General features: G+C 39.0%; 2 protein-coding genes across 6 annotated transcripts; both read left to right on the forward strand.

Moving 5' to 3' along the window:
• The first annotated feature begins 6,876 nt into the window (after positions 1 to 6,876).
• CPEB4 (cytoplasmic polyadenylation element binding protein 4) lies at positions 6,877 to 81,183 on the forward strand. 5 transcript variants are annotated; one of them, XM_012461160.2, is made up of 10 exons: positions 6,877 to 9,322; positions 31,152 to 31,233; positions 53,070 to 53,120; positions 63,747 to 63,770; positions 65,671 to 65,844; positions 70,318 to 70,407; positions 70,776 to 70,894; positions 72,650 to 72,764; positions 73,903 to 74,084; positions 76,772 to 81,183. In XM_012461160.2, exons 1-10 carry the CDS (start codon positions 8,198 to 8,200, stop codon positions 76,997 to 76,999), a joined length of 2,190 nt encoding a protein of 729 aa, XP_012316583.1. In that variant the 5' UTR covers positions 6,877 to 8,197; the 3' UTR covers positions 77,000 to 81,183. The 5 variants fall into 5 exon arrangements, with proteins under 5 accessions (XP_012316583.1, XP_012316584.1, XP_012316585.1 ...); XM_021672236.2 differs by lacking the exon at positions 6,877 to 9,322 and adding an exon at positions 27,853 to 28,227; XM_012461161.3 differs by lacking the exon at positions 63,747 to 63,770.
• Positions 81,184 to 91,526: 10,343 nt separating this feature from the next.
• Positions 91,527 to 119,765, forward strand: CUNH5orf47 (chromosome unknown C5orf47 homolog). Its single transcript, XM_064376521.1, has 9 exons — positions 91,527 to 91,675; positions 93,179 to 93,349; positions 97,493 to 97,619; positions 104,181 to 104,272; positions 106,909 to 106,933; positions 108,771 to 109,176; positions 116,399 to 116,484; positions 118,231 to 118,330; positions 119,734 to 119,765. Exons 1-9 carry the CDS (start codon positions 91,527 to 91,529, stop codon positions 119,751 to 119,753), a joined length of 1,176 nt encoding a protein of 391 aa, XP_064232591.1. The 3' UTR covers positions 119,754 to 119,765.
• The last annotated feature ends 24,414 nt before the right edge of the window (positions 119,766 to 144,179 follow it).

Consider the following 144,179-nt stretch of genomic DNA (forward strand, 5'->3'; position numbering starts at 1 on the left):
TTAAGCAATGGAGTAATGTAATTAGACTCTCCATTTACAGAGATTCAGTGGACAAGGCCAGGACTTAAGCCTGAAAATGTCTTAAAAAAAAAACAACAACAAAAAGAAACAAATTTCAGGTGAGAAATGATTAGACCTGAACCAAAGCAGGAGATAGGGAGAAAAGGGGATGCTAAAGAGGGAAAAGGAGGAAAACTTGGGGACCAACAGTAAAAGGATGGAGAGGGAGAGGGAGGAGTTTGGGATGACTCTTAAGTTTGGCTTAGGTGACCGAAAGAATGAATCATGGCATCATTAAATGAGCTAGAGAAAATGGGAGGAGGACTAAGGCTGGAGGGAGGGTGATGGGTGCAGTTGGCCACATCGAATTGATGGCCTCTTGTTAAACCCAGATGGTACTGTAGACCACTGGTTCTGAGTGTGTTCACCAAACCATCAGCATAGCCTGGAAACTTGCTAGAAATGCAAATTCTTAGCTCCACCCATACCTATTGAACGATAAATTCTAGTCTGGTTTAACTAGTTCTTTAGGTGATTCTGATGCATAATAAAATTCGAGGACCAATGGGCACGGGACAGAATTGAGTCAAGATACCTGGACAAAAAAAATCTGGATTATTTTAGACAAGGCCTTTCCTTGGGCCTCAGTTTCCTCAGCTGCAAAACAAGGGATTGACTGGTGACATACGATCTCCAGTATGTCACCAAACCTCACCAGCCCTCAGTACTTCACCCCTAAATAACCATCTCCCATTTCTTTTTTAGTAATAGAACCCCGATTTTTAACTAAGTACTTGGGAGTCTAGAATAAAGACCATACTTTCCAATCTCTTTTGCCACCAGGCAATGTGGCCACTTGGCCATGTGACCAAGTTATGACCAACAGGCAGAGAATGGAAGTAATGCGTATGTCTTCTGAAAAGTTTTCTCAGAGAAAAGTTCTGTCCTTTTTCATCTTTTCCTCTGTCGTTTGGTTTGGAATGCAGACATGATGGTTGGAGCTTGAGCAGCCGTCTTGGATCATGAGGGAGAAATCACACTTGGAGGAGAGAAGCTGGGTTTCTGATGACTCCTTGAAACCACTCACTAGCTCTATGTTAACTCTTGCAAACTTCTTTCATGTGAGAAAGGAACTATTTGATTTTAGCCATTTTTATTTTTGTCTTTCTCTGCTCTTACATTATTATTAGAAAATCCCTTGTACCTTTTACTTTTATTAAAAAAATATATGAGAAAGCTGAATCAGAATATTTGGGGCAGGACCTGGGAATCTGCATTTGATGACATTCCTTGGGAACTGATGAACTCTAAAGTTTGAGGTTGGGTGGCTAAGAACTTTCTTTCTTCCTTTCTTTCCCTCTTTCTTTGCTTTGTTTCTCTTTCTTTCTCCTTCTCTTTCTCTCTTTTTCTTTCTTTCTGTCTTTCTTTTCTGTCTATCTTGTGTGTTTTTTTTAAGAGATGGGGTCTCGCTATGTTGCCCAGGTTGGAGTGCAGTGGTTTTTCACAGGCGCAATCCCACTACTGATCAGCACAGGAGTTTTGACCTGCTCCGTTTCTGACCTGGGCCGGTTCACCCCTCCTTAGGCAACCTGACGGTTCCCCGCTCCCGGGAGGTCACCGTATTGATGCTGAACTTAGTGTGGACACCCGATTGGCATAGTGCACTACAACCCAGAACTCCTGGGCTCAAGCGATCCTCCCACCTCAGCCTCCTGAGTAGCTGGGACTACAGGCATGTGCCACCAAGCCCAACTCTAGGAATTAACTCATATCATTGTTTTATTGTAATATATATACTCCAACAACAAGGGAATGAGAAATTTGGATACTAAAAAGATCATTTTTTTTTACACCTGTAGATGACTTTCTTTGCACATTTTTTGCTTAAGGGTTCAGAATTGAAACTCTGTAGTACAAATCTGGCCATAAGGAAATCATCAGACAAACAGAACCAGTGCCTGTGAGCTTATGGCTATGTTAGGGCTAGAATTTTGATCCCTGACACCAAGCTCTCTGACTTCTGGACCCTGTAGCTTCCCTGGAATCTCTGAAAAATTATTCTTTCCCCAGCTTTGCAGGTGAAAATCCTCCAGCCTAGCCACAGAGTGTTACAGGCAGCTGTTCAGCAGCATAGCCACGGTTTTGATAGAGGAAGCGAAGTGTGTCCAATCAAAACAGCAAGGGGTAATCTAGGTCAGCAGCCCGGCCACCTAGGTGTTTGGAGCCACAGAAGAATCCAACTTATCTCAAAGTGATGCATGTCACAATTTGGAAGGTCAACTCCCCGTTCTAGCTCACCTAAATCTTTGCCAGGATACAACATTTCAAGTGAAGTATATCTGTGTCCTGGACCTTTTCAAACCATTTATTCAGTAACAATGCATCAGAGGCACTGGCTTCACCACTCACTATCAAAATGGCTTGTTAACTATCCACTCTATGTTAATGATAATACCTAAAATGAAAAGGCAGGAAGAAAATCATGTTTAAAATGCAGACGGCTTGCACAGTTTGCAAAACAACCAACCAAAGAAGAAAATACAGCCCAGCAATTAATTGTAAAAAAGAAAAATGGTTCTAAGTAAATATGCGTACTTTCCAATACTGAAAGAGGGCAAAGATTAGAAGGGGGGTTTAATAAAACCTGCTTTCAGGACTTGATTTTGTTCCTATCAAGCTAGCCTTATGGTAGTGAGTTTCCAAGTACTCTTGAAGAAGAGGATATTCCAAAGATAATTTCACCTTTCTTTCTTCCCCTACCGTCACAGGCCCTGCCTTTGAATATTATTATTTTTTTAGTTTCATTAAAGCATATATTCCACCACTACATCAGAATGCTTATTAATGTTGTCAGGCAGAGTAACTGCTGGGTATTAATCTCTTGTGGGCCTGGACCATAAACTTGTCCAGACTTGTCTTCTCACTACAGCTCACTAACCAAAACCAATACCAAGGACACAGTGTCCTTCAATTCAGTTACAGGAAGTTCCTGGGCTGCTAACTCTAAAAGGATCAAGAGCTTTAAATATTTCTGCACACAATAAGCATGGCTCATGTAATGAGCTTTTTTTTGTATGTGTGTCATATTTGTATAATGTGCCCCTGTGTCTTATGAAAAAGAACTGAAGCAGGGCCACTGCCTTGTACAACTCCATTGGGTGCATTCACATACTAGTCTGTGGTGCCTTATGGAGTTGCACAGTGCACAACCAGGGCAGCCTTGGGTAGTGGTCCTGATTGTTAGTCATTAGACAAGCCTCTGGGGAGCTTGGGTGTGGGCCCTTGGGAGAAAACTGACAATGTATGCTTCAAGGGAAGTGGTGGAGGACATTAGAGCTGGATTGGGGCAGAGTTCACCCTGTGTGATTATGGGGTGAGATTGATACTGCTTGCCAAGCTTTAAAAAAGGCTGGTGAAGGAGATATTAGTGCCCTGTTTCCTTGGAGGCTCTGTTCTGGGTGTGGTTGGCCTGAAACCCCAGAGGGGGCTGGGCAGTAGCCAGCAGGTCACAGGCATTACCTAGCCTACGACTTCTCTGAAGGTGTGTTAGCCCTCACTGTACTAGATAGGGATGGAGCTTTTAATTTTTTTTTTCTTTTTAACTAGTAGCACCTTAATGTTTAAGCAGAACTTGCTTTTCCTGCAACCCAAAAGCTTTCTGGTGAGCCAGCTTCATGAGAAGCGCTCTCTTCTGCCAGCAGAGTGCTTAAGCCAGCACTTACCTACATCTGTGGATCCTTTTGGAGATCCTAAATGGAGCTGCTGAATTGTTGTCATGGTTACCATGGGACGTTTCTGAGGCCAGTATGTTTTCAGGGAGGGCAGCCCTGGGCTCTGGGTATCCTACGTTCCTGAGTTGGCAACTGATAGGAAAAAAAAAGCTTTCTCCTTCCTTCTTCCATACCTCCAGTCCCTAAGCAAGAGCCTGATGTCTAGTGATCATCCTAGCCCCAAACCATCCCAAATCTACTGCCCACATTTGACTTAGCCTTACAAGATTAGCCTGACCTGACAGCACCAGACTGTAGCTCTGGGCATCTCCACCTTCTATCAACCGAGACAGATTCCTGGATTCCTTTGTGCACACAGCTGCTTCTAGGCAAAAGACACTTGTGAAGGATTCCCTGCATTTAATGTGAACACTTCTGATGTGGTTTGGCTCTGTGTCCCCACCCGAATCTTCTATCAAATTGTAATACCCATATGTAGAGGGAGGGAGGTGATTGGATAAAGCAGGGGCAGTTTCCCCCATGCTGTTCTCGTGATAGTGAGTTCTCATGAGATCTGATGGTTTTATAAGTGTTTGACAGTTCTTCCTTCACTCTGGTCTCTCCTGCCGTCTTGTGAAGAATGTGCTTGCTTCCCCTTTGCCTTCTGCCATGATTGTAAGTTTCCTGAGGCTTCCCCAGTCATGTGGAACTGTGAGTCAATTAAGCCTCTTTCCTTTATAAATTACCCAGTTTTGGGTATTTCTTTAAAGCAGTGTGAAAATGGACTAATAAAACTTCTTAGGAGTCCAACACTTTACATGCATCTAGTGTAATTTACAAACTTAGTAAGAGAGGAAATATCATTCACATTTTTCTACAAGGAACCAAGGGCTTATAGAGGTGATGCCCAGGTCTGCACAGCTAGGAAGTAGCAGAGCTGGGATTCAAATTCAAGGCTATTTTGTTCCAAAGGTGCTCTTTTTTCCAAGTCATGGCTGCCATTTTAGCCACTGATAATTAGTAGCTCCAAGGGACCCTCAACCATCTACTGGGCATGGAACATTCATTTATTCATTCAATAAATGTGTCTTGAATCTGCTCTGTGCCAGAGCCTCTTCTGGCCACTGGGGACATAAAGATAAATCAGACACAACCTCTGCCCTTAAGAAACTAACCCACTGACAACCAGCAGTAATTAAAAGAGAGAAATCTACAAGATATTAGAGAGAGGGCCAGTCAGGGAAACGGAGGAAATGACATCTTATGGAACTTGCTAAGTTCCCAGGCATGTCCAGTTGTAGGGAATAAACAGCAGGTAAGACCCAATCTCTATGCTGAAAGAATCCATAGTAGAGTTGTAGAGACAAGACTCATGCTCATGACACAATGAAAGAGAATAAAATCACCAATTTAAGGCTCTTAGATGTTCTACATGGAAGTGATGAAGGACTGACAGACTGAGGCAGAAGTTGAGACCATTAGAGGAAGGCTATGGAAATGAAATGGAAGCCACCTTTGTTCACACTATTCTTCATTAATCTTGGTGTCTTTTTTATCCCCTAGTTTTGCCAGTTACTTCTGGCTCTACCCTGATTTCTTTTTCATTTTCCTTCCTGCTAAAAGAAAATACTCATTTAACATCTTTAAAGCTTGTGCTGACAGCAAAGCATTATCCTAAGCCTTGATGGTGGTCACAGTGTTGGGAATGTACAAAGATAAACGAGGTGTTAAAGTCCTTGAGTAGCAAACAAATAGTGAAAAGTCTGAGATGTGAGCTCCAAACCAAATGGCAAAAGGAAGGAAATAATTAATTCAGACTTGGAAACAGAGGTGAGGGATGGAGGGGAGTGATGGGTGAGAGGACTGTCACTCAGGGAAGACTTCATTGTTGTTGGTTTGTTCATTCTCGTTTTCAGGATTCAGTCACTGATGTCTCCTAACTACAATGTCTGCTTCTCAAAGATCCCAGCATAGGTTTGGAAGACATAAACCATCACAATATGGTGAGAAACAAGCACGAAATGTACACAGGGCCGTAGACGCTTATAAGAAAGAATTCAGAAGATACTGTTGGTGGCATTTGAACTGATTCCTAAACCTAAATAGGAATTTACCAAAGGAGAAGAGTGGAAAGGGCATGTAAAAAGGCATTGAGAGTGTGTTTGGAGGGGAGTGAAGCAGTAAGATATATTACCCACAAGGTAGAAAGGCTCGAATACCAGACTAAGAAGTTTGGCCTTTATCCTCAAAATAATGGGCAACCATAGAAGAAATCGGAGCATGGAGGGTGAAGATAAAATTTTAGTTTTGGAATTTTCCCTCTGGTATTGCGGGTAAGGTGGACAAGATTGGGATAATACGGGAGCTTAGCCACAGACACGTCAGCTGCATCTCTGTGTCTGGGAGACTGCACCAGATGCGAGTCTAGCATAACGGGAGAGTGGAAGGTGCGGGTGATTGAACAGAAGGTAAAGGGAGAGTCCCTCGTGAGGTCTACATTATGGGCAAAGGCAAACGCAGTTCTAGGCACCGCACAGCTGCTGGGAAGACCCGCCTCCCCTTCCAGATCCCTCTGGGGCGGAGCTCGGGCCAGAGCACGTGACGCTTGCAGCACCACCTTTACTATGGGCACTCTTCACATTCATCCGCGGTTTCACGGGCCGCCACTTCGATCTCCGACACCTTGACCCTATGCCTTCGTGAGCAAGGAATCCATTCTCTTCGACGCGTCCCTATTGCTTCTCCTGCAAAGCTAGATAGGGAAGAGAAATATCGAAGGAGTCCCTTTCCCACACAAAAGATGGCGACCTGCTGGGCTCACTCTGAGTGGGGGAAGCGGGCGACCTACTGGGCTCACTCTGAGTGGGGGAAGCGGGTTCCAGGCGCCCGGCCTCACTGGGCGAGGCGCAGACGGAAGAGGCGTCTCTGGAGGTAACTTTTCGACCTTCCTGGGAGTAGCCCTGAAGCGAGGGGGCGTGGTCTTATCTGAGTTCTAACAGACGATTGGCCTTCCGGCCGGTAGGTGGGGCAGGCGCGCTACTCCACCCCTCCCTCTTCGAACCGGAAGTGTCTCTGGGTCTTTCCAGCTGGTTGTCATTTCACTCGGCTCGGTCCTGAGGAGAAGGACTCAGCCGCGGCTGCGGGACCCGGGCACCGGGAGGCAGTGGCGGCGGCGGCGGCGGCGGCAGCAGCAGCGGCGACAGCAGTGGAGGAAGAGGAGGAAGAAGGAAAGAAAAAGAAGAGCCAGGCGAAGCCCTCAACAACGACAGCGGGGACTGTGGGACCAGGGTAAAGCGGCGACGGCGGCGACGGCCCAGCAACCGTGAGGAGAAACAAAAGCCTTCTAAATTATAGTTTTTAAAAAAATCTAGGGGAAAAGAGAGAAAGAGCCGAGGGGGGAGGCCCTTCTCCTTTAAAATAACTACAGTAGTGGGTTTTTCCTTTTTTTCCTCTTTTTTCCCTCTCTGCGGAGAATCGAACTGAGGGAACTGAACAAACCGCCCCTGGGTCCCATGAGGGAAAAAAACCCCGGAGCCGCAGAGAGGGGAAGAGGCAGAAACCGCAGGACCTTCCAGGTCGCTCCCTCGGTCCCCGCACCCCCGGGCCGCCAGCTCACCCTCGTCGAGTCTTGCTAATCCCTCCTGATCGCGACCCCCCAAGAGGGAGAAACGGGTGTTTCCAACCCCTTTCATGGGGGAGAGGAAGCCGGGGGGAGCCCAGGAACAGCGACCGCAGCAAGATCTGCACCCGAAGCCCCAGGAACAGCCCCAGAGGCCAAAACTGCACCCTGCGAAAGAGCAGAAAACAGGACCAGGAACAGCAGAAACCTCCCTGCAATCATCTTTCCATTAGTCAATGCTGATTTCCTCTCCCGAAACCAGGAATTCACTTCCCACCCCAGATAACCTAATATAATCTATATATATAAATATATAATATATAATGTTCTTAAATTATTCCTGATTTTTTTTAACCAAGCTGCCAAGAAAAGAACGTATTCCCCTCTTAGCCCTATTCTAATTTTTATGTGAGTGAATCTAAACTGCTGAGGAAAACCATATGTGATTGTTAAATTATATATATCTATATTTTTACTCCGTGCAAGGCTTATTCTTCTACATCCATAGATGCTTGAGAAGCTCTGTTTTTGTCATTCATGTACATTTTCCTTTGGAAAAAGAAAGCGCCTATTTTACTAACCAAAGACTTGATTTTTACCCTCTTCGTTTTTATTCCCTCCTAAAAATAAGCCCAATTGGATCCATGTCAATGTTTTAAGAGGTTTTTTTAGAGTTGTTTTTTTTCTTTCAGAGACCAGAATTCCAAATCAGAACAATTTAAGGTGATAAGCTGCGATCTTTGAGCTAGCTATAAATAAGACATTTCAAGCAAGCAAGCAAACAACTTAAATTTTGGGTAGAGAAAAAAAGGTGTGAGACATCAGGTTGTCATTTTTTATTGTGAGATTCTGCTCCTAAAAATAATAAATGGGGGATTACGGGTTTGGAGTGCTAGTGCAAAGCAATACTGGGAATAAATCTGCTTTTCCAGTCAGATTCCATCCACATCTGCAGCCTCCACACCATCACCAAAATGCCACCCCCAGCCCTGCTGCTTTTATAAATAATAACACAGCTGCCAATGGCAGCAGTGCTGGGTCAGCTTGGCTTTTTCCTGCTCCAGCTACCCATAACATTCAGGATGAGATCTTGGGGTCAGAAAAAGCAAAAAGTCAGCAACAGGAACAGCAAGACCCTTTAGAAAAGCAGCAGCTTTCCCCAAGTCCAGGTCAGGAAGCTGGAATACTGCCTGAAACCGAGAAGGCAAAATCAGAAGAAAATCAAGGGGACAGTTCTTCGGAAAATGGCAATGGGAAGGAGAAAATAAGAATCGAATCTCCAGTGTTGACAGGGTTTGATTATCAAGAAGCCACTGGGCTAGGTACTTCGACCCAACCCTTGACATCTAGTGCATCGTCTCTTACTGGTTTCAGTAACTGGTCAGCAGCGATAGCGCCTTCCTCCTCTACAATAATCAATGAAGATGCAAGTTTCTTTCACCAGGGAGGGGTCCCTGCTGCTTCGGCTAATAACGGTGCTCTGTTGTTTCAAAATTTTCCCCATCATGTCAGCCCTGGCTTTGGAGGCAGCTTCTCTCCTCAGATCGGGCCTCTCTCACAGCACCACCCACATCACCCTCATTTCCAGCATCATCACAGCCAGCATCAGCAGCAAAGGAGGTCTCCTGCCAGTCCCCATCCCCCACCCTTCACACATAGAAATGCTGCTTTTAACCAGCTGCCTCATTTGGCGAATAATCTTAACAAACCCCCCTCTCCATGGAGCAGCTACCAGAGTCCCTCACCAACACCCTCCTCTTCCTGGAGCCCGGGCGGTGGTGGATATGGTGGCTGGGGAGGTTCCCAAGGCCGAGATCACCGCAGAGGGCTGAATGGTGGTATAACGCCCCTGAACTCCATCTCGCCTTTGAAGAAAAATTTTGCAAGCAATCACATTCAGCTCCAGAAGTATGCTCGCCCCAGCTCTGCCTTTGCGCCTAAATCCTGGATGGAAGATAGCTTGAACAGGGCTGACAACATTTTTCCTTTTCCGGTAAGATTATGTTCCATTAATAGATTAGGATGAATAAGGAAATAGCACGGTGTAATATCTGTGTAACTAGAAGTGCCCGTATTCATATCGGAGCTTTTCTTAGATAGAAAATGAATCAATATCCAGACTTTATTTAGCAGGAGTGTAATTGGAACAAAATATTCAGCTGTTTCTTTGGCAGTTTTCTAAACTGTAGCCTTAATCTTGTCATAGATAATTATGAATACCTGGTAGCTGGTGATGTAATAATTATTAACTATGATACCTTTCTTGCCTGACATGAGAATCATGGTCAGTTTTTCCCTACTTACTTAGGTGAGAATAAATAATATATAGATATAAATATATTTCATTGCAGAAACCAATCAGTGTTTTCTTAAGTAACTATATAACTAAAGAAATTTCTTTTGACACTATAAGGTAGTGATTCACTGAAAACCAGCTATTGAATTGCAGTTTTCTCACTGGTTGGTTGCATTTTAAACCTGAAACTCTCTGAGCCTTGTAGGTCTGAACAGTCTGAATTGATGGGTTTGGCAATTCCTCTTAAACATCTGCAAATTTTGGCCTACCTTTCATTAGTAAGGACTAACGAGTGAGAGAAATGATCTAAATGTTTTCTTCATCCCCATTTATTTTTGAACACTATGAAACTGTTCGTCTCGGAGTGACTCTTTATGCCTTTCACCCATTTGTTTATTTTCCAATGTTAACACTGGAGGTGTAGATAATTAAACCATTCCTAAAAATAGATCCAGGCAAAGATCATTTGTCTTTCTCGCTACCAGTATATCCTTATTCTGGCAAGAGTCATTGATATTTTTGAATTAATGAGCAGCAAGTTTGGTTGATACAAACAAGATAAAGGGAATTTCATAGGTGTTTCAACGTCAGATGCTCCACTAAATGTGTATACTTTAAGGGTATGATTATTTATGTGTGTTTAGGAAATTTATAGGGGGTAAGAATGTAGCATTGAATCTAGTTTTCCCAACAGCCTCACAGCGTGAGTTCTTTTATTGTCCCCATTTTACAGATGCAGAAATTGAATATGAAAAATATGTAATAACTTACCCAAGGGTACACAGCTAGTCAGCGGACAAATTCTAAGTTAAAAAAAAAACCAAGGATTGAAAATATGTATACATACATGTGTGCACATACACATGTGCTACAGCTAGAGGATTATTTTAGAAATATTTCCGAAAAGGCTAAAAGAGATTACAGAATCGTTGTACTCTTAGCACTAGCAGAATTATTTATTTTAATTAGTAATTGGCTGAGAAGGAGGGGAAGTTTGCTTAGAAAACCCTATGTCATTTGAGGAGTTATATATCTGTTCCTTCCCTAAGGATTCAAGTGCAGTACATCGTAAAATATGTGGTTATATTTAGTTTTCAACTTTTAAAAATGATTTTTTTTTTTTTTTTTTTGCCTATCAGAAAGCTGTTGGCATTTGCTTTAAAGGGTTTTGGGTCTTAAAACCAAAGATCAATTACTGTGCTCTAGTGGTCAGGTAAAACGGCTGTTTTTAAGACATTGACAGTCTCATGAAATCTATTTTTAAAAGTTGCTTTTGATAGTCCTTGGAACATAAATTTAAAGAAAATTTAATGCAAAGATAAATTTTGATTATTGGATAATTGGATTATTGGATTATCGGATTAAGATTTGGCTCAGAACTGAATACACCTTTTTTTCTTATTTTGCTGCTCTACACTGGCAGAATGAATTTATGTGGCCGCACTATTTGGTTCCCATTCTCAGCTTGCTGACTTTTGATAAAGATTGCTTTAGGAAAAATGAAAAGTTCAGACAATGAATAAAATATACATATATGCACATTAATATTTTTTCCTATCATCCTAATAGAGTGTGTGTAATATGTGAAATGTTTTTGAACAGTTTCTTTTGAAATTAAGGTGATTTATGAAATAATAGTTAGACTAAGATTGATACCAAAGCATATTGTTAGAAACTAACTCTTCCCTTAGAATTGTTGTCTTTTATATTGATTATGGAAAAAGGATTGGTCAGTGTACCTTGCTCTCAAATATGGTAAGATTCAAAAGTAAATTGTTATTTCTGCTCCCCATCCTCATCATTTGTAACTGTGTGTATGTGAGAGAGAGAGAGAGCGCATGCACACATGTGCAAGGAGGGAAAACTAGCAGTGGGGTGATCTGAAAGTCACAAGAGAAATAAGTGATTTGAAAAAAATCTCTATGACAAGAAACTCCTAATTGGGTTTTGAGAAAGTCTAAAGAAGTAAGTAAACTGACTACTGTGATTCTTACTTAAATGAATGAAGTTCTTCTTGTTTTTAAAAACCAGTAATTCTTGTGAATTAGTTTTTTTTGGCAAAAAGAATCACTTTAAGTTGGTATAAGTAACTTGGTTAAATTTGTCTTATTTAAATTTATAACATGCAGGCTTGTGCCTATAATCCCAGCTACTTGGGAGGCTGAGGCAGGAGAATTACATGAGCCCAGGAGTTTGAGACCAACCTGGGCAACATAGTGAGACCCCCATCTCAAAAAAATTAATAAATAATTTATAACTTTAACACTATTAATTTTAGGAAAGAAATTTTATAGATATTAGCACTTCAATTTAATTACTATTATAAAGAATTTCTTTCTTCTGCAATATTTATCATAGGGAAAAAAAATAAAAAGAGTTCCTTAGTGTGATAGAGAGATCTTGAAACTTACCACAGACGTTAAAGGATAGTGCTTATGTAGTTACATTATAATATTGGTGTTCAATCAAAGGCCAGCAAGTTATTGTTATATTAAAAGGAAATAATTTACCTGACATGTAACTGATACTAAGTAGTGTTTATTTTAATTTGAAATGAACCAGAATGATTTTTACATTTGTTTACTGCAGGCTTGGGTATATATAGTGAATTAAAATTAATAAACTTTTACATTCATAATTCCCTCCCCGCAAATAACTGATAGGGGAAGGCATTTTATTTGCAGGTATTTTTGTATATTAAAATTTATTTCTAAGTTATTTTTGTTTCACTTAAAGCTTCATTACCCGAATTCAGATGGCATCCCTCAAATCCTGTTTTTTGTTTTTTTGAGACAGTGTCTCACTTTGTCACTCAGGCTGGAGTGCAGTGGCACATTCACAGCTCATCGCAGCCTTGACCTCCCTGGGCTCAAGAGATCCTCCCACCTCAGCCTCCCCAGTAGCTGGGACTACAGGCACACACTACTCTGCCCAGCTAATTTTTGCATTTTTTTGTAGAGACAGGGTTTCACCATGTTGCCCAGGCTGATCTTGAACTCCTGGGCTCAAGCAGTTCTCCCACTTCAGCCTCCCGAAGTCCTGAAGTTACAGGTGTGAGCCACCGTGTCTGGCTAAAATCCTGTTTTTAGACACAGCTAAGTAATATGCATTTAATAATAGCTAACATGTGGCCGGGTGCAGTGGCTCATGCCTGTAATCCCAGCACTTTGGGAGGCCAAGGCGGGCGGATCACTTGAGGTCAGGAGTTCGAGACCAGCCTGGCCAACATGGTGAAACCCCATCTTTACTAAAAATACAAAAATTAGCCAGGTGTGGGGCAGGTGCCTGAAAGCCCAGCTACTCGGGAGGCTGAGGCAGGGGACTCGATTGATCTCGGGAGGTGGAGGTTGCAGTGAGCTGAGATCATGCCACTGCACCCCAGCCTGGGGAACAGAGTGAGACTCTGTCTCAAAAAAAAAAGAAGAAATATCTAACTTGCCTCCTGTGTTCTAAATGTTTTGTGTGTGTTGATTCATTTAATTTATTCAACAATCCTATGAGGCAGAAATTATTATTTTTATTCACAGACAAGATTTGGCTCTTAACCATTATACTACAGTGTCTCTTCACATAATAATTATATGTCAGGGGCATAGTGGGTGTAGGTGGGGTCGGCAGGGAGGCAGAGTGCCTCCCAGAAGCATGTAAGATGAGAGGAAAAATTTTACAGTGATTGATGATGACCAAAAGCTGATTATAGATTGAGTATTGAAAACGAAAAATAATTGAGTATACTTGTTTATCAACTTTAAATGTTAAATTTAGATAATATTTAAGTCAATGCTTTTGTTTTAAATTTTGAGCATATATTATATACCAGGCAGTGGACTAGGTGCTTTCAAATATGTTATTTCACATTCTATATTGGATTTCTCAGCCCTATGACATTTGATTTTATTGTCCCAGTTTCAAAATGAAGAAACAAGGTCCATATTCATGTTACTACAGGCATGATTTGACCCTTACAGTAAGGGGAGAAAAAAATCCTATCTGTCCTACCAAACACATCTTTGAATTCTGACATCCAAACCAGATATATATTGGAGCACCTGCCAATAATTATATTTAAGTATAGCATTTCTTTGGAGGAGTGCCTAGATCTTCTGTCCTTACAGGAAGTTAAAGGAGAATTGCTTAGTATATGTGCAGACACCCTCTTAACTACAGCTCAATTATGTTGCTACTTTAATTAGCTAAGAGTCAGGAAGTAAGGAAAAGACAAAATCTGTATGTCGCAAGACTATCCTAAAACTTGTTTGATAGGGAAACAAGTGTATAGATCCTCAAAATTATATACTGCATCTTATATTTGCAAACAGAACATTGCTGCAGTGCTTCAGTTCTGAAAGTCATGGTGAATTATTAAAATTGTCTAATACGCAACCTTATTACATTTTCTTGTTTCTTGATACAGTATATCCGTCCAAGAGGGAACTTTGCATAGGAAATATTTTATTTTACTTAAAAGGGGAGAAGCCAATTTTTTAACTGTAAATTATGGGTCGGATGGTTCTAGCTCTAGCAGAATTGACATATTGGAAAAATCTTGGGAAAAGCCTGTCAGATACAATTTTCTTCCTCTTTATAGACAACTTTTTAACTAGGTGAGATAGTTTTTCTGATGAAATTAAAACTAATTCCAGAGTAGAGTTTTTTTATTTTTATTTTTTTATCTTCAGAGAAGCCATGGAATATGATCAGCACATTGTTCCAACATCTTTCAGGAAAAACCTGTTTATTGCAAGCCTAATGAATGTGGTTGTTGCTAGTTGCAACTAGAAAGATGCTACTTAGTTCATGAGTTTAAGTTTTTGAAAGCCATCTTTGTTGGTGTTCATAAGAAAGAAATGGGGAACGTAGTTTTAAAATTAATATATGCCTAGGTTTATATTTTACAGTCTCCATTTATTTGCCTTACGACTTTTTCTCTCTATTTTACTAGAAGGAAAATAAGCTTGATGATTCACGGTCATATTTTTTGGTCTCATCATACGTAAGATAGTATGAATAATGTGTTTCTCTTTAAGGCATAGAGTCTATAATGTGAGCATTTTAACTTTTAGTGACAAAATTCCTTTTATGTTTAAGTGTTCGAAGATGCCTTGCAGAAATCAACAGTATGTTTTACCATGATAAGTGTAGAGCAATATATTTTTAAAAAATCAAATTTATTGTAGATTTTCTTCTATTTTTTCCTCATCACATTTTATCTGATTAAAACAGAATGAGTTTCATCTTTAAGTTTTCAGAAAATACTTAGTGGATAGAAAGATAAAGGTGTAGATATTATTTTCAATCAATTTTTGAAGGTGAAAAGTGAATAATTATTGAGAGAGACTATTTTGTGAGCCCAAGAATGTAGAGTGAGGCATAGGCTGTGGACTCAGACAGACTTAAATTTGACTCTGAATTTGAATATAATTCTCTATGAAGCTGTTCTAAAAATAAATAAAATGCATATATAAAGCTTAAAAAAAATTGTCTCTAAACTCTAATGAGCAGTGTAACCTTGAGTAAATCTTTTAAATTCCAGAAGACAATACTGTATCAAAATAATAATACCTGGTCGGACATGGTGTCTCACACTTGTAATCCTAGCACTTTGGGAGGCTGAGGTGGGCGGATCACTTGAGCCCAGGAATTCAAGACCAGGCCTGGGCAACATGGTGAGACCCTGTCTCTTCAAAAAATACAAAAAAAATTTTAAAAAGATAATAATACCTAACAGTGAAGGGTAATGTGAGGTACCTTACGTGTGTGGCCATATTAGGTAGGTTAACTTTTTTTTAATTTAAAATATGGTTTTCTAATATTGAATAAAGTCATGAAATTAGTTACAAATATAGCTTGTGTTCCTATGAAATATTTTGAACAGTTTTTAGTTATGCTTATCTTGCTTAATTGAATAAGCTGTAGGTGCAACCAAGGACAGATAAAACATTTAGCAGAATTATCATTTTTCTTGAAGAGAAGTTTTCTAATTAAATATAAGGTTAAACTTTCATTAGCATTGACAGCCTATATCTTTCAGTATTTTGAAAGGTTTTGGCTACAGTTGTTTTATTAAGAACTTTAGAACATGTGATTGCTTTTGCATACATTAAAGGAGACTACATTTTAATGGAGAATTTGTGATTTTTTTCAGTAAGAGATATGAAACGGTGCCATAGATTTGAATTTAGTTAGGCTTTTATCCTGGAATCAAAGTTGTTTTTTTTTTTTTAATATTTTAATGTATTTAACACACATTTATTGGAGCACCTACTATGTTATGAACTAGGCACAGGACTGTCATAAAAATGAGTCAGTAACATGTACTTTTGACCTGTGCTAATCTTTGAGTAATACTGAACATGCATTTTTTTCTCTTAAACATTATAAACAAATTATCAACTAGCCCAATAGTTTCATTTTAATCCATTAAGTTGTTTAATCTTTAAGGCAAATTAACAGATTAGCTGTAACAAAAACATTGTATAAATAGCATTTCCAAACATTTTTATTAATGTAGTCATTAATGTGTTTATAAATATATGCTTATATTGGAAATTTTAAATTTTTAGAAAATTATTTATAATTTTTTTAGAAAAATATTTGGAAAATGTAATTGTCAAGTATAAATACACGCTTATATAAGCTACCTGTATATTTGTATATAACATGTGATTATTTACATTCTATAACAAAATGGTACCACAAAAGGCAAACTTTAACTTGGATAGCAGAATTCAGTCCTGTTACATGCCAAAGAAAAACTCCCATCAGCTACCTATAGGTGCTCGTTCATGTTTACAAATGGAGTTATTCAAGTTTAAAGCTATAAGCTGTGCAAGCATGTTTTATATTGTAGGGTATGTTGGTTGGGCAATTTCTCTTTGCTGAAGATTTATCAGATATATTCCAATCATTTTCTTAGTGGACCTAAACTAAGTTATAATTAATTCCTCAGTATTATATATTTTAAATCTATATTTATTTAAAAACACCATGTAACATTTGAAATAATAGTTCTTCCAGGTATTCTTGAGGAATGTATCTAATCAATAGGATCATGGTACTAGTCAGTAAAATAGTTGCTGCCATTTTATTGTCTATGGGACCTTGAAAAAATAAAACTCAATATAAGAACGTGACTCAGAATGTTCATATATTCTGAGAAAATGTTGTTAGAGAAATTATCTTAGTTAATGGAAGTCAGATCTGGGTTCTAGATGTGGCTTGGCCACTCGTTAGCTATGTGACCTAGGCAAGCTGTACCACCTTCCAGGTCCTTCAGTTTCCCATTTCTTTTGTCTGATATTTTTGAGACTAAAATGAGACATGTCTTATATTTGGCTTCTAGATGATTCTATTGTTTTAAAAAAGCAAGTCATCTAACAGAAATATTAGGTCAAAGTTTTATTCAAAGTATAGCACAGTTTCTTAAAATGTGAAAACCCATGTATACCTGGTGTGTGATAATTTGAACTTAATTTAATTTAATTTTTTGAGATGGTCTCATTCTGTCGCCCAGACTGGAGTGCAGTAGCGTGATCTGGGTTCACTGTAACCACCAGCTCCTGGGTTTAAGCAATTCTCATGCCTCAGCCTCTCTAGTAGCTGGGACTACATGCACATGCCACAGGGCCCATCTAATTTTTGTACTTTTTAGTTCACCATGTAGGCCAGGCTGGTCTCAAACTCTTGACCTCAGGTGATCCTCCCCGCTGCTTTGGCCTCTTGAACTGCTGGGATTATAGCCATGAGCCACTGTACCTGGCCTGAACTTAAGTAAATAAACTACAGTTCTTAAAGTCACTATACTTAAATAATCGTGGGACTGAGGCTAGATGACACACTGATTTTCTTAAGCACTGCTGAAAAATACAGTGACCAACTGGTGGTATCTTTTTTTTCTCTTTTGGTAAAGCACCCCCTGACCCATGTCTTCTTAAGTTTTTATTATGCAAAAATTTAAACATATTCCATGGTAGACAGAATAGTCTAGTGAACTCCCATGTGTATGTCACCTGGCTTCAACAATTATCAGCTCCTGAAGAATCCTGTTTCATCTATACCCTTAACCCTCTCTCTCCCCTTTTATATTATTTTGAAGCAATTGCTCCATATCATACTATTTCATCTGTAAATGGTTCAGTATGTGTCTCTAGAAGATAAGGAGTCTGTAAGAGAAAACATTAAAATTTTTTTCAAGTTTTTTTTTTTTAAAGAAGTGTAGTGAGAAACTGAAGCAAGGCCCACATTTCTGTTGTACCTGCTCAGCCTGTTTCACTGCTCAATCTGCTGCTGATCTCTAAGGCAACCACTATTGGCTTCATCTTCTCCTTCTGTAATGTAGAAAAATAAGAGACCCAGTTAAACCACCAAAATACCAACTGGGATTAGAAATTTGGGAGCAGATTAGCGGGGCGCGGTGGCTCACACCTGTAAGCACTTTGGGAAGCCGAGGCAGTTGGATCACAAGGTCAGGAGATCGAGACCATTCTGGCCAACATGGTGAAACCCCGTCTCTACTAAAAATAAAAAAAAATTGGCTGGGTGTGTTGGTGCGTACCTGTAATCCCAGCTACTTGGGAGACTGAGGCAGGAGAATCGCTTAAACCAGGGTGTTGGAAGTCGCAGTGAGCTGAGATTGTGCCACTGCACTCTAGCCTGGGGGACAAAGTGAATCTCTGTCTCAAAAAAAGAAAACAGGAAAGGAAAAAAGAGAAGGAGGAGGTGTCGAGGGTTACGAGACATAAGCTTCAGTTTAGGAATAAAGGTTGTGCTTTAGGATTGACCCCTCTCCCTGCTGTCTCTGGACCCTGCTCAGATCTAGCAGACATGGAGAAGAGGAACTCTTAACAGCCAGTTGAGGTCTTTATGACTTAATTCCTCAAGGCTAAGTGTTAGTATTGTTTACCTGTTTTTCTACTTTCCTTGAACTAATAAGCTTTTCTTGCCTTGAATAGCTTATTAGGGAGAAGTCTTATAATACTGATAGTTTTGGGGTCAGAGATTTAAACTTATTTTTATTATCTCTATGAAAACAGGTTATAGAAAATACCACAGAATCACCAAATTTTTCAGATACAACCAATATCTAATTTAAAATGTGAGTTTCATGCTGTTTTTCATTGCACCATAGAGAGATAGGGCAGAGAAATGTTTATTGAATGAGTTCACCAACTGCCATGCATTGTGCTCCTGCTGCCTACATACCTTATCTCATTTGCTTTTCACCACAATTTTATAAGGGAGGTGGTATTTTGGTGATGAAATTAAGTTTCAATGATGTTGCAGCATCAAGATCACTTGCTTAGTATGTGGTGATTTGAACTCAAAGCTTGTGATCGATTTTAATTATTTCTCTGTTAGGTGAGATTAGTATGAACCAATTGTCAAGAAGAAGAAAAGGTCTATTGATTCAGGAACTGACTAATCAAGCCTAGAATGCCCGTTTGGTTTTTTAATACAAATAAGTGATGACAAGAAATATTCATCATTTTAAGGAATTTTAATGCTCAAAATGAATGTGATTTATTTAGTGAAGGTGCAATAAAAAATGTTCTCAGAGGCTTTCTGGAGAGATCTTTTTTGTCAATTCACATGGCAACCAAATGGAGCTGTTGATACAAGGTAATACACTAAAGACATTCATTCATTTAGTTATAGTTTATGATTCTATTAGGGAACATGTGGCAACCTAAGATCTGTTAGACTCTACCCTCCCTACAGGAGTCATAATGAAGAAGTACTGATTGAAGAGGGAACTTGCTAAGAAATATGAGATGCTGTTAAATGTGGTTCCTACTACTTCAGATAATTACTGCTTTAACTTTAATCTCTGACACTCGTTGTCCTCATTCAGGCCATGTATATACAGTGAAGGATTTCATACCTTGCAGGTGTCAATAGAGCAAAAATTCTAGGCTAAAACAAAACTTCACTTAAACCACTTTTCCTGAGCATCTGCTTTGAAGTCAGACTCTACTACTTACTGTGTGACTTTGTAGGGCAATTAGTTAACTTCTCTTAGCTTCATTTGCCTAAAATGGGAATAATACATGACAGTACTGTCTTCACATGGTGGTTGTGAGGAACTAATATATGTGAATGTTATATAATTCTTGTAAGATGCACAATACGGAGCCAGGAGGAACATGTTAGCTACTTCCTATATCAGTGGCGATGGCTTTACAGCATGCTACACACATGCCACAAGCTGTGGATATGAAAATGAGTGAAGCTCATGGTGCAATGGGTGGTCTGTCATACAGAGCTTATCAATATCATGGATGTCAGAGTGCTAGGGAGACATAAGGGAAAAGGGATTTGCTGCCTGCATAGGGATGTGAGGGTCATTTGGTAGTGGAATATTGAAAGTTTACTGGATAGTCAACTCTTGATGATCTGTGAATTTAAATATTATTTAATTCAAGATAATTTTATTTTGGCAAATCTTGGATTAAAACTCACATAGTTACCTTGATTAATTATGGGCTCTATTGGTATTTCAAACTTCCTATTTATTTTGGCAGCTGACACACTCATGTACACTTTCCTTTCAAACCCAAATATTTTCCTTTCCCTTCTTTACCAGGGAAAGTTTAAGCCAGAAAGAGAAACTTCTGTAGCCTGGTACAGATATATTGCAGTCTGAGAAGTGATGATCGTAGTAATGTATGTTTTTATAGAAATAGAATGACTCAAGGGGTAGCTGAATTTTGGCTTTGGTTCTTAATAATGTGATTACATTCAATTAATTACATTTTGTGTTTTAGACTCAGTCTAGTAATGCCAAAACATACTAACTCAAGTATAAAAAGAAGCAATAATAGAGTGGTGGTGGGTAGTGTGGGTTATATTTAGATGAGAACATTTAAGCTCAGTAAAGTTATTGCCTCTGAGCACATAACCTAACTGTGAACATCCTAACATCCAAGACAAAAATGTAACATCATGGGTGATATAGATCTCATTCTCTGATGAAAATAAGCATGCTTTTAAACAAGAGAGAAACATTTTTGAGAGAAATTTGCCTTGCAGGTTTCTAATCATGGGGCGTTGACAGACAATGAATTTTTCCATTGCTGACAGATTTTTACAAGAAAATTCATATATGTTTAACTAACGGCAGTTACTAATGTTTTCTGCTTATTAAAATCTGAGATCATGCTGTTAAGCCATAATTCTATAAAAGCAAGTCAAAAGGGACCAGAATATAGTATGTATTTTCTGATGATGTGACTTGATAAATAGGTTGAATCTAAAGGAATGAGTAATTGGCATGTCCTTTGATTATACTGTTTATCTTGGATAAAGATGTCTTATAGGGCATTTAACCAGTTGTGAGACAGAGAAGACATGTCAGTAGTAAATACCTGAAGGGCAGATATTCTATGTAGTTGAATAAAAAAAAGTTATATGTTTCAGACATGAGGTATATGGATGCCAGGGATAATATTTTATTGTGAAAATTCAAGCACCGAATTTGTATTTTATTTGTTCTTAATGGTAAACTACTCACCTCTTTATGCTTTTTCTCAAAGAGCAATTCTCTATTTGTTGAAATTGAACTTTATTATAATCTCTCCCAAGGTATGGACCTTAGAACTTGAAAGGCAGAGCTGTTTCAGGTTTTGAGAGCAAAGCCCTTCTCTTCATAAGGAAATCTTACAATAGTTCCTGTAGAATATTTAAGCTGGACTGCATCATAGCTGGCCAACCGGGATGTAAGCTATAAAGCACACCCCCAAGGATCTAATTAAGTTAACCTGCTGAATGGAATTGCTTAATTCAGTGGTTCTCAAAGAGTAATCCCTGGTGTCATTTGGAAACTTGTCAGAAATGTGAATTCTCAGACCCTACTCATACTGAATGAGACTGTGAGGATGGACCCAGTACTCTATATTTTAACAAGACCTCCAGGTGATTCTGACGTACTCTCAAGTATGAGAAACACTGGCCTAAATCATCCATCTGGATATTTTTAAAACATGGCCACAAATGATTATTTTGGTTTGTGGCATAATTACAATTTAGTTGTTTTTCCTGATAGCAACAGACCAGCAGGTTCATGTGCAGTTTGTGGCAGCTTCTGGAATGTTATGAAAAGCCTGGTCATGATAGCTATATACTGATGTAGGTCTTCCTATTTTGCCATGGCAGGCAGTATTCAGGTGTATATTAAAAAGAAGGATCCTCTCTGAAACATTCATTTCGTTTTGTCGGAAGCTTATTTTTGTCAACTTTGATTTTCATAGTGGTATCATAAGGTTTTTCTTTTAGAAATTGTCCTGTGAAGTAGAGACGGCAGAAACTGAAACTAACCAGTTACTGACATGCAACTCAGTATATTAAATATAACAATTAAAACTGCAAAATAAGATGAGGTTTCAGCATTGTGATAAAGTTTCTTTTGCTGAGCCTTGAAAATCATTGGTGATCTTTTATTTTCCATCGTGATTATTAAGCTCACATGTTCTAGAGTCAGAAGACCTGGGTTCACTTTCTGCCTCCAGCTATCTAACATTGATGGAATTATTTAATTACTCTAAGCTTCAGTTTCTTTTCTTTTTTTTTTTTTTTAATTGCATTTTAGGTTTTGGGGTACATGTGAAAAACATGCAAGGTTGTTGCATAGGTGCATACGTGGCAGTGTGATTTGCTGCCTTCCTCCCCTTCACCCATATCTGGCATTTCTCCCCATGCTATCCCTCCCCAACTCCCCACCCCCCCGCTGTACCCCCCACTCCCCCACAACAGACCCCCGTGTATAGTGCTCCCCTCCCTGTGTCCATGTGATCTCCTTGTTCAACACCCACCTATGAGTGAGAACATGTGGTGTTTGATTTTGTGTTCTTGTGTCGGTTTACTGAGAATGATGGTTTCCAGGTTCATCCATGTCCCTACAAAGGACGCGAACTCCTCGTTTTTAACGGCTGCATAATATTCCATGGTGTATATGTGCCACATTTTTCCTGTCCAGTCTATCATCGATGGGCATTTGGGTTGGTTCCAGGTCTTTGCTATTGTAAACTGTGCTGCAATGAACATTCGTGTGCATGTGTCCTTATAGTAGAACGATTTATAATCCTTTGGATATATGCCCAGTAATGGGATTGCTGGGTCAAATGGAATTTCTATTTCTAGGTCCTTGAGGAATCGCCACACTGTCTTCCACAATGGTTGAACTAATTTACACTCCCACCAACAGTGTAAAAGTGTTCCTATTTCTCCACATCCTCTCCAGCATCTGTTGTCTCCAGATTTTTTAATGATCGCCATTCTAACTGGTGTGAGATGGTATCTCAATGTCGTTTTGATTTGCATTTCTCTAATGGCCAGTGATGATGAGCATTTTTTCATATGCTTGTTGGCCTCATGTATGTCTTCTTTTGTAAAGTATCTGTTCATATCCTTCGCCCACTTTTGAATGGGCTTGTTTGTTTTTTTCTTGTAAATCTTTTTTAGCTCGTTGTAAATTCTGGATATCAGCCCTTTGTCAGACGGGTAGGCTGCAAAAATTTTTTCCCATTCTGTTGGTTGCCGATTCACTCTATTGACTGTTTCTTTTGCCGTGCAGAAGCTGTGGAGTTTGATTAGGTCCCATTTGTCTATTTTGACTTTTGTTGCCAATGCTTTTGGTGTTTTGGTCGTGAAGTCCTTGCCTACGCCTATGTCCTGAATGGTTTTGCCTAGGTTTCCTTCTAGTGATTTTATGGTGTTAGGTCTTATGTTTAAGTCTTTAATCCATCTGGAGTCAATTTTAGTGTAAGGTGTCAGGAAGGGATCGAGTTTCTGCTTTCTGCATATGGCTAGCCAGTTTTCCCAACACCACTTATTGAACAGGGAATCCTTTCCCCATTGCTTGGTTTTTATCAGGTTTGTCAAAGATCGGGTGGTTGTAGATATGTTGTGTTGCCTCCGACGCCTCTGTTCTGTTCCATTGGTCTATATCTCTGTTTTGGTACCAGTACCATGCTGTTTTGATTACTGTAGCCTTGTAGTAGAGTTTGATGTCCGGTAGTGTGATGCCTCCCGCTTTGTTCTTTTTGCTTAGAATTGACTTGGCTATGCGGGCTCTCTTTTGGTTCCATATGAAGTTTAAGGTGGTTTTTTCCAGTTCTGTGAAGAAGGTCATTGGTAGCTTGATGGGGATAGCATTGAATCTGTATATTACTTTGGGCAGTATGGCCATTTTCACGATATTAATTCTTCCTAACCATGAACATGGAATGTTTCTCCATCTGTTTGTGTCCTCTCTTATTTCGTTGAGTAGTGGTTTGTAGTTCTCCTTGAAGAGGTCCTTTACGTTCCTTGTTAGTTGTATTCCTAGGTAATTTATTCTCTTTGTAGCAATTGTGAATGGCAGTTCGTTCTTGATTTGGCTCTCTTTAAGTCTGTTATTGGTGTATAGGAATGCTTGTGATTTTTGCACGTTGATTTTGTATCCTGAGACTTTGCTGAAGTTGCTTATCAGTTTCAGGAGATTTTGGGCTGAGATGATGGGGTCTTCTAGATATACAATCATGTCGTCTGCAAATAGAGACAATTTGACTTCCTCCTTTCCTAACTGAATACCTTTTATTTCTTTTTCTTGCCTAATTGCTCTGGCTAGAACTTCCAGTACTCTATTGAATAGGAGTGGTGAGAGAGGGCATCCTTGTCTAGTGCCAGATTTCAAAGGGAATGCTTCCAGTTTTTGCCCGTTCAGTATGATATTGGCTGTCGGTTTGTCGTAAATAGCTTTTATTATTTTGAGATACGTTCCGTCGATACCTAGTTTATTGAGGGTTTTTAGCATAAAGGGCTGTAAGCTTCAGTTTCTTAATCTGTGAAGTGGAATGATAACTGAACATACCTAGTTGTATATTGGGGTTTTGTGAGGAATAAATGAGCTTATATGCATGTAACCTAATATACAACCTAGTTGTATACTGGGGTTTTGTGAGGAATAAATGAGCTTATGCATAATGTTAGCTGCTGATATTAATCCTATTATTACTATTACTACCACCAATACTCCTGTGGTTAGTAGATAACCCAGAGAAGCATTTATGATAGGCACCTAATTTGTGTGCCACTCTGTCATCTCAACAGGGAGAAGGAAGAGAAGGTTTCTCCTTCTCTTCTTACGGTTTTTTAGTATCTCCGATATGTATTGTGTATAGGTAAAATATCGAAGGTAACATTTGTATAAGTAAAATATAAGTAATATTTGAGTGCCTACTGTTTGCCAGGCACTAGCCAGCACATTCATGCTCTCAGAACTCTTAAAGCAGAGTGCCTTTTTTATTCAAATATATGTCTTAATTAGTATGCTTCTTTGACTGCCATGATCATTACCCTACCCAAGGATGGATCGCTTGGTTTGTAGTAAGACTTGGGTCTGAATCCCAACTATGCCACTAAACTATGCAGTAACCTATCTGTTTGGTAAATTGCGTAAGTTTTCCTTAGTCTCAATTTTTATTAAAATGGGAATAATAGGCTCGGTGCAGTAGCTCATGCCTGTAGTCCCAACTACTTGAGAGGCTGAGGCCAGAGTTTGATGCTGCGGTGAGCTGTAATCATGCCACTACACTCCAGCCTGGGCAACAGAGTGAGACCCTGTCTCAAAGGAATAATAAAATGTAACTTAGGAGGTTTGAGGATCAATTAAGACAGTATTAATAAAGTACCTAGAATAATATCGGGTGCTTAGTAGATGCTCAATAAAGGGTTCTGCTTTTCTAATTTCTTCTGTCAGGGTGCCAAGAGAAACTGGCAGTGGGGCTGAAGTAAATTGAGTTGTCAGTATCTTTTGTTTTGTAAGAGATTCTTTAATCATCTATCTGAAACCAGCACACTTCACTCCCCTTTCCCCCAGCACATTTTTAAGTAGATTTTTTTTCAAGAAGCTTATTTTATGTTTTGTATAGCATAATGAAAATGCCGTGATTGTCCTTTTTTTTTTGAGACTAAGTTGCCCAGGCTGGAGTGTAATGGCACAATCTCAGCTCACTGCAACTTCTGCTTCATGGATTCAAATGATTCTCCTGCCTCAGCCTCCCAAGTAGCTAGGATTACAGGCACGCACTATCGTGCCCAGTTAATTTTTGTATTTTTAGTAGAGATGGGGTTTTGCCATGTTGGCCAGGCTGGTCTCGAACTCCTGACCTTGTAATCTATCTGCCTCAGCCTCCCAAAGTGCTGGGATTATAGGCATGAGACATCGTGCCCAGCTATGATTGTCTTTTTAAGACTCTGAGTGATCATTTTCTTACTAATTGATCACTGACCCTTGCCTTTTTGTGGGCAAAAGTGATAGACTTTGATTAATAAATTCTTACCCTCATTTTTGGTTCCTGCCATAATTATCATCATAATTTAAACTGTAAATCTTGAAAGAGCACAGACATGTTAGGATATCAGAAAGCTGGAATACAAATGTATTTTGGAGTTAGGACAGGGACATTAGAGATCTAATCAAACCACTCCTTTTATGGACCAGGAAAGAGGTAGAAAGGACAAAAGTGCCCAAGCTCATATAATGTGACAGGCAGAGTTGAAGCTTCCTAGTGTCTAATGCCCACTCCACCCATTTTTACTAATGTTCATGTTTTGGTCATTAGCTCAAGGTCAATCAAGAAGAGCATAACCTAACAAGGTTTCTATTTTACAGTTAGTTTGATCTTTGGGAAATGGATCCTAGAAAATAGGTCAGTGGTTATATTTGGTCCAATTAACAATTTAAAAGGGCAAAATTGAAGAATGAAATATGGAAATCAAAGCCCTCTTATTCTTTTGATTTGACTCTTTGGTGGTTGCATAGGAAAACCAGCATTGTTTGTACTGTTCTTATACCTTGGGTTCATTTATCTGTGTTCCCCTTATCTAGTTCCTAATGGTACAGACATATTTCAGAATTTTTTAAATTGGATGTTAAAAATGGACAGAAAAGATCAGTGAGGGGGTAAATCAAGAATGACAATTTTAAAACCACTCTGAGAACAGAATGTTTACATGACAAAATATATGGCTTTTGAACTGTTTGAATTACCAAAGCATCATAAACAAAATATTTATAGTAAGTATACTTGCTAATAAGTTTGGGTTGTGGGGAAGAATGCATATTAGACTAGGGTTGGCAGGAATGAAGTACTTGGGCCTTATACCTTGCAGCAGTCTGTGGAGGCAGTTTCCTTCTGAGTTCGTGTAGAACCTGAGACTCCTTCTCAAAACACCTTGCATCTAATAGTCAGTACAAATTGAACAGACTTTGTGTATTTGTATTTACTTGTCATCCCTGGATTAAATCATAACAAATTATAGGAAAAATAAATTAGTATCATTACTAAAAATTAGTGTAAAAAGGATGGAGAATTTTTTTTTATCTCACAAAACATTACTGAAAATTTTAAATTTCATTTTGGATTTTAGTTTTAATGTACTTTACCAATTAGAAGTCAGCAAAACTCTTTACGTTTCCCACAGGATGCTTGGGTGCCCATGGGGCAGGGTAGTGGGAGGAAGGTGTGGAGTAGTTTACTAAACTCTATTAATAATACCACATTTAAAAAAACTATAGGTAAAAAACAAAAAACTTATAGGTAAAAAGGGTTTCTTGACTTACTGGAAATAGCGCTTATAAAACAAACCAAACAAAAACAGTCCGTGTTGTATTTTTTATCAATTGCTTCATTTATCAGTGCTCTTGTCATTCAGTGATTGGCAAAATGCACATTCCAGAAATTCATAAGGTTGCTTACTCTGTTGTATGAAAATGAACACTAAACTTAATTCCTTCTCTCCCCCAAAAGAAAACATACAGCTCTTTAGAGGGAAACGGGAAATATAAAGATAAATCTTAAGGAAGTAGGAGAGAAGAAATATTTTAAATGTTTAAAAATTACATGAAGGAATACCTCCATTCATTGATTTAGCAAACATTTGCATGCATACCTGCCAAGACCTATGTGAGGCAGAGTGATACAGAAATACAGGACAGTGCTTCTTAACCTGCTTTACATCATGACACATACAGAAAATGATAAGATCATCTGCCAGGAAGCTCCTGCCGCCTCAGGCTCTTCTGGGCAGTCTTGTGGGCTTAGGATATGACTGTCTTGGCACACCATCACCCTGTTGTGGTAGACACACTGGAAATATTTGATGTGAGACATAGTTCCTGCTCTTGGGAAGCTCACAGAGGACACAACCAAGTGAACAGACACCAGGAATTACTGCCTCCAAGACTGGTTTGCATTGGAGATGGAAATGGCCCTTTTAAAGGTGTGGTTTATTGCTGAAAGAGAACATATCCAGCAACTATAGAATGCGATAGTGTAATTTTATATTAACTTCTAAACCTCAAATTATGCCTCAAATCGACTTGGCTTCTGAAAGAATATGCAGGTTTTGATTTAATTTAGTGCTTGAGATGAGAAAGTGTAAACACAGAAGAGCTTCTCCCTTTTGTGAATACTAACCCTTAGTCTGATCCTGGCCATATGTACTCCTGCCTCTCTATAGACAGATCTTGTTGAGGAGATGAGGATAATGCGGAAAGAATCAGGTGGAAGAAGTGGCAAAGATGTTCTGGAGGGAGTCATACCAGTTTAGAGCAGAATAGAATGGTAAGGCACCTGTTCACTCTTCCCCATCCTCATCCTCACCCTAACCTTCCCACTTCTGGGGGGAAACTTGCAATACTGTCTCCTACCTGTAATATTAGATTATATCCAAATATACTGTCCTTGGACTCAAGTTGCAATGATATTATAAAACCATTCAATGCACATTGCCGAATATCTGCATGATGAGATGGGGTCAGGAGGAGTGGTCCCTATTTCAGGGAAGCAGAATAATCATATGGGGTAAGATGTGTTACCAAGCATAGAGGAGAAATGCTGGGTCCATCAAAAAAAAAAAAATGCTCTCAAATGGAGGATATCCTCTGTCAGCTTAGAGGTTCTAGAAGTTAGCCAGGAAAGTAGAAAAATTAAGTCCCAACAAGTTTTTTTTTTTTTTTTTCAAAAAGGGGAATAAAGACCAGGTACGGTGGCTCACGCCTATAATCCCAGCACTTTGGGAGGCCGAGGCGGGTGGATCACGAGGTCAGGAGATTGAGACCAGACCATCCTGGCTAACTTAGTGAAACCCTGTCTCTACTAAAAATACACACACATACAAAAAAAAGCCGGGCGTGGTGGCATGGGCCTGTAATCCCAGCTACTTGGGAGGCTGAGGCAGGAGAATCACTTGAACCCGGGAAGCGGAGGTTGCAGTGAGCTGAGATCATGCCATTGCACTCCAGCATGGTGACAGAGCAAGACTCTGTCTCAAGAAAACAAAGCAGGGGGATAAAATTAGGAGGTGATTTTTTTTTTTTTTTTTTTTTTTTTTGAGACAAAGTCTCACTCTGTTGCCCAGGTTGGAGTGCAATGGTACAATCTCCACTCATTGAAACCTCTGCCTCCTGGATTCAAGCGATTCTCCTGCCTCAGCCTCTAGAGTAGCTGGAATTACAGGCGTGCGCCACCATGCCCGGCTAACTTTTTGTATTCTTAGTACAGTCGGGGTTTCACCATGTTGGCTACGCTGGTTTTGAACTCCTGACCTTGTGATCCGCCCATATCGGCCTCCCAAAGTGCTGGGTTTACAGGTGTGAGCCACCGCGCCTGGCCTTAGGTGATTTTTTTAAATAAAGCCAAAGTTTTGCATTTAAATAGTAATGTAAAAGGAAATATAATTGAGTAGAAGGTATTAGAATTCTGCTTGCAGATTCCTTTGGGATCCTCCTTTTCTTTAATGTCCTTGCAGTGGTCTTTGTGTGTTTATGCACAATATCCTTAAGGTGGGTCAGAAGCATGTATTATTGCTTCATCTCAGTTTACTTTTCAAATGTTTTTTTATCTCCTACTTTTAATTTATCAAGCTAAACCTTGATTTTAGTTGTCTCTAGTACTCTTCATCCTGAGGAATGTCAGAGCAGTTAAGATGTTGTATATTTTAGGATTCCTTACCCACTCTTGAAATGCACTTGGTTAAGCCAGGGTTTCAGGTCAGTATTGTACCCACACTTTTTCTTTCCTTTAATTTTAATGGCAACAAAACCAATTCTAACTTTGCAAGTTTAGAGTAAATAAGAATTGAGATTTTTTTTTTTGTTTTCTCATCTAGATTCTCTTATTCTAAGTCTGATCTTTTTATCCTTTATTTACCAGAAGTAATGACTGAGTTGTTTGGGGACCTAATAACATGTTGCATTGGGGGCAGGGAGGGACAGAACATGCTTCAGCAGTTCTCTATTGCTATTCTGATCCTTCTCCTTAGAGAAAGCCTCGTGACAGTAATGAGAGCAGCTTCTGCGCTTCATTATTCCAGATTTATTTTTATGTTGGGGGAAGGGAGAGTCTACCAAAATTATTTTTTACATGTTTTTTTGGAAGGAAGGAGTTTTTTTTCAACTTCTCATATAGATTATTAGTTTTAAAAACTTACCTTTAGAGAAGGCAAATCATTTAACAGTCAATAACAACTTTGATAATATATACAGATGTATAAATCAAAAAAAATTTTTTTTTGAGACAAAGTCTTGCTCTTGTTCCCCAGGCTGGAATGCAATGGCATGATCTCGGTTCACTGCAGCCTTCGCCTCCCAGATTCAAGCCATTCTCCTGCCTCAGCCTCTGGAGGAGCTGGGATTACAGGTGCCTGCCATGCCCAGCTGATAAGTATACAATTTATTTTGGCTGGGTCTGGTGGCTCATGCCTCTAACCCCAGCACTTTGGGAGGCTGCGGCAAGAGGATCACTTGAGGTCAGGAGTTCAAGACCAGCCTGGCCAACATGGGTAAACCCCATCTTTACTAAAAATATAAAAAATTAGCCTGGTACGGTCGTGGGTGTCTGTAATCCCAGCTAATCGGGAGGCTGGGGCACAAGAATCACTTGAACCTGGGAGGCAGAGGTTGTAGTGAGCTGAGATCGTACCACTGCACTCTAGCCCCAAAGACAGTGTGAGACTCTGTCTCAAAAAAAAAAAATTATGATTTCTCTCATTTTCTTGAATACCATTTAGTAGTTTTACAATCATTTGATGACTATTTTTAAATCTTGCCTTATAAGAAAATACAGATATTTTGAACAGCACGTATAGGTACCAGTCTAGCAGATAGCTAATGGGACAAGTTTGGAAAGCTTTGCCACATTTTTGCAATCTTAAGTGATGGAAAAGAATAACATATTTTTTTTTTTACATTTATGTAATGTTCTTAACTAATATAGAAATTAGTTTTAATGGTTTTGGCTTTCTGAATAAATGTGATGCTTTTGTTGAAATTATTGTTAGAAATCAGATCACTCTTTGCTGAGCCCTGTGCACTTACGTTAGTGGTTTTTGATGTTTGGTGTTAATAATAACATTTAGTAATAATATGCCTTATTTAGAGAGGAAAATTGCTACGTTGTGATCTGTGTCCCATCTAATACAACTTATTGTCCTCTTTTATATTTAATTGCTATTTTAAAAAATGGTTTGTGGCTGTTTGTGTCTGCAGGATCGCCCCAGGACATTCGACATGCACTCACTGGAGAGTTCACTCATTGACATAATGAGAGCTGAAAATGATACCATTAAAGGTAAGTTTAGAAATATACTCAGTTGATTTTAGACAGTAGTTTTAAATGTATGTTATCTATTTAATCTGCTACACAGTCTGACAAATATTATGGAGTCACTTTGTATGCAGTAAGTTCTATCGATTTTACATATATACCTCTTCTTGTTAAAAAATCCAACATATGCCGGGTGCAGTGGCTCACACCTGTAATCCTAGCACTTTGGGAGGCCGAGGTGGGTGGATCACCTGAGGTCAGGAGTTCAAGACCAGCCTGGCCAGCTTGGAGAAATCCCATCTTTAAAAAAAAAAAATTTTTTTAATTTAAAAAAAATTTTAAAAAATCCAACATATTTGATGAACCTCTACAGTGGAGCCATTGTGATACCAATTAAGCAATCTAAGAATGGGCAATTAGCTCAAAGACACCAACCACATCCTTATTTTATTTTTTTAATATCTCAAGCAGTAACTTCTCATTGCCTCGATTGTTTACGTCTACCTACTTATGACAATGATTATGTCCACCTACTTATGACAATGATTATGTCCCAGGAAGCGTTCACATGTTGGTAGAATTTTTGCCTAGTTTCACATTTTAAAAAATAACCAATAGTTTCAAAGTTAAAGTGAAGTTTCATGGTTCTCAGAGTATTTTTTCTACGTATTATGTTTAAAAAAAAGTACTATTTCTGCTGGGCTCCATGGCGCGTGCCTGTAGGCCCAGCTACTTGGGAGGCTGAGGTGGGAGATCACTTGAGCCCAGGAGTTCTGGGCTGTAGTGTGCTATGCCATCGGGTGTCTGCACTAAGTTTGGCATCAATATGGTGACCTCCTGGGAGAGGGGGACCACCAGATTGCCTAAGGAGGGGTGAACCAGCCCAGGTTGGAATCGGAGCAGGCCAAAACTTCCGTGCTGATCAGTAGTGGGATCATGCCTGTGAATAGCCACTGCACTCCAGCCTGGGCAACATAGCGAGACCCTGTCTCTTAAAAAAAAAAAAAAAAAGAAAAAGTACTATTTCTACATGGGTTCTGATCTCAATTCTGTTACTGACAAGCTGTCTATCTTGAATAAGACATTCCATTTGACTAGGCCTCAATTTCTTCATCTTTATAAAGATGTAGAATCACCTTAGGGAGGTGCTTTAAAAATAAAATATATGTGTCTGGACCCCATTCCATACGTGGGTTGCAGGCTTGGCATATTATTTTTTAAATATCTCAGGTGATGCTAACGTGTAGCCAGGAATGAAAATTACAAGACTAGATATTTCCTAAAGGCCCTTCCTCTGATTTTGGGAAAAGTATCTCACAAAATAAAACATTTTTCTGGACAAAAATATCGGTCTCCTAGAAAGCAGGCGTTTGTTTTTTTAAAGAAATTTAGAACTTTTGGTATATTTGGACGTCCCACTTAAGTTGTTGGCTCATTCATTCATTCATTCATTCAGTGATTCAATAATTATGACCTGCTTTGTGCCAGACATAGAGCTTTGCACTGAGGTCAAAGGTGATAAGGCAGCCTGTTGCTTCAACGGGTGACCCACTTAGCCTCGTTTTCCTCTGAGTTTGCCTTATCATGTTACTGATGCAGAAAAACATGTATTTTTCAGTAGACCAATAGTGACAATATTTTTTAATGAGAAAGTTTTTAGGTTTCTGGAGAGAGAGAGAAAAAATAATATGTAAAAAAATACGCATCCATCTGATGTGATACCTTTGAATTAAGAATATTTGGAAGGTCTTTACTGAGTTTCTTATGGAATTCTGGTGGATGATTCTAGTGCAGATGCATGCTGTATAGCTGAGGAAAGTTGATCTCTCACTCAGAACTGGCTTTATTTTTGCTACTTTTTAGCACTCTGACTGTGGGTAGTCCTTCAGCCTCTTGGACCCTTTGTTTCCTCCTTAGCAAAATGAAGAGTCTAAGGTGCTGTTTCTAGCACCAGAAAAATTGTACACTCTTAAAGAAAATAGCTAAAGGAAAAATATGAATGTCTGTGAGTTGTACCAATGTCAATTTCCTGGTTTTGTATTATAGTTATATAAAATGTTACCATTTGAGAACACTGGATAAAGAGGCTTTCTCTGTACTACTTTTGCAACTTGCTGTGAATCTATAATTAGGACTTTGGGAGGTGTAAAGGAGGGAGAATCAGTTGAGCCCAGGAGTTTGAGACTAGCCTGGGCAACATGGCAAGAACCTGTCTCTAAGTAATAAAATAATTTAAAAAAGAAAGAAAACATGGTGATACCTGTCTTTATATAATAAAATAATTTAAAAAAAAGAAGTTAATGTCTGGTATGGTGGCTTACATCTGTAATCCTAGCACTTTGGGAGGCCAAGGTGGAGGATGGCTGGAGCCCAGGAGTTCAAGACCAGCCTGGGCAAGATGGTGAGACCTGATTCTACATGGGATGCTGAGGCAGGAGGATCACTTGGGCCCAAGAGGTTGAGTTCCTGCTATTCAGGACCCTGCCTCCAAAAAAAAAAAAAAAACAAAGGGAAAAGTAGTTAAAGAACATTTGTATATTCATTCTTAACGTGTTTAACTCTTTCAGCACATTTTTCAAAGAGCTTCCTATACACTAGGTACTACAGATAATAAGTAATTTAAAATCATTTTTCTAACTGAGTATAGTTTTTATCACAAAAAATACAGGTTAATTGCAGTGGATAGAAACAACTTGTTATGTGACATTTTAAGAAGCAAACCTCTAATTAATACTTAGGTTAGATAAAAAAGTTGGCACACATTATTCTTTTTTTTTTTTTGAGATGGAGTCTTGCTCTGTCACCCAGGCTGGAGTGCAGTGACGCAATCTTGGCTAACTGCGACCTTCGCCTCCCGAGTTCAAGCAATTCTCCTGTCCCAGCCTTCCAAGTAGCTGGGATTACAGGCATACACCACCACGCCCAGCTAATTTTTGTATTTTTAGTAGAGATGGGGTTTCACCTTGTTGGTCAGGCTGGTCTTGAACTCCTGACTTCAGGTGATCCACCTGCCTCGACCTCCCAAAGTGCTAAGATTACAGGTGTGAGCCACCACGCCCAGCCTGCATACATTATTCTAATACAATTAACAATAGAATTTCCTTGGCCATCAGTTTTAGCCAGGACATCTTTATCAGATTTTTTTCTTCTAGTTTGCTCAATGGTAATTGTTTAACGTTCTGCCTTTATTCTATATTCTCTTTTTAAGTTCTTCTTACTAATTTTTACTAAATTAAGTTTCTTTAAACTGATATAGGGATAATCAAAAGTTAGGTCTGATGACAGAAAAAATTAAAACTGATTGGTCTGATCTGGAACATACAGATTTTGTAAAATAGTGATTTATAGACTGCAACATGACAGAATGGAAAGACAGTGGGTTTTGGAATCAGATCTGATTAACTGCCATTCTGCCACTACAGTCTGTGGTGGCTATGAAGATTACATGATATGATGCAGCTATAGATTTCAGTATATTGCCTGGTTCATAGAAGACACTAAAGAAATTACACGTATTATTACTAAACATCTAAGTCTGCTTTCATGCTCATTAAAAAAGCCAGCTTCAGTTTAAGTTTAGGTGCCAGTCTGACTTGAGTATATTACAGGAACTTTGTGTGTTTTTTTCCTACAAGGAGCAATAAAGAATTCACAGAAGAGTGCATAGACCTAAAATGCCAGATTATAGTTATGCTTGTTTTCTTTCTCAAACAAGATCATGACCTTTGTATCATTGTAGCCTATCACTACCAAGACACTGTTTTTGCTCAGGGTAACATTTTATTTTGTTAAACTGTCTTCTGATTTAGATAGCTATTTTAGAAGTACTGTGCTTGATTTTAACAGTTGTTCATTCTATTGTGAAATTTTGTTTAAAGGTAATAAAGATAATAAAATTTGAATAACTTAAAAAGAAGCACATTGTCATTTTGAAATAGGTGTCTAACACTTACCAATTCATTTTGAAAATAAATATATAAAATACTCTTCCAGCACTCTGCTTTCTTAGAACAGAAAATAGAAAATTGACATTAACCAGGTGTGGTAGCTCACACCTGTAATCCTAGCACTTTGGGAGGCTGAGGTGGGTGGATCACCTGAGGTCAGGAGTTCGAGACCAGCCTGGCCAACATGGTGAAACCCCATCTCTACTAAAAATAGAAAAATTATCTGGGTGTGGTGGTGTGCACCTGTAGTCACAGCTACTTGGTAGGCTGAGGCAGTAGAACTGCTTGACCCTCCAGCAGGTGGAGGTTGCAGTGAGCCGAGATCGTGCCGCTGCACTCCAGCCTGGGCGACAGAAGAGAGAGACTCTGTCACAAAAGAAAGGAAAAGAAAAGGAAAGAAAAGGAAATTAGCATTAATTTTGAGATTATTAGAGAACAGTATACCTCTTAGAAAAAAAAAATTAAAAGATTTGATTGTTTTAAAGACTTCACAATTCAAAGACTTTAATACTTAAAAATAATTTCATAAAAATTATGAATGATCTCATTTATTTTTATCTTTCATTTCTAGTTCCTCATAGATACACAGTTTGTGAGTGTATGTGTTTAAATAATAAGGCCTAAATTTGCTACGGGAACTACAAGTTGAATCTATTGGTATGGTTATCATTAACTTAAATTTTCAAAAGAGCTAGAAAACTTAATTTGTATTTTTCATTTGAGAACAAAAAAATCTCCCTTGCTATAATGGGGTTAAAAATTTTATTTTTACTATCAACAAAATGCTTAATAGGCCTAGGAATCTTCAAATACAGTTTTTGAATTTCTTTATGAATGTGTTACTGATTCCAACTGACTTGTTGGAAAATTTATCTTTTTTTTAAACAAATGTTCAAAGGAGTACATGACTTTCATAATTTATATTAGAGTTTTTTTTTTACAGCTTATTTTAAATTGCTTTTCTAAGAATTTTGAGGCTACTATCATTTTTTCTATGTACAAGGGATTTAACTCTTTTTTTCCTTTTTTTTTTTTTTAAAGATGGGTTTTCACTGTGATGGCCAGGCTGGTCTTGAACTCCTGACCTCAGGTGATCCACCCACCTCAGCCTCCCAAAGTGCTAGGATTACAGGCGTGAGCCACCCTGCCCGGCAGATTTAACTCTTTGGGGAAGGAAAAGGGTTCTTCTCATTCCTTATCTCTATGTCCTTTTTCTGGTCAGCTGGCAAGTCTGGATGTTATTTTTATCTGCGAAATTGTGTATTGCCTTCTCCATAACCAACACCAGTGACAATCCTCAGAAGCTCTTCCCCAGAGACCTATTTCATTTTCTTTGCTGCACACCCAGTCTCATAAGCTTAGAGCCTGAGCTACAAGCTGAGTTTGAATTTTGATCTCCCAGGTGGCAGCTCATGCATTGCTACAATATTACTAGGCTTATCAAGTTTTTTCTTAGCCCGGACAGAAAAATTTTTTACTACTATAGATAGATACCTAGATGATTATTTTGGGAATATTGTATCTTGTTGTTATTCCTGCTTTTTCTCACTTGTAAAATTGGTATTTGTTACTTAGAAATGGAGCAGCATGAAATAGATTAAAACCACATGCGAGTACATCTGTTTCCAGCCTTCTGAAGCATAGGTTGGACACAGTGAAATAAAGATTCATAAAGCAGTGTTATATTCAGTGTATAGAGAGACCTCTGAAAATTAAGGAGCCTTTTTTTCTTTATGTGAAGGGAATAAAGAGACAAAAATAGTGCTTAAAAATTATCAGACATCAGACAGAATATAACAATCCACAGTTTCATGAGAGTGGTTGAGTATTTTAAAAATTCAGTACATGAAAACAATGTAATATTCAATTTGCTTCATTTCACTAGAAAGCCAAAACGAGACAGCAAAATTATTGAGAGAACAAAGGCAATCTACAGACTGTCAAAACATTATAGTTGTTCTTCAGATATTAAATTATGACTTAGAATATCATATTACTCCTTTGAATATTGTGAAAATGGAGCCTTTTTCTCTTTATATTGTTGTAGAATGTATCTTGCTTTCAGTTTTTGAAAGGGAAGACTCAACATATCCACCACAATTCCTCTGAGTTTCTGGCATTTCAAGTACTTAATCTGAATGTAAGCAATAATGATTGCATTCAGAAATGCAAGTTGTTTAAAGTACCAGTCTTTTACATATCCTCATGGTGCCCAGGAAACCTATTGCATATGTAGAGTAAGTAGTGGAAGCATGTTATACAGTTGAACATATGACTGCCTCATGTGTTTCATGCATTGCTTTATTTTAAAAGCTATGGATCTACTCCAAAAATGCTATGTATTTAATTCCTGACTGCCAAAGGTGTTGTGACCTTGCCTTTAAAACACTTTCATATTTTTTCTTGCTCTATCTACATGTTAAATTTAGAGACCCTTCCCTGACTATTTTTTATTGCTGTAAATTTGTTTGAAACAAATGCTTAAATGAGTAGGCAAGTGATGATTCCATCTGTGCTGCTTTTCTTTGTTGCTAAGCAAAAGAATTTATAATAGCCTTTCTAAAAGAAAATCATGAAACTCAGTTGAAAGTTTAGTACACAATGCTTGTTTCATCAGTTTCATAAAAGTTTTTTTATATCATTGTAAGAGAGTGGCTGTTGGGATACTTATTTAAATTCTAGATCTTTACAGTAGGGAGAGAATGAATTTAGTGCTACTTAAAAATATGTAATAAATAATAGTCAGGAAACCTTAACTTTTCTTTTGATACACAATTTTACTAATATTCCTATATTCCAAATTGCAGTCACTTAGCTGACTTAGAGAACACATGTTGTATACTGGTACAGAGGCATTAGAACAAATATTTTATACAGATACTTACTCTGTGCAGGCTGAAGTAGCTCTAGAAACTTGCTATGAGAGTTGCTAAATTTTGTCACTTATTAATTTCATATGTTATAAATTTGAAGCAATTTGTGTATAAGTTAAATTTTTTCAAAACGAAAGGAAGTACTACTAAAATAGATTCTGTTGCTTTAATATTAGAATGATTTATTTTAGGTAGGAATGGTGGGGAGGGTATATAATTTCATACAGTATTTAACCTTTTTCTATTTAAATTGGTTTGCCTGTGGCAAAATAAGAACAGATTACTGGTACCCTAACCTCCAACCTTTTTAAAGGATTAGATGAACATTTTCCTTTAAGGGACATTTAATGGGTCATGATTCAAAGTACCATAAAGAAGAAATGGATAGACCAGGCGTGGTGGCTCATGCCTGTAATCTCAGGGCTTTGGGAGGCCTAGGTGGGTGGAGCACCTCAGGTCAGGAGTTCAAGACCAGCCTGAGCAACATGGTGAAATCCCCCTCTCTACTAAAAATAGATAAATTAGCTGGGCATGGTGGTGGGCGCCTGTAATCCCAGCTATTTGGGAGGCTGAGGCAGGAGAACCGCTTGAACCCGGGAGACGGAGGTTGCTGTGAGCCAAGATTGAGGCATTGCACTCCAACCTGGGCACCAGAGTGAAAATCCATCTTAAAAAAAAAAAGAAGAAGAAGAAATGGATAACGCAAACCAGTTATTTTTACTTGAATGTATGATCAAATTTCTCCTTCCAAGTAAATTATTAGTATGTGGTATCAAATGTCTCTGGTGAATTGAGGGATCTTTAAATATCATGTCTTTAGGATTCAGAGTCAGCCGGCAGCTGCCTGTGTGTCTGACTGGAGCCTTCCTGAAATCGGCTGGCTCTTTCTTGCTCTGTTTGGATGATACCAAGTAATTCAAAGTAGCATAGCAGGGGAGTTACTGAGATCTCCTAGGAAGTAGAAAGTTGCCTTACTTCTCAGAGACTCTTAAGTAATGGAGGAAGGTAAACAGCACAGAGTATGATTTAAACTGGGCTACAATTAATTGTGTGTGTGGCTTTTAGGAATGAAGCGCGTTTTCTCTCCTCTTGCACTCTCCCTTTCTTGAGTGCGGAAATGGAACATCCTAAATAGTCTTTCTCTTGCCTTGGCGTAGCTGTGCTTGTAGGATGGGACCTGGGCTTCTGTGTTGAGGTAACTTCTATTGTGAGGAAGAAGAGAGCGAAGTTGTGTGGCATGATTTTTTTGTATGAAAAGTGAAGGGTCTGTTCTTAATTTTGAACAACTGCCTGCTTTCTGATTTACTTTTGATCCGGATTTGTTGGATCCCTCACTTTACTGTGTAGGTTGAGCTTAGAAAGGTGTGGATTTTGAGCAGTGTGATTACCCCCTTTCAGATTTGGGGTTGCTGTTGTTTTTGTCTTTTGGGTTTTTATAAGGGGAGGCGGGGAAGGGGAAATGCCTGGGGCGCGGGGCGGGGGGGGGGGGCATGTGATGTATGTGAACACCGATATGGTCATGGGATCAGATTGAGGTCTTCCTTGCTCTAGCCTCTGAACGGAAACCAACTCAGTTCAAACTGCATCTTATGCATGGGCCAGATCCTCTTCTGGCCTGTTTACTTACATAACACATACTAGTCAATCGATAATAGTGATCCTCTGCCCTCTACCTGCCACACATGTGTGATTGAATATTTGACCCTTGTTTTTAATTGTTCTGAAAATCACATAAGCATTTGTCACAAAGGGGGAATTTGTCTTATGTCATCCATGATGTAGGTCCATAATTACTTAAGCAGCCCTTTTATCTTAATCCTGAACACTGAACACAAGGAACCCTATTTTGAGGCCATGAAAATTGGTTATTTTATTCTTTGTTACCTGAGTGAGAGGTGAGGGTAATGGGTGGTGGGGGGTGTGGGGGGGGGAGTATTATAATAGTAAACTTTTTATGTTATTAGAAGGTTAAATATACTTTTACAAGATTTTTTTAACTCATTAACTTTTTCTTTTCAGTTGTAGTAAAGCATTCTTATTCTATGGTTATTATGACTTAATATTGCTTGACATACATGCAGGGCAGAGATTTAACTATGTGTGGTAGTTAAAAACTTAAGAGATAAATCAGAAAACAAGCAACAATCAGGTAACAAATTACCAAGTACTTTTCTTTAATGTTTTGCATTGTCATATTAAGTTTTGTGTACAATTTAAGCTTATGTTTTACCATCTGGACAGACGAAAATAGTAATCTCTACTCAGAAATAAAATCAGAATGACAATAAGTAGTGCGGGTTTTAGACTTTGTCCACAGTTTGTCAATGATAAATATTGGGGACCTTCCTACTGTATAAAAGAGAGGGGGGCCCACAACATTTATGGGGATACATGTCATTCATGTGCCACATCTAAATTAATACAGTATATTGTATACCTTTAATAGTGTCACATTGTTTTTCCGTGTTTTCCTTCTCTAATAAAATTCTATAGAAGTGACTCTTGCCATCTCATTTCCTGACAGCTACAAAAACAGCCCAAATATCTGCTTAATAAAAAAGCCCTTTGTTGTCTATGAAGGTCTTAAGGCTTTCCTTGATCCTGTTATATAATCTGAGACTATGTTATTTGCTGACTTTGGGGGAGGGGAAAAAATGCCACCTGATTCATAGTTGTCATAAAAATATTCAAGATTCTCTGCATTCAGTTTAGCAGCAGGAAGGAGGGAACAGTTCACACTTGTGCCATGAAATTATTACTTCCTGAAACTTCTGCATGGAATTTCTACCTGAATATGTATGCAGTTGATTAATTTATCAACTTTATGTGCCTGAATTGTGAATTTCTTGTTTTTTCCCCCTCACATTACCATTATCCTTACTACCAAAACTGAAAAGGAGGAGAGAGAAAACTCTCTGAAATTGTTCTTGGTAATTAGCCATTCAATTTGTAAAAGGAATACTTTTTAAGAAGGTTTAAACTAGTTACTACTTTTCGAATCAGACATTGAGATGGCCAGGCTGCCTCTGGGCTTCATTATTTTGTCTCATTGACTGATTCTGAATTCAGTCCCACACCAGTGCACTCAGTTCTAAAAGCAAGGCTTTGTTTTATTCTGGGTATTACCTGGTAACCAGTCAATTAAGAATATTAGTGGAACTCTGAAGGGAAAGCAGTTCCATAATCTCTTTGGAATCGAGTTGGGCCGATGCCAGTTGCTGTACATTGGAAAAGAGTAAGAGGAATCATCCAATTAGAGCCCCCCTTTAGTGCTTGAGAAACCGACAATAAAGAGCAAGGCTTAATTCTGAAGAGCAGCCTTGATTAATTGAAGTATAAATAACTTTTAAAAAATCTAACTTCTGCTGGCTATAATATTCCAAATAATATATGTCTGGCATGGTTAAATAGAGATATTTAAGCCAGCTGCCTGATTTCTTTATTGTAATGATCAGAAGTTGTTAGCATATAACAGACTTTTCCAAATGTGAAATAAAAGGAGAAGCCTTTAAGATTGTGTTCAAATCTAGTTTGGCCACTAGTAGTGCTGTGGCCTTAGGTTGGTCACTTCTCTAGACCTCAGTTTCCTCAATTGTAAACAGAGGGGTTGAACTTAATGATCTTTACGTTACTATCAGCAATTCAGTCTTATATTACAAAACTGAAGGTGCAGTTTTACATGATAAAACTGAAGGTTTTTATGGGTAATGACTGAAAGTAGCACGTGAATATCATGTGAGTCTGGGTGTGGCAGTATTTCATATATGGAATAGTTTGTAGAAGGGATATAATCAGAAATCAGATTTAGTTGGTTGAGTGAAGGCTTTGGGTCTAAACTACATCTTTTCTTTTTGAGATAGGCCTAAAAATACTATGTTTAGAAAACAGTTGTTTAAACTTGGCCTCACGAAATGTTTTCGTTCTCCATTTGTGAACCATGGGCCACTTCAGCCATGGGAATTATTTGATAGAGCCTGTGAGCCCATTAGTGACCAAGCATTCCAGTTAGATGATAGATGTCACTTATGTACTCATGATTATCTTCCAAAAGCATGTGGATGCTGATGTAATGCAATTAAAATACATTTAAAGGTATTGCTGAATTCATAGTAGGCTTCTGATATTAAGATTTTTTTGTTGCTGTTCTGTTTTACTTGTAGCATTCATTAGGGTAGAGGTAGGGGTAGGAGTCTTAAGTTTTTATGGAGGAAAACTTCTCTGAAATATTTTGATCAAAGTAGGTCTTAATACTTATTATAAAAGATTATGAAATACTTCTCTAGAGAATTTCCCTGATTCATACTCCTGCCATTAGCATGCTCCTTGTTACAAAAAAGAACATAATATAAAAAAGGAATTTAACAGAGGAAATGGTGAAGAGGAGGACAGGGAGATGTGAGGAGGCTACTTACCCTCTCCTAGCTTGTCATTTCCACCAGTTAGCATTTTGGAGCTTCCTGACATCTGAAGCCATCTTTCATTCCTTTGTGGCAGGGTTGAGAATATGGGCTGCTGAGGCTACATCCTGCACAATGCCAGGGGATAGAGGGAGCCATCTGACGAGATGGGTGCACTCCACGTTGTATAACATGGCAGTTCTTGTTAGGAGGGGGAGACAGGTGCTACTAAAGCCTCTTTAAGGCCACGTGGTTTGGAAGTGTCTTATATTTTAGCTTCTGCTTATACTCCACCTCCACAAATATTTGAACATATTCAATATGCCAGGTAGACTGAAGGTAATTTTGATACTGGGCTGCATTTTTCCTTTTCGAGGTAGACCTGGACATTGTGTATGGGAAGCAGCATTAACAACCTATTTCAAGTGAAAGGGTGTTTACTTCTGACACCATTTCTCTTTTATTCAGTGCCCGTGTGAGAATTACTTCTACAGTAACCTTTTATGTGAGTTTTGTGGTCTTCATTTTACAGTTGAAAAAAATTGAAGATCCCAGAGATGCAACAGCTTCTGTAAAGTCACTCAGATTCTGGTACCTACAGGGTCAGTATAGGAGGCATACACAGCTTCTGACTCCTGATTCAATGGCCTGTGTATTTATTGTGTAGCCTCTGGAAAGGAAACAAACATAAGAAAACACAAAGATTTTTGTCTAGTATGTTTTGACAGAAGGTAGGCATTCAATTTTTTTTCCTTTCTTTTTTTTTTCTTTTTTTTTTGAGACAGGATCTTGCTCTGTTGTCCAGCCTGGAGTGCAGTGGCACAATCTTGGCTCACTGCAGCCTCTGTCTCCCGGGGTCAAATGTTACTCCCACCTCAGTCTCCCAAGTAGCTGGGACTACAGGTGCCTGCCAGTGCACCTGGCTAATTTTTGTATTTTTTGCAGAGATAGGGTTTTGCCATGTTTTGCCCAGGCTGGCCTCAAACTCCTGGGTTCAAGCGATTCGCCCACCTTGGCCTCCCAAAGTGCTGGGCTTGGCCTCCCAAAGTGCTAGAATTACAAACATGAGCCACCATGCCCAGCCAAGATTTCTTAATTTCAATTTAGGAGATGTTACAAAATTTAAAAATCTGTATTTTATCATCATCTATGAAAGACTGAGATCTCACAGTTGTCTGGTTTCATACTGAAGTGTGCCTTATTGGGAGTGGAAACTTTTCCAAGGTGACTTATTTTCTTACCTGATTCTTATTCATCAGGTTTGCCATGGGGCTTAAGCATGTGTATTCTGAGTGTGATTCAGATACACTTCCTTCCCTTCCCACCCCTACCTTTGCGCTGCTTTGGATGTATACATAAAGTCCAAAGCTGTCTGAGGCCATTCATACAACAAATATACATCAGGCATCTACTGTGCACCAGGCACTGTTTTAGGTTGTTGGGATATATCAGGGACTAAATAAAAACAAAGGTTCCTGGCTTCATGTAACTTACTTTCCAAATAATTACCAGATATCTTTGAATATCCTGTTTATTATTTAATTTAGAAGATTAATAAGAGGAAAAGTAAGAACCCTGAGTATTGATGGGATAAAATAGGTAGTAGGCCTTCTGAGAAATAACAAAAGGTGAAATTCTTAGATCAGATATAAAATGCAAGTCCATTCTTCATTAAGATTCAGAAAAGTTACCAGGCACGGTAGCTCACACCTATAATCCCAACACTTTGGGAAGCTGAGGTGGGTGGATCACAAGGTCAGGAGATCGAGACCATCCTGGCTAACACGGTGAAACCCCGTCTTTAAAAAAAAAAAAAGATTCAGAAAAGTTGTCAGAATTCATGTTAAGTAAGTGACTAGGGTTAATGATAGATAGGTCTGTATGCAGAAAGTCAACTAGTGACTTCGCAGATTAGTTTTTGGGGTTTGGACTTTAGCAAACAGATTTAAGGCAGCTTTTTTTTTTTTTTTTATCAGTTTAGTAGTATTATATTTTATAAAATAGTGGTTATAAATAAGAAGTCAGTTTTAATTCTTTTTAGTTTCTGTAGTCAGAGAAAAGTCTAATTAGGTTTCTTGTGGCTTTTCTCTCTTATCTCTAAAGTTCTCAATCATTTACACTGACGTAGCTTGTGGTCCCTAGAGATTTCATGTTTATCTTGATTTTTTTTATGTTCACGTCAGTACAGAGAGCCATTTCTCAAAATTATTTTCACCTTGTTTATTCACTGGTTCTTTTGATATGTGTCTCTTGTAACACATGCTTCTTTTAATCAAACTTTTTGCAAGGTAGGAGAATTTTAATTTACTACTTTGGGTTTTTTTTTTTCTGGGTTGCTTTAATTTTTTTCTACTACTTAGTCTGTTTTTCCACTTTTCTTTCCATTATATTTTTTTCACCTTTTTTTTCCCAACTGACTTTGGCTGGCTTAGTTTGGACAAAAACTATGCTAGTTTTGCCTAGATTTTTAGAGCTTAAAAAATTGCCATTAATCACTGGTATCACAACATCCTCTTAAGGCAAGTTATCTTGTTGCTCTGTCCTCTAAATGTAGCATCTAGAGTCAGAAGGCTTCTGGCAAGGATAAAAATAGCCTTCCTGCTTGCTGGTTTGTTGTTAGCTTTACTGGCAGTAGGAAATCTTCTGAATTCCTTAATTGGGTCAACTTCTTACTAGGTTCTCTCTAGACATTCCCTTCTGCCCGAAATTCTTAGAAGATTTTAGATCTTGTAGCTTCACACCTGCCCCAAGTTGTAGTCAAAGCAGTCCTTCCTGTATATGAAACCTTCCTCTTTCTGTAAAAACATATTCCATTGACTTCACCCATCTTACAGATAAGTGTTATTTTCTTTTGCCACTATTAGAGTGTTTTTCAATCATCTTATCACAATTAAAACATTAAATTTGGGGTTTTGGTTCAAAATGAAGATCCTCCCTGGTTTTATTGAAAAGAAAAATTTTAGGTTGAATTTTTGAAGTTTTTATTAACTAAAATTCTTTTGTATCTTTGCCAGTTTGACTTTGATAAAAGTAAGGGGTTAGATTTTGTTCTTTTCTCTCCTTTTGAGAAGACTTATATCCCTGTTTTTAATCACAGACACTAGCAAATTCTCATTTCTCTGAAGCTGAAAAATCCCCCAGATTTGCCACTCCCTTCTCCAAGGTTCCAGTTTGGAACTTTCTGGGCAAAAGGAATCCTCCTTGTCCTTTCTCTTACAAGTGGAAAATTATTGGTTGTCTTCGGCTTATAACTGAGGAAGGGAAAGGAGTTAATTTGGTTAAGTACCTACTGCATACTGAGGGACTTTTCTTGGCATTCTGCAAACATTATTTCAAGACTGTCTCACAACAGCTTCGTGAAGTAGATGGAAATATCTCTTTTTTCCTGAAGTTCAGTAAAGCTAAATAATTTGACCTAGGTCACAAGATGAGATTGCCTTGACTCTACTCATTACACTGTATCTTCCAGGCCGGAGAGACCACCAACTGCTGACTTTGCTTCATTCGTTTTCCACAGCTGTTTATGGAGCACCATTCTCTGCTCCAGGCTCTGGGATATCAAACCCAAAATTCACAAAGATCTCATTGCCCTACAGCAAGAGATTAAAACAAGTAATGTAAACACAGTGTAATAAGTGTAAAGAATGCTGGAAGGAGTACAGAGTGTTATCTGAATCAGAGCAAGGATGATGTGGGGCAGGGAAGGCTAATCATAGGATGTGAGACCTAGCAGGGGAACTGCCTGGACAAAAGTGTGGAGGCTTGAGTGGTAAGACATTAGGGACAGAGAGAAAAGGGCATTCTAGGTAGAGGGAGTAACCCAGAAGTTGAAGTTATGGGCCAGCAGTTCTGAATGGCTGGAGAGCCTGATGTGGGAAGGGAAATGGCAGTGTGAAGAGTTAGGAAAGGCATTAATTCAAATATTTTTGTAAGCACTGGCTTTTGAGCTGAAAGCCAGATCTGTAGCAGGGAAGGGTTTTGTTTAGCCTAAACTGTGTGTGTGTTTAGTGAATTTGAAGTGGCTCTTTGGGAGGGGACAAGACTCTGCAGTTGATATCAGTCCCAGCCAGTTCCTTCTTTGTGATTTTGCATGGGAATGTCTTTTTTTGGAAATTGGTTGTAGCACAGATAGATAAGGGGGTAGAATAAGCTTACTGATTTAGATTTGGGGAGTTATTTTTAAGCCCATAGACTAAATTATTAAAAACTAAATTTATGCCATTAAATTATAGAACATATTGAATGCTTTTTTTGTTAGCTCATATTGATATGTCTTCTGCATATGTGTAAGTATAAAGTGGGCATTCAAAACCAGTGGATTTATTACATATTTCTTGAGCTTTGCTGTCCAATGTCCAGGTCCCCACAGTGCCATGTTGCTGCATGTCTCAAGTGGTGTTTGTAAAAACAGCAGATGTGCAGGGGTAGGTGGACTACCTCCTTTAAAATATTATTTATGACAGTATAGTTTTGGTTTACTTAGATGTGAGCTAAACAAAATTAGCAGGAGAAGAGGTAGGAGCAGGACCTCTAGTTAGTTAATCAACAACAACAAATGTATGTGTCTGTGTATGTGTGTGTGTATTAGAAATTTTTAATGGTGGTCACTGAAGACTCCTCCACCAACACCCTTCTTTTCTTTGGAGTATCCAAATTTTTATAGGGTGAATCAATCAAAAGTTGATTCTTAAAAATTTTATGCTACCTATCACTTTATAGGACTGTCTGATTATATTTTGGAGAACCTTGCAGAGTTATTTCCTGTTATCATTCCTTGGCCTTGGCCTGTACCATGCTGTCAGCATTGCTGGCATGACTCTGAAAAAGAAAAGGTTATAGACAGCATGAAATCTAATTGCACTGCAAATACATTTGATATTTTTCAGTGTTTGTGTTGTTTGAAATGGCAGCATTTATTTATCATTTCCTGTTGAATTATCAATAGCAGTAATATCTGGGTTATTCTTTAGAAAATAACTTATTTTACCCAATTAATTAAAGTAATACATATATGTGCTGCTAATGTAAAAGAGTATTTCCTCTAGTCTTTTCTCCTTTTATTTTTTGACTCGCGTACTTTAGTTAGTGTCTTCAAAGGATATACTAGTACATACTGTTCTTTTTAGCACCTCCTCCCCCCACTTTTCTAAGTCAGTCTGTTGGTAAATATTGGTTCTCTCCAACTGGCAAATGCTTAGCGTAGAATTGCCTATTTGATGTATGAATCTCTTGTAGGTTGTAGGATCTGGTAGTGTACATCCCCAGAGTCACACTGTATCTGTTGCCTATATTTGGCTAGGTTGAGTCATGTCACCAAATATAGCCTATGCCTTCTGCATGATGTATGCCAGGCTTCTGGCTCCAAATTCTACAGCTGGCCTCCAGAGACTACTACTTTTCCTGTCATAATGTTCCCTAAGATTAGAGCTGCTGACCAGGCAGTATTTTTTGTATTTATAACACAATCGATACCAAGAGCCTTCAGAGATTGAATTTTACCCATCAAATAGGTTCACATGCTGAAATCCTAATGCCTCCCTTCTCCCTTGAGGAATTAAATTCTGAATGTGCCAAAACCTGGATAATGATTAAAGATAGATGAGTTCTCAGCCGGGCGCGGTGGCTCGTGCCTGTAATCCCAGCACTGTGGGAGGCTAAGGTGGGCGTATCACCTGAGGTCAGGAGTTCAAGACCAGCCTGGCCAGCATGTTGAAACCTTGTCTTTACAAAAATACTAACAAAATTAGCTGGGCACGATGGTGAGTGCCTGTAATCCCAGCTACTTGGGAGACTGAGGTGGGAGAATCTCTTGAACCCTGGAGGTGGAGTTTACAGTGGTCTGAGATCGTGCCATTGCACTCTAGCCTGGGCGACAGAATGAGACTCCATCTCAAAAAAAAAAGAAATAAGATAAAATAAAAGATAGATGAGTTCTCAAAAACTCAACCAAACAAAACAACAGGCAGGTACTGGGTTGTATTAATATTCAGATATCTCAATTATTTTTATTTTATTATACTTTATGAAATACTGGTATTTTGAGTTCAGTGGAATGAACTCATCAAATGCTCACCTGGTACCCAAACAGGAAACTCAAGATGCCTAGGTACTAAAAGTTCTAGTTCCAAAGGGGGATAGAGAGATAAGAAGGTTAAGCCAGAAGCTGAAATGGTTAGGTAAGAAAGTTAGCTGTTGCTTTGTAGCTACAAATAAAATTAGGTGAGTTTGTTAAAAAGATGTTTCTTTGTTGGGAAAGGTGTCTTGGAAAAAAGTGAACCTGAAAAAAAAAAAAAAGATTTGAAATGATCCTTGAGAAAACTTATGTCTGTGCAAAAGCCTGCATGCCCATAGATGTTTACAGCAGCTTTATTCATAATTGTCAAAACTTGGAACAACTAAGATACCCTTAAGTAGGTGAATATAGAGAAGCAAACTGTGATCCATCCAAACAATGGACTATTATTAAGTACTAAAAAGAAATGAGCTATCATAACATGACAAGATGTGGAGAAACCTTAAATGCATATGTCTAAGTGAAAGATGGCAATCTGGAAGGCTGCATACTTTACGATTCCAACTGTATGATAGTCTGGAAAAGGCAAGTCTGTGAGACAATAAAAAGGTCAGGGGTTGGGGGTTGGCAAAGAGGGATGACTAGGTGGAGCACAGAGGATTTTTAAGGCAGTGAAACCACTTTGTATGATACCATAATGGGTGGATACATGTCACTGTACATTTGTCCAAACCCACAGAATGAACACCAAGAGTGAACCCTAACATACACTGTGAACTTTGGGTGTAACAAATGTATAGGTTGGTGCAAAAGTAATTGTGGTTTTTGCCATCAACCTATGCCACTCTAGTGGGGAGGTTGATAATGGGGTAGGCTATGCCTATATGGGGACAGGGGGATATCAGAAATCTCTGTATCTTCCTCCCCATTCTGCTGTGAACCTAAAATGATCTAAAAAAGAAAAAAGACATGTATTTATAAGTATGCAAATATGTTTCTATATAAGCACATATTTATATATACACATATATAAACTACATGCACACCCTTCATTGGGAACATGTAGTGAGGGCCACTGTCTCAGACATGTGAGGGGATCATCAACTAGCTAGCCATAGAATAGAAAATCTGTAGAAATTTACACCAATACAGCAGAGAGGATATTAGAACAGAAATAAAGGAAAGAGTACAAGGAGAATGCAAAAAGATTGTAGATAACCAAATTTCCATGGCACTTTTAATGGGAGCTTTTTGAAGATTTCCAGAAAGGAAAATGATATGTATTATCCATAATAAATTATGGACAACTCTTTCGCTATTTTAGTTGTGGAGAGAATTTACAGAAGAGTAAGCACACAGGTTAGGGAAGCATTATGCAGGTTAAAAAAAGAAACCGTTTTCTTATGTCACTGCCTATATGTTAAACTATAAGTAGAAAGAATAACTGATTGTTTAACAGAATGTCACAAGTGTAGTTGCTACTAGAGACCACAATTGATTCTAGCCTGACAGGAATCATATCACAAGGCTGGATCAAAAAAATTAGAAACAAGTATCACTTTCAGAGTTCAACTATGAACTTTGCCAATGACAGTGTCACATTGTGTCTTAGCTGGAGGGTATGACTTTAACTTATAAGGCCAAGGGACAGGGTAAGTGTTAAAGGTCACCTACTTTGGTTGTGGGAGGTCTCTTCAGGAGATATGTAGTGAGTTAATCTCATAATTGAGTTAAAGGACCGTTTTGTTACTGTCAAGCTAAAATATTCTCTTTCTCTTTAAAAGGTACCCAAAAGATGAGTTTCTAATAAAGTGGAACTTCATTTGTAAAACTTTATTGTGAAACCAGCCTGTTTGTCTTTTGGATTCTCATTGTTTATTATCCTTCCTTGGGGCTGGGCAAGGTGGCTTATTCCTGTAAACCTGGCACTTTGAGAGGCTGAGGTGGGAGGACTGCTTGAGCCCAAGAGTTTGAGACCAGCCTGAGTAACATAGGGAGACCCCCGCCCCCAGTCTCTACAAAAAATAAATTTCTGAATGGTGGCATGTGTCTATAGTCCCAAATACTTGGGAGTCTTGAGGTGGTAGGATCACTTGAGCCTGGGAGATTGAGGCTGCAGTGAGCCGAGATGGCACCACACTCTACTTCAGCCTGGGCAACAGAGTGAGACCCTATCTCAAAAATTAAAATAATAATAATAATTCTTCCTTGGCATCAAATAAGAGGCATTATGGTTCATATAGAACAGCCTTGGTTTCTATTGCAATGTTAGCATTAAATAATTAGAATATCTTTTTAGAGCTAATAAAACATTTCCTCTTAACACTTCAACTAATGTTTTGAAATATTTTTGTCTCTATATTGATTTAGACATTCTTTTGAAAAATGTTTTACTATAAATGAAAGTGTGTGATAGCTCTTACCCATTCACTGAAGAGTTTTAGAAGTACAGAATCCGTATATATGTTCCATTACAGAAAATCAGCTGCTACTTTGTGATTCAGAAACAGTACTCTGTCCCCATCCCACAACTTTTTTTTTTGAGACAGACTTTTGCTCTTGTTGCCCAGGCTTGAGAGCAATGGTGTGATTCTGGCTTGCTGCAACCTTCGCCTCACGGGCCCTGCCTTAGCCTCCCAAGTAGCTGGGATGGATTACAAGTGTGCACCACCATGCCTGGCTCATTTTTGTATTTTTAGTAGAGACAGGGTTTCACCACGTTGGCCAGGCTGGTCTCGAACTTCTGACCTCAGGTGTTCTGCCCACCTCAGCCTCTCAAAGTGCAGGGATTTCAGGCATGAGCAACTGGGCCCAGCCCCCCACCCCACAAGTTTTTAACAGGGTCATGTTCTTGGCCCTAGCATCTCAAGTCTATTCTTTTAAAAATATATACTTGTGACAGACCATAAATCCAGACTATAGTTAAAAAGCAGCCTAGATAGAATTTAGTAGCCTAGATAGAATTTGGGTGCTTGGCTGTGTACATTAGCATTAAAGAATGAAACCAATTTTTAGGAAGAAATTGAAATATCGAAATTAATGTTTATCTTTTTTTCTTCCATTTCCATTCCTACCCCCACTCCCTACATAGGAATAAGCTGAAATTTAAATGGAACAATTACCAACTTAATTTCTTTTAAGTCCTTTCATTTGGTTTTAAAATTACAAGAAAATTATAATGTTCAGAATTTATCCAGACTTCAAGTTTTGGATATGGATTCATTAAAGTCACTGGCAATAGAGAATAGTTTCCTCTTTTTGTGACATGAATTCATTTCTATGGAGACTGTTTCAAAGAAGCAACATTTTAAAACATGGGAGACCTTAAGTTCCTTTGTAAAGAGTTGTTACTATGTAGCTGTTGGATTGATGGGACCCCATGTTAGCTGTGGTTCCCAGAGTGTTCCGTGGAACTAGGGAAGTCTTTAAAGAATGAAGACTCCACTTCCGTGGAGTCTTTGCTGGCATCCTGGAAGGCCTACCCCAGCCGTAAGCCATCGGAGAACCTCTGTTTATCCGTTTTTCCTTAGCCTTTGGGTGTCATGGTTCTGTGGGGTTGGAGTTCAGACTGCTGTTTCCTAAGGGAATGTTTGTAGTTCTGAGTCACTTTAAAATTCCTGTTCTAAATCCTGACTTATAGAAGGTGGGACTATAGTAGAGAACTACCAACCAGGTCCTTCTATCCATTCCCTAGATGAGGAAGACCTGTTGAGTGTTCTTCAGTCATTCTTCTTAAGGCGGGTGCAGGTGGCATGTAGGGTTTGGAGACTTAAAAATGTTGCATGATGATTCCTATTTTATAACTTATAGTATAGAACTAGATCCATATGTGTACTCAGTAAGGATTTGTAGTGTACTCAGCTTACATGTAGAAACTCTTCCAAAACAGAAATGTAATTACCTCAAGGAAGAGAAATCCCACTGCCATTTCCTGTCTTGTATTTGTGACTAGCAGTTTGGAAGACAGTTCATCCAACAAAAATTTTAGTACCTTTGCAAATTCTTTTTTGAGGGATATCTTGGGTGCCCATTTTCGTTTCAAAAGTAGATTTTGACACACTTCAAAATTTAGAGGAAAGTAACCCAGCATTTAGTGAGTGCCTGCTGTGCCCTGGGCTTTTGATATTTTTTGTCAGATGTAAGTTTAGTGAAATGTTCTTCTTCCCTCTGAGAATGTTCCCCCAATCCTGAAATTAAACCCATTAGCCTGTCTGTACATGTAGGCATAAGTGTGGCACTTTTCTTATGAGTCACATAGGAAAATATTACTGCCAATTACATACTTTCAAAAGTAACAAAACACTACACAAATGAAGAAAAATTTTCACATTTATTGGGGCAGAAATGTGAAGACTGTCATAATGAGTTGCTGTTACGTAATGGTATAAAGAAAATTACTTTGGATGGGGATTTGCAAATTAGAAGGACTTAGTAGTTAAATATGAGAGATATTTTCTTTTCCTACTTTGAAACTTTTCCTTTTTAAATATTGATGAACGTGCTGATTGATGTATCCTCTGATTCAAATACCTTACCTATTTGAAAGCAAGTCAGTTCAGCTCTGTTATTGAATAAGTTTAAACCATCTATGAAAAAAGTAAATTTAGTAACGGCCTTCTTTTACCTTCAGGTCGTCTAAACTATTCATATCCAGGATCCGATAGCTCTCTGCTTATTAATGGTAAGTGATAATTGATTTACCCTAGTGAAGTGCACAGAACTGATACAGTAGTTGTGCTTCAACAGTGGAGAAATGACATGAGTTTGTTCTGTAATGATAATTATAAGTTGCCATTAATCTATCAGCTATTTTAAGAATAATTCTTTTACCTCAAAATTGTGGCAGAAACTTTTTTTTTTTAATTTGAGGGCCAACTGATTCCCTGTCCTTAACTTTCATTTATGAGAATAAATGAAAATCCCATAATGATACCTAAAGACTGGCTTTATCTAATATTAGCCTCTGTAGAGTGACCTTTGAAATGTCAACATAAAAGCCATTTCCACGTGGCTGGAAAAATGTTCCAAGAGGAAAGGGTAAGCAGAGATCTAAAACCAGAAAAAGGCAGCCTAAAACCACAGTGCTTGACATCGCATAGGACAAGGTCATTTGCTGTTTGCTGTCAAACGAAAACAAGAAAAATGAAGTTTGATTGGCTTTTCAGTGCCTTCATTAGACTCTCCTTTCCTGTTCTAAATACTGCTAAGGTTCTGTTGAGTTCTCTTTTTATGTGCATAGTGAAGCAAGCTAAGTTTCACCAGGAGGAGGGAACATTCACTTAGAAGAATTTTAGTGTCTGTTTTTTTAGTATCATGGTCTAAAACAATGGGGTGAAATACAGAGGTCTTGTTTACTTCTTTTCTACTAATTTACTATGGAATGTGAATTTTCAAATTTCTGTGTGTAGAAAATGCCTTCCATTTGTCAAAGCTCATTTTAAGTCCCACAACCTCTAAGAAGTGTTCTGGACTAAATAGCTGTATTCTCATCATTCCCAAAACAAATAAAAATAAAAATCCTTCCACTTCTTGATTTTAGTATGTTGTGAATGAGGAGTTAAAAATTATTTTTATGACAATCTCCTTTTTGGCTAGTGTTTGAAATCAGTATGTTGTATAACTTAGGGTTGTTGAGCCAGGAAAAGTTAGCAGGAGATTCACCTTATGAGAATTGCTGGGTACATCAGATCTTCTGGAGACTAAATAGTTTATAAAACCTCACTTGGTCATCAGACGCAGGTCTTTTCATGCTGCATTGCCAGAAATAATACCATAATATAATATTCCAGCATAAATGTATTAGGCCAAAAACCGAACCCTGTGGCGACAGTGGCATCAGGATAAGGAGAACATAAGGGATATATGTGTATGTGTGTGTGTGAATACACACACACACACACACACAGAGAGAGAAAAGCTTACCTTTTCCTTTGAAACTAGTTCGAGTCAGGTCCAAGTACTGGAAATTGTAGTGAACCAAAATTTGGGATACTGCTGTGTCATGTTAGACAAAGTGATCAACTCTTCTTTGTCCCAATTTCCTTATGAAGATGTTCCTGTTGGATGAGTTGCCTCTGGGGCCCATCTTTGTTGAGGGTTGTTGAGAAAAATAAGCTCTCTCTAGTGGGTTTTCCTTAAAGCTAAATTCACTTAACTAGGAAAAAAGTCACCTGTAATCCCAGCACTTTGGGAGGCTGAAGCAGGAGGATCACTTGAGCCCAGGAATTCAAGACCAGCCTGGGCAACATGGTGAAACCTTCTCTCTACAAAAGATTTTTAAAAACTAGCCAGGTGTGGTGGCACATGCTTGTAGTCCCAGCTACTTGGGAGGCTGAGGTGGGAGGATTGCTTGGGATCTGGAGGTCAAGGGTGCAGTGAGCCATGATTGCATCACTGCACTCTAGCCAGGGTGACAGAGTAAGATGCTGTCTCAAAAAAAGAAAAAAAGTATACTATTATGAAATTGCCTTTCCTTTTATCTTCATTACTATCCTTTCTTTCATAAATAGATCATTTTTAATGATCTTACTTGTCAATGAAAAAATAAAAGTAACTTTTCCCCAAAATATTTGTTTTCAAATTTTACTGGTCCATGAACTCTAAGAGAGGACTAGATAGTTTTTAATGTTGCATACATGGAAATTTTGTTTATTATAAAGGTATACTGACTTGGGTTAGCATCACCTCATACTGAAAGATGTGAAGATAAAGGACAAAGAGAGATGTCTTTCTTTTAAGAAACATCTCTTGCTGGCTCCTCAAACAAGACCCAGGAGTGTGGGGTTACGATTGCCATGGTCTCAGGTCTAGTATTGAGCTTCCTGGGGCCCCAAAACTTGATTTTGTCAGATTTGATCAAGAATTAGTTTTTCAGTAACCAGCCAACTAGGACCAGATGCCAATTTACTCATTTATGATGAAACATAAAACTTCCAGGTAGACCAGATGCTGGAGGTGACTGCTTGACTGACCTATTCTCTCTCCAGTAGCAAGGTCCAGATCATAGCAGAGATTGCCTGAAAGTCATGGAATTAAAACTAGGTGGGGAGGAGGGGTGTTAAGACAATATTTTAGGGACCTTGATCAAGATGTGCACATTATCCATTTTGTCAGTCATGTTTGTGAAATATCTTCTAGAGTGGATCACATCTGTAGACAAATTAATCTCATTTATGTATTAATTCTTAGTAGCTTTGCTCTCACTTTAGCTCAGGTTTTGGGGGTGCCCGTAATGTAAATTTGGCATAATGAATTGTGCTTAGTGGATTAATTAAAGATTTACAAATACTACCCTCACATAGGGTTGTGGTGAAGATTAAATGTGTGTAAATCACTTAGTATAGCACCTGGCACATAGTAAGTCAAAATAAGAGAATTAGAATAAGTAATATTTTTAGTTAGGAATTAATGTCATTCATTAATTTGGTAGGGCTACTGTGATAAGTATTGCTTCTTAGCTGAAAATATATAAGAAAAAAATACAGAACAAAGGATTAATATGGGTTTGCAAAAATTATTGAAAGTTGAACCTGCTTTTGTTGTCTGTCATAAGGTAGATAACTTGAAACTATGCACCTTAAAATGCATTCCCTTCATGTCTTGTGTCCATGCAGCCTTTTCTTAAACTGAAAATAAAAGCCTAATTTGTGTTACTTTATAGTCAGTCATTGCATAATTTTAAGACTGAAAGGTGCTATAAGGAGCTGTTCTTCCTTGTCTACCATAATCTATTCAGGCTTTTAAAAACCTTTAATAAGGTAATTATATGGCCACTCTTACTCTGTTTCAGTGGTAACTTTCAGAGCTTTTTCTTCCAAGTATCTGTTGAAAACCGTTTCTTGTTTTGTTTCGATAAAAATGTAGAGCAGCTACATGTAAATGTAGAGAAAGAGAATGTTCTCCTTCTCACATGAACATTTGAATTTTGACTGTGATTTTTTATTTTATGCTTTATTTTGGAATTTTCAAGCAACCTCAGAGCTTTTGGAAAGAGGTTTAAATCCTCAATAAATAAAAAGAAAATCCCCTCACCAGCCTCTTATTGGAAAAATAATAACAATAATTGAAAGAAAAAAGTCAGAGTAATCAAGCAGTTTTCAGTGGTTTATATTGGACTAATGTTGTAATTTGCCTGTACAAAGATAAATAGGTTGTATTCATTCATGGATCAAATTATCTTTTTCCCCTGCTCAATCATCAGTTTTACTACAGTTTTATACAGATACCTTCATATACCACTCTTGTTAAAAGGCAATGCCAATATAATTCAACAATGATTGATAATTGTGTTAAGACTGTTACAGAATTTTTCGTTTATTGCAGTGTTAATAGTTGTAGAGATTTTTTTGAGCAGCAATCTTGGGGAGAGTTTTTGGATTTTCAATGTATTTTTAAAACCAAACTTTCTAAAAGCTACTTTTTGGGTGCTGTATTAGTTTGTTAGGGCTGCTATAATAAGTACCAGTGACTGTTGGCTTAAACAGAAGTTTATTTTCTCACAGTTATGGAGGTTAGAAGTACAAAATCAAGGTTTCATCAGGGTTCATTTCTTTTGAGGCGTGTCTCTTTGGCTTATAGATAGCCGTGTTGCCACATGATTTTTTCTCTGTGCCTGTCTGTGTCCTAATCTCTTCTTATAAAGATACCAGTCATATTGGATTAGGGCCCACCCCAGTGACCTGATTTAACCTTAATTACCTTTTTAAAGACCCTGTCTCCAAATATAGTAACATTCTGAGGTACTGGAGGTTAGGACTTCAACATATGAATTTGAGCAGAAGGGTGGGGGCAGGGGGTGGCCACACAACTCAGCCCATAATAGGTGCCTTTTACTAGTAAATTTCATGTAGCAGGGATATAGTTAGAATGCCCATTTTATGGTTATGAAAAGCAAGTCTGAAACTTAGTTTCCCAGTTAGGTGAGAGGAAGTGCTAAACATAGGCCAGTTACCTCAAATTCCTCTGGAGTTATCTTGGCTTAGCTCTGAGATAGACGTTGGATTAAAAGATTAATTTTCCTCTTACCCAGCTTAAAGCTTTATTTTACCTGAATAAAAAATGCTTGTGTATTATACTTTTTTTTTTCTCTAACCTTTCATTCCACTGCTTTAGCCCTCAGGATTAACTACTTTAAAAATTAACCTTGGGGCAGGAGAAAGTTATAGAGCAACAAAAAACCTGTTAAGTTTTAACAACTCATGTATGTATTTTCTTTCCTTTGAGGAAGAGATTAGTTAAAGATCTTTTAAAGGTAGCACAGAACAACATCTCTTTCTTTCTTTCTTTTTTTTTTTTTTTTTTTTTTTTGTGATGGAGTCTCACTCTGTCATCCAGGCTGGAGTGCAGTGGCTTGATTTCTGCTCACTGTAGCCTCCCCCTCCCGAGTTCAAGTGATTCCTCCTGCCTCAGCCTCCCAAGTAGCTGAGATTACAGGCACCTGCCACTATGCCCAGCTAATTTTTGTATTTTTAGTAGAGATGGGGTTTCACCATGTTAACCAGGCTGATCTCGAACTGCTGACCTCAAGTGATTGAACTGCTTCGGTCTCCCAAAGTGCTGGGATTACAGGCGTGAGCCACTGTGCCCAGCCCAACATCTCTTAATTATAGTTTTTTGGAATGAAAGGAGGAATATTGTTTGCTTGGGAGGGGGAAGAAATCTATCAAAAAGGAACGTATAATTTACCCAAGAGAAATGTAGATGATGATCACTTACTGAAAATGTATGTCATATGGTTCTAGTTGCTACAGTAAGGAGCATGTTGAAAGATCCCTTCGTTGAAAAGATAATATGAAAACATACTGTAAACTCTAAAGTGCTCTATAATTCTTATCCTTAAAATGATAATGAAAAGCTGAGAATAATTGTTGAAGATCAAACGAAGAATATATGCATATGAATTTACTTTTGGGAAAGGGAGGAGATTATTTATTGAGTATGTGACTGTCTGACCATTATATATATACCTGATGTCTTTCATTATTCCTTAATTTGCTCCTCATTTTTATAAATAAAAAACTGAGGGTTAGAGACATGAAGAAACTAGAGTTGCATTCTCTGCTCTTTTCTAAGGTAGGCCTTATAAATAATAGTGTCTTTATCATATCTTATGGACATTCTTTGAATGTTGTTGTACCAACAAGCTAATATAAGCATAAGCCAACATGACATAGGAAATTTGAACTATAAAGCATATGTAAATTAATTATGTGGCAGTGAGCCTGTTAAATTAGGGATTCATTTATAAAATTATTTTTAATGTTTCTTTTAATCTTTGTGGAATTGTTTGCTTTGATCTTTGTAATGATTGTGTCTGCTTTTTGATTCTACCATCTTTACTCTTTTGTTCATAGATTAACTCCTTTTAGCTTCAAGTTTTCGATTTATAGCTTTTCAACTGATTTACTAATTTGGCTAATTTCCCCACTCCTCCTCTCATATTTTCTTTTAGTCCTAATGGAAAAGTCAGCTTTTTTTGTTTTGTTTTGTTTTGAGACAGTCTAGCTCTGTTGCCCAGGCTGGAGTGCAGTGGTGTGATCTCAGCTCACTGTAACCATCACCTCCCAGGTCCAAGCAATTCTCCTGCCTTAGCCTACCGAGTAGCTGGGATTACAGGCATCCGCCACCACGCCCAGCTAATTTTTCTATTTTTAGTAGAGACGGGTTTCACCATGTCGGCCTGGCTGGTCTGAAACTCCTGACCTCAGATGATCCTTGCCCTCCCAAAATGCTGGAATTATAGATGTGAGCCATGCCTGGCCAAAAGTCAGTTATTTGATAGCATCTTATCATGTGAGCTACACCCTGCTTTTTTTCCCAAATAGAATTGCTATCTGCCTTCTCACGATGGGGCAGTGAGAGGTGCACAAATGGAGAGCCTAAAGTAGATCGGCATAACCTGAATAGGATCCATTTTTTCACTGTCCTCTAAAACATAGTAATATCTTATCCTTCATGACCTAAAGTCCTATTCTTGACAGAATTGATTAGATGCTCTTATGTAGAAAAGTAGGCTTTTGTTTGAAAGTAATGTATCATTTGCTTATTTTAATATTAGTACCAAGGGGAAAACCAAAAAAGGTCCATTAACAAATATAGCAATATAGCATATGCAATAATAATAAATTCAGATGGTATAGAAAGGGATAAAACAAGAAGTGAAAGCCTTCTTTCTTATTTCCAGAAATTTTTCTCTCCAAAGGTTCTTGTGACTGTTTCTAGAAAAACTATTTCATGGTCAGGCGCAGTGGCTTATGCCTGCAGTCCTAGCACTTGGGGAGGCCCAGGTGGGTGGATTGCTTGATCTCAGTAGTTGAGACCAGCCTGAGCAACATGGCAAAACCCCATCTCTATAAAAATCAAAAGAAAATAAAAAGTAAAAAAAGTAAAAAGATTTTATGCCTGTCCCTTCATACCTATTTATATTTTCTTTATTTTTAAATGTACACAGTAAGGATTCTACAGTACACACTTAGACACCACATGCAGACCACATCTTAGAGAACTTTAGGTACATGACCATGAGCCACATTTAAAATAAAATGGCACATGCTCAGTTAATAGGGTTGCTCCTTTGGAAAAAAAAATAAATAAATAAAATAAGAATGCCCCATACTAGGTGTTTCTCCTTTTGAATGTATGGGTACTTTGTTTCTTTTTGATTATTACAAATGTTGCAACAAATGAGAAAAAGGTACTTTTAATAAGATAAATAATGTTTTATTTTTATAATAAAATGGGAGGGGAAGGAGAAAGTGGGGGGAGCCCTGAAAAGTCTTTCTGTACCTTCTTTGTAAGTCTGGCATTACAGATTAATGGATATTCCCTTTGCTAAAGGGAATTTGATTGTGCATATAGGGCTAATAACAGGGAAAGGAAGCATTTGTAAGCAGTCCTATAAAGACATTTTGGTGATAAAGTATTTATTAATAGATCTAATAACATGTCCAGAAGTCATAAAAACTTACGGCCATAATATTTTGAGTGCCCCCCCCTTTTTTTTTTTAACATTCTTGAATCCTGTTAGTTCTGAACATTAAATTATTGAGGACTTTATAAATCAAAACTAGGCTGGGCATGGTGGCCCACGCCTGTAATCCTAACACTTAGGAAGGCTGAGGTGGGCAGATTGCCTGAACTCAGGAGTTTGAGACCAGCCTGGACAACAGGTGAAACCCTGTCTCTACTAAAATACAAAAAAAAAACTAGGCATGGTGGCATACGCCTGTAATCCCAGCTACTCAGGAGACTGAGGCAGGAAAATTGCTTGAATCTGGGAGGCAGAGGTTGCAGTGAGCTGAGATTGCACCACTATACTCCAGCCTGGGTGAAACTCTATCTCCAAAAATAAAAATAAATCAAAACTAAGAGGTAAAAATAAAAGTAGATAAACATGTAAGTGATAGTCATTTAAACTTTGATGGGAACTGGGAGATTTTTATTCAGTGGTAATAGCATGGATTTAAAAAAATCTTTTTAAAAGTCTACTTTTTGGTAAATGAAGGAAAATTCTAAGCATAGTGAGTTTTGCTGACTTAGAACTTTTCCAAAACGTAGATTTCTTTGAACATAATTAAAGTCATTTTTTAACTTAATTTCCTTGGATATTTGAGAAACATCAAATAACAAGCAATGCTTGCTAGTCATGAGACTAGAAATCTGTCTGACATTTTCCTCAGGAAAGCAGAGAGGATCTATGTTACAAGTATTTCATCATAAACTGTGTGCCAGTATAATTTGAAATAAATGAGGAAAAGATGCTTAGTATATCTTTTTTATATAGGATAAAGTAGCATTATTTAGCATTCTATTAATAACTGGGTTCCAGTTACATAGATTTGTTCAATTTGTAGAAAATTCATTGAACTTATGGTTTATTTTTGTATATATGTCATGTCAAAATTTACATGAAAAATAATGTATAAATATTACAATAAGTGGAAATAAAAATTACACATTCTTGTTTTGCATGTTCCAGAATGTCATTGTTTTTATTTCTTCAGTATTAATTTATATTAATTACCTGATTTGATTGGGCAACTTTTATAGTTGTAAACATTGTTCACTTACAACCTATTTTCTCTTAATATGTGAAAATGTCTACATAGCTTTCAGAATTTAATCTCAGAATTTAACCATGAATTATTTTATATTGACAAGTTTTATTTTACAGTATATAATCAAAGTTTGAGAGCACACATTTGAAGATTTCAGAAGTATTTGATTGTAACTTTTGATCCACAGCCCTTACTACTATTCCTGAAATTATTTATTTTTGAAATAATGGAAGCTGTGAGAGTTTTCATGTTAATTTTGTAGCTTATAAAAGCCTGTTCTTTTCAAATATCTGTTTTCTCAGAAATCCAAGCAGCATGAATCAACTTTTTAAGATTGACAGCACCAAGATTTTCAGATCATTACTTTGTTTCCCCAAACTCCCTTAAGGATCTGTGAAGCAGTTGTATGAATAGAATGTTCTTAAACAAGCATCACCTTTTGTGATGCTATTTGTCTTTCTAACTATTGTCTGAATAAGTCAGAAAATACTTAGCCCTCCCCAACCCTCTAAACTTAAGACCTATTAAAGTGAAAGCACAACTGCTTGAGGGAGATTTTATGTTGTGTGAATCCATTTGCTCAAATATTTTGGTGAAATCCAGGGCTATCTAAGTGTGGCAGAAATAGTGTATTTTGGTTTGAGATACAATTTCACTTTGGAAGATACTCACATAATACTTCTGAGCTATACTTATTTAGCATTTATCTAGAAGAATAAGAAATAAGAATAAAAACTTTGACCAGTTTATGAGTTTGTGTAGTGATTTCTTAAAAGAGCTATACCTTCTCACTCAAAAACCTATCCCAGGCTGGGTGCAGTGCTTCATGCCTGTAATCCCAGGATTTTGGGAGTCTGACAGGGGCAGATCACTTGAGGTCAGGAGTTCGAGACCAGTCTGGCCAACATGGTGAAACCCTGTCATTGCCAAAAAAAAATTTTAAAAATGAGCTTGGCGTGGTGGCACTCTCCTGTGGTTCCAGCTACTTGGGAGGCTGAGGCATGAGAACTGCTTGAACCAGGAGGCAGAGGCCACAGTGAGCCCAGATCGCACCACTTCAGCTTGGGCAACAGAGCTAGACTCTGTCTCCAAAAAAAAAATCCTATCCCAGTTTACTGTTACAGTCTCATCCCCAGCCAGGTCCCTACTTGTTCCACGTGCTTCTGTTCTGGCCACCTTTACCTGAATGCTGCAGCACCCCCTGCCTGTAACGCTGCTGGGCCTGGAATGCCCTTCCTCTGTTTTTCCTTTAAGGACCACCTCAAATTCCCTACCCCACCCCCAACTTTTTCATCAGAGCCAGTTCTTCCTCTCTATTTCTGTTGTATTTCTGTTATACCTATCGCATAACTAGTATAACAATAGGCATGCTACACTGTTGTTTGCTTCTGTGGCCTGCTGGCATTGAAAGCTGCTGGTTCCTGGAGGTCAGGGACATTCGCTGTTTATTATTTATCCACAAGATCAGGCATTCAAGAAATGTTTGTTGAATAGAATTGAGTTGTTTGGATAGGCTGGGCTTATAAGTGCCAGTTTGTTTCAGGGAAGACATTTTCTCAAAGGTTTTCTGATTTAAAATTTATATTGTCATTTCCTGAGTATTCCAGTGGATTATTAATTACCTTTACTTAGCCCCTTGACTACAACCTACATGGCAATAAAAATACCAAATCTTTTACTTTTCCAGCATTTAGGACTTGGTAGAAGACTTGATTAGGGATAGGAAACTGTTGGCTAAAAAGAAGTTGATGAATTGCTTAAAGATTTCATTTGTTAGGATTTTTTTTTTTTAGAAGGGATTAACTGAGAAATACCGTGAAATTGGTATTTATCTTCTGGTGGTAAAAAAGTCATGAATTAAATATTGGTATATCTACGAAATTGCTAGTTAGCGGCAAATTCTAAGAGAAAACATTATTAATATGGTAATAATTGGTTTTGATCTTGTTGTATACTGCCTTAATTTCATAATAATTTGAACCTTGGACAACAGTTATAGCAAAAAGCTTCCCCTGAAATAAATAAGATTCAATGAAGTTTTACAGTGTCCTTGAAAAAATTTTTAAAATGCACAAAATTGACCTCTTTCCATTGAGTTCCTTGTTTTTGAGACATTTACCAGGAAATGAAGAATATGGTCACAGTTTTTTATTTTCAAAAGCTGGTAGATGAAATCACAGTTGATTTTTTTGACAATGTTTGAAAGGTTGTTTTGTTTTTTTGTTTTTGTTTTTTTCTCATTTGACATGCAGCAAGGACATATGGGCGAAGGAGAGGTAACATTATTGTTTCTAACTTTTAAATGTATCACTTGTATTTGGAGAGGACCCAAGCTTGTTTAATTTCTAACCTTTGTGGGGAAGGGGAGAGGGAAAATGAAGCATAGCTTTGATCCTTACATACTTTTTGTGTTACAATTAACATTTTAGACATCATTTGAAGGAGTTAAGGAGCTCTAATGAAATTTATCAGAATGATAGGATTTGAATCAAAATGATTTCCCTGTGTTATATTAGAAACTCAATTTATTTAAATCTGAAGATTTGCTTTTTTTTTCTGAAAGGAATTTCTTAGAAAAAAATTAATCTTTAAAAATGAAAATATAGTCACACAAGTCTCAAAATACCTCATTATCTTGGAGGTTTAATTATACTTAAATGCCTTATGTCTACTTTTTTTTCTTTTTTACTAAGTAAACAATATATGTGGTTTAAAATAAGATGAGCTAAATAAATGACTAATCCTGTAAATTTCAAATATTGGGCAGAAAAGCTCTAGAAATGTTAGGGAATTCTAAAGAATCATTTCCTAGAGGTGCCTCAATAAACCTTATTATTGGCACCTATAATTTGCCTTTTTACAGGAAAGTAAGACAGTTAAATAACTTAGATTTAAAGGATAAGTGATTTTTAAAGATCATTCACGAAATATCCTCCAGTTTTATAATGTTTTTGTCTTCACTTGACATATGCTATTATAGGATAAATTTGTAACAAATATACTGTTATTATTTGTGTTTAGTGATGGAAATTGAAGACAAGTATGGCAAAACCTGGAATGTTTCTATTAAAGTAAGAGCACTTGAGATACATTTCTAGAGGATCCATTAACAAATTCCTCATGTAGTACCTAGAATTAAATTGGCAGCCAGAAAAGTGCTAAAAGAGCGCTTGGGAGATTCTGTAGCTATTTGTAGCTCTGTGTTTTCCTTATGATTTAAAAGTTTATATTTCGCTGTCAGGTAAATATGGAAAGACTGTTACACATATTGGCATCTCTGGTGTTTCCTGCATATATATTCTGGATGATAAGATTTTCAAACAGCAAATTTTAGTTTTTAGAAATTGAAAATACCCTTAGCAAGCCGATAATTACCCAGCTAATAATAAATATATCTTTAGCATACCTAATAATCTTAAATTCCGTAAGACTACACAGTGAAATTGGAGTATAACATTAAGTAGGTTTTGATTATATCTCATTAGTTAAGGTAAACAGAAATGAGTGGTCACTTTAAAAATCTACTTGTTAAGTTAGCCAGGTGTCATGGCACATGCCTGTAGCCCCAGCTACTTCAGAGGCTGAGGTGGGAGGATCACTTTAGCACAAGAGTTTGAGGCTGTAGTGAGCTATGATTATGCCACTGTACTCCACCCTGGGTAAAAGAGCGAGACACTGTCTCAAAAAAAAAAAAAAAAAAAAAACTGCTTGTTCATTTTAAGCACATTCATAGAGGAAATTGTGCAGGCTATATTGTTTGATCTTTAAAGAAATGTAAGTGATTCAATGTCTTATAGCCAAATTTAATACTTAGTGTACATGTCTAGGTTGCCAGTGGCCATGGGGCCCTGCCAAGGGAGTACAGTCCACTGCCGACTGCTTGCTAAAGCGTGCTCTCTCCTCCTGTACTTCAGTTCACCTCACTGAAGTTTCTGGATCCCAGTGGGATACTGGAGTAGCCCTCGATTAATATTTAACCATGTGCTTTCTCTCTGACTCAGCTGGGACTTTTAAGTTGGTTGGGAATTCAAGAGTATAGCTAAGTGATTCTGTTACTCAGTGAGAAAAATAAAAGCAGCAGTTTTATTGAATCTGCTGTTTCCTTGTTTCTTGTGCATGATAATCAGTGGCTAGGAACATTTTCTGTTACCGTTTTTTCCCTGCTTTCTATTCCAGGTCAGTCTTCACTGTTTCCAATGGAAGATGGATTCTTGGATGATGGCCGTGGGGATCAACCTCTTCATAGTGGCCTGGGTTCACCTCACTGCTTCACTCACCAGAACGGGGAAAGAGTGGAACGATATTCTCGCAAGGTGTTTGTGGGCGGATTGCCTCCAGACATTGATGAAGGTATATTTGGAAATAACTATTTATAGCAGGGTACCCAGATGGTGGCACACAGTAGGAAACTCATAGATAGTGGTGGTGGTTGTTACAATAACAGTCTCATCTGGCTCCGGTAGTCAGCCCTGATTGCACTGTTCTTTTGTCCTATCCTCCTATCATGGCATATAAGATTAATTCATAGAAGGGAGGGGAGCAGAGCTGTGCACACCAACTAAAGCAAGGGATTGGACTACATGAAAAGGAGTAAACATCACTGGGAAAACTTCCAAGGGGTTCAGTTGTTGTGGGGATACATGGGTACTAACTGCCTTTTCGTTTGCATGTGCTACTTTGGACAAATTCAGTGATATATTTTTCTTTTTTTCCCCCCATCTTTTATGAGTGCTCCACAGATATATAGTTTATTGTTTAAATCTTAGACTAAGCATGAACTTTTGAAAAATATAGGCTACAGTTGTACTACAAGAAGGATAATCTTATTTAAGGTAGTAAACAGGATAGAAGGTCCCTGCTTACATAGAGTTTACATTTTATTCAGGGAAGGCCCATAATGTATAAATATGCAAGAAAATACTAGAGAGCAAGTGTTTAAAAGCAAAGAGCAGGATGATGTAATATAGTGATGCAGGGAGTTTTTGAAAATTAGGTGGATAAGAAAAGCCTCTTTGAGAAAGTGATATTTAAGCCGAGACCTGAATAAAGGGCCAACCATGCAAAGGTTTAGAGGGACTTGTTCAGGAATATGCTGTTCCTCCATAGGCTTCAGTGACCCTAATAAAAATCAAAGTAGCAGACCTTATAGCAATCACCTATCCTTGGTTGCTTTCCTAATTTCTTTTGTCTCAGTTTCCTGAATGAAAATGGAAATACACTAAATCATATTATGGAGAAGAGAATAGATTTCTTTCTTTCTTTCTTTTTTTTTTTTTTTTTTTGAATTGGAGTCTTTCTCTGTTGCCCAGGCTGGAGTGCAGTAGTGTGATCTTGGCTCACTGCAGCTTCTGCCTCCTTGTTCAAGCAATTTTCCTGCCTCAGCCTCCCGAGTAGTTGGGACTACAGGCACACACTGCCTGGCTAATTTTTGTATTTTTAGTAGAGAAGGGGTTTCCCCATGTTGGCCAGGATGGTCTTGATCTCCTGACCTTGTGATCCACCCGCCTTGGCCTCCCAAAGTGTGAGATTACAGGTGTGAAGAATAGATTTCTGTGCACATGTCTAAGATCTAATAATAAGGTTTAATATTTTCGCAGTTAGACTGGGATCACACTTATCAAGTTACTTCATTTTCTTTAAAAGTATTTATCTTTTGGAAGGTTGAGACAGGAATGGTTCTAAATGTCTTGGTGGAAGCTATGCTGAAAGTTTAGGGTTGTCTGAATCAATCTCCATCCTGCCCTCAGCATAGCTTGAAGAATATTGTGTTCTGCAGAATTGTGCACTAAAAATTACAGGGTTTATGGGGGAAAATAAGGTTAAAGATAAATCATTTAAAACCTAATGAACTTTGTACCTGAAACACTAACAAGAAGAGAATTAGTACCTTGGAGATAACTTGGACATTTCAGGCAAGTAGCTCAGCACACTTGGGGCTGCTTTAGGGAATATTGAAAATGTGCAAAACCAATAAAGCAGAAATGTTGGCTTGCAAGCATGGAGACAATGCAGATGGAAACAGATCTTTGAACACCCGAGGAAGCGCAAACTAAACTGTCAGGAGAGAAGAGTCCTGGAAGGTTAGGGGCATATCTCTCTGACAAGAAAATTCTGGTTGCTGTGCTTATTTTTAATTTTCTTATAATAGAGCTGGGAGAGTTTGTACCTGTACATCAGAGAAGTGGGGGACTTTTTCCTTTTTTGATGAAGTTTATAATTCTTTCCTCACTATGCTAGCTCACCTTGCCTAGGAAAAATCATTTATGAACCAGTACAATTCCATGTTTTACTGACATTGTTCCCTGTTTATTAGACTCACACAAACTAAACTCACTGTAGAAACAGGTGTCATAGCAGAGGAGACTAGACTGTTTCACTGTATGGGGGAGATGAAAACAGCTCTACCAGACTGGAATTTAGACATACTCCTCATCTTTCTTTTCTGTTCTTTTACCCTGCCCTATTATCAGTTCTTACCTACACATGCTTACCTACTCTTTCTAGAAGTCTCTTTGAAATTTGTTTTATAATCTCATTAGTGTCCAAATATATAATGTAGCATAATTTGTATCATTTAAATTAATAGCAAAATATGGTCAGGTCTTCCTTGTCTATCATTTTTTCCCATTCATCCCTTTTTCCCCTCCCTTCCTCCAAGGCTGAGATAATGCTGTCAAGGAAGTGGATTGGTGACAGGGGAGAGGTCTCACGTGGAGGGGATGTGTATGCATGTGTGTGGAGGGGCTTGCTCAGAGGACGGAGCGGCAGCACAAATGGTATCCGAGAAATAAGGGCGACAAGAGCCAAGGCACAAAGGTGGAACGTAGAGGAGGCTAGCAGGGTAGGGGCAAGACTGGTTACATGGAGCAAATTAATACATGTTGTACAGGTATTGGGAGCTAGGTTTCTTCCTGTGAGAAGAGAATATAAAAATAGAAAGAGGGAAGACTAGAAAAAGCCATGAGATGTTGGAGTCATATTGAAAATATCAGTATGAACTTACTAGTTTTTATCAATACATACACAGATACAGAAATAGTTATAAATGTGTGTGTGCATATTTATTTCCTAGCTTCATCCACTGCGAAGACTTAGAAATAATGAATACTCACTAGCAGTGAGCATATAGAGCACCTGCCTCTTAGTTTCTAAATATCTTTTGCCGCTAAAGGGATCAATATGTCTTGGGAAAAAAAAAATGACTGATTCTTAGACTGCTACAGGGAAAGAATAAGATGAGCCTGGAGTATCTTCTTAGGCCAGAAAACATGAAAGTGCTTAAAGAATGGTGGCAAGAAGTGTGAAAGACATAGAAGCCTCCCACTCCTATTTGATAATTAGAGCCAAATCAGGGACAATTTTTGGGACATATTGAGCATCAAGATAAAAAAGGAGTGAATTGGATCACAACCCATTGAATAAAATAGACGATACCGATACAATAAATGAATAAATCAGTGGGACAGAAGGAAAGCTCCCTTACTGCACAATACTAACTAATACATATAGAAGGAATCATGGAAACAGTTAATCATTATTTGGCAACCATTATTGTGGTAGTTAATACAGGCAGGAGTCTTCAATGGATGCCAAGGCTCATGAAGGAACAGGATATTGGTGAGCAACAAAATATACTCTTGTAAAACACTAATTGATTACAAAGGGAGAAGAGGTTTTCTTGTGGTAGAGAAACCAGGCCAAGATTGACATGCCCTCCAGGTGTGGTAGTATACACTTGTAATCCCAGCTACTTGGAAAGTTGCAGGAGGATCACTTAAGTTCAGGACCAGCCAGGGCAACATAATGGGCCCTTATCTCAGGAGGAAAAGATTAACATGCTTATAGTAGGGCAGGATGGCATTGCACCATTATGGTGATATTCCAGTTTGGAATGCGTAGCATGATTCTAGTCATAGGAAGCAGAGCACAGACCCAGGTTGAGGGTCACTGTCTTAAATCTGTTCAGATTGCTATAAAAAATAACATAGACTTGGTGGCTTATAAACAACTGAAATTTATTTCTCACCATCATGGAGGCTGGGAAGTTCAAGATCAAGGCGCCAACAAATTCAGTGCTTGCTGAGGGCCTGCTTCCTAATAGATAATAGTCTTCTCATTGCACCCTTACATGGCAGAAGGGGTGAAGGGTCTCTCCAGAACCTCTTTTATAAGGGCACTAATCCCCATGAAAGGATTCCAACCCCATGACCTAATCACCTACCAAGGGCCCCAGCTCCAAATACCCTCACATTGGGGAACAGATTTCAACATACAAATTTTGAGAGAATATAAATATTCACACCATAGCAGTCATTCTATAGAATGAATATGAAAGACAAGAAAGAACATGGAGCTATTCCAAATTGAAAAAAGACTGATGCTCTAAGGATATGATAATTAAATGCAACCTGTTTTCTGGATAGCACTGTGGATCAGAAAGGATTTTGAAATTTAAATGAAGTATGTGAATCGCATAGTAGTATTATATCAAATTTGGTATATAAGGGAGTGATCTTGCTTTGAGCAGATAACAATAGTTATGTTTGGGATTACATGGCACCATTTCAGAAAAATATGCTGGCTGGCTGGCTTGGCTGGATGGCTAGATTGATTTATGCATATATACAGATAGAGGGAGAAAGAGAGAAGAAAGAGGTTGAAGGCAGATGTGCAAATTATTAGCAGTTGGGGAATCTAGATGAAGGGGATAAAGGAGTTCTTTTTACTGTTGCTGTAAATAGTAGATTTGAAACTTAAAAAAAACTTTCAAAAAATGATCATAAATATATATTAAATCTACTTTTTTCCTTTGTTGTTTATTAGATGAGATCACAGCTAGTTTTCGTCGCTTTGGCCCTTTGATTGTGGATTGGCCTCATAAAGCCGAGAGCAAATCCTATTTTCCTCCTAAAGGTAATTCCCAAGATTCATTATACTTATATAATTTATTCGTACATTGTTTAATGGGTAGCCTTTTCATAAATGTTCACCTTCACTGTAAAATTTTTTATTGTTGAACTTGCATTTTCCCAAATGCTCTTTAAAATTTCAATATATTTTTAAGTCAAATTTAATTTTACTCTAAAAGATGTTTCAAGATACTACCAAAATGAACTGTATGTTGATGTTATCAGACTTTTGGTATAAATATTGTTTTAATATTTTTTCCTATTCCTTTTTCCTTTCTTTAGTTTTAGTGCATGATTCCTTTCACCTGAAGAATTACCCAAAAATAGGAAAACATATAAGCCTTCTTTTGCCCCCTTTTTTTTTTTTTTCAGGCTATGCATTCCTGCTATTTCAAGATGAAAGCTCTGTGCAGGCTCTCATCGATGCATGCATTGAAGAAGATGGAAAACTCTACCTTTGTGTATCAAGTCCCACTATCAAGGATAAGCCGGTAAGTGTAGTTTAGCATAAAATAGCTTCTTGTTTTTGCCTCCGTTCATCTGTTCTGTTTGAGAAACCCATAGACAACTTGATGCATTTGGGGTACTTAATTGATGCGTTTGTAAGCAGACTAAATTTAAAAAGTCTTGTTGTGAAGTTCCTAACATTGACTTTCTATATATTTGCACTTAACCAATTTGACATTGAATTTTTAGTTAGTTGAAATATAATTGGTAAATCTTTACTTTTAAAAGACTTCATGGCTGGGCACCATGGCTCATGCCTGTAATCCCAGCACTTTGGGAGGCCGAAAGTGGGTGGATCACATGAGGCCAGGAGTTCGAGACCAGCCTGGCCAACATGGTGAAATCCCTACTGAAAATAAAAAATTAGCCAGGTGTGGTGGCACACACCTGTAGTCCCAGTTACTTGGGAAGCTGAGGCACGACAATCACCTGAACCCAGGAGGTAGAGGTTGCAATGAGCATCGATTGCACCACTGTACTCCAGCCTGGGTAAAGAGTAAGACTCTGTCTCAAAAACAAAACAAAACGAAAAAAACACACCAGACTTCACTTGATAATGCATTTAATAAAATAGTTGAATTGCCTCTGAATAATAGAACTCAAATCACAAATGTTATATGTTTATCTTTCTAGCTCTTTCTTCACTTTAATAAAGATTTTACCCAATATTATCCTTAACTGTTTATATGGTACTCTCCAAAGTAGAGTTGTGCATATACATGTACAGGTACATTGCATACTGTTTTTTCTTTTTGGAAAAGTTTATCATAAAATTTAGTCTTTAGGAAGAGGAGCAACTGGCATGTTTTGATGAGTCTGGCAAAGCAGCAATTTATTATCACTCAGCCAGCACCCAGTGAATGTTGGGGTATAGTACAGAATGGAGTTGTCAGTGGACCCAGCTTAAGCAAATAATATATGTGGAGCTTCTCTTGATGTCTTGTGGTTGTCTAGGTCAGAAACTTTGTAAGAATTCCTGCGCTCTGGACTCTTTCTGCTTGACTTGTTTATGTTCTCTGCCAATCCCCATCTGTATTTGAATTTGGGACCTCTGACCTAGGACTCTGTTGGTGTGCGTATTTGGGAATCCACTGCTGTCAACCTGTAGCCTTTCATGTGGGCATTTGTGACAGTTAGAAAACGTGAACAGTTTTAAATGAGGTACATGATTCTTGATTGACTGAGCTAATAGATACACTGAAGTATTTGTCATAAAAAAAATGTTGCAAATGTCATCAATATTTTTACTTTGAAAACTATTTTGAAATAATGCATTAGATTTGATGGTATCAGGAGTAGTTTGCATTTCCTGAACATACACTGATTCAACATACAATTCTAGTTTACTTAGCATTGGCTACCATGCTAAAAATTTATTGATTGGCATTGGATACCAATGCTAAAAATTTAAATTATATAGATATTGGGGGATTGGACAGACTAAAGGCCCAAATAAGCTGAAAAACAGCAAATTAACTTATAAATAATTAGGGACATGTTAAGTAATTTGGCTTATAATAGAGAATCAAAGTGAACTTTTCACCTTGGTTTAGTTTACTCTAAAAATGATGGGTTAGGATATACTATTTTTAAATTTTCTAGTAGTTTCCCAGCTTTATTGACTTGTAATGATAGGATTATTGCTTTTAAAATTAAAATACTTAGTAATAATTTTTAACTTTTTCCCCCATAAAGTATCTGTATTGAAAATGAGACATTTTGGTTTGTACATTCCCTAGGTCCAGATTCGGCCTTGGAATCTCAGTGACAGTGACTTTGTGATGGATGGTTCACAGCCACTTGACCCACGAAAAACCATATTTGTTGGTGGTGTTCCTCGACCATTACGAGCTGGTATGATTAAACAAACAACAAACTCTTTTTCCTATGGCATAAGAAATATCAAGATCTTCAGCATAAATTTTTCATAAGAATTTGAGTTAACATCCAAGAGTAAGAATTCTAGAATCAAAGTATCTGAGTTTGAATTCATGTGTTCTAATAGTTGAGTGACCTTGGACAAATTCCATGATTTTTCTAATTCTCAGTTTCCCTATCTGTCAAGTAGGGGTGAAAGGTGTACTTATTTCTAGTGTTATCTTAAGGGTCGAATGAGATGACCAGTGCAAAGTACTTAGTCTAGTGCTGCATAATGCTAATTGTTCTCATCGTCTGAAAAGAAAAAAAGCCATTCAGGAATAGATTACGTATTGAGATGGTCAGTATTTGTTTTCCACATCCTCATTTGCTCAACAGCCATTAACTGAGTTCTGGAATATAATAGACTTCTAAGCAGTGCATCATATTTTTAGAGTAGTACTTACAGAACAATTAAATTCCTAACTTCAAGTAATTTGAGGTTTAATAGTATAAATGAGATAAAAAGCGTAACATGAACAGGAATGTAGCTTCATGATTATAACACTTCACAGAGAAGATGCAGTCATTTCACGTTTTTTTTTTTTTTTTTTTTTTTTTTTTTTAATGAAAAATTGGTGAAGAGACTTCGGGGAAAGGGTTTTGATGGGAATAAGCCAGGAGGACCCCCAAAGAGTCTACCAGTTAGTTTTCTAATGTTCAAGTAATTATTATATTAATCAATACATCATTAACTCGTAAATCTATGGAGCAACATGGCATAGAGTGACAAACGTGGAAGCCAAGTCCAGCACTATCACTTAATGACCTGTGACCTTGGACAGATCGATCACCCTTTCTGTGCTTCAGTTTCCTTGGGAAATTACTATCTACTTCATGGAGTTGGGAGAAGAATAAAGAGAGCATATTAGAAAACATCTAGCAAGCCCTTGCCCAAAGTTAAAAGATGAAAGCTTAACACGATGAATGACTGATTGTAGTAATAAGTTTCATTTTAATAATTATTTTAGTGATGTGAGCTTAGAGTACAGATGAATTGCTTTTGATGAAACCGTTGGTGAGCCAGATGAATATTCCTGATTTTAAATGTCCTGTTTGCTCCTTTCTTAATTAGTGGAGCTTGCAATGATAATGGATCGACTATATGGAGGTGTGTGCTACGCTGGGATTGATACTGACCCTGAGCTAAAATACCCAAAAGGAGCTGGGAGAGTTGCGTTCTCTAATCAACAGAGTTACATAGCTGCTATCAGTGCCCGCTTTGTTCAGCTGCAGCATGGAGAGATAGATAAACGGGTAAGCCTTACACTACACTTTGGAAAATTTTAGAAATGGTCCTCTAAATGTGTGATTAGCAATATTAGAATGGGAAAATTTTATGACAATAAAGTGACAGCTGAGAATTTTGCCTATAGAGTTAATTATGCTCTATAATACATGAAAGAATTTCCTATAAATTTCTTTTATCTTTGATTTTTTTGAGTTTCCTAATCAGAACACTATAATCAATTTACTTGCGTTAATTTAATCTTCTCTAAACCATAACTTCCATTCAATCTCAATCCATCCATCTATTCATTCATTTAGTTTGTCAGTCATTCAATAAATATTTACTGAATCCTTTGTACTGTGTTATATCAGGTATATAAACAGGAATGACCTTGAGATTTCCTGCCTCTTTTTTTGTTTTGTTTTTTAATCCTGGGACATAGCAAATACCTCAGTAAGCCCTATTTCTCAATGAATTGCATTCACAGATTTCTTTTCTTTTTTTTTCTTCTTTTTCCACAGCCGCCGCCTCTCACCAATTTATTTCTTAGCTTGGTGTTTCATCCATTCAACAAACATTTTAAAGCTTAGGACAAGAAGTTCCTGTTCTCATGAGTTTATTTCCTAGCAGATAGAACTGTATCATTTGCCAGAACTACTCAAAGTGTGGCCTGTGGACTGACCGCCAGTCTGCAAACTTAGTTTGTAGTGAGATAGGAATTTAGACCAGACCATGTAATCAGCTACATTGCTGGGCACAATGTTTGGTCCAGCTGGACCAGCTGGCAGTTTTTTTTTTCATAGAAAGGCTTTATTGATGAAGGAAGCAACATGTTGATTTATATTCTGGTATCACCTTTTTATTTCATGGCACACTAGCACTTGCATTAGTGCTGACTTTGATATCCAACACTCTGAGGTATTGTGCTAAAATAGATTGATTTTATTGTGTTGTTCTCAATTCAAGATGTAAAAATGATCAAGTCAGTAGTGGTTTCTGCTTTTTATGTTTCATGTCATGTATAGTCTACTTCATTGGCAGTAAAAACATTTAAGGTAGTCGTGATCATCCTACAACTCACTATATTAAAGAGAATGGCACCCATTCTATTTTAAGTGTGGGGGGAGGGACAAGATTAATATGTTAACATGCCTACTTGTTTGTTTGTTTTTGTTTGTTTGTTTTTGAGATGGAGTATCGCTCTGTCACCCAGGCTGGAGTGCAGTGGCACGATCTTGGCTCACTGTAACCTCCATCTCCTGGGTTCAAGTGATTCTCCTGCCTTAGCCTCCCAAGTAGCTGGGATTACAGGCGTGTGCCACCATGCCCAGCGAATTTTTGTATTTTTAGTAGAGACGGTGTTTCACCATGTTGATCAGGCTGGTTTCGAGCTCCTGACCTGAAGGGATCCACCTGCCTTGGCCTCCTGAAGTGCTGGAATTAGACTTGAGCCACCCACCACATCTGGCCTATTTGGTTTTTTATGCACACTAAAAAATATCTACGTATCACTGCCTCATTCTAACATAAGTTTCAGAGCTGTGGGGTTGGTCATTAGAAATTCAGACTTAATTTGTATTCCTCTGCAATGAAATCCTTTGCCCAGTGTTCTTGCCACTCTGTAGACATTATGGAGCAGCCCAGAGGCCAAAAGCCTGGTACTGTCCTTATGCCTACTATTCTTGGACTTCCATGGCACTCTTCTCCTTTTGTACTTTTATTTTTTAGTTAAAACATTATTTTTAGATGCAGGGTCTCACTCTGTCACCCAGGCTGGAGCACAGCGGCACAATCATGACTCACTGCATGTTCTCCTTTTGTTCATGGCTAACCTTGGTCGGGATTTCTTGTCAGAGCTGGATGGCACCATTGGTGGTGACAGCCTGCTGTAAGGGACTTTCAGCCATGAGTCTCTCCAAACTAAAAATAACCAGCTCTTTTCTAGCTGATGAATTAATAACCAAGTGACTGTTAATGCTTGAAACATTCACATGACAGGTTGGCTGATAGAACACTGAAACAGGCCCAGTTTTAGAAATTCACCTTTGACTTTTAGACTCAGGTGAACCACTCTTAACTGAGAAAGAACAAAGCAGGGTTTTAAATTGTGAATCCTGTAGCTGCATCTTTTTTTTTTTTTTAAAAAAAACAGAGTTCCAGGTTTGTGATTATAACCCAAAATGTGTACACTATAAATAGAAACCACGAGCCAGGCTTTACGACAGCTCAGAATCTCGTGACACAGAAGTCAGGCATCTTCCCACTGACTTGAATATTGAAGTGCAGTTGTGTGGAACTTGGATCCTCGTAGCTGATTTTGTTTAAATTATGATTCCACATATGACAAAAATCCAGATCCACTAATTAAAATGAGGGTTTGTGTCTATGAAAAATCTCCTGTGGGTTTAATCTCATAACATTCTAGTCTAAACAGTTGGCTTCATTTCATGATGTCTACTGAAATCCTTTTTCCTTTGAAGAGTGTTTATTTAATAGGAAAAAAAAAGTAAAATGATGGATAATTAAAACCTTCCTAGGTTCTTAAAAGATGAACTATCCATATTTCAGTAAATGAATAATTAATTATTCCTTCCACTTTGGGTACCTTGGAACAGATTCCTTCAGATAGTGGATGGAAATGTACATGCATGGTTAAGCATTGCTGGCCTAGTCACTGAAAAATGTAAAATCTTTTTTTTTTTTTTGACTGCAGGTGGAAGTTAAGCCATATGTCTTGGATGATCAGCTGTGTGATGAATGTCAGGGGGCCCGTTGTGGGGGAAAATTTGCTCCATTTTTCTGTGCTAATGTTACCTGTCTGCAGTATTACTGTGAATATTGCTGGGCTGCTATTCATTCTCGTGCTGGCAGGGAATTCCACAAGCCCCTGGTGAAGGAAGGCGGTGACCGCCCTCGGCATATTTCATTCCGCTGGAACTAAAAGATAACTACAGTGCTCATTTTCAGGCCTCAGAATAAGTGCACTCTTCTGTTAATTCTGACCCCTTCCTCAACCTCTTCACGCTGGCATGTCCTTTTGTAGCAGTCTGCAACTTAACTCTAGTATAATGAAAAAAGAATGACCTATAATATAGGTGTTTTGTAGATTCTTGTGTCACTGCAAACAATATGAACTCCTTTTTCGTATTGCCATCGGGTTACATGGAAGTTTTATTCTCTTGTTTTGCTGGAGACCAAGAGGATCTAAACTTCCTGCAACATTTTCTTAGAGGAGAGAGAGAAATATTAAAAAAGAAATAAAACAATAGAGTATTTTGGGTTTTTAATTAAATTATTGTTAATAATATAACATATAAGAATACTTTTATTAAAATAACCATGCAACAATAACACTATCCGTCTATCTGACAGTTTTTCCCCCAGGGAAGTGCTTTTGCCTTTTCCTTTCTTTTTTTTTTTTTTTTATCTTTTTTGTCTCTCTCTTTTTTTCCATTCCCTTTTAATTTTTTTAACAGCAATGGAGGAAGTTAACAATTTTTAATGGAAAGAACATGTTAAAACAAATGCATAAGCAAGATTGAGCAGCATTGTAATTAATTTTCAGGGTTTTGAGGCTGAACATAATTTCATTATCCCTCAAAAAGTTACCACCACATCAGAAAAAAAAAATAATAATAATAAAGTAGGCAGAGCTAGGTTTATTTTCTCTTAAACAATTTTTAAAATTCAGAATGTAAAAATTGGGTAAATTTACTACTGAGGGGAGTGCACTTATTTATTTAACTTACTTATCTGGTCAAAGCCCCAGGAAACCTACCAAAGCTAGAATTAATGACAACTGGTGGGAAACCTAGCATTTCCTCTCCTGAAGAACAAATGTATAAATTTTATTTTTGATGTTTATATATAAACTCTATATCCTAATTTACTAACACCCATCAGGTGTCAGCCTTTGCTCTCCATTTTGACGTTAAAAAACAACAGATCTAGAGATACCTCAAGGATATCATTTTTGATTTTGTGTTACAGTACACTTGTAGCCAAAACTGGAAGACAAAACCAATATATAATTTGGCTGCTGATTGGCTTACTTTTAGATTTAAAGTTTCTTTGGGTATCCTGTAATTTAGTTGTAACATAGAAAATGAAAAAAAAAAAAAGTTAAAAAAAGTTAAGTAGTTGCAAAGTGTTTTGCACTGTTGAACTAAGTAACTGTGTAAATCTGTGCAAAGGTACGTATGTTTATCTTACTCTTCCTATAAACTAAAATAACATTACAGTTTCAGAATTTAGCATGGGACATAGTCAGTGTTTGAAGTGCCAACTTCATCAAGTAATGCATGCTTTTATTATAAATAAAATTCTAGCTTTGAAAGGCGTTATTATGTGTTGAACAGTATGCTTCAGGGGTGAATTTAAAATAGTCTCTTGAAGCCCCAGTCATGGAAGTAACTTTTATTTTAATTGAGATTCTCTTATTATAATGCCCTATCCATCATTAAAAGGAATATTATCAGTGGGCAAAACAGGAAATAAAACAATCTAATGGCAATCTTGCTAGTTGTGCTACCTAACAGTACCATCTTGGATCCTTCAAAACCAAAGACTTGCCCCAGCACTGCTGTGGAACCACCTGGCTTATGACCCCTATGGATGATCTTTAGGAAAAGCAGCCCTTTATTTTTAATACAGGCTTTAATAAACTATACCTGTTAAGTTCCAAAGGTCAAAATGGAGACATTTGCTGTCTAATATTCAAACATAGAAAGGGAGCTGCTTTTAAAGAATTCCCTGCAAATACTGAAAGCAGTCATGCGAATGGAGGGTGCTCTTGTGTAGCTGGTCAGGGACTTTTTTTTCTTTTCTCCTGAACTACATGATTCTAATTGGAATGTTCATTTGCCTCTTTTTACTCTTTTAAATGCTTGTAGGTGGCTTGGGGTGTGCTATCGTGCTGTTCCTACTCAGTAAACAGGTGTGATGAGTTAACAAGAAATAACACTGTTTGAGAACTAGCTTTGAATAATAATTTTTCCCTTTGTACATGACCTGCTGAATTTCGGTACAGTGTTTTTGTAGCTAACTTATTTTGTCATGCACATAATGTATATTTGTTATGCACTACTTTTGTATATCTTGTTTTTCCAACAGTGAACATTTTTAGGCACACTTTTCACTGACGGGATATCTCTTTATGCAATACCTCAATTTTTCATATTGCAAAGAGTAGCTTTTTGTACTTTTATTACTGAGAGATCTTCATATACTTCATTTTTTAATATAAATAATTTTAATAAATTTTATTTTCTTATATTCTGCTTTTTATACATTTCAGTGCTCTGCATACATTTTAAATTATGAATGTCGTGCACTGGCAATGCTATTTTAGAGTCTGCAGAGAAGAGAAAGCATGTTGCTTAAACATCCTTCCCCAGCACCAGCTATTGGTGTACCTATAATTTAAGAAATAGTCTATGTAAAGTCACAAATTAAAGAAAAAAAAATTCGCATGAAAATGACAGATAACACTGTAGTTCCTGAAACAAATTAAATGCATAAGCATAGGGTAGAAATTTAAAATAACAAAATTGTCTACAGCTTCTTACTAAGTTTTTAAAATTATTCACAAAATGCAGACATTTTTGGTGAATGTTTAGCCATTTTTAATATTAATAAATTGATGTTAAGTGTTTGATTCAGAAATGTCTGCTCTTTTAAATTATATATAAGGAAAAAAATAGCCTGCCTTGGGACAGGTGTGTAATGTTAGTATGCATGACTAATGTAAGAAATTGTTATTCTACTAATATTTACTTGTGATTGTGTGACAAGTGTGTTTACAGATTATTTGGTTACACTTCAATTTACAGGGCATAAACAATGATTATCTATTACTCTGAACTTTATTGATTACATGTTCTTCAGAATACATGGGATTGTAGTTGGGAGTTACCATGTAACTCAAACATAATTAACATGTAATTAGTTTACAGATTTTAGGGCATCACTTCAGTTCACCAAGCATGTAGTTCTAGCGCACTAGCATGGCACCAGCCATGTACTTACAATGTAGTTACAGAGTAATTACATGGTTATTTTTGCAATGTAAAATAAAGTGTTTCTGATTATTTTCTATGTAAAGGAACCCTCTCCCTTCCCCTTCTGGTCCCCGCGCTTTGGTATAATATATATACTTCTCCATACACAGACCTCTGCAGAATGCAAAATAAAACTTGCAGTGAATGAATTTAGCATTTTATGAGAGTGCTGTTGGAAAGACTTGATAATTCACCCCTTTTGTTTTGAAGAGTTGAATCTTCTGTTAAAAGGTGATTTAAAACTTGAATGTGATGAATTGTGGCAAGTTAACTTCAAGTTATGTGCAATACTTATTTCAAACTTTTGAAAGATCTTTGCAGTGTAATTCTTTGTTTTTAATTGCAGACATTTAAAAATGTCATTTTCTACTGTTAAGAGTAATCCTCTTTCTTGCTGGTGTTTCTAAAGAAAAGAATCAGAAATCAATCTTTCTACTAATGTAAATTTGAGATTATTTTTAAAAATGGAATAAAAGAGGTTTTGGTCATTTGCTTTATTTTATTATCTTATTTTAAAGCTACTGTGATTGATAGCATTGTAAGAATCGGGACAATATTGTATTCAACTGTTTTATTTTTTATATTTTTAAAATTTAAAGTATAATTAGTTTTTATAATTTCATCAGATTTTTGTTATATTTTTTGGAAGTGAAACTTTTAGCAAGTGGGTGTCTAGTTTTTACTAATCCCTAATTTTTTTTTCCAGTGTATTGCTCATATTATCAGAAGGAAAAGTTATTTAAGTATGTCAGTTAATTGTACTACTTGGCTGAATTTCCATATAGTTTTTACTGTGTATGGGGAGGTTGTAGTATTTATTATAGCATTTTAAATAAGGGTAATTCATTTTTTATTAAAGTCATTTTCACGTTAAGTTCCTATTTTTGTATGTTCTACTCTTAAGTTATATAACACAGTTCCTTTTTTAAAAGAGTTCATTTGTTGAAGTGCTAGTGGAAAATTAATGTTATTAAATAGTTTGCAAATGACTATTTATACCAGTATGCATATAATTTTTAAATATTTGTAATGTGAGATGTTGAATGAATAAAACTTTTAACTCAGATTTCTTTTAATATACTTATTTATTTTCAACACAAGTAGATTATGCTTACTTGATTGGGAAAATAACATTTTAAAATATAGAAATTTACTGTTGAGCTAATGCAGCACAAACCAACATAAAAAAAATCTTCAGTCATATAAGTACTGTGGCAAGTGTGCATTCTTATGTAAGCCTAAAGTGTCAGTGGGTGATTGTGTCTTTGGCCTGTACTGTTAGTTCACCTGCTGCCTGCTCTGCAGAGTTCTTTTTATTTGTAGCCTTCAATATGTATACGAGGTATAAGCCCAGGATCTAAGCATTCAGTCATCAGTTGAAGGCCAAATGTCCAATAAAAGTGAAAGAATGAATGTTTAGTTAATAATGAAAGTCGGTATCTGCGAGGTTCAGTTTTGAGTCTTTGCCAATGAATAGTCTTGATTTGTGGCCAGACTACCAGAGGGCTTGAAAACAAGTCTCTTTTGACTTCCAATTCCCAGTTCCTCCATAGACCTTAATGTCATTGGGTATGGTCTGTGGGATTATAATCTCTGTAGCATGTCAATCGAAAATATATCTTTGATTTGACCCATTAATCATGTGGACTACTAAGTACTGTAATGTGTTAGTATTTATATTTTAAACTGCATTCTCAAACTTTTAATATAAGGATTTATTGTAACAAAATATAACACTGAGAATATCCTGTTTTGTCAAATTTAATATCTCTTCTTTCTTGAATATAGTATTCTGAAAGCTAGAAGAGGTTCTTGTCCTGAGATAAATGGACTGTAAGATCTTTTGCTTCTAAATTGTCTCCCAACATGCAGCTTTTCCAACTATAGAGATTCCTGAGGGTAAGGGCAGACTGGAGAGCTTCCCCTTTCTCTTATCTAGCAATTCCCAAACCTTATGTTCAGCATTCAATGAAGGGCCTTGAGGAAGCCCCAGGGATGGGACACTGGAGACGTGGGTGGCATTTGGTTACCACCTCTATAGTATTCCTAGGCATTCTGGGATGGTTTCAGTTTTTTTGCTTTGTTTTTTTTGTTTCGTTTTTTGAGACAGAGTCTTGCTTTGTCACCCAGGCTAGAGTGCAGTGGCGTGATTTGGGCTCACTGCCACCTCTGCCTCCCGGGTTCAAGCTGTTCTACTGCCTCAGCCTCCTGAGTAGCTGGGATTACAGGTGCCCGCCACCATGCCTGGCTAATTTTTTGTATTTTTAGTAGAGATGGGCTTTCACCATCTTGGCCAGGCTGGTCTTGAACTCCTGACTTTGTGATCCACCTGCCTTGGCCTCCCAAAGTCCTGGGATTATAGGCGTGAGCCACTGTGCCTGGCCGATTTCAGTATTAAAAAAAAAAAGAAAGCCCAAGCATATTTAGTTTAGGAAATGTTATTTTAGGTAAGTGATATATCAATAAGTGACACAACAACTCTATCGATATTATATAGGTGCATTACTTTGGGTGTTTTAAATCACAGAATGGTGCGTCTGGAAACGGTGTGAGGGCTGTATTTCTTTATTCACTGATTGCCTAAACCTACCCAACAAGGAAAATTCTTTTTTTCTTTTTCTTTTTACTATCAAATCATCAATCAACAATGGAAATTCTCTACCACATTCTTAGCAATCAAGTTATTTCATAACCCCTTTTGGTAATGGGTTTGTGTCCACACCTAGGTCAGAAGGTAATTCTTTTAGGGATTTTTTTTTTTTGAGTTTGGGAAATACTCAAAAGTTTGATCAAATGTCAGGGGGAAAGTAATCTCTGATTTTAAAAATTGAAGAATATTCAAGGTGTCAATGAAGTGAGTTAGAAACTTTTAAGGAGTAATTATTTTCTGAAATGTGTAACAACCAAATAAGAAGAAAGTCTAATAGTGATCTTCAGAGGACTAGGATAGTCCTTTCCACAAGAAAAAGCGTTAAATATACTTAGAAAATGGGGCACCTTGTTTCTTGTAAAGTCAAAGTAATGCACATTAGTTTATTAAGACTTAGAGAAGTTTTACAGTGAAGAAACCTATTTACTTTGTTGAAAGTGTCCCCCTCACCCCAATTTCTCTAACCACAGATTCTGTTTACAGGTAATGCAGGATCCCATGGAACATACTTTGGGATATACCACTGTAACATTTTAGTATATTTCAAGAACCTTTGAAATCCCACCTTGTTTTTTGGCATCCATACGTGTGTTCTGGAAGGGTGCTTGGCCCTGCCCCTTGCCAGCCACATTCAGAGCTGTTTTCATTGCCCACACGTACTTTACTGGAGTTCTAGGTACTTGCCTAGCTTCTAACCCCTGTCCTAGTTCCAGTACCTCCTTCTAATTGTCCTCCCTCTACTCCCATCCCAGAAGAAAGAAAAAGAGAAGTTACTTTGCACAATAAAGCTATTTTGATTATGCTTTTCACTGGCTCAGACCAACCCTTCTCATGAGTGCCACTTTGAATCTTCCCATTCTATGATGTACTGTCTCGTTTTCTCATCATTCCTGTCCTCCTTCAAAATTTTCTTTTGCAAACTTCCCTCAGCACCCCTCACCCACCGATTCTCTTGAGAATAGGGGCCACTTGCTTTGAATAAACTCTAAGAATTCAGAAAATGAACATTTGTGCCCCACTAGGAACTCTAATCTAGCAATATCAATTCAGTCATTCTTATTAGAGAACATTGTGTTTTGTCATGCCTTGAGTCTTCCCAGAGTATTCTGAGTTATAATCTTTCTCTAGTCAAGTTGGGTGTCATTGTTGGCTGTCTGGAAAAATTGTCTTATTATGATTCAGCGTGGTGACCAGAGTTGGAAAAGTACACATTGTCTCAGGGAAGTTAAAAATGAACAGCAGCATCCCAAATCAGAATGTGAGCAAACCTCCAGCCTTTAGTATTGCACGTAATTTGATTCAGTGTCAGGGAAAAACTGCCTGTGGGTAGCTGGGCTGGAGGTGGTGAATCAGTGCATGCAAATGCCAGTAGCTAAGCTTGAGCTTGCTTTATTCTTTTCATTGGAGTTCTATTTCAGGAAGCCTGGCTTTGATACCATGAAAATGTCAATGTGATCAAGCAAATGTCACCATTTTAAAGAGATTATTTTCAACTCTTCTCCCATCTCCCTGTGACACCTAGGAGTGATTCCCCAGAACCCACCAAAGGCAATAGGGCATTTTAAACTTGTGAAATAAGTTACCCAGAAAGAGAACTGGGAGGGGTGGTGGTAAAATAAATATGTGAAGCTGCAAAGAAGGTTTTACGTAGGATCCAGTAAAGACCTGGCGCTTCCTTATTTGTAGGAATGAAGGCGATACAGGAGCTAAAGAGAAATTAGGCAGTTAGTGAGAGTAAGAGAGCCTCCATAAGGCTTCCTTTTTAACAAAAAGCAGCCCCCAAATCATTTCTAACAAAGAGCAGCCTGTAAAATCGAGCTGCAGACATAAATAAGCAAGCTGGAAGCCCGCATAGGTGAATGCCTGCAGCTGTGCCAATAGAAAAAGGCTAGCTGGGGGCCAGGCATGTTCAACATGGAGGCTCCCTCTTCCTTTTCTTTGTCTCTATGTGTGCAGTAGAAAGGCAGGCAACAAGGCTTTGGCCAGGTAGAGACTCCATCTGCATAATAAAAGATTAGGGTGGGATGGCCAGCTTCTTTGTGCACGTTGCAAATGTCACACCTGGTCCGACCAATCTCTCCCGCCCTACGTTAATCAGACACGCCTCCTCAAGCTCATCTATAAAACCCCATGCATTTAACCACGGAGCCGGAAGTCCGACTCGGGAGCCCCCGTCTCTCTCTGGAACAGAGAAAGCTATTCTCTTTCTTTTGCTTATTAAACCTCCACTATTAAACTCACTTCTGTGTGTCCGCGTTGTTGATTTCTCTGGCGTGAGATGACAAACCTCGGGTATTTACCCCAGACAATGACGCCACTTCAAAGGCACAATTCCCCTTTCATATTTGAAGGATAAGTGCTGTGGGCTCTGGCGTGTTCGACTGGTGATAGGTTTGATTCCAACAACATGCTGGGTGGTGTTGGCGTGGGAATGTGGAAGGGTCACATCCATCAAATGACTCTCAGCACTTCTGACTGCAATAACTGAATGATTTGGTTCAGAAGAAACTAGTATATGCTGATCACCTGTTATAGACCAGGTTCTTGCATACAAGGATAACATTTCCATGAAGTATTGAACAGGTCATAGAACTGTCTCATGAAGAAGGTGGGTGATTTGGCCAAAGCTAGGATGTGCCTAGATTCCAATTCTCATCTACTAATCTCAAATCTTCTTCATTAAATCTTCTTCTCACTGGATTAGCAATTAACAGGATCAGGGGTTTTTATTTAAGTTGGGTTTTGTTTTTAAAACGGAAGTTTCTTTCCTAAACCGAATCTGGGTTTAAGTGTCATATTTAGGAAGTATAGAGATAGGATGATAAAACAAAAGTTGTAAGATGGCTGGGCACGGTGGCTCACGCCTGTGATCCCAGCACTCTGGTAGGCCAAGGCGGGAGGATCTATTGAGCCCAGGAGTTCAAGACCAGCCTGGGCAACACGGTGAAACCCCGTCTCTACAGAAAAACAAAACAAAACAAAACAAAACTTAGGTGGGCATGGTGGTAAGTGCCTGTAGTTCCAGCTACTGCAGGGGGAGGGGGCTGCTAGGACAGGATCACCTGAGCCTGGCAGATTGAGGCTGCAGTGAGCCATGATCATACCGTGGCATTCCAGCCTGAGCAACAGAGTGAGACCGCCTTGGGGGAAAAAAACAAAAACAAAAACACCACAAAAGAAAACCAAAAAAATTCACAAGTTGTACCATGGCTGGGCACAATGGCTTATACCTGCAATCCCAGCACTTTGGAAGGTGGGAGGATCACTTGAGGCCAGGAGTTCAAGACCAGCCTGGGCAGCATGGTGAGACCTTGTCTCTAATTTTAAAAATAAAAAATAAAAATAAACTTTGTAAGAGCAAATGTGAGTTTTGATTATGAGTCCTAAAATGTGGCCATTTCCTTTCTAAAAACTGACTGTCAGCTAAGAAAGTTGCTCAAGATCATGTAGTTAGCAGGGGGCAGTTAAGGAGGCCAGAGGGAAGTTTTTGAGCTCTGTCAAGCCCAGGTGGCTCAGGCCTATCTCTGCAGTTCTTGTCTGCCTTACTGGCCTCCATTAAGGCCATGAGTATGGTTCAGAGGCCAGAACGGGGTATACATTTAGTGACAAGGTAGTTGAAATGACATTTCTATTCACCTTGAGGAAGTACAGAACAGACTTCTTAGTGCATATTCTTTGTCTTTGATCCAACCACCAAGGGAGACACGCATCAGTTTGGGGTAGGAAACAGAAAGGAGGGTCCTTTTCTCTGGTATTGTACACCCAAGAATTTCAGAAACACAATTTTCAGAGTGAGAATAATAATAACTACTAACATTGGTGGAGTACTTTCCAAGTGCTAGGCATTGTGCTATAGGCATCTCCTTTCTACCTCTCCACAATCCTTTGTGAAAGATACTCCACTATCTCATTTTAAAGTGACCAAAGTTCAAAACGTTAACTAATCTGCAAAGCCAGGATTCAAATCTAGGTCAAACAGGTCCTGACTGTTTGACTTCACCCCTTAAAAGTTTCCAACCTAAGGAGAAATTTTATTAAAATTTCATTTATCCCCCTGCATTGGTTAAAAACTCACCAATAAGACATGTGATAGCTGATCCGTGTTGTACTTAGGCCATCTCCAAATTATCAAGGGATTAAGATGTGGCCCAACTAACCAAAATCACATGGGAGCCAAGGAAGGCTGTCTAGCCAGCTAAATGGATGAACAGATAGACAGGTAGGTGAATGGAGCGATAGATTTTTGTTGCTGTTGTTGAGACAGAGTCTCACTTTGTCACCTAGGCTAGAATGCAGTGGTACCATCATGGCTCAATGCAGCTTTGACCTCCTGGGCTCAAGTGATCCTCCCACCTTAGCTTCCTGAGTAACTGGAACCACATATGTGCATGACCACACCCAGCTAATTCTTTATTTCTTGTAGAGACAGGGTCTCTATACGTGTACCTATGGATCTATGTAGATATACATCTATCTATCTATACATATATATATATATATATATATATATATATATATTAGATTCAAAGAAAAAACCCACCAAAAAGAAAGAGTTTTACTTTTTTCTATAGGACTATAATTGAACAATATGCTCTATATAGAAAATCAAGCCTCCTCCCATGCATCTGATCCTTTGATATCTGCACAGTCTATGTAATCTCATAAAAATAGTCCTGAAATCCAAAGGAATGGGGGAGTGACTTATGGATGTGTCCTCGTGAATTTTAAAACAGCACTTGAACATTTTGCTTTTGAATTCGGATGTCAGAAGTATCAAAATAGATTTCTACAGAGAATTTATATTCCTGATGTTTTATATATATGTGTATATATATGTATATGTATATGTATATATACATATGTATATATACGTAAAGAGAGGCCGCATTTGCCGTTTTTAGAGCACCGGAGCTTTGAATCACGCATGGCTTTGATCCTTGCCGCAGCCTCAACAGCTGTTCTTGAGCAGATGTGATGCTGTAGAGCCTGGAGGAAGCAGCTTAGAATCTTTGAACCTAGATTTGCAGCAAAAGGCCCTTCTGAGGGAGCCGTTAAGACCATGGTCAAACACAGTCATCAGCGACTTCCTTTTTCTTTGCCCCTTCCCAAAGTTCAACTCTAACAAAGACCAAACATGAATTCTAAAGCTGGAGAGGACGCACCCGGGAATTCAGATTGAGTCCCATAAGTGTCGTACTTAAGTCAGGATCAGCAGCCCTCTGCAAGGGGTGTCGGAGGGTGAGGAGGGGGAGTTTAAAGGGAAGAGTAGGGAGAATGAGGAGGTCAAAAAGAGAAAGGAATAGGATTTAACTATTGCATGCAATTTCGTATCCAGAAGGCAACAGCAGCCTCTACACACACGCCCCATAACTAGGGATCTAAGGCCTTCCACACTTTTGATCACAACCTCATCTCTCTCCCCAGGGTGGCACAATTTTGCATTAACACAGTTATCACCCATAATGGGGGAAAACTGGAATTTTTCTTGGCTTTCCTTATACTCATTTTGTAATATTCTTTCCTTTGAAGTCTACATGGAGAGTGGAGCTCCATAATCATTGGAAATTGGGGTTCATCTTCTGGTTCTGGTAGCAGGTAGCACTGTGTCTAGCACAGAGTAAGTACTCAGTAAGTGTTAACTCATTAGTATCATCATCATTGTTGTGGCTACTATTATCCATCCACTCACAAAGTGCCAGTCCCAGTGCTGGGTTGAGGGCAGAGGTGGGTGGCAGGGTCACTGCCCAGCGCAGGGGGTAGGAACCCTGGATGCCCCTCTCCCACATTTCTTTCCTCTTGTAGATTCTCCGGCTCCCCCCCATCCAGCCTACAACAGTTGCCATGGTGACCGAGAAGGCTCTGCAACTCCAGGCCCTGCTGCTACCACCACAGTGCCCAGCTCTCGCTGTCTCTCTCTTTCCATCTTAGGAACTGGAGGATTCCTCCCATGTCCGGGAGTCATGAGCGGCAGCAGAGGGGGTTGAATGTGTGCTACCAAACTGGACATAAACAGAGGGGCTGTGTCCTGGGACTGGTTTTCTGGAAATTTTGGATAAACCCCAAATCTTTCCCTTTAGGGAAAGAATCAGGAGGTAGGAAGAGGAGCTGGAAATCAGGCCCCGTGTTTTTCAGCTGACAGCTCAATGATACCGCCTTTGAGGAAACAGGATTTTTAGTTCTTCAGTTACTTCCCCTTCGTCCTTATCAACTGCAAAAGGTGGGTAAAGGGCGGGGGCCCAGACACCACGTGGAATAGTAGACCTGACTTGCGTCTGGGTTCAAGCACCAAAGACAGGAATCACTGTTGTTAGAGACTTGGTTTTGGGGTGACACCAACGGGGTTTCTATCCTTGGACTACCACTGATTGACCGAGTGACCTTGATCACATTAGGTAACCTCTGAGACTCGGTTTTCTCATGCGTCAGAAGAGGCAAATAATATCTTCATCATTGGGTTGAGGTTAGGATGAAACAAGGTAATCATGGAAAAGGTTCCTTCAGTCATAATCGTTAGGGGCCCCCAGTATCATGAACATTATTGCCCCAGATCTGACCATTGTAGGTCACGGGTACCTAAGGAAGGTCCCCTCACCTTTCAGAGAGATGGAGATTTGGCCTCCACCGTCAACCCCTGGAAGCTAGAGTGGAACGGAATCCTGACTTTACCTCTTCAGGTGCCTTGCAAAACACCTCAGCAGCATCTCATCGCCCTGGAAGTAAAATCTGCCCAAGGCCTTGCCAGATCTGGCCTTGGCTCCCAACCTGCCCTTCTATTGCTCCTTCTGGATGGTGGGCTGCCGTCAGTCTGCCTGGGCCACCGTTCCAGTAGTGCAGGCCCCTTTCCCTGGTGCAGGGTCTTCTCACCTGCCTCCTAGGACATTCTCTGCCTGCTCCCACCTTGCCCCCTTCCTTGCTTCAAGCCAGCTCCACGTGGATCTGCTCCTTACTTCTCCTTCTGCAGTCAGCTGGCATATCACCATGACCTCCTCCCTCTGAGAGGACTTCTGGGTCTCTCTGAAACCCTCCTGGTCATCACTTTTTATCTGTGTATTTATTGAAGACCAGTTCTAATCCTGCCTAGACACACAGAACCTTCCAAAGGAAGGTATCAATTACCAAGGGAGACAAACCAATCCCCTCCCTGTCCTCCCAAGTCTCATTCTGACTCAGCACTAAATACATGTGTAACTGTCACCGTGTATCATTTGTTTACCTTTTTTGGGGGAGGAGACAAAATATCCTCAAGCTCACCTGTGTCCTCAGGGCCCATCATGTGCCTTGCTCTTGGTAAGTGCTTACTAAATCTTCACTGAATGAGTGACTAACAGGATCCCTCTGTGAGCTTTCTTTCCTAGACTGGGTTTCAAAAGTGCCATTAAGAGGAGGGCTGTGCTGCTGGAGGAGAGGCCCACAGCTAATGCGGCCCCAAGGCTGGATGTTTCACAAGGAAAGTAGAGATCGGAATGCCTGATAAAGGTAGCTTGGAGCACTCAGAGGAGAACAAGCAAAAAGTTCACCTGGGGATCTTGTCAAAACACAGGTTCTGAGTCCGTAGCACTGGAGGCCTGAGCCTACATCCCTATCAAGCTGTCCAGTGGGCTCCGTGCTACTGCTTCTCCACAGAACTTAGAGACCAAGCCATGGACTTTCAGACCTGGGAGTAACGTGGTCAGAATGAGTGCTGGGGCTGGGAGAGCAGAGCCTGGGTGGGTTGTGAGTGGGCCTCCTGCCTGACCCAGGCGGTAGGGGCAGAGAGGACAAAAGCAAAGGAAGGGCCCTCTCCTCTCTATGCCTGAGCAGGTTAGCCTGACGAGGCTGGAATCTAACAAATATTTGTTATTATTAGGCCCCGAGGATGCTGTGGGGCAAGACAGGCACAGACCCTGTCCTCTTGGCATTTACGTTCTGGAGACAAAGGCCTGGATTTGAGCGCTGGGATGTGTGTGTGTGTTGCTGTGTCTGTGATTTTGGTGAATCGCTTCAGCTTCAGCCGTGGAGACTTAGCGAAATGTGATGGGCATTGTTGGGAAGATCTTGGGAAACAATGCCTGGAAAAGATAAGGCATTACTATTATGCACAGAACCACCAATCTGAATTTCCCACTTTATAACTGTTACCCAAAGTTGTTGATCTGCAAAAAAGCATTGCATCAGGGAGTCTCTTTATGCATTCAGTCATTCATTTAACAAGTATTTGCACTGTCCCAGGCTCTGGGGACATTGTGGGGACAGATCCAGCAAAGTCCATGTTCCCTTGGCATGTATGTCCTGGAAAGGGAACTCATCAGATGGTCACCAAGTAAACACATACATAAGTAGGAAAATAGTGCTAAGCCTTGAGGAAATTAAACCTGCTAATACAGTGGAGACTAGGAAGGAGTCGGGCTGCTTTAACTGGGGGACAAGAGATGGCCTCCCTGACAGGTGAGATTTAAACAGATCTGAATAATGAGAAAACACAAGCCATGCTGGAGTTTGAGGGGAAAGTATTCTGGACAGAAGAAATAGCACGTGCAAGTGTCCTGGGTCAAGGCTGAGCTTGATAAATGTGCAAGCATAGCAGTGTGGCTGGGCACAGTGAGCCAGGGGGCATGCCTGGAGCTGAGCTCAGAGAGGTTTAGGGGCTGCACAAGACAGGACCTTGTTAGCCCAGTAGAGACTTTAGATTTTATTTTTAGTTAGATAGAGGGAGTCAATGAAGAGTAGATGCAGGGGAGGGATGGACTGATGTGCCAATCACTTGGACAACTGTGGGAAGAATGGAGTGTAAAGGAGCCCAAGTGGGGCAGGAGAAGCCCTTAGGATGGGGTGGCAGTGGCGCTGGTGTCACTGGTGTCAGTGGAGGATGGCAGAACTGGGCCACGTTAGCTCTTCATGCTGGAGAGAACGTGGGCAGTGAGGAAGACACGTGCGCGTGACTTGAGAGTTGGCAAAGTCCCACATGCCCTACTATTTTGGGAGGAAACACAATTTACAACGCATTACTAATCTCGTTCCCTCGGAACACTTCAGCAAAGGCAAAACCTTCATGAAGTCAGAGGGAAACAAGGCCAGTCCTAATCCTGCCTAGCTACACAGAATCTTCAAAAGGAAGGTATGGATTACAAAGGGAGACTGTTACCCCAATCCCCTCCCTGTCCTCTGAAGTCTCACTGACATTCTTTGCTTGTCTGAAAGGGTACACGATCCTGCTTCAACAAGTGAGGAGTGGTATTAACACTTGGATGCATGAAACAGACTCTAATTCTAATCAAGTATTGTTGTAATTTGGAGAGGGGGGCGGTTTTGGAAGGAAAATGAGATAGAAGTGATGACGTGGGCAATTTAATTAATTTAGAGACTGGGGGCAAAACCCAGGAGCCAAGGTATGTGTCTGTGTTGGTTTAGTGGCATGCAGGCAGCGGGGGAGGGAGGAAACACTCAATTTTCCTACGAGGTCTAGAGAATTTTATCTCAGTTCCCCGTAGGGGTGGGGCCCTCCCATTTCTTCAGGGTTGGGCCAGGTCCCCTGGGGCCCAGGGTCCTTTCATTCACAAAGGACTGAAAATGGAGACAGCTGACATTATCTGAAGGTTAAACAGGAGCCATAGAGCTCCACTGCCTGGTATCATAGAATGAGCCCTGAACACCTCTAAACTTGGTCCCATTATCACACCCTCTGCAGTTAACCCACAAAGAATCCAATCTTAAAAAGTCACTGCCCTAATTCTCAAGAAGAGCACAACTATGTTCCGTCGTACTTTGAAGGCTAATAGCATTTATTTATTAAAAAAAATGTTTTTTTAAAGATGAAGTCTTGCTCTGTCACCTAGGCTGGAGGGCAGCTGTGCCATCTCGGCTCACTGCCACCTCTGTCTCCCAGGTTCAAGTGATTCTCCTGCCTCAGCCTCCAGAGTGGCTGGGATTACAGACACACACCACTACACTTGGTTAGTTTTTGTATTTTTAGTAGAGACAGAGTTTTGCCATGTTGACCAGGCTGGTCTCGAACACTTGACCTCAGGTGATCTGCTCGCGTCGGCCTCTCAGAGTGCTGGGATTACAGCCGTTAGCCACCGGCCCACAATTTCTTTATTATAAAAAAGGAAATCTCCCCTCCCCTCAATCCATGGAATTGGCCTGAGCCTCTTTCCTTCACAGAACAGTCCTGGGGTTAGCATTTTGAAAGCTGGGGGCCTTAGGAGCAAGGTGTGTTCCAGCGCCCCCCTCCCAAACCTGGAATCAGTCCCCTTTCCACTGCTGGGAACACACTGGAAGCTACCAGAAACTGTGGCAGAACCAGCGGAGGGTGAAGGAACAGCATTTCAGGCGGATGAGGCGGGAAAGCCCTTTCCTGACAGCCATCCCTGAGGTGTCCTCAGGGGACCATTTGTCCCAGGCCTGCTGCTGGCTAAATGGAATTCATGACTAGGAATACACGCCGTTTGGTTAACTCTCGGGTCCTGCGGCTGTTTGATGAGGAGTGCGGAGGGAGGAGCCAGTCACCTCTTTTGCGGGCTGAAATTCCATCTCACGCCGTGGATCCCGGGCTCCCGGGCTGGGCACCCCCAAGCCCGCAGCCTCTCTCCGCCTGCGACGCGGCGTACAGGGGTTGGAGATGCACCTTCTCCAAGTGCTGTTTTCAGAAAGCTCAGTCAGGGAGTTGTGTTTTGAATTGAGGCTACTCACTTCACTTCTTGGTAATAATAAAGGTTGAGGGAGGCAGTGTCCGGGGGAGGAGGGGCGGGGGGGAAAGGTTTCCTTCTTTAAGGGGAAGCGGGGAATGAAAGGGACGACTTTATCCGGGAGCCGTGACTGCCACCTGGTGGAAGATGTTAGCTGAGCAAGACAAAGGCTCCTTCCAATCAGCCTCTTCTGGTAGACTGTTTGCTCCAGGAGAAGCTCGGTGGAGGGGAAGAGAGAAAGAACTGCAACAGTGTGATGGATGCTGTGATAGGCGCGGTCTCGAATAGGGGCTCAGAGTGTGGGTGCCAGAGCCACACTGCCTGGGTTTCTGTCCCTACCCCGGAACTTCCCTGCTGTGACTTAGCTGAGCCACTTAACCTCTCCTGCCCCTCCTCCTCCTTATCTGTAAAATGTAGCTCACGGCCCCTATCTCACAGAATGGCAGTCCCCGTCTCCTGGGTCCTGAAGATGGAATGACGCACTCCATGTACACGCCGAGCACGGGTGTGGCTCAGAGACAGCGCTCAGAAGTTGGCTGATAGCACGTAGGGAAGCCTGGGGACCAGGGGAATCTCTGGATGGTGTCAGGTGCTGTGCGGCACACGGTGGGGAAAGGACTGGTGAGCAGAAACATCGCTCCTCACCTCATCAGGCTCCCCCTCTAGTGAGGGATACAGGCATGAACACTTGAATAAAGAACGAAAAGGACACGTGCCTGCCCCTGTGGTCTTTTTGGGGAGGCAGGCGTGTACACAGGTGATTATAATTTGTTATAAGCATGTTCTGGGATGGGATTCAGTGCCATAGGAGCTACCCCACCTGGGGAGTGGGCAGATTTTGGGGGAACAGTGGAGCTGGAGTACCCTGGTACTGAGGGTTGGCCCATTGCTGCAGGTGAAGGAGATGCTGGAGATGATGTCTAAGTGTTGAGATGAGTCATCAGTCCTTTCCCCCTCTTGCCAGAACACTGGAGTCCCAGGAGGCTGCTGCTGGTGGTGAGGGGGCGCTGATATGAGGCTGAGATTGGGGGGTGACAATACACAAGTAAACAGTAAATAAGAGAGAGAATTTCCGAGCATGGTAGAGACAATGTATGAGGGAAGGCACAAGGACAGAGCTGCATTGGAGAGAGGGGTCCAGAGTGGCGGCTTCCAGAAGAGGCCTTTAGGCTGAGATCTGAACCATGAGAAGGTGTGAGCTGGGTGTACTCTCACCACCAAGCTCTCTCATCATCCTGCTGGGTATCCTATTAGCAGTCCCACATGCTGACTCTCATGGAACACAGGGAAGGCCCCAGGTGACAGGGACCGTGAGACAGCTCTATAACTGTTCCACAATGGCAGGCCAAAACGGGTTTTTAAGTCACGGCAGCTTCAGTGTCCTCTGTTCCCTGCATCTCCTACTTCCCTGTTCTGTCTAAGGGGAAAGAGTTAACATCAGATTTGCTGTCTCTGCTACCAAGATAAAGAAGAAACTAGATTATAATATATAATATATATGGCGTATATATGTGTGTGTGTATATATATATTTAAAAGGACTGGAGAGCTACTGAGGTGGTAAGACCTTGAGGCGGGTGGTGCACAAGTCTAGGCAGAAGATAAGCACCAAAGTGATGCAATATTCAGCAGGACTTCTCCTCCAGATGTTGGCTGATTGTGAGTGGCAGCCTAGAGGCCAAGACACTGAGATGTAGGTGGTCTCATGGGGTGTAAGGGACAAAAATAAGACCGGGGGCAGGTGCGGTGGCTCATGCGTGTAATCCCAGCACTTCGGGCCACCAAGGTGGGCAGATCATGAGGTCAAGAGATTGAGACCATCCTGGCCAATATGGTGAAACCCCAATTTTACTAAAAATATAAAAATTAGCCGGGCCTACAAGGTACACACCTGTAGTCCCAGCTACTCGGGAGACTGAGGCAGGAGAATCACTTGAACCTGGGAGGCAGAGGTGGTAGTGAGCCGAGATCGTGCCTCTGCACTCTAGCCCGGTGACAGAGCAAGTTAAAAAAAAAAAAAAAAGAAGACCAGGGCCAGAGAGGGCCCTGATAAACACCCGGGACTTTAAATTGGGACATCTGAAGAGTTAGAGTCTGGAGAGTAAGACCAAACAAGATATACACTAGCCTTCATAAAGACTGAACCCAGCTATAAATCAGCTTGATCCCAGATAGGAAATTAAGATGAACTTCCTCTATCTCAACTGCCCACGAGAAACAAAAGTAAGTTCTCTCTGGATAAAGAACATTATCTGGAGTTTCAAACAATCTCTACAATTTTTATTACACACCATCTGGTATTTGATATTAAAAAATTTTCCAGCATGCCAGAATTCAAAACCCAATGACCAAAAAATAAGATAAATAAATGGCTTCAGTTACAATAATGGTATTTTTAAAGTTTCAATAGTGTTTTGGGGAACAGGTGGTGTTTGGTTACATGGATAAATACTTCAGCGGTGATTTCTGAGATTTTGGTGCACCCATCACTGGAGTAGTGTACAGTGTTCCTGCTACACCCGAGCAGTGTCTAGACTACCCAATGTGTAGTATTTTATCCCTTACTCTCACTCCCACCCTTTCCCCTCAGTTCCCAGAGTGCACTGTATCATACTCATGCCTTTGTGTCTTCATAGCTTAGCTCCAATTTATAAGTGAGAACATACAATGTTTGGTTTTCCATTCCTGAGTTACTTCATGTAGAATAATGGTCTCCAACTCCATCCAAGTTGCTGTGAATACCATTATTTCATTCCTTTTTATGGCTGAATAAAGTATTCCATGGTGTACACACACCATAAAATGTGGTATATACATGTGTGTGTGTGTGTGTATATATATATACATATGTGGTATATACGTGTGTGTATATATACACACACATACATACACACACACATACATACATGTATATATGTTTATATACCACATTTTCTTTATCCACTCGTTGCTGGGTGGGCATTTGGACTGGTTCCATATTTTTGCAATTGCAAATTGTACTGCTATAAACATGTATGTACGAGTGTCTTTTTTAATAAAATGTCATCTTTTCCTTTGGGAAAATACCCAGTAGTGGGATTGCTGGATCAAATGATAGATCTACTTTTGGTTCTTTAAGAAATCTCCACACTGTTTTCCATAGTGGTTGTACTAGTTTACATTCCCACCAGCAATGTAAGGGTTCCCTTTTCATTATATCCGTGGCAACATTTATTATTTATTTTTTAATTATGGCCGTTCTTGCAGGAGTGAGGTGGTATCACACTGTGGTTTTGATTTGTAGCTCCCTGCTCATTAGTGATGCTGAGCATTTTTTCACGTTTGTTGGCCATTTGTATATCTCTTCTTTTGATAATTGTTTCTTCATGTCTTTAGCCCACTTTTTGATGGGATTATTTGTTTTTGTTTTTTTTCTTGCTGACTTGAGTTTCTTGTAGATTCCAGATATTAGTCCTTTGTTGGAAGTATAGATTGTGAAGATTTTCTCCCACTCTGTGGGTTGTCTGTTTACTCTGCTGATTATTTCTTTTGCTGTGCAGAAGCTTTTTAGTTTAATTAAGTACCATCTATTTATCTTTGTTTTTGTTACATTTGTTTTAGGGTTCTTGGTCATGAAGTCTTTGCCTAAGCCAATGTCTGGAAGGGTTTTTCCAATGTTATCTTCTAGAATATTTATGGTTTCAGATCTTAGCTTTAAGTCCTTGATCCATCTTGAGTTGATTTTTGTATAAGGTGAGAGATGAGGATCCAATTTCATTCTTCTACATGTGGTTTGCCAATTATCCCAGCACCATTTGTTGAATAGGGTGCCCTTTCCCCACTTTATGTTTTTGTTTGTTTTGTCAAAGAACAGCTGGCTGTAAGCATTTGTCTTTATTTCTGGGTTCTCCATTCTGTTCTGTTGGTCTGTGTGCCTATTTTATACCAGTACCATGCTGCTTTGGTGACTATATCCTTACAGTATAGTTTGAAGTCAGATAACGTGATGCCTCTAGATTTGTTCTTTTCGCTTTGTCTTGCTTTGGCTATGTGGGCCCTTTTTTTGTTCCATATGAACTTTAGGATTGCTTTTTCTAATCCTGTGAGGAATGATGATGGTATTTTGATGGGAATTTCAACGAATTTGGCAGTCAATGAATATGAATATGGTCATTTTCACAATATTTTTGGCAGTATGGTCATTTTGGCAGTATGGCCATTTTCAAAATATTGATTCCACCCATCCATGATCATGTGATGTGTTTCCATTTGTTTGTGCCATCTATGATTTCTTTCAGCAGCGTTTTGTAGTTTTCCTTGTAGGGGTTTTTCACCTCCTTGGTTAGGCGTATTCCTAAGTATTTTATTACTACTTTTTGTAGCTGTTGTAAAAGGGATTGAGTTCTTGATTTGATTCTCAGCTTGGTTGCTGTTGGTGTATAGCAGTGTTATTAATTTGTGTACATTGACTTTGTATCCTGAAACTTTACTGAATTCATTTATCAGATCTAGATGCTTGTTGGATGAGTCTTTAGGTTTTCTATCTATATGACCATCTCATTGGCAAACAATTTCTTCTTTACCAATTTGGATGCCCTTTATTTCTTTCTTTTGTCTGATTGCTGTGGCTAGGACTTCCAGTTCTATGTTGAATAGAAGTGGTGAAAGTGGGCATCTTGTCTTGTTCCAGGTCTTAGGGGGAATGCTTTCAGCTTTCCCCCATTCAGTATAATGTTGGCTGTGGGTTTGTCATAGATGACTTTTATTATCTTAAGGTGTGCCCTTTCTATGTCAATTTTGCTGAGAGTTTTAATCATAAAGTGATGCTGGATTTTGTCAAATACTTTTTCTATTTCTATTGAGATGATGGTGTGATTTTTGTTTTTAATTATGTTTTTGTGGTGCATTACATTTATTGACTTGAATATGTTAGACCATCCCTGCATCCCTTGTATGAAATCCACTTGATCATGGTGGATTATCTTTTCGATATGTTGTTGGATTCAGTTAGGTAATATTTTGCTGAGGATTTTTGCATCTATGTTTATCAGGTATATTGGTCTATAGTTTTTGTTATGTCCTTTCCTGGTTTTGGTATTAGGGTAATATTGGCCTCATAGAACGATTTAGGAAGCATTCCCTCTTACTCTGTCTTTTGGAATAGTGTTAATAATATTGGTACTGATTCTTCTTTGAATGTCTGATAAAATTCAGCTGTGGACTTTTTTTCTTTGTTGGCAATTTTAAAATTACCATTTCAATTTTTCTGCTTGTTATTGGTCTGTTCAGTTTTTTTTGTTTTTTTTTTTTTTTTTTTTTTGGAGACAGTCTCACTGTGTCCCTCCAGGCTGGAGTGCAGTGATTCTCCTGCCTCAGCCTCCCAAGTAGCTAGGATTACATGTGCCTGCCACCATGCTCAGCTAATTTTTGTATTTTTAATAGAGACAGGGTTTTGCCATGTTGGCCAGGCTGGTCTTGAACTCCTGACCTCAGGTGATCGTCCACCTTGGCCTCCGAAAGTGCTGGAATTATAGGCATGAGCCACTGTGCCCAGGCTCTTCAGAGTTTTTATTTCCTCCTGGTTTAATCTAGTAGGATTATATATTCCAGGAATTTATCCATCTCCTCTAGGTTTTTGAGTTTGTGCACGTAAAGATGTTCATAGTAGTCTTGAATGATCTTTTGTATTTCTGTGGTATAGGTTGTAATGTCTCCCATTTCTTTTCTAATTGAGCTTATTTGGATCTTCTCTCTTCTTGATTAATGTCACTAATGGTCTATCAGTTTTGTTTATCTTTTCAAAGAACCAGCTTTTTGTTTCATTTATCTTTTGTATTTTTTTGTTTCAATTTCATTTAGTTGTGCTCTGATTTTTGTTATTTGTTTTCTTCTGCAAGGTTTTGGGTTTAGTTTGTTCTTGTTTCTATAGTTCTTTGAGGTGAACTTAGGTTCTCTATTTGTGCTCTTTCAGACTTTTTGATGTAGGCATTTAATGCTATGTAATTTCCTTTTAGCACCACTTTTGCTGTAATTCCAGATGATTTGATAGATTGGGTCACTATTATCATTCAGTTCAAAAAAATGTTTAATTTCTATCTTGATTTCATTGTTGACCCAATGATCATTTAGGAGCAGATTGTTTAATTTCCATGTATTTGCATGGTTTTGAGGGTTCCTTTTTTTGAGTTTCTAATTTTATTTCACTATGGTCTGAAAGAGTACTTGATATAATTTCAATTTTCTTAAATTTTTTGATACTTTTGTGGCGAATTGTATGGTCTATTTTGCAGATTGTTTCATGTGCTGATGAATATGATATATATTCTGCAGCTGTTGGGAAGAACAGTCTGTAAATATCTGTTAAATCCATTTGTTGTAGGGTATAGTTTAAGTCTGTTGTTTCTTTGTTGACTTTTTGTCTTGATGACTTGTCTAGTTATGTCAGTGGAGTATTCAAGTCCCCCACTACTGTTGTGTTGCCATCTGTCTCATTTCTTAGGTCTAGTAGTAATTGTTTATCAATTAGGGAGCTCCAGTGTTAGGTGCATATATATCTAGAATTGTGATATTTTCCTTTTGGACTCAGTCCTTTTATTATTATATAATGTCCCTCTTTGTCTTTTTTTTTTTTTAACTGTTTAAAACCCTGTTTTATCTAAGAATAGCTACTCCTGCTCACTTTTGCTATTTGCATCGAATATCTTTCTACACTCCTTTACCTTAAGTTTACATGAGTCCTTCTGTATTAGGTGAGTCTCTTGAAGACAGAAGATACTTGGTTGGTGAATTCTTATCCATTCTGTCATTCTTTATCTTTTAAATGGAGCATTTAGGCCATTTACATTCAACATTAATATTGAGCTGTGAGGTACTACTGTTCTATTCATTATGCTAGTTACTGCCTGGATACCTTGGCTTTTCTTTGTGTTATTGCTTATAGACCCTGTGAGATTTATGCTTTAAGAAGGTTCTATTTTGGTGTATTTCGAGGATTTGTTTCAAGATTTAGAATTCCTTTTTGTATTTCTTGTACTGCTGATTTGGTAATGGCAAATTCTCTCTGCATTTGTTTGAAAACGACTTTTCCTTCATTTATGAAGCTAAGTTTTGCCAGATACAAAATTCTTGGTGGATAATCGTTTCATTTAAGGAGGCTAAAGGTAGGAGGGACCCCAATCTCTTCTAGCTTGTAGGTGTCTGCTGAGAAATCTGCTATTTATCTACTAGGTTTCCCTCTATAGGTTATCTGATGCTTTTGCCTCACAGCACTTAATATTATTTCCTTCATCTTGACTTTAGATAACCTGACGATTATCTGCCTAGGTGATCTTTCTGTGATGAATTTCCAAAATGTTCTTTGAGCTTCTTGTATTTGGATGTCTAGATCCCTAGCAAGGCCAGGGAAGTTTTCCTTGATTACTCCCTCAAATATGTTTTCCAAACTTTTAGATTTCTCTTCTTCCTCGGGAACAGCAATTATTCTTAGATTTGGTCATTTAACATAATCTCAAACTTCCTAGAGCCTTTGTTCATTTTTAAAAAATTCTTTTTTCTTTGTCTTTGTCATATTGGATTAATTCAAAAGCCTTTTCTTCAAATTCTGAAGTTCTTTCTTCTACTTGTTTGATTCTATTGTTGAGATTTTCCAGTGGATTTTGCATTTCTTTCACTGTGTCTTTCATTTCTAAAATTTGTGATTGTTTTTTATGCCATCTATTTCTCTGGAGTTTTTTTTGTTCACATCCTGTATTATTTAAAAAATTTCTTTAAGTTGTTTTTCATCTTTCTTTGGTGCCTCCTTGAGTAGCTTACTAATCAACCTTCTGTATTATTTTTCTAGCAATTCAGAGATTTCTTCTTGGTTTGGATCCATTGCTGGTGAGCTAGTGTGATATTTTGGGGGCATTTAAAAAAATCTTATTTTGTCCTATGACCAGAATTTTTTCTGGTTCTTTCTTACTTGGGTAGACTATGTCAGAGGGAAGATATGGGGCTCAAGGGCTGCTGTTCAGATTCTTTTGTCCCATGGAGTACTCCCTTAATGTGATGTTTTCTTCTTTCCCCTAGGAATGGGGCTTCCTGAGAGCCACACTGCAGTAATTGTTATTGCTTTTCTGGGTCTAGCCACCCAGCTGAGCTACCAGGCTCAGTGTCTGCAAAGAGTCCTGTGATGTGATCCATCTTCAGGTCTCTCAGCTGTGGATGCCAGCACCTGCTCTGGTGAGGGTCCTTGGTGAGAGTCCTTGTCTGTAGTTTTGTTTAGTGTGCTGGTTTTTTTGAATGCTGGTCGTGTTAACAGTGAAGTTGTCACATGGACAGACTCAGGACCTCTGGTTATCCAGGATGTTGCAGGCAGTGGAATTAACTGTTGTTTTCTCCTTTCTGGAAAAGGGTTTTTATTTTATGAGTTGCCATAATGACATGAGTTGGTTGGCCACTGGCCAGGAGGTGGCACTTTCAAGAGAGCATCAGCTATAGTAGTATGTGGGGGGATACAAGCTTGCCCTAAAGTCACCCTGATAAGGATTTGGGTTTCTTAGGTGATGGGTGGGATCAAAGAGATCCCACGGGTTAAAGTCTTTTGTCTTTGGCTACGAGGGTGAGTAGAGAAAGAAGACCAGGTGGGGGCAGGGTTAGGCATGTCTGAGCTTCAGGCTCTCCTTGGGCGGGGGCTTGCTGTGGCTGCTGTGGGGATGGGGTGTAGTTCTCAGGCCAATAGACTTATGTTCCCAGGGGATTATGGCTGCCTCTGCTACATCATACAGGTCGCCAGGGAAGTTGGGGAAAGCTGAGGCCTCACTCAGCTTCCATGCAGCCATCAAGGCCAATCTCACTCCCTCCATGCCCCACCAACAGCAAAGTTTATATCATGGCAGCCAGTGAGCAGGGCTGAGATCTTGCTCCAGACTACAAGCCTTCCCACTGAGAAAGCAAGCAGGGCTTTGAGGCTTTGCCCCTCTCTGCTTGCTGCAGCTTCTGTGCTCATATCTGCACTTCCTATTTGCCTTCTTCCTCCCCCCTGGATTTTGCCCTTAAAAATTCATGCTTGGTCGAAATTATTATGAAGTTCAGCTGGAAGTTTCCTTCTCCCTGTGATCCTTCCCCAATTCCACTGGCAGCCCTCCCCAAGAACCCCTGTGAGAGAAAGTCAGAAATGGCTTCCCAGGGAACCAGGAGTACCTTGAGGGCTCTTTCTGCTGCTGCTTCTACTTTTATATTTTGCTCAGTTCCCTAAATTCATTCCAGCTCTAGGTAAGGTTATATCCTTCTCCTGTGATCTGGATTTTCAGGTTTCCCAGTGAAGGTGTGTATATGGAGGTGGACTTTCCCCTCTCACACTTTGGGCACTCATAGTTTTTCAGCTGTCTCACAGAGTTTGCGGCAGAAAGCTGCTTCTTTTAAAGGGTTTGTGAATTCTGTCAGTTTTCCTGGTATGTTTCTGCAGTATTTCTTGGAGCAAAAGTTCATGGTGTGAGTCACCACATGCTATTCTGTTCATTTGAGTGGGAGCTGCAAGTTAGTCCTGCCTCCTACTTGCCATTTTTCCCCAGTAGGTCTTTTTCTATGTGTCCCATAATAGCATTGACAATAACTCTGATCAACATATTTTAGAAAATATTCTGAAGAAATTCTGAATAAGAAAACATAGCAAAATGGAAATGGAAATTCCAGCAATGGGAAATATAACTGAAATGAAGAACTTAGGCTGTAATCCCAGCACTTTGGGAGGCAAAGGCAGGAGACCACTTGAGCCTAGGAGTTTGAACCTGGAAACAAAGTAAAACCCTGTTTCTATAAAAAATCAAAAATTGAGCTAGGCATGGTGGCACATTTATGGTACCACTACACAGGAGGCAGGGGTGGGAGGATCACTTGAGCCCAGGAGTTCAAGGTTGCAGTGGGCCATGATTATGCAAGCCTAGGCAACAGTAAGACCCTGTCTCAAAAACAAAACAAAACAGAATAACTTAATAGAGGGTTTAATAGCAGATTAGATAGTGCGGAAGAGAGGATTAGTGAACTGGTACATAAATCAGTAGAAAATAAGCAGACAGAAGCATTAAGAGAAAGAAGTGTGAAAACTGTAGAAGAGCACAAGAGATCTATGGAGCAGAGTAAAAAGATTTAACGTATGTGTAGTGGAGTCTCAGAAAAGAAGAGAAAGAATGGAACAGAGGCAATAGTCGAATAAAAAATGGCCTAGAATTTACCAAAGCTGACAAATGCTACCAAGTTGCACATTAAAGAAGCATCAGTAAGCCCAAACAGAGTAGAGACAAAAACCCCACATGTAGTTACTTCATGGTGAAACTGCTAGAAAGCAATGACAAAAAGAAGATCCAAAAAACATGCAGAGGGAAAAAAGACACATTACTTTGAAAAGGGCAGTAATATGACTAATAACTGACTTCTCAAAAGCAATACCAGAAATAAGAAGGGAACAGAATATCTTCAAAGGGCTGAAAGAAAATAGTTGGCAACAGGAATTCAATACCCAGCAAAAATATCCATAAAAATACAGTTTAAAATGAATGAAATAAAAAAAGAACAAATGAAACACAATGGGAAGAGTAAATATATCAGTAAACCTAAATGAAGTCTGACTGTATAAAATAATAGTAATATTGATGTGTCATGATGCTTTGAATATACTACAAAATTACCAAAAACTCTGTATGTGGTTACATAAAACGTAAGGAGGAGGAAAAGTTGAGAGTCAAGTCACCAGAATGGCAGAATAGAAGCAATCTGGCTTTCCTCTCTCCCACAGAAAACTAAAACCAGTATCAGTGCAAAGATTATCACCAGCAACATCCTAGAACTCAAACAGGAAGCAGAAATCATCCTAAAGGCCACAGAGAAGTAATAAAACCTCCAGCTCGAAGGTAAGAGTAATGGACTTCTTTATCCTTGGTGGCCATGCCCCAAGCTACCAGTCACCACACAGAAAATTGCCCTTAGAATCATTTTGCTGTTTTCTTATTCAGAATTTCTTCAGAAAATTTTGTAGAATATGTTGATCAGAGTTATTGTCAATATTATTAATGGGACACATAGAAAAAGACCTACTGGGGGAAAATGGCAAATAGAAGGCAGGACTAACTTGCAGTTCCCACTCAGATGAACAGAACAGCATGTGGAGACTCACATCATGAACTTTTGCTCCACTGTTGACAGTGAGGTGGATGACAGCTTTCACATTATCCTGGGTTCTTGCATCAACCCACAGAAGTTGCATGAGTGCTTGAAGGGAGAAAAACCCCTGAGGGCAGCTTGACACCAAGAAGGGAGGATGGCAGCTCAGTGGCTTTTCAGCAGCATCTTGCTGTGGGAGGCATGCTCCACGGGTCCCTGGGCACGACCCCCTACCAGCCTTCCCACATGGCTGGGGTGTTTCATTTGGGATCCCACCACCCTCCAACCAGTTTTGGCAGCGCTACTGTTTGGAAAAGTGAGGTGAACCTGGGCTTAAGGGGCCATCTAGTGTGGAAAAGGAAGCAGTGTACTAGTGGAAAAGGTATTCAACAGGTGGACTGCAAAGAATGTCTAAGCAAACATATCCTAGAAAGACAAAAACAAGCTGGATGTGGAAACTGGAAAATATAACCTTCCACGCAAAGACATGGATGCACATCCACAAGAAACAACAGCAAACAGGGAACCATGACCTCCTAAAACAGAGAAAGCAAAGTGCCAGTTACCAACCCTAATGAGACAGTGATGGGTGTTTCTGTGAGGTATTTCTTTTTTCTTAGTGAGATTAACATTTAAGCTGGTAGACTTGGAGTAAAGCAGTCCATAATATGTGTGAGCTTTATCCAATCATTTGAAGGCCTGTGTATTAGTCCATTCTCACATTGCTCATAAACACATACCCAGGACTAGGTAATTTATAAAGGAAAGAGGCTTAATTGACTCCCAGTTTGGCATGACTGGAGAAGCCTCAGGAAAGTTACAATCATGGTGGAAGCAGAAGCAAACATGTCCTTCTTCATATGGCAGCAGCAAGGAGAAGTGCTGAGCAAAAGGGGAAAAAGCTTCTGACAAAACCATCAGATCTTGTGAAAACTCACTCACTATCATGAGAACAGCAGCACAGGGATAACCGCTCCCATAATTCAATCACTTCCCACTGGATCCCTCCCACAACACGTGGGGATTATGGGAACTACAATTCAAGATGAGATTGGGTGGGAACACAGCTAAACCATATAAGCTTGGAAGAAAAAGATGGGGCTCACTTGAAGAGGGGGGAATTCAGCCAGCAGAGGACCTTTAGACTGGAACCACAGCATCAACAACTCTTCCCTAGATCTCTTAGCTTGCTGGTGTACCATGTAGTTTCTCTCTGTCTCTCACACACAGTCTTTTGTTTCTGCTTCTCTGGAAAACTCTAATATACATATCCACGAGAATAGCTAAAATGAAGACAATGCCAGGTAGAGGTGAACAAGTGGAGCAAGGGGAATCCTCATACTTGGCTGGAGGAGTGTAAATTGGTATAACCATTTTGGATACTTGTTTGTCAGCAGCAACTAAAGCTGAACATACGAACACCCTAAGCACCTCCACACTAACATATAACCCATAATCTATTTCCACAAAGAGTATGTATGAGAATCTTCTTAGCAACACTAATAAGGAACCAAATTGGAAACAACCAAATGTCCATCAATAAGTGGCAAAGATAAAAAAAATGGTGACATATTTAAATGATATGCAAACTTCTAGAGTTGTAAACTAACCAAGTTCATTCTGCCCTCAGGCAGCAAGCCAATCACTGAGGTGATGGGTTTTGCAAGGGAGAAAAGATTTTATTCACAAGCTGCTGTGTGATAAGATAGGAGAACAAACTTGAAATTCCTCTCCAAATACAGGGCTTGAGAGTATTTTAGGAATAGAAATCAGGGTGGTTTAAAGTGTGGGGAAAGATAATTGGTGGGGAGGAAAGGTGAGGTAATTCAGGTTTCTACACAAGTGTAATTAAACTACATTACTCTTCCTATGTGTGCAGAAAAAGCCTGCATTGGCATGATCTGAGGGTGAGGTTTTTGGCCCTCTGACTTCAAAAGGTCATTCTGGAGGCATACATGCAGGCCCAGTTGAAGGGTTGATGGTGTCAACAAACTGGAACTGACCAAGAGCTGTCCTCTAGTTTCTGAAAAACCATCTTTAAGCACCCATTACTATAGCGAGCAACATCCAGAGATGTTATCTATAAGGAAGTCTGTGGGAGTTTAGTTATGTATTGTTTGGCTACATGACTTGCTAGTGGGATTTTTTTTTCCTTCTCACCCATGTACTCAGGTCATAGATAGCATTAGTTTTAAGAACAACCAGAAGTAAGCAAGGAAAAGCAAGCAAGGCAGGTTAAGTTTGCGGGGCTTACTCAGGTTAGCTTTTGGTTTCACAGTAACATGTGCCTCACTGACACAACTTGAGTGAAACAAGTAAATTAAATGGACAAACCTAACTGATGACTTTTTTTCTTTTTTCAGAAAGGGTGTTACTCTGTTGTCCAGGGTGAGTGCAGTGCTGTGATCAGGGCTCACAGCAGCCTTGACCTTCATAGCTAAAGTGATCCTCCCTCCTTGGCCTCCCAAAGTGCTGGTATTACAGGCACCCAGCCATTGATGATGTCTGAAATAAAAAAAAAAAGAAAAAGAAAAGGATGGTGACTGGGTGAGGACATGAGGTGATTCTGTAGTGCACCATTTCTTAACCTTGGTGGATCTTACACAAGCATATTCACTGTGTAAAAATTTGGCTGTCTTTATACTGATGATTTGTGCAGCTTTCTGCATGTAATTCAATAACAAAGTTTAAGAAAGTACGTCTCTCTCACTGCCTATTACTTTGGGGAAGTAACTTCACATTTTGGAGCCCCAGTTCTTCTGCCATAAAATGCTATGTGAATTTAAAGAGATGGTCAGGTTGGGTGTGGTGGCTCACGCCTCTAATCTTAGCACTTTGGGAGGCCACGGCTGGCAGATTGCTTGAGCCCAGGAGTTCAAGACCAGCCTGACCAACATGGCAAAACCTCATCTCTACTAAAAATACAAAAATTAGCTGGGCATGTTGGTGTGCGCCTGTAGTCTCAGCTACTTGGGAGGCTGAGGCAGGTGAATTGCTTAAATCTGGGAGGCAGAGGTTGCAGTGAGCTGAGATTGCATCACTACACTCCAGCCCTGGTGACAGAGCAAGATTCTGACAAAGGAAAAAAAAAAAAAAGGGTTAGAGGGAAAGTTATTTGTAAAGTTTAAATGATGTAAATAAATTACAATGTGTATCTCACAGGTTATGTCCTGAATGGACAACTGTCTCTCACCGTGTGCCAGATGCTGAATATATGCCTTACTTTGATTTATCTTCACAATGCGGTTCTCCTAAGTTTACACTTGAAGACACTGGAGGCTCAGAGAAGGAAAGTGGCTGGGCACAGTGGCTCATGCCTGTAATCCCAGTACTTTGGGAGGCCAAGGGGGGCAGATCACCTGAGGTTAGGAGTTTGAGAACAGCCTGGCCAACATGGTAAAACCCTTTCTCTACTAAAAAAAAAAACAAAAAACAAAAAAACAGAAAAAAAGAAAAGAAAAGAAAAAAGAAAAGGGCTTGCCCAAATAACCCAGCTGGCCAGTGCCAAACCAGGTTGGGCCTCAGACCCCTGACCCCTTGGCCCTGTGTCTCTTTTTGGATAACGGCTCCATCCCCACTATCTGCCAGGCCAAGGCCATACTGGAACCTTCCAGCAGCCAAGGGCTCTGTGTTCTTCCCCAGGCTCCTAACGTCATGTGGCTGATGCTCCAGGCTGCTTAAGTCCTGTGTGGGTTCCTCATTCTGAAATCCTCCTGCACCCAATCCTCCTGCACCCAAGCATACGGGCGTCTCGCTGGTAGTGACCTCGTCCCTTTCTCCCACCCTCTTCTTGGAGTAGCTCATTTCCTCTGAGGGGTTTGCACCTCGTCATCGTCCCCAACCCACCACCTGCCTTCCTCCTACTTCCCTCCATCTCCCCTGGCTCACCTCCCAGTAGTGTGCCCTTCCCCCACTCCTACAGCCCACAGAGTGACCAGCGCCCTCGCCCCTCACGCCCAGCTCTCTTCCTCCAGCCCCCAGACAGTGGCCCGGCCCTAACCTCCCTGTCCCACCCTGCATGGTGGTCCGGCCCTAACCCTCTCACCCCATCTCTGCGGGGTGGTTCAGCCCTAACTCTGCCTCCCCATTCCTGAGGGGTGGTTCAGCCCTAACCCTGCCTCCCTATCCCTTCGGGATGGTCCGGCCCTAAACTCATCCCCCCCATCCCTGTGGGGTGGTCTGGCCCTAACCGCCTCCCTTCCATCCCCACCTCTCACCTGCACAGTGGGCCGGCCGCTCAGCGCGTGGCGCATCGTGTTTGCTGAAGGCCCGGCAGCCATTGACTGAGACTGCGATGGCGGCAGCGGCAAGCCAGGGTCGGGAGCAGGACTGGATGCGCTTCGTCTACGTGACGCGCTTCGGCTCACACCAGTGCGGTGGTGTCCTGCAGCTGGGTGGCCGCCGAGCCCAAGGCCTTTGGGGTCGGGAGTCCGGGGCCGGTTGTCGCCAGGAGAAGCCAACAGAAGCAACGGCGGTGCCTGGCGTCCCGGGTGGCGGCGAGCTACCCCCAGGTTCCAGGCCCAGGGTCCCCGCGGCCCCTGGTGTGGCGGTTGCGGCCTCTGCCTCTTCCTCCTCCTCCCAGCTGCGGGCATCGAGCGGGCGGAGCAGCACCAGGCCTGTGGCGCGTGCAGGTGTCTTGGCGGGACGGGCGTGCGCCACTGCTGGGCGCCATCTTGTGGCGCGCGGGAGGGTGGGGGCGGCTTTCCTGTCAGGCGATGTTGCCCGCACGCATGGGGCGAAGGAGAAGCCTTGTAATTCCCAGGGGTCTGCCGTGGCCGGGACGGGCACCTGACATAAGAGGAGAGGTTGCTGAACGGAGCCTTTACGGCACCCTTACGGAGGCCTTTGGTCTGCAGTGTTGCCGTTCCAGCTGAGTCACATTGGTTGACTTCGCAAAGCCTCTGACCTAGAGGACTGACTTCTGGATGCTTTTGAGTCATCCTGGCTAAAAACAGGATGAGCTTTACGTTTAAATCAGGAAATGTCTTAAGTTTAAAAATTATCCTCCCTTACGTTTTGCATGTCTTGATCAATTTATGTCTAAATATTTAATCTTTGCTGTTGTAAATGGGATTTCTTTGTATATAATGCCCTCTAAATGCTTATTGTGTACAGGAAGCCAATTTATTCTTTTTTTGAGGTGGGGTCTTGCTGTGTCACCCAAGCTGGTGTGTGGTGGTCCAATCACAGGTTCACTGCAGCCTCGACCTCAGCCTCCCGAGTAGCTGGGACCACAGGTAGGCACCCCCATGCCCAGCTACTTTTTTATCTTTTGTAGACGTGGGGTCTCCCTGTGTTGCCCAGGCTGGTCTCAAACTCCTGGGCTCAAGCAATCCTCCTGCCTCAGCCTCCCAGAGTCCTGGGATTCCATGTATGAGCCACTATGCCAGCCTCTCTTCGTTTTTGTTTTCTTTGTTTTTTGAGATGGAGTTTCACTTTTGTTGCCTAGGCTGGAGTGCAATGGCATGATCTCGGCTCACTACAACCTCTGCCTCCTGGGTCCAAGTGATTCTCCTGCCTCAGCCTCCCAAGTAGTTGGGATTACAAGCATGTGCCACCATACCTGGCTAATTTTGTATTTTTAGTAGAGACGGGGTTTCTCCATGTTGGTCAGGCTGGTCTCAAACTCCCAACCTCAGGTGATCCACCTGCCTTGGCCTCCCAAAGTACTGGGATCGTGAGCCACTGTGCCCGGCCTCTTTTTGTTGTTGTTGTTGGGGAGTCTCACTCTTTTGCCCAAGCTGGAATGCAATGACGCAATCTCGACTCGCTGCAACCTCTGCGCCCCCTCCCTCCTCCCTCCTCTCTCCTCCCTCCTCCCTCCTCCCCCTGGTTCAAGCGATTCTCCTGCCCCAGTCTCCCAAGTAGCTGGGATTACAGGACCCTGCCACCACCTCCAGCTATTTTTTTTTCTATTTTTAGTAGAGATGGTCTTTCCCCATGTTGGTCAGGCTGGTCTCGAACTCTTGACCTCAGGTGATCCACTCTCCTCAACCTCCCAAAGTGCTGGGATTACAGGCGTAAGCCACCGCGCCCGGCTATCTCTTGTTTTTTTTTTTTTAAATCAACTTTACCGAGGATTAATTTACATGTTTTGAAGAGGTTTGACAGACTTATACACACTCTGGTAAGTGCCATCGTAATCAAGATATAGAACATTTCCATCGACTGTACTTATAAAATAACAGCTTTATTAAACTATAGCTCACAGTGCTTACAGTTCACCCATTTTACATACATAGTTCACATATTCACGGTTGTGCAACCATCACCACTATTTTAGAGTATTTTTAACCCCGAGAGAAACCCCTGTATCCATTAAACATCACTCATCATTCTCCCTATTTGCCGTCCTTTATGCATAAGCCCAGCTCTAACGAAGTACTAATCTGTTTTCTGTTTCCATAGATTTTACCATTTTGGGCATTTCATATATGTTGAGTCATAGAGTATGTGGGCTTTTTTGACTGGCTTCTTTCACTTAGCCTATTGGTTTTTACATGCTAATTTTAGATCCTGTTAACTCACTGGATACTTTTATTATTAGTTTTATCCTTGATTCTCACGATTTTTCAGGTATCAATATATATTATTTGTAAAGAGATATAATTTTGTTTCTTTTTCACCCGTTCTTTGCCTGCAGTAGATTTATTTTATCTAATTGCATTTGCTAATACCTCGAAGGCAATGTTAAATAGTGTTAGAGATAGCGGGCGCCTTAGGCTTCTTCCTGTCCATAGGGGAAACACCTTTAGTGTTTCCCCATTAAATAAGGTACTGGCTATATGAATAAGGATTATGTATTTCAAATGTTACAAAGTATCCCTCAATACTTATTGTTCCAGTGTTTGTTTTTTATCATGAATGAATGTTGATTTTTGTCAGAGGGTTTCTTAGATCTATGGAGATACTCTTTTTCTTTAGATTTATTTATTAATATGGAATGTGATATAGTTTTCCAATTTTGTAGCAACCTTGCATTCCTGAAGTAAATTCTACTTGGTTTTGGTGTGTTATTTTCCTAATACAGTATTGGACTCTGCTAATAATTTGTTTATAATTTTTGCATCAGTATTCAGGAGAGATAGGGATCTTTAGTTTTTCTTTCTACTTTTTTATCTGGTTTAGGTATCAAGAGTTGTATTTACTTCATAAAAGGAATTGGGAATTTTTCCTTTTCTATGCTCTGGAATAATTTATAGAATGTTGGGATTATCTTGTCTTTGAAGCTTAGGTAGAATTTTTCTGTAACACTGTTAGGACCTAGTGTTTTTTTGTGGGGTAATAATTTCTTAATAATCTTCTCTATATTTTCTATAGAGATTGACCTGTGTAAGCTTCCTAACTCTAATAGGTCAATTTTGGTAATCTGTATTTCCTTAAGCAATTATCCATTTCATCTGGGTTTTCAAATTTGTTTATATAGATATCTGCAAAGTAGTGTCTTACGATGTTTAAACATTTTCTTGCGTTTTAATGGTTATTTCCCTCTTGTCATTTCTTTTGCTGTGTATATGTGCATTCTCTCTTTTTCTTGATCAAGTTAGCCAACATTTTTTCTATTTTGTTAATTTAAAAAAAAAAAACTTAGATTTTTGCCAGGTACAGAGACTCACACCTGTAAGTTTACCACTTTGGGAGGCTGAAGTGGGAGGATTGCTTAAGGTGAGCAGTTCGAGGCTGTAGTGAGCTATGATATGCCCTTCAGCCTGAAGAGACAGAGTGAGACACTGTCTCTAAAAAAGAAAAATCAAGGTTTTGATTTATGAATTAGATATTTTGTTTCTCTAGTCTCTTCCTCCTTAATTTCTGCTTTTAATATTATTATTTCTTATGGTTTCTTTTGATTTACTTTGTTCTTCTTATACTTTTTTTGTGAGCAGGAAATTTAATTCATTTATTTTTATTCTTGTTATTGTTTAGTGCAATGCATTTTCTTCTAACCACTACTTTAATTACATCCCATAGATTCCAATATGTGGTGTTTTCGTTTTCACTACTTTTAAAAGAAATCATGTAATTTTTAACTCTTTTCCATAGAGTTGCTTAATAGAGTTTAAATTTTTAAGTTTTCAGAGCTTCTCTGTTTTTTATTTTTATTTTTATTTTTTTGCCGGTAAACTCAGGTTTATTACATTGTGATCAGAGAGCATTGTTTGTGATGTCTTCATTTTATGGATGTTACTAGTGTTTTCTTGTGACCTAATTTATCATCCTTTTTGTTCTTTTCACCTCAGAAACCATGTCGTTGGAAGACTGCTCCTTTAAATCATGCTTGCCACTTTAAACTGAGTCTTCATTATATTGCATGCTTGGCATCTTGTGTTGTGCCTGTCTCTTTAAATTTCTTCCCTATAGTCTGTACTATGTTCTGCCTAGTCTTTTTTAGTATTTTCAGATTTAGAATGAATTTAATCTTAATGTTGGTCACTCCAGCTCTCTTGAGGCATTTTTTCTAGTGTTTCTATTTTCTCTTCCCTGCTGGCCAGAGCCCCTGTAGGTCTGGGGCATATGGCATCATAGAGCTGCAATTTAATGTTTTTGTTTTTTTTTTTCTCATTTTACTTATAGTTATTTTGCAGCTTCAGCATCCTTTGCCTTAAAGTAATGCTGAGGGTGTGGGTCTTTTCGGGGGGAAATTATTGCTACCTGCTTGCTATTGTCTTCAGCTACCCAGAAGCTCTGCATTAAAAGATTTTGAATTAAAAAAGTGATAGGATCAGATTTAGTTAGTCCGTGCTGTACAGGGGAGATTGACTTAGAGGCACTTTAGACAGAAAAAAAAATCTCAAGTTGAAAAATACATATTTTATTTGCTATTCTTTCAGAACTAAATATACTTTGATAATTTATTAGGTTGGTGCAAAAGTAATTGAGGTTTTGGACCTTGAGTTTTAAGTCATTATAACTAGGCTCAGACATATCTTTATTGATCAAAATAGGAACCATTAAAATCAACACATTTTTGCCAACAAGAAATAAGTTTCTTTATTCCTGTAGCATAAAAATTCCTGCTTTGGGATTTGACGAATACCTGGAAAGCATTTTCTGCATCCTGCTGGTTGTGGAAGTATTCTCCCTGCAAAAAGCTGTTGAGATGCTTGAAGAAGTGGTAGTTGGTTGGCGAGAGGTCAGGTGAATATGGTGGATGAAGCAAAACTTCGTAGTCCAATTTGTTCAACTTTTGAAGCGTTGGTTGTGCAACATGTGATAAGTCGTTGTGGAGAATTGGGCCCTTTCTGTTGACCTATGCCTGCTGCAGGCGTTGCAGTTTTCAGTGCATCTCATTGATTTGCTGAGCATACTTCTCAGGTGTAAGGGTTTCTCTGGGATTCAGAAAGCTATAGTGGATCAGATTGGCAGCAGACCACCAGACAGTGATCATGATCTTTTTTTGGTGCACGTTTGGTTTTAGGAAGTGCTTTGGAGCTTCTTCTCGGTCCAACCACTCCCACCTCCTAGTTCTCCTTCCTCTGGATCTGATCATGTTACCCCTGCCACAAAGGAATTGGGGGTGGGAGAGATTAGAGGCCAGAAAACAGTTAATGAGGCAGTTACAGTAGTCCAGTGGAAAGAGTGAAGGCCTGAACTAAGGCACTGGCAGTGAAGGCAGAATGGAGAAGATCGCATAGCTTACTGAAAGAGAGAATTGCAGCCAAGTCTGAAGTCTCTGTGCTGGGCGACTGGATGGATGATGGAGCCACTAATGTCAGTGACCACCCTGCTGTGCTTGTGAAGCCAAGAATATAGTCAAAGGAAGCGGGTCCTGGGGTAGACTTATATTTAAACCAAGCCAGAAGTGCTAAAGTACTTAGGTTTTATTCAGTGTTGGGTGTACTTAATGTCTGTTTTTGATTTTGTTTTTGTTTTGAGACAGGGTCTTGCACTGTCTCACAGGCTGGAGTGCAGTGGTGTGATCTTGGCTGACTGCAACCTCTGCCTCCCAGGTTCAAATGATTCTCCTGCCTCAGCCTCTGAAATAGCTGGAACCACAGGCATGTGCCACCATGCTCAGCTAATTTTGTATTTTCAGTAGAGACAAGATTTCACCATATTGGGCAGGCTGGTCTTGAACTCCTGAGCTTGGGTGATCCACCCACCTTGGCTTCCCAAAGTGCTGGGATTACAGGCATGAACCACCATACCCAGCCCTTAATGTTAAGTAGACATTCATTAAATGTGTCACCCTCCATGGGGAAAAAGATGAGTTATTCATTCAGTAATATTTATTTAACACCTATCATGTTGTGGTCACTAGATCAGGTGCTCATGACACAGATGAATCAGACAACTATTTTGCTCTCAAGGGACTTATTCATGAATAATGGGAATATAAACTAGTAGATATGAGTGCTGTAAGAGTGAGCCGAGAATGGCCTTGATAGTCACGTTCAAGCAAAGAAGAGACATAGATGCAGGAAATCAGGGGACATGTATAGAGAAATCACTAGTGGGACAGTGGGGGTTATCAAGAGCATTGGCTTTGAAGTCAGAAAGACATAATCCTTAGTTTTGTCATTTATCAGCAGGATAATATTGACCAAGTTAGTTAATCACTATTATTCTCAGTGTTCTTATTTGTAACATGCGGGTAATGGTTCCTACCTTAAAGGGTTGCTTTGAAGATTAAATGAAGTAATATGTGTGGAGTGCCTAGCACGGTGTTTGACACAGAATGAGTGCCCAGTAAATGTTGGCATATTGATCAGAGATGACTTGAAGGGAAGATGGTGATTAGCATGTCTAGCATGCAGTAGACATGTACTATTTATTGAATGAAAAATAAGTTTTGGACCAGATAATGGAATACCTTGGAGACTCATTTTTTATAGTCACTGAAGAGTTTTGAATAGTGGAAAAAGTTTTTGGAGACAGGTGCACTTTTAGAAGATAAACTTGTAAGCTGTTTGGAAAATGTACTGAAGTTTAGAGATTCAGGAGTAGGCAAATCAGCAACTTTTCTAACATTTCAAATAAGACTAATAAATCAGGCCAGCTCCCTGTCCTTACAGAACTTGAAAGAAACATTTATAATGTATATATAATGGAAGATGGTGAATGCTATTGTGGAAGTATAAATGAATGCTTTGGAAGTGGTAAATAATTTGGGGAATGAGAGAATCAGGGAAGGCTTTATCATGGTGGAAGCTCCATGAAATTTACACATAGAGTTGACATAGGAAAATTAGGTGGAGAAAACATGTGAGCAAAGCCCTGAGTATGGATCAGTGATGCAGCGATTAGGAAGAACGACTGGGTCAGAGTGGGTGGAAAGAGGCCTGGGAGAAAGATCTGAAACATAAGTCAGGAATGAAATCCATGAAATACACTGGAGCTAGTCTCAGCAAAATATGCAAAATGAGTGGAAGAAATTTGCCTGGGAGGTGTGTCGGTGTGTCAGTGTGTGTGTGTGCACGCGCGTGTGTGTGTGTGCTGAAAGGGTTAGGAATTAGACACATTTGAGGAACCACAAGGTTTGTGTAGTTGGAAGTGTAATGTTTGTCTGGAGTTGCACTGAGAAGAATGAAGCCTGTAGAGATAGACTGGAGCAAGATGTGTTATCTGGTATTTGTTCATTCTGTTGTTTGTCTTTTTGGGACCAGCCTGACAAATAAGAAACAGAAGACTGAACTAGCTGGGTGATTTTCTAGGTACTTAACAGATTATGTCAATTTTTTTTTGGTTGTTTTCCACATGTTACTAGTGAATTGGTAAACCAGTATTACCCGGTGATCAGAAATATAACAAGTGTAAAAATCCCCAAAGAGACCTCAAAAAACGTTTATATGGTCTCATTTTCAGATAGTAAATTCTTATATATGTTGACCTTTTCACTTTCTTCTTAAAAATTAGGTTTAATCCAGAAGGATGCAGCTACAAAGTTTGATTTTCCCATACCATTGAATGAAGCGTCCAAAATAATGAAGAAAAAGAAAAAGGTATAGTACTGTAAAGGAGAATGAGCAATATTTGAATTTTAAATCATCCTCTCTAAATACAAATGTGTAAAGATATTCAAGACAGTGAAAATAGTTTCATCTTTTGAATAATTTAATTTTCTGAAATGAGAACATAGAAGTAATTCAGCAGAAATGAAACTGGGTTTGGAGATATTTATTAACCACAAAGAATTATTCTTTCAGTGTTTGAAAGTATAAAACACATTTTAATCAAAATGTAACCACACTGGATGATTTTTCAAAGCATGATATATGTTCCATAGAATATAATAAACTGTGATATATAATGTAGTATAAGAAGAAAATCACAGATTTCATAGAAAAGAATAATGTATTTATATTGGTCTTTTTTTTTTTTTTTTTTTTTTGAGACGGAGTTTCACTCTTGTTACCCAGGCTGGAGTGCAATGGCGCAATCTCGGCTCACCGCAGCCTCCACCTCCTGGGTTCAGGCAATTCTCCTGCCTCAGCCTCCTGAGTAGCTGGGATTACAGGCACGCGCCACTATGCCCAGCTAATTTTTTGTATTTTTAGTAGAGATGGGGTTTCACCATGTTGACCGGGATGGTCTCGATCTCTTGACCTCATGATCCACCCGCCTTGGCCTCCCAAAGTGCTGGGATTACAGGCTTGAGCCACCGCGCCCGGCTTATATTGGTCTTTTTAAAGACAAGGAATATGTAATATATTTCTAGCAGGCAATCTGAGAAGGATGAACCACTGCTGCTGAACTGTTCTCACTGCTAGTTGTCCAAATGTCATGGCAACTTGAGTGTCTTGAACATATTCAAGATCATATGCTTTGCAAATCTTTCATTGCCACTGTATGTTTGTACTTCACAGCATAGTTGATATTCAATTTAAAGAAATTATTGGTTGTTAGTGACATTGTGTTGCTTCTGAGCTTTGAGTTTGTTTGATATCTGTTTATGGTATAAAATAGCATTAGAAGTGAATAACTCTTGTACCAAATATATTTTGAGTGAGCATCTAATTTTCCCACTGTACTAAGAGATGTTTCTTCTGAGAACCAGTTCCTTTTGGGTGAGGAGAAAAGAGCAATGACCAATACTTACTTTTAATTACTATGTGCCAGATACTGGGGTAAGTGCTTTACATATGTATTAAATATTTTTTCAGTAATTCTTATAATTCAATGTATGAAGTTATTCCTAGATGTGATTAGAATACTCTCAAAATGTTAGGCAACTAGAAAATGGCAAAGCCAGAATTTGAGCCTAGATCTATTTGTTTGATTCCATAATCCTCGTTCTTTCTATTCCAGTATATTTATGTTCTCTAGTACTATTGCTAGGAGAAATACTTAATTCTTAACAAGAATAAAGTACATTTAAAAATCAAGTCATTTCCCAATGGTTTAATCATTGGAATATAAATTCACAAGTTTTAAAAATTACCTTTCAGAATAGAATGTGTTAGAATCAATTAGGTAGGACGTTATAGACATTGCCTTTGAAAGGAAACTTCATCCAGGACAGTTAATTTAAATACTACAAGGAGGAAATTCTAGGAATTTCGAAAAAGAGAACAGATAATTCAGATCATGGGTAAACAATTCACTTAAGTTTTAGTTCTGTAAGTGTTAGTATTATAATAATGATATCAATTGACATACAACACAGTTGAATCATTCCCTGTTGCCTCTATGAAGCTATAGTCCTACTTTTCTGCTCAGCTTTCCTTTACTCTGCTTATCTTTTTAAGCTTTTAGTATGGAATAGAGTACACAAAGTCATTTCAAGAATGCTTGAAGAAAATGAAAAATACAGACACAGGCTGAAATGCCAAAGGTTATCCAGTGAAAGTAAGTTAACACAATTTTTCTTGTATTAAAGAAAGTGGCTTCTGTTAACAGTTTAGTTATCCTGGGATTGCATGAGATCAGCAGTTTTCTTAATGGTTACATGTAATATATACTATAGAAACTAGGCTACCATATTGTCACTATTCATCATATTAGAAGTACAGAGCACCTACAAGCAGTGAGTGCAGAGGAGAGCACAGGTATAGGAGTGAGTGGAGGAGTGTAGAAGGTGCATGTTGACCGGAATTTACTGAGTAAAGGGAACATACTTTTCTGTTAAATGTGAATCTTAATGCCAATTAAAAAATACAAATTACAAAGCTCATTGGTATTGATGAAGAAAAACATTTTAACTACAATATGAAATTACACATTGTGTCAATTCATGTAGTCATTTCCTTTCCATGGAAGCTGCAGTTCCACTTAATGCATTTAACAAAATCTGCCCTTGATTTATGGCCTTGATGTCATTATTTCATTCCTGGAAAATAGCTCGTGAATTAAACCTATGTTCTAAAGCTGCATCAATATTGAGTTGATGTTGTGGTTAGAGCGAAATTAGATGTAGTCTACTATGTTTATTAAAATAATTTGTAGTTCTGGATTTTCAAAAAATTAAGGTGGATAAAATTTATGTAACTAGTAATGCCATGTGAATTGAAAAGTCAAAACTTATCTTTCCTTAACATGCATGTCCTGATACGCATGCTATCATGGATGTTTCTGTGAGTTCTTAATATAGTCATTCTGTAGCAACTTCTATTTCATAGTCAGTAAACCTTCAGTATTTAGTTTCCTGAAGAATATTTTCATAAGATAATCATGAAAACAGAATGCCATTTTGCAAGCAGTGGAAACTTATGGTTCATATAATGTTGCATCAGTGGTAGCATCAATTGTTTGCAATAATGGCAAATTAGTGATAATTTGTTTCACTTTCCTTATCCATTTAAGGCAAATGAGGTGGGGGGCTCACAGGAAAAAGAAAAGTAGTCAGAGGTAGCTTAAATTAAAAGGATGTTTGAATAGGCAGAGCAATGTGCAAAAAACCTGGACATATTTCTGAGTGCTTATTCAGATCAGTGCATAACTTTGAATCTGTTGAGTTCTTTTCTGCCTCAGCAAGAGACATTCTCTTAAATGTGATCTTGTAAGGATTATTTAACAACTTAAAATAATAAGCTGTGTTTTCCATAAACAGCCTCTTGTAAACAGAAGGTATCCTTATATAGTTCATTATTTTGCATTACAGTGTTAGACTAGATTACAGAACTTCTTTATAAAGCTAATAATTATGTCTAAAAATGTATTATAATATTTATTCCTTAATATGTATTTATTAATGGGAAAAACCAGTGCTAGAGGACTACTTAAATTTTCCTTATTTTTTATGTTGTTTGCAGACCCAAATTACACACGATGAATCTTCTTATCTTCTGGTAAGAATCTATTTAGGTAATAATTGTATAGATTTTTTTCTCTTCCCTTCTATATCCTCCCTTCTCCAAACATTACTGTATAACCATTGGTAGTGCCAGCCTATTTCCTTTCTTAAATCCAATGTCTGGCACACAGTAGACACTCATTAAAATACTTACTGACCTTTAAAACTTCATTTGGGCCGCATCTCCATCATGCTATTAGAAATTCTCTCTGTGGTCCATGTTTTTCCTTATTCTTTTTCTTTCTTTTTTTTTCTATTGGGCAGAATCTTCTTTTTGTTCATACCTCTACTTAGTTCTCTTTTCCTTTGAACATACTGTCATATTTAATACTATCTTACGACTGCTGCTTTTTATTTCTTACTGTCCTGCAGACTGTGTCATGGCCCTCATCCTGCCTCACTTACCATATTTACCTTTGCTACCACCTAATAACAAATGCTGTCCTAGGAGTAATTGTTGGTCCCGTTCTCTCTTTACATATTCACTCTGGAATAACTCACAAATTTTTGGAGCTTCGACTACTCTTCTTGGGTATAGTACCCTTTCATCTCCATCCTGCCCTTGACCTTTGGTTGTGTACCTCTGATTTTCTTTAGGCTGTTCTACTGTTACTTTTTTTTTTTTTTTTTTTTTTGTCACCTCTGCTGAAATCTACATACAGTTAACAGTTACTTTTTTTGTTTTTTTTAAAAGAGACATGGTCTCACTCTGTACCCAGGCTGGAGTATAGTGACTCAATCATAGCTCACTGCTGCTTCTAACTCCTGGGCTCAAGTGATCCTCCCACTTCAGCATTCCCTCCTAAGTAGATAGGACTACAAGTGCACACCACCATGCTTGGCTAATTAAATTTTTGTTTTGTATAGATGGGGGTCTAGCTATGTTGCCCAGGTTGGTCTCAAACTCCTGGCCTCAGCTTTCCAAAGTGTTGGAATTGCAGGCATGAGCCACTGTGTCCAGCTGAGAGTATATTTTAGACATGAAAGTGAACAAATTCATGCAGTCAAGAAAACGATTAGGGAATGTATACTTTGAATAAAGATTAACACGATAACCTAAGAAAGGTATAAAAGCATACTGAGATAGTACATCAAAGAGTCTCGCTTGAATTTTGGGCTGCGGATTTGTACTTCATTCAGTAGGGAAAGAAGAAATGGACCACTTTCTTAACCTTTTATTCTAAATGATTTCAAATGTACAGAAAGATTATTAGACTAATACAAAGTACTCCAGTAAACTCTTTACCAAGACTCACTGTTTTTTAGCATCTTGCCACATTTGTTTGCTCATTCTTACTCTCTCTGTGTGTATAAATACTTCAATGTGTATAACCTAAGAGCAAGGATATCTTTTGTATAACCACACTACAGTTATCAAATTCAGGAAATTGAACATCAATATTAAACATAATTTATAGTCTATGTTTCACTTTTATTTCTATTGCCACAATACTGTCTTTAATGGGATTTAAAAAAAATTTGGTACTAGATATGCAGTTCAGGATCATGTATTGTGTTTAGTTGTCATGTCTCTTTGGTCTTCCTTAATCTGTAGCAGTTTGTCAGCCTTTCTTTGTCTTTTGTGATATCGATATTTTTTAAGAATACAGGCCAGTCATTTTTCAGACTATTCCTCAAGGCTTTCTGATGACTACTCATGATTTGATTAATGTTATGCATTTATTGGCTGGAACGTTGTATATATAATATAACTTTCCAGAGGATCCCATCTTGAGTTATGTGATCTTCACTGATTCCTTATTGATGATGTTAACTTTGAGCTCTTGATTACGTTGTTATCCATTTGTAGTTACTATTTTTTCTTTTGTAATAAGTATTTCATAGAAAGATAAGAGAATATGCAAATATCTTGTTCTTTATGAATATATAGAATGTTTTAAAGCAGTGGAGCTATCAGATTTGCATTTTAGAAAGAGTATGATGTCATTTGTGGAAAGATTTGGAATGGAGTTGAAATAGGAAGTGAAAAAGAAAATCTGAGGGTTGTAATAGCATCCACGTGAAAAGTAAAATGCACTTAAATGAAGGTTGTAGAGGGTGCAGAGAGAAGGCAAATGATCAGGTATGGGGATAAGATGATACTGAGTTTTGAGAGTAAATAAGAAGTGAGGAGAAAGGACTCATTTTATGAAGGTACTGAATTTTACTTTTGGCATGTTGAATTTTAGGTAATAGTGAGGTACCCAGGTGAAAATGCTAAGCAAGTAATTGGAACTGTTGTAAGGGAGGTAGTGTGATATCTATAGTGTATAAAGATCATATGTAGTTCTAACAGGAGACGTAGATTAGGACTTTAATGTGAAGATAGAGAGAGAGGAGAGGACTGAGTACAGAGTATCAGGCAATGCTGAGGATAAAGAGGAATTTTTAGTTTTGGAGTCAGGGATTCTAGGGACTTAATCAGGAGTAGCGAGAGAGATGATTGTGGGGCTGAGGAGGGGGACAAATGAAATTTGCAGGAGATCAAGGGATTGGGAGTTCAAAGGAGGGCAGAGACCTTATTTAGTGAGAGTATAGGGGTATAAAAAGTCAGAGCATAAAAATATGTCATCCAGGAACATTTGAAAAGTTTCAGCACCTAGAGGTAAAGCACAAGTTCCAGTGATGACAATGTCTAAGCAATGGCCTTGCTTGTGAGTAAGTGGCCTGGAGGTGAAGGCCTGTGATACAATGTTTCTATGTGTGACACATTTCTTGTAAATGGGACTGTTGAAGTCACCAAGGGTATTGGCAGGAGTTGAAGTGGAAAAGAAAATTATGAGTTACACATTGAGTCTATTGGAAACTTTTTATGTTCAACAAGAGAAAGTAAAAGTCATTAAAACAGTAACTACAGGGAATGTCTAGCTCTTGCCTTATAGCCTTAGAAATGCTAAAAATTTTCAGTGACTACTGATGATGATATTTTGTATTAACAAGAATTCATTTTTGTCATTTTTAAATTTAGGATTAACCTATCCTTGGGTGTTTCCCAAAGAAGATTATGAAGAATCTAAAGATGAAACATTAAATTAATCATAATTATTTGTTAATTTTGATGTGCTTTATTGGAATTGGGACTTTAGTAGTCGAATAGAAAAACTACCTTCTTCATAAATTAATAGTATTTCTTTGCAACTTAATAGTACCTTTAGTTAAATACTGTTACCACATGCGTGCAAGTGTTATTTTCAAAATTTAGATTAGCATATCAATGTAATTGCATGAATTTTGTAATTGCCAGCTTTTTCTTTTTATTAATGAGTCTACAACCGCTGCTTTGTTATCTCTTCTTTTAGATGTAACTTTTAAATTAAACTTGGATTCATTTAAATTATTTTTAGCCTCCTCTAAACTTCTCAATTATTTTATGAAAAAAAACTTAGAATTTACATAGCAACAATTATTTTGGGTGTTAAAACTAAGCTAATGATTATTTAAGCCATCTTTTTATCCTAAGGAAAATTAGTAAATATATATATTTATAACATGGATATATTATAAAGGACTATATTATAATATGGAGTATTTTAGGAACATTTTTGGGCAAAGATCAGAGGAGATGCTCTTCACCTTGCCAGGCCCCTAAGTAATAGATATGTTATTTATTTTTTATTTTTTGATGTTTAAAGATTTTTATCAGGCCTGCAACACATACATGAATTTTTGACAGAAGATGTAAGAAATATTTTTAAAAACCCAACCATTACTTGTTAACAAAAAGTGCAGAGAAGCTTTTTGAGCAGACACCACAGTGACCTTTCCATATGAGCACTTTTTCTTCTGCAGGAAAAAATGGATTCTTTCTCCACATATTTACAGCTAGTAGGAGTAAACTCAGGGTTTTACAAAATCCATTTATAAATCACATTTTAATGCTGCAAAATATGTTATTTTAATGAGAGGATTAGAATTCTGAAAATCATTTAGAAGTATTGTTTAACAAGTCTTTATTTTCTATTCAATATTAAGCAGTAATCAACTTCTACCTCTGCCAGTTTTTCTGCTTTTTTGCTGGTGTGATCTCTGTTCCTAAGTAAGGCCTAGGTGGAACTGGAAACTTAGGAGGGAAAGACAAAATGAGGCTTGTTCGTGATCGAATTCTGTGTAGTCTCGTTGCTTCTTCCCCTTGAAGTGGCAGGTACTTTTATATCCAGGATGATTACAGTGATGACATCCATTCTTTTTGGGGGGCATTGAGAGGGTGGGCTCCCTAACAAAGCTATTACAAAGTGTCAATATACAAAATTCTCATGAAATAGTACAAGTTGTAAGAACTGTGAAGCAATTCATAGTTTTCTTTCTTTCTTCCTGTAATAATTATAACTTAATTACTTCAGGAGACTACAACAGGGTAGAATTTGTGGTAACATGTTCTTCTAGTGACTGTTTAACAAGTCCACCTGTTTCTAGATGGAAGGACACATTGCCTGGGGAAATGGCCTAGGTTTTTTTTCCATGTGGGCTCTCAAGTTTCCCTGCATGAAGAGTCACACAACCTCTTTATATTATGCTGGGTAAATTTTCAGGCTGCTAAATCCTTGGGTGAAGCTTAAAATTTTAGCTTATGCAACTTAAGTCTGCTGCAAAATGAGACATATTTACACTGTTTATACAGTAATTTATGCTGCATAGTTTTGTGGTGAATGTGAGTGAAGATTTTAGGTTTGCTTCAGTGTATATTTTTATTTATGTGACTTAAACAACGTGGCATAGTAGTCTGTTTTAATTTATTAGGTATATCAATATTATATTAGATTTAAAATAGGAGTCTAGTGCTGGATACAAACTCAGTTTGTTCCATTGTTTTAGAACCATGTAGGAATGAAGACTCCCACTGAAATGAATGTTCTAAATATTTGTTCTAAATCTTTTAATTTTTGTTTAATAATTTCTGGTGAATATGTGTTCAATCTGTTATGTTAAATAGAATAGAATAAACATAAGACTTTACTGATACATCACTGAACATCAGCTGTAATACTGTGACTTATTTCTGTTTTGTAATTTCAGTAGGGGCCAGTGACCCACCCCTGCTACATTAAAGACTTCAGACTGCAATGTGGTCTTAACTTCTCTTCATCTTCAGCCCAACATGTTGTTTGTCAAGTTTCCATGAGAAGCATTCACTCACCAAATCTATATCTGACTCTCCAAGTCTATATCTGAAAGAGTCAGATACAGACTCTTTCCTCTGTGTAGATGAAAGGCACTGTATTTTAGCCCAATAGTCTAATATTTGTAATTTATGTTTTGGGTTCTGCAGTGGTTGTTTCATGCTTAGTTGTGCAGGGAGGGGAAGGAAGAGATCTTCTAGTGGTTTAAATGAAAAATTTTGGTGAGTACAGAATAGAGAAGAAACATGTTGATACTTCAAAATATCATTCAGCCATTTATTCCAGGTCACCTGAAAGATTTCATGTGAATTTTCAAATTATGAGAAAAAAACAGTGGAATCTTTAAGCATAGGGACTAATTAAATTCAGGGTGTTTTTACATCCAGTATAAACTGAGGAAATGTTAAAATTTGGGAAAAGTCTTGGGTAATCTAGGAATCTCATGGGAGTGAACTTATAAAATAGTGAAATATTGGTCTTGAGTTTAGGAGCAGGTCTGTGGGAGTAGTGAGGCTGGAAAGCCTGGGAGTAGAGGGGGAACAGCACTAGTGTAGCATTTTATTTTAGGGAGAATGGCAGGTTAGGTGGTGGTATGCTACTGCAGTAGTATTCCAGTTCCTGAGTCATGGACTATATGGCAGCGATGAAAATGTGCTTCTTAGATTTACCACCACAGGGGCATAATTGACTGATAGCCCAGCTGTGCTGTATTGTGAATTCTACTACATTTGTATGAAGCCATTCTTCCCGATAAGTTGCTCCCAAACCAATGATTAAGGATGGTAAGGATTTTAAGGCCGATACGTTTCTGCAAGACAGGCTTCAAAGGTTCTCCATTTGCCTTGCTGAAAATTTCTTAGAACTGCACCAGAGATAGTCTAAGACTTTCTTACCCTCTTCTCTTCTCTACAGAGTCTAGTTCTGGGTCATGGTGTGACGACTCTCCCAGGCTCCCCTGTCTCCCTCTCAGTTTTCCTCACAGACATTTTCCCTGTAAATACCTTGTGCATCTAATTCTGTCTTGGTTTTGGCTTCTGGAGGACCCAAAATAATATAAGCAATGGAAGGAATGGTCTAGGATAATGGGCAGTAAGATAATGGGCAGTAAGATAGGACACTGGCTTGGCATATTCACTATCCAGCTGTCAAAGAGACGCCTTCCTGTGTGTTATGTGTGGTACCTGGCACATGGCGGTAGTCCTATTTTTAAAGATTTCATTTGACATGATTTGGAAAAACTTCCCAATTGAGGGCAGTGCTTTTGCAGGTGTGATTATGTAGGCATTTGAAAAATATGGGCAAATAATGCCTTCAAAGATAGTTCACTGGACTAGCTACTGCTAAGTTGTATTAACACCCTGAAAAAATAGATGTCCATTAGCAAGCAGTTACAGAATAAATGTGAGAACCAGAGGGTCTCTCTGGTAGTAGAGCCTCTTATCTGCTGCAGTGGGACATCAGACCTAAGGAATGGCAAACAGAAGATCTTACAGAGATGCAGAGCTCCAGAGATGTATAAAAGGTCAGTCAAGGCACATCTGGTATGCCAAAGTCAGGGCCTAGGTTAGGAAAACCTTGAGACTCTGGAATGTGTAGTAAGCAATTTCTGCATGGATTCCTATGAGTCCTTGGAGTTTGCAGAGGTGGCCCACTGTTCTGTGTTGGAAGGTACTGTAGAAGCCCCCCACCTTCAAGGCATCAGTTGCCCTCCTCAGTAGATTTCCTTACCCCCTTTCCTGGCCAATAGGCATCAGCTAAGGTTAAATCTCTGTGTAACCCAACTGGAAAAGTGTTGGGTCAGGTAAGGAAGGAGAGAGATAATACACAGAAAGAGCTCTAAGAATTAGCACATATTGGCATAAGCAAGGGGGTTGACCAGTCTGATCAGATACTGGATTTTGAGGTGCTTGATCCAAAGGGCTAAAATACAAGACTACAGATCATCAATGATTTCTAGACTTGGGGGCACTTTCTTAGGTTACTTGTGAAATAGAACATCCAGGATTATTGCACACAGAATCTAAGTTCACATCAATACCTAGAGCACCAAAGCATCTTAATGGCACCCCTATTAGAGTGGGAGCTTCTAGGGACCAGGTAATAGATGGAATCCTGGTTAAAGTCTGGCTCACAATGGTCCCACTGGGTTTAGAAACCTACCCAATAGCCACCTCCCTAGGCCCTGGCTATATAATTGGAATTGCTAAACCTGGCAGTTGGAGTAACTCCTACATTAGATGCTTGTCTGGTGGAGTAAGAGTTATCACAGTGAGGAAGGACAAGTAGAAATGTCAAAAACTGCCTCCTTTCTCCCAGCGAAGATAATAAAAAAAACAAGATCACATTCTGTGGAACGGGAGGAGGGTGACAAATTATTGCCACCATTAAAGACCCAAAGGACTGTAGACTAGTAGAGATTTAATTGAATAGTAGCCCTGAACACAGCTGCTTTGTTAGACGGGTACCATTGGTAGAGCAGGAGCATGACATACAGCAATTGATGTGGCAAATGCATTCTTTTCCATTTGAATCAGAAAAGGTCAAACAGTTGTATTCATATGGGGCAGACAGTATTAAGGTTTTACCTCAAGGCTATGTTAACTCTCTTACTTTCATAATAATGTAGTCCAAAGAGATCTGGATTGCTTATTCCACTGAATTTCACACTGATCATTACATTAATGACTTTATGCTGATCAGCAGAACAAGCAACAGGTGACTCATATAATGGAGGCCTCGGTAAAGACGTGTGTCCTCCCAAGGATGGAAGATAAATGCTACAAAGATTCAGGGACCTGCCTGGATTTTCAGTGACGATTTTAGGAGTCCAATGGTAGAAAGCTTCATTGATATTTTTAGGGGTCCAATGGCCATGGGTATGCTAGGATATCCCCTCCAGAGTAAAAAACACTGCTCACATCTTGAATCCCTCACCACAAAAACTGAAGCCCATGCATGACGGGCCTCTTTGTATTTCTAGAAGTAATATATTGCTCATCTAGGAATATTGATCTGGCCCATATATTAGGTGACACAGAAGGTTGTTAACTTTGAGTGAGACCCGGTGCAGGAAAGGGCTTTGCAGTAGGTTCAGGCTGTAGTGTAAGCAGTCCTGCTGTTGGAGTCATATGATCTGGAAGACCTTATGATGTTAGAGATGACAGTAGTGAGAAAAGATGTAGCCTAACATGGACCCTGTAATGGGATTATGGATCAGGGTCATGCTGTCCACAGCATGGAATTAAAGGCCTTTTGAAAAACAGTTTCTGACATGATTCTGGGTTCTGGTAGAGACAAATTGCTTGGCCTTGAGGCATCAAGGGACTGCAACTGGAATTTCACTTTATAAATAGGATTCTATCAGACTTATCAAGTAAAAAAATTGAAGTAGTAGCCGTAGACTATCATAAAATGGAAATAGTGCATCTGGGACTGAAGACTGAGCAGGACCAGAGAACACAAGCAAGTTGCATGGGCAGGTAGTCTAATCCTCTTATCATCCACTTCGGTTGCACTAGCTAGAAATGCCCACTAGAAAGGCTCCGGTGTCCTGGAGGGTGCAGTGAACCGAGATTACACCACTGTACTCTTGGTGCTTCAGTGATGGAGCAAGACTCTGTTTTAAAAGAAAAGAACAAAAAAAGAAAACCTCCGGTGTTCTGGAGAGACACTGGACAACCAAGAAGACAGACTGGTGGCCAGACGATGTTGCTATCCTTTATCAGTGGCCACCTAGGAACTCTCGTTTTACTGTTTTCAATTTCTTTCATTTCTATTTACTATTTTCTTTCTTGTATTTGCTTTGGATTTATTTTGCTCTTCCTTTTCATATTCTTGAAAACAATGCTTATTTACCAATTTGAGATTTTTAATCTTTTCTACTATATGCATTTGGTATTATAGGTTTTTCTGTCAACACTGCTTTTGCTGTATCCCACAGATTTTGATACATTATGTTTTCTCCTTTTCCCCCATTCTAATACCTCAGATTGTGTTTTCATTTTGGTTTACTTAAATGTATTTTTTTTAATTTTCCTTGAAATTTCCTCTTTGACCTATAGATTATATAAAAATATGTTGTTTACTTTCTAATTGTTGAGATTTTCCTGTTATTGTTCTTTATTGACTTCTAGCATGATTCCATTGTGGTCAGAGAACACACTCTGTATGATTTCAGTTTCTTTACATTTGTTGAGGTTTGTTTGATGGCCCATGATATGGCCTATCTTGGTATAGGTTTCATGGGCACTTGAAAAGAATATATATTCTGCTGTTCAAATGTCTATTAGATTCTCCTGGTTGATGCTGAGTTCTTTCGTAGCCTTGATGATTTTCTGTCTAGTTATTCTCTCAGTTGTTAAAAGAGGTGTGTTGATGTCTTCAATGGCATATTTTTCTATTTTTTTTTAGATTCTCAGTTTTTACTTCACATATTTTGCAGCTTTATTATTTGGCGCATACATATTTAGGACTGCTAAGTCTTCTTGGTAGTGGATCCTTGATCATTATATAATGCCCTTTTTTGGTCTGGTAATTTTCTTTGTTCTTAAGTCTACTTTATCTGATGATAATGTAAATATTCCTGCTTTCATTTTATTATATCTTTTTCCATCCTTTTACTTTCAACATGCCTATATTATTATATTTGAAATAAGTTTTTCATAGATAACATATAGCTGGGTCATGTTTTTTAATCTACTCTGCCAATATCTGTCTTTTATTGGTATGCATATATTTAGATCATTTACATTTAATGTAGTTAATATTAGTACTTGAGTTTTCCATTTTATTTTAGTTTTCTTCTGTTTGTTATTTTTGGTCTGTGTTTTTCTGTTTTTTTTTTTCCTGCCCTCTGGCTTCTCATGTGGTCTCTAGTGACACTGAGTCAGTGGGGAGAGTAGGAAAATGAAGGGGAAAAAGAAGGCTCATTACTGGCTAGTGGGGTGAAAGTCTGGGCTCTCCAACTTGACTTTTCTGGCATCACCCCATTGGGGGTGTTGGGGCATATCAGCATAGCCTCATGAGTGTGAAAGCCTGGACTTCCTACTCAGTTCTTACTGCTTTTAATGTGGTTGGGGACCCAGTTTTTTCTGTGGTATTTGGCTAGTTGAGTGGTTATCATCGTAAAGTTTTCTGTCTTGCTCAGCTGTTCCTTTCCTGGTCCTTCGGTAGAGAGAGCTTGTTTTTGCTGGGCCTTTTTTTGGTCTATGCCCTTTAGCATTTCCAAGTTCCTGGCGTCTTAAGCTTTAAGTCTGGAATATATGAAATAAGAAGAAAGCCCAAGAACTCACTCTTGTGTCATTCCTTGCATCTTGAGGTTCTTAACTGGTCTGTTCTCTACAACTTTCAGAGTGTTCTTATGTTTGTTTTATATATAACGTTCCAAGTTTTCAGTTTTTAGTACTTGGAGACAGGAATAGGGAAAACTATGTCTACTCCATTTCCCTGGAAGCATAAGTCTCAGCTGATATTTTATAAATGAAACATGCAAATACTATTCAGTAAAGAAAGGGTAGTCTTTTCAATAAATGGTGTTGGAACAATTGGATATCCATGTGCAAAAAAAGTAAACGTTTTCCTAAACCTTACATTTTTTTTTTTTTTTTTGAGACAGGGTCTCACTCTGGCCCAACCTGGAGTACAGTGGCATGATCATGGCTCACTGCAGCCTCAACGTCCCAGGCTCAAGTGATCCTTCTACTTCAGCCTGCCAAGTAACTGTGACTACAGGCATGTGCCACCATGCCCGACCAATTTTTGTATTTTTTTTTTGTAGAGAGAAGGTTTCACCATGCTGCCAGGTTGGCCTTGAACTTTTGGGTTCAAGCAATTGCTTGGCTTGGTCTCCTAAAGGGCTGGGATTACAGGTGTGAGCCACCATGCCCAGCTCTCACATCTTATATAAAAGAAATATTCAAAATGGATCGTAGATCTAAGGAGGAAAAAACGCAAATTTCCTAATTTGCATTGTTAGGGAAATGCAAATTAAAATCATGATGAAATAACACTACACACATATTAGAAGGGATGAAATAAAAAAATACTGACTATAACAAAAGTTGATGAGGATACAGAGCAGCTGGAGCGGTCATACATTGCTGGTGGGAATGTAAAATGCTGCAGCCATTTCGAGAAATAGTTTGGCCACATTTTTAAAAAATGAAACACTCAACTACTATACATCCCGGCAACTGGGCATTTATCCCAGAGAAATGAATTTATGTTCACACAAAAATCTGTACACGAATATTTATAGCATCTTTATTTGTAGTAGACAAAAATGGAAAACAACCCAGATGTCCTTTAATGGATGAATGATAAAACAAACCGGGGTATCTTCATACCATAAAATACTACTCCTCAATGAAAAGAAACAAACCATTGATACATGCAACACACCTGAATCTCCAGAGAACTATGCAGACTGAGAAAGCAAATCCAAAAAGGTTGTGTACTATATGATTCCATTTATATAACATTCTTGAAATGGCAAAATTACAGAAATGTAGAACAGATGAGTGGTTGCCAAGGGCTAAGGAGAGGGTTGGGGATGTAGAGAAGTGCATGTAGCTATATAAGTGCAACCTGAGAGATCCTTGGTCTGTATCTTGCACATATCAATCACACTATCCTGGATGTGATTTTACACTATAGTTTTGCAGATGACATCTTGTGATATTCACTGGGAGAAACTGAGTAAAGAGTATACTGGATCTATTATTTCTTAAAATTGCTTGTGAATCTACAGTTATCTTAAAATAAAAAAATTAAAAAACCGTATCCTATTAGGCTAAGTTGTTACTTATTATAATAATATATAATAAACAAAGGTTCCTTTAAAATATCAATTGATCATATGTCTGTGGGTTTATTTCTGGATGCTCTAATACCACTCCGTTGATCTAGGTATCTGTTCTTTCTCCAATACCACACTGTCTTGAGGCAGTAGTAATTTTGGGGTAGTTTGGCCTATGACTGGCTATAGTGTCTTACAGCTTAAGGTGTTTCTTTCCCCAAAATTGTTTTGACTATTCCGGTTTTTTTTTTTTTTTTTGCTTTTCTATATAAATTTCAGAATTAGCTTGTTGATTTCTACAAGAAACACTGTTTTTTTTTTTTTTTTTTTAATTGTACTTTGGGCTCTGGAATACATGTGCACATCCTGCATCCTACAGGATTGTTGCATAGATACATACATGCCATGGTGGTTTGCTGTCTCCATCCCTCCCAAACCCTTTGCCTACATCAGGCATTTCTCCTGGTGTTAGATGTTATCCCTTCCCATCCTCCCCCCTACCCTCCTGTCCCTCCCTTCCCTTCCCCTCCCCTCCACCCCCCAACTTAGCCCAGTGAGTGTTGTTCTCTTCCCTGTGCCCAAGTGTTATCATTGTTCATCACCACCTATGAGTGAAAACGTGGTGGTTGGTTTTCTGTTCTTGTGTCAGTTTGCTGAGAATGATGGTTTCTAGATTCATCCACGTCTCTACAAAGGACACATACTCGTCATTTTTTATGGCTGCATAGTATTCCATCATGTATATGTGCCACATTTTCTTTGTCCAGTCTATCATCAGTGGGCATTTGTGTTGGTTCCAGGTCTTTGCTGTCATAAACTGCACTGCAAGGAACATACATGTGCATGTGTCTTTATAACAGAATGATTTATAGTCCTTTGGGTATTTACCCAGTAATGGGATTGCTGAGTCAAATGGAATTTCTATTTCTAGAACCTTGAGGGATCACCACACTGTCTTCCATAATGATTGAACTAATTTACACTCCCACCAGTGTTGTAAAAGTGTTCCTTTTTCTCCACATCCTCTCCAGCATCTGTTGTCTCCAGATTTTTTAGTGATTGCCATTCTAACTGGCATGAGATGATATCTCAATGTGGTTTTGGTTTGCATTTCTCTAATGACCAATGATGATGAGCATTTTTTAATATGTTTCTTGGCTTCATGTATGTCTTCTTTTGAAAAGTGTCTGTTCATATCCTTTGCCCACTTTTGAATGGGTTTTCTTTTCTTGTAAATCTGACTTAGCTTTTTGTAGATTCTGAGTATTAGCCCTTTGTCAGATGAATGGATTGCAAAATTTTTTTCCCATTTCGTTGGTTGCTGGTTCACTCTAATGATTGTTTCTTTTGCTGTGCAGAAGCTCTTAAGTTTAATTAGATACATTTTGTCTATTTTGGCTTTTGTTGCCATTGCTTTTGGTGTTTTAGTCATGAAGTTCTTGCCTGTGCGTATGTCCTGAATGGTGTTGCCTAGGTTTCCTTCTAGGGTTTTTATGGTGTTAGTTCTTATGTTTAAATCTTTAATCCATCTGGAGTTAATTTTTGTATAAGGTGTAAGTAAGGGGTCCAATTTCAGCTTCCTGCTTATGGCTAGCCAGTTTTACCAACACCATTTATTAAGCAGGGAATCCTTTCCCCATTGCTTGTTTTTGTCCAGTTTGTCAAAGATCAGATGGTTGTAGATGTGTGGCATTGTTTCTGAGGCCTCTGTTCTGTTCCATTGGTCTATATCTCTGTTCATGCTGTTTTGATTACTGTAGCCTTGTAGTATAGTTTTAAGTCAGGTAACGTGATGCCTCCAGCTTTGTTCTTTTTGCTTAGAATTGTCTTGGCTATGCAGGCTCTCTTTTGGTTCCATATGAAGTTTAAAGTAGTTTTTTCTAGTTCCGTGAAGATCAATGGTAGCTTGATGGGGATAGCATTGAATCGGTAAATTACTTTGGGCAGTATGGCCATTTTCACAATATTGATTCTTCCTAAGCATGAGCCTGGAATGTTTTTTTTCATCTGTTTGTGTCCTCTCTTATTTTGTTGAGCAGTGGTTCGTAGTTCTCCTTGAAGAGATCTTTTACGTCCTTTGTTAGTTGTATTTCCAGGTATTTTATTCTCTTTGTAGCAATTGTAAATGGGAGTTTGCTAATGATTTGGCTCTCTGTTTGTCTGTTGTTGTATAGGAATGCTTGTGATTTCTGCACATTGATTTTGTATCCTGAGACTTTGCTGAAGTTGCTTATCAGCATGAGGAGATGAAGATGGGGTCTTCTAAATATATGATCATGTTGTCTGCAAACAGGGACAATTTGACTTCTTTTCCTGATTGAATGCCCTTTATTTCTTTTTCTTGCCTAATTGCTCTGGCTAGAACTTCCAGTACTATATTGAATAGGAGTGGTGAGAGAGGGCATCCTTGCCTAGTGGCAGTTTTTAAAGGGAATGTTTCTAGTTTTTGCCCATTCAGTATGATATTGGCTGTGGGTTTGTCATAAATAGCTTTTATTATTTTGAGATACATTCCCTTGATACCTAGTTTATTGAGAGTTTTTAGCATAAAGTGCTGTTGAATATTGTTGAAGGCCTTCTCTGCATCTATTGAAATAATCATGTGGTTTTTGTCTTTAGTTCTGTTTATGTGGTGGATTACGTTTATGGATTTGCGTATGTTGAACCAGCCTTGCCTCCCTGGGATGGAGCCTACTTGATTGTGGTGGATAAGCTTTTTGATGTGCTGTTGGATTTGGTTTGCCAGTATTTTATTGAAGATTTTTGCATCAATGTTCATCATGGATATTGGCCTGTAGTTTTCTTTCTTAGTTGTGTCTCTGCCAGGTTTTGGTATCAGGTTGATGTTGGTCTCATAGAGTTAGGGAGGATTCTTTCTTTTTGTATTGTTTGGAATAGTTTCAACAGGAATAGTACCAACTCCTCTTTGTATGTCTGGTAGAATTCGGCTGTGAACCCATCTGGACCTGGACGTTTTTAGTTGGTAGGCTATTAAGTGCTGCCTGGACTTCAGACCTTCTTATTGGTCTATTCAGGGTTTCTACTTCTTCCTGGCCTAGTCTTGGGAGTGTGCAAGTGCCCAGGAATTTATCAATTTCTTCCAGATTTACTGGTTTATGTGCATAGAGCTGTTTGTAGTAATCTCTGATGGTAGTTAGTATTTCCGAGGAATTGGTGGTGATCTCCCCTTTATCATTTTTTATTGCATCTATTCGATTCTTCTCTCTTTTCTTTTTTATTGGTCTAGCTAGTGGTCTATTTTGTTAATCTTTTCAAAAAACCAGCTCCTGGATTTATTGATTTTTTGAACGTGTATTCTGTGGTTTTGGGGTGGAGTGTTCTGTAAATGTCTTTTACTAGTACTCTTGGTCCAGATCTGCATTCAAGTCCTGGATATCGTTGTTGACTTTCTGTCTCATTGAACCATCCAATATTGTCAGTGGAGTGTTAAAGTCTCCCACTATTATTGTGTGGGAGTCTAAGTCTCTTTGTAGTTTGTTAAGAACTTGCTTTATGTATCTGGGTGCTCCTGCATTGGATGCATATATATTTAGGATGGTTAGCTCTTCCTGTTGCATTGATCCTTTTACCATTATGTAATGCCCTTCTTTGTCTCTTTTCATCTTTGTTGGTTTAAAGTCCATTTTATCAGAGACTAGTATTGCTACCCCTGCTTTTTTTTGCTCTCCATTTGCTTGGTAAATCTTCTTCAATCCCTTTATTTTGAGTCTATGTGAGTCTTTGCAATGAGATGTGTCTCCTGAATATAGCACACTGATGAGTCTTGACATTTTATCCAGCTTGACAGTCTGTGTCTTTTGATTGGGGCATTTAGGCCATTTACATTCAATGTTAACATTGTTATGTTTGAATTTGATCCTGCCATTTTGTTACTGGCTGGTTGTTTTGCCCATTAGTTGACGCAGTTTCTTCATTGCATCGTTGTTCTTTACCATTTGGTGTGTTTTTGCAGTGGCTGGTACTGGTTGTGCCTTTCCATGTTTAGTACTTCCTTCAGGAGCTCTTGTAAGGCAGGTCTTGTAGTGACAGAATCTCTCAGCAATTGCTTGTCCATAAAGGATTTTATTTCTTCTTCACTTATGAAGCTTAGTTTGGCTGGAAATAAAACTCTGGGTTGCAAGTTCTTTTCTTTAAGGATGTTGAGTATTGGCTCCCACTCCCTTCTAGCTTGTAGGATTTCTGCCAAGAGATCCACTGTGAGTCTGATGGTTTTTACTTTGTGGGTGACTCGACCTTTCTCTCTGGCTGCTCTTAGGATTTTTTCCTTCATTTCAACCCTGGTGAATCTGACGATTATGTGCTCGGGGTTGGTGTTGCTCTTCTTGAGGAATATCTATGTGGTGGTCTCTGTATTTCCTGGATTTGGATGTTGGCCTACCTTGTTAGGTTGGGGAAGTTCTCTTGGATAATATCCTGAAGAGTGTTTTCCAACTTGGATTCATTCTCCCCATCACATTCAGGTATGCTGATCAAGAGCAGATTAGGTCTTTTCATGTAATCCCATAGTTCTTGGAGGCTTTGTTCATTTTTTTCACTCTTTTTTTCTCTAATCTTGCCTTCTCATTTTATTTCATTGATTTGATCTTCTATCACTGATATCCTTTCTTCTGCTGGATAGATTCGACTGTTGAAACTTGTGTATGCCCTGCAAAGTTCTCGTGCTGTTTTTCAGCTCCATCAAGTTGTTTATGTTCTTCTCCAAGCTGGTTATTCTAGTTAGCATTTCGTCTTAACATTTTTTCAAGGTTCTTAGTTTCTTTGCATTGGGTTAGAACATGGTCTTTTAACTCAGAGAAATTCGTTATTACCCACCTTCTGAAATCTGCTTCTGTCAATTCATCAAACTCATTTTCTGTCTTGTTTTGTTCCCTTGATGGTGAGGAGCTATGATACCTGGGAGGGGAAGTGGTGTTCTGGTCTTTGATGGTTTCATCCTTTTTGAACTGGTTTCTTCCCATCTCTGTGGATTTATCTCCCTCTGGTCTTTGAAGTTGGTGATTTCGGGAGGAATCTCTTGAGTGGATGTCCTTTCTGTTGTGGTTAGAGCTATATCTTTTTTGGCCTATAGAGGCGCTGTTGGGCTGCCTCGGATTCAGTCAGGTTGCTGGGTGTGTGGTCTTCTCCTGGAGTTTGTTTGCAGGTTAGATCAGCCCCGCCTTACCAGTGGCATCTCTCCTTCTCCCAGCTTGATTTTCCTGGTTGGGGTCAAACTGGTGTATTTACTGCCAAGCTCTCTAGCACACAGGCTTTAGTTTGAGTTTTATGGGGGTGGGGCCTGCCAGGCCTTATGGTCTGTTTCCCTGCTTTCAACTCTGCCTCTTTCTGTGGGACAGGTTGTTCCATCCCGCTGGCATTGGTCCAAACTTCTGCCCAGCTCCCTGCGGATAACTTGCAGCACCAGGTGGAAGCCATCACTCAGATTTGCATTGACAACCCATGGTGCCCCTCAGTCTGGTGGGGGTCTCATGGATAGTGGGTTGCAGGAGGGATGAGGTAAGCACAGGATCTGAATCAGAGCACCGAGGGGGTGAAGTCCCCGACCCTCCCAGCCAGCTACATGTTCCAGGTGGGGATGTGCCCCGCCCTGTCTCAGTTCACCCTCCCTGGGCGGCTCTCTCCCTGCTTTGGCTCCTTCCCTGGTCTATTTTCAGAGTCCTACCAGTCCCACTGAAACAAACCTGGCACCTCACTTGGAATCGTGAAGTCCTCTGGCCCTCTGCATCTCATTCGCTGGGAGCTGCATAATTCTAGTGTTGCCTCCTCTTGGCCTAACACTGGGGATTTTTATTTAATTGCATTGAATCTATAGATCAGTTTGGGAAAAATTGTCATTGTAACAATGTTGAATCTTTTGATTCCTGAACATGGGATATGTCTTCATTTATTTAGGTCTTTTTACATTTGTTTAGGTTTTGAATGTGTTTTGGTTTCACTCTACAGATCTTGCACATAGTTTGTAAGATGTATTTCAAATATTTTGTGATTTTTGGTTCTATTCTTAATGGCACTTTTAACTTGAATTTTCCATTGTTAATTGTTAGTATACAGAATTTTTTGGGATTTCTATAATTATTTCATCTATAAATCAGAGTTTTATTTCTTCCTTCCAATCTGTAAATACCTTTTACTTATTTTCTTTGTTTTATTGCACTGGCTAAGTTTTCCAGAATGTCACATGCCATGTTGGGCTTTCTCTGATCTTAATGTGTTCTCATTGGACCCCATTATTCTAGAAATCTGATGAAGTTTACAGAAATTTTTTTTTAACAACTGAGAATAGTCTAGTTTGATCATGGGTGACCCCATTAGTATCAGTATTTACTATATGCCATATTAGGGGCTTTTTCTTCCTCTCTCCCTCCTTCACTCCCTCTCTCTCTCTTTCTTCTCCCTTCCTCTTTCTTTCATTTCTGTTTTTTCTTTTTTCATTTTTCTTTCTTTTCTCTCTTTTTTCTTTTTCTCTATCTTTTCTTTCTTTCAAGACAGGGTCTTGCTGTGTTGACTAGGCTGGACATGAACAGGGCTATTTCCTTTCTGAACCACTTCTCTCCATCCCCAACCCTCTCCTTAACCCCTAACAACCACTCATCTGTTCTGCAATTTCTGTAATTTTGCTGTTTTCAAGAATGCCATATAAATGGAATCATACACTATATAACCTTTTGGATTGGCTTTATCACTCAGCATAATTCTCTGGAGACTAAGGTGTGTTGGATGTATCAATTATTTGTTTCTTTTTATTGATGAGTAGTATTCCATGGTATGGAGATACCAGTTTGTTTCATCATTCATTCATTAAAGGACATCTGGGTTGTTTTCCATTTTTGTATGCTACAAATAATGCTACTACAAATATTCATGTACAGGGTTTTGTGTGAACATTTTTCTTTTCTTTTTAAAAAATTACCATGAAATGGAATCTTCCAGACATTAAGAGGCAGAGGCCAACTTAAAACTGAAATTGCCTCAACAAAAGGCAATGCCAAGTAGTTACCAAACATGTACTACCCACTCCCTGCCTGAAGGTGGGAGTCTTCAATTATGTAATGGTCTAGGGCACAACTTGTGGAGGAGTGGTGACATCCATGCACAAGGCCCCCACTTATGTGAGTCAGGTTCAAGTGACACTTATTCATTCCTTCCTTCATTCATTCCTGTAATATTTATTGAGTCTATATCCTATACCAAATTCTGTTCTAGGTACCAGGGGAGCAAAAGTTAACAAAACATACAAAAATCTGTCTTTAAGAGAAGACAAGTGGTAAACAAAATAACTAAAGTATACAGTATGTTTAAAAAAATAAGTGCTGGGAGGATCCAAGATGGCAGATTAGACACAACTCCAGCCCACAACACCCAGTGAGAGAGATGCAGAAACCCAGAGATCTCCTAGCTCCAACTGAGGTACCAGGTGCATTTCAATGGATCTGGTCCGAGGGTGAGCAAAGCCCACTCAGGGCAGACCGAGGCAGGGAGGGGTGCTGCTTCACCCAGAAAGTGTATCTGACTGGCAAGTCAGAGGCTCCACCTCTGGCACTTCGGTCCAGATGCAGCGCTTCCCTCAAAGCCTCAGCAATACACAGAACAGGGAATCTTTGCCAGTCAAGCACCGGGAATTACAAGTGTGGAGTTGAATAAGAGTCTGCAGACTGAGCTATCGCCCCCTCCCCCCGCCCGGAGAGAGAGGGAGCTGTAAGTGGGAGCAGCTGGGTGGCCTCTACCCCATGACGAGAGAGAGAGGAAGCTGAAAGGGGGAGAAGGCCAGGTGCAGCTGGGTGGGTCCCTACCCTCCCCTACAAACCCCAGAGGGCTGAAACTCTGACTCTAGTGGGTTGCGTAGCCAGTGCCACAGTGTGAGATGAACCCTGAATGATCCAGCCCAGTGGAGGAAGGGCACAACTCACCACTAGAGGGGTGGGACTGGGCTACATGTTTTAACAAAAAACACAGGAAGCCTACATAGCAGTGGAACAGCGTTCTTGACAACACAGCAGCCCCTACAGGTCAGCGGAAGAGGTGGGCCTAATCTCCCAGCCTAAACAAAAAAGACACAGGAAGCTTCCCTAGTAACCTGAAGGAGTCCCTAGAAACCCAGTAGCGCCCCCAGGCAGACAAGCGACCTCATCAAGCAGCTCTCTGACACCACAGCCAGGTAAATCCACAAAGATGGGAAAAAACAGCGCAAAAAAGGTGAAACCATCAAAGACCAGAACACCTCTTCTCCTTCAAGGGATCACAACTCCTCAACAACACAGGATCACAACCTGACCGAGAAGGAGTGCGAACAATTGACGGAAACAGGATTCAGAAGGTGGATAATAACAAACTTTTCAGAGCTAAAGGAATACGTTCTAACTCAATGCAAATAAACCGAAAACCTTGAAAAAATGTTAGACAAAATGCTAACTAGAATAACCAGCTTAGAGAAGAGCATAAATGACTTGATGGAGTTGAAAAACACAGCACAGAACTACGTGAAGCAAACACAAGTTTTAATAGCTGAATCGATCAAGCAGAAGAAAGGATATCAGAGATTGAATATCAACTCAATGAAATAAAAAGAAAAGACAATACAAGAGAAAAAAGAGTGAAAAGTAATGAACAAAGCCTCCAAGAAATGTGGGATTATGTGAAAAAACCTAATCTATGCTTGATTGGTGTACCTGAATATGATGGGGAGAATGAATCCAAGCTGGAAAACATGCTCTAGGATAGAATCCAGGAGAACTTCCCAAGCCTAGAAGGCAGTCCAAATTTCAAATTCAAGAAATACAGAGAACTCCACAAAGATATTCCTCAAGAAGAGCAACCCCAAGGCACATAACCATCAGATTCACCAGGGTCGAAATGAAGGAAAAAATGCTAAGGGCAGCCAGAGAGAAAGGTCAGGCTACCCACAAAGGGAAGCCAATCAGACTCACAGCAGATCTCTCAGCAGAAACCCTAGAAGCCAGAAGAGAGTGGGGATCAATATTCAACATCCTTAAAGAAAAGAACTTTCAACCCAGAATCTCATATCCAGCCAAACTAAGCTTCATAAGTGAAGGAGAAATAAAATCCTTTACAGACAAACAATTACTGAGAGATTTTGTCACCACCAGACCTGCCCTACGAGAGCTCCTGAAAGAAACACTAAGCATGGAAAGGAATAAGTACCAGTTGCTGCAAAAGAAAACCAGTTGGCAAGGACCAAAAATGCAATGAAGAAAATGAGTCAACTAATGAGAAAGAAAACCAGCCAGTAACAAAATGACAGGATCAAATTCACACATAATAATATTAACGTTGAATGTAAATGGCCTAAACGCCCCAACCAAAAGACACAGACTGGCAAACTGGATAAAAAGTCTGAACCCATTGGTGTGCTGCATTCAAGAAACCCATCTCACATACAAAGACACACATAGACTCAAAATAAAGGGATTGAATAAGATTTGCCAAGCAAATGGAGAACAAAAAAAAAGCAGGGGTTGCAATCCTAGTCTCTGATAAAATGGACTTCAAACCAATAAAGATCAAAAGAGACAAAGAAGGACATTACATAATGGTAAAAGAATCAATCCAACAGGAAGAGCTAACTATCCTAAATATATATGTCCCCAACACAGGAGCACCCAGATAGATAAAGCAAGTTCTTAATGACCTAAAATGAGATTTAGAATCCCACACAATAATAGTGGGAGACTTCAGTACTCCACTGTCAATATTAGATCAATGAGACAGAAAATTAACGAGTATATCCAGGACTTGAATGCAGAGCTGGACCAAGCAGATCTAATAGACATATACAGAACACTCCACCCCAAATCCACAGAATATACATTTTTCTCAGCACCACATTGCACTTACTCTAAAATTGACCACATCATTGGAAGCAAATCACTCCTCAGTAAATGCAAAAGAACAGAAATCATAACAAATAGTCTATCAGACCACAGCGCAATCAGGCTAGAACTCAGGATCAAGAAACACACTCGAACCCGCACAACCACTTGGAAACTGAACAACTTGCTTCTGAATGTTGACTGGATAAATGATGAAATGAAGGCAGAAATAAAGATGTTCTTTGAAACCAACCAGAATGAAGACACAACTTACCAGAATCTCTGGGACACCTTTAAAGCAGTATCGAGAGGGAAATTTATAGCAATAAATGCCCACCAGAGAAGAAACGAAAGATCTAAAATTGACACCCTGTCATCAAAATTGAAAGAACTAGAGGAGCAAGATCAAAAAAACTCAAAAGCTAGCAGAAGACAAGAGATAACTAAGATCAGAGCAGAACTGAAGGAGATAGAGACACAAAAAACTCTTCAAAAAATCAATAAATCCAGGAGCTGATTTTTTGAAAAGATCAACAAAATAGACAGACCACTAGCCAGATTAATAAAAAAGAAAAGGGAGAAGAATCAAATAGATGCAATAAAAAACGATAAAGGGGATATCACCACTGATTCCACAGAAATACAAATTACCATCAGAGATTACTACAAACAGCTCTACTCACATAAACCGGGAAGAAATGGATAAATTCCTAGACACTTGTACTCTATGAAAACTAAACCAGGAGGAAGCTGAAACCCTGTATAGACCAATAACAAGGGCTGAAGTAGAGGCAGCAATCAATAGCCTACCAACCAAAAAAAGTTTACAGCCAAACTCTACCAGATGTACAAAGAGGAGCTGGTTCCATTCCTTCTGAAACTGTATCAAACAATACAAAAGGAGAGAATCCTCCCTAACTCATTTTATGAGACCAACATCATCCTGATACCAAAACCAGGCAGAGACTCCACTAAAAAAGAAAACTTCAGGCCAATATCCATGATGAACATTGATGCAAAAATCTTCAATAAAATACTGGCAAACAGATTGCAACAGCACATCAAGAAGCTTACCCATCACGATCAAGTAGGCTTCATCCCGGGGATGCAAGGCTGGTTCAACATATGCAAATCCATAAATGTAATTCATCACATAAACGGAACCAAAGACAAAAACCGCGTGATTATCTCAATAGATGCAGAGAAGGCCCTCGATAAAATTCAACAGCCCTTCATGCTAAAAACTCTCAATAAACTAGGTATTGATGGAATGTATCATAAATGATAAAAGCTATATATGACAAACCTACAGCCAGTATCATACTGAATGGACAAAAACTGGAAGAATTCCCTTTGAAATCAGGCACTAGACAAGGATGCCCTCTCTCACCACTCCTATTCAACATAGTATTGGAAGTTCTAGCCAGAGCAATCAGGCAAGAAAAAGAAATAAAGGGTATTCGATTAGGAAACGAGGAAGTCAAACTGTCTCTATTTGCAGATGACATGATTGTATATCTAGAAGACCCCATCGTCTCAGCCCAAAATCTTCTCAAACTGATAAGCAACTTCAGCAAAGTCTCAGGATAAAAAATCAATGTGCAAAAATCACAAGCATTCCTATATACCAATAAAAGACAAACAGAGAGCCAAATTAAGAGTGAACTGCCAATCACAATTGCTACAAAGAGAATAAAATACCTAGGAATACAACTAACAAAGGATGTAAAGGACCTCTTCAAGGAGAACTACAAACCACTGCTCAACGAAATAAGAGAGGACACAAACAGATGGAGAAACATTCCATGCTCATGGTTAGGAAGAATCAGTATTGTGAAAATGGCCATACTGCCCAAAGTAATCTATAGATTCAATGCTATCCCCATCAAGCTACCAATGACCTTCTTCACAGAACTGGAAAGAACCACTTTAAACTTCATATGGAATCACAAAAGACACCGCATAGCCAAGACAATCCTAAGCAAAAAGAACAAACCTGGAGGCATCACACTGCCAGACTTTAAACTATATTACAAGGCGACAGTAATCAAAACAGCATGGTACTGGTACCAAAACAGAGACATAGGCCAATGGAACAGAACACAGACCCCGGAAGAAACACCACACATCTACAACCATCTGATCTTTGACAAACCCAGGAAAAGCAAGCAATGAGGAAAGGCCTCCAGGTTTAATAAATGGTGTTGGGAAAACTGGCTAGCAATATGCAGAAAGCAGAAACTGGACCCCTACCTGTCACCTTACACTAAAATTAACTCCAGATGGATCAAAGATTTAAACATAAAACCTAACACCATAGAAACACTAGAAGAAAACGTAGGCAAAACCATCCAGGACATAGGCACAGGCAAGGACTTCATGACTAAAACACCAAAAGCAATGGCAATAAAAGCCAGGATACAGCAATCCCATTACTGGGTATATATCCCAAGGATTATAAATCATTCTACTATAAGGACACATGCACATGAATGTTCATTGCAGCACAGTTTAAAATAGCAAAGACCTGGAACCAACCCAAATGCCCATCGATGATAGACTGGACAGGGAAAATGTGGCACATATACACCATGGAATATTATGCAGCCATCAAAAATGATGAGTTCGTGTCCTTTGTAGGGACATG

This window comes from Aotus nancymaae, unplaced genomic scaffold, assembly GCF_030222135.1.
Source record: "Aotus nancymaae isolate 86718 unplaced genomic scaffold, 86718_ANA_hifiasm-v0.15.2.pri h1tg000015l_1, whole genome shotgun sequence".
NCBI lineage: Eukaryota > Metazoa > Chordata > Mammalia > Primates > Aotidae > Aotus > Aotus nancymaae.

Bases quoted from the DNA above. Each gene is read 5' to 3' on its own strand.
- CUNH5orf47 (XM_064376521.1), top strand. From the start codon at position 91,527: ATGGAGTGTAAAGGAGCCCAAGTGGGGCAGGAGAAGCCCTTAGGATGG. The intron at 109,177-116,398 runs GTGTCTTGGCGG...CTTAAAAATTAG, and splicing joins CAGGCCTGTGGCGCGTGCAG to GTTTAATCCAGAAGGATGCA. The intron at 116,485-118,230 runs GTATAGTACTGT...TATCTTTTTAAG, and splicing joins TAATGAAGAAAAAGAAAAAG to CTTTTAGTATGGAATAGAGT.
- CPEB4 (XM_012461160.2), top strand. From the start codon at position 8,198: ATGGGGGATTACGGGTTTGGAGTGCTAGTGCAAAGCAATACTGGGAAT. The intron at 9,323-31,151 runs GTAAGATTATGT...TTGTGTCTGCAG, and splicing joins ACAACATTTTTCCTTTTCCG to GATCGCCCCAGGACATTCGA. The intron at 70,895-72,649 runs GTAAGTGTAGTT...TACATTCCCTAG, and splicing joins CCACTATCAAGGATAAGCCG to GTCCAGATTCGGCCTTGGAA.